This window comes from Pelobates fuscus, chromosome 8, assembly GCF_036172605.1.
Source record: "Pelobates fuscus isolate aPelFus1 chromosome 8, aPelFus1.pri, whole genome shotgun sequence".
Lineage (NCBI taxonomy): Eukaryota > Metazoa > Chordata > Amphibia > Anura > Pelobatidae > Pelobates > Pelobates fuscus.
Window position 1 is genome coordinate 62,186,595 of NC_086324.1, and position 121,896 is coordinate 62,308,490.

The window sequence follows — 121,896 nt, forward strand, 5'->3', positions numbered from 1 at the left end:
TTGAAACTCGTAGCAGTATATGTGTATATTACAGGCATTATAGTGTATGGAGTCCCTTAGGGCCATCCTAAACTGGGTTTTAACAGTTTAGTGTTAAATGAGAGTCTGAAGAACTCTCAATTAATAAACATTAGCCTGAGCAGCAATGGGCAGCAGTGATTGGCTAAGAGTATCAGCTAACTGCTTTCAGTTTATCAAAGCCACCATTACTGGAGTTAATTGGTAAGACTAGAAGAAAGTGTGTAATATTTGCTTTAGCCACACCTCCATTGGGGAATGGGCTGTGGGTGGCCAGGAATCCACATTAAAGGCTAAACTGCTTGAAACTGGTTGAACACTGAATGGAGTGACAGTGTTCCAATTTAAAGAGATGAAATGGTTATAGTGCCTACACAGGGCCGGCGCCACCTGTAAGGCGACCTAGGCAGCCGCCTAGGGCGCAACTTACCAGGGGGCGCCGGATCCCTGTCCCCGCTGCGCCTCCTCATGCTGCGCCACCAGAGCGCTTTAACAAGCCCCAGGCGGCGCAGCACTGCTGCACGGAGGGCGGCCGGGTTTGAGTGACCGGCAGGAGGGAAGCGCAGAGCGCTCCCTCCTGCCGGTCTCTCCATGTAGTGTGGCCGGGCGGCGCGGAACGCGGGACAGGAACCTTTGTTTCCTGTACCCGGCCGCCGGCGGAATGACAGGAAGTGCTCACTGAGTGAGCATTTCCGGTCATTCCGCCGGCGGCCGGGTACAGGAAACAGAGGTTCCTGTCCCGTGTTCCGCGCCGCCCGGCCACGCTACATGGGCAGGAGGGGAGGGTAAGGACCACTGGGGGGGGGAGGGGAGGGGGGGGTTGTAAGGACCACTAAGAAGGGGGGGAGGTATAAGGACCACTAAGAAGGGGGGGGGTTGTAAGGACCACTAAGAAGGGGGGGGGTTGTAAGGACCACTAAGAAGGGGGGGGTTGTAAGGACCACTAAGGGGGGGGTATAAGGACCACTAAGGGGGGGTATAAGGACCACTAAGGGGGGGGTATAAGGACCACTAAGGGGGGGGTATAAGGACCACTAAGGGGGAGGGGGTATAAGGACCACTAAGGGGGGGTATAAGGACCACTAAGGGGGGGTATAAGGACCACTAAGGGAGGGGGGTATAAGGACCACTAGGGGAGGGATGGGGGGGATAAGGACCACTATGGGAGGGAGGGGGGATAAGGACCACTATGGGAGGGAGGGGGGGGGATAAGGACCACTATGGGAGGGAGGGGGGGATAAGGACCACTATGGGAGGGAGTGGGGGGGATAAGGACCACTATGGGAGGGAGGGGGGATAAGGACCACTAGGGGAGGGAGGGGGGATAAGGACCACTATGGGAGGGAGGGGGGATAAGGACCACTATGGGAGGGAGTGGGGGGGATAAGGACCACTATGGGAGGGAGGGGGGATAAGGACCACTAGGGGAGGGGGGATAAGGACCACTAGGGGAGAGAGGGGGGATAAGGACCACCAAAGGGGGGGGTAAGGAGGGAGGACTACTAAGGAGAGGGGAGGAGGGTGATTACCACTAAGGGGGTGGGGGGAGTAGGGGAAGGTCTACTAAGGGGTTTGGGAGAGGGAGGACCACTAAGGGGTTTGGGAGAGGGAGGACCACTAAGGGGGGGAGAGGGGAGTGAGAAGACCACCAAGGGGGGACTGCAGAGGGACAGGGGGCCAAGGGAGAGCACTAAGTGACAGAAGGGGAGAACACGGAGGGACAGAAGGGAAGGGGAAATCAATAATTGAGGGGAGAGCACTATGAATTTTTTTAAAAAAAAGAAAGAGCTGTTCCCCTCCCAGTCTCTATCCTACCCCACAAACCCTCTCTTTTACACTACACACATACACAATGCACCCCCCCACACACACAGAAACATACAATGCATTCCTACTCACACACAGACACACCCAAAACACACAATGCATCCCTTACGTTCTCTTACATAATTAATGCACCCCTTACAGACACACACTGCATTCAATTACATACACAGAAACAAACCTTGCACCCCTTACACACACACACACACACACACACACACACACAGAAACATACAATGCATTCCTTACACGCAAACACACACTACATCCCCAATAAACACACTACATCCCTTACACAAATTGCACACATAAAACATCCCCAACTCATGGATGGGCCATGTAGGTGGATTTATGGGTGGGCATTGTAGGCGTATGCCCCCTGGGGGCCCAGACATTGAGCTGTGTAAGGGGCCCTAAAAAATTGAGCTGCTTCCTGTTCGTTAATTGTTGTGAGCACTGTTAAAAACAGTCTCCAGAGAGCCTCTTCTACACCAGACCTGTGGAGCCAGACTGAGCCCAACATCAGCCTCTTGTCCTCATCTGGTGGTAAGTAGGCAATCCAATATATTATTAGTGGCACTAATCTCTAATTTACCTCACATTAAATGGATACTATAGTCACCAGAAGCACTACAGCATAATGTAGTGGTTCTGGTGTCTATAGCCTGTGCCTGTAGGCTTTTTAATGTAAACACACTGTCTTTTCAGATAAGACACTTTGTGAAGACTGGCGTTGGCCCATATGGCAGAGCATATGGGCGGGGCATTGTGATGTCACATGGTGGGCTGGACATATGGTGGGCGGCAAATTTTTTTTTGCCTAGGGCGGCAAAAATCCTTGCACCGGCCCTGTGCCTACAGTGTCCCTTTAATATACCTATGTAAATTGTTCCTACAACTGCACAATGTAAGTGCCTCGCTGGTGTTTTTTCCTTTATTCATTTAATTAAGGTGCATTTTTATATTATTATTGCATGTTGCAATGTGTGCCTATCACGTAATAAGTGTACAAGACACATTGAAATTGGACTATGAGTTAGGAAATGCTAAATATCCAATAGGGTTAGGGCAAATCAGCATCCTAAATGCATCATGGTCTGATAAATGTTGGGTGGATTCCTCAAATAATGAATAACCAATCACACACATGTCTATGCGCTAACGTCAGCCAAGTGTGGAGTTGGATCAAAATGAGATGACTCATCCATTTTGAATTTGACCGATGACCTAACAGAGAAAACTGCAAAAATCTGTCAGCACCAAGGTAGCCTTGGGAAAGTTTAATTTTGATTGACTTAAGGTAAAAATGCAGCATTTTATGCTAATATACATATATATTTTTTAAATATTTCTAATAAATACTTTTTATTTTAACCACTGTCACCATTCAGCTGCAATTTCCACAAATGCACTTTTTAATTTAGGAAAAAAAAAATTACAGCCAAAAAATAAATAAATCATCACATTTTACTGTACGTACATGCGTTTTGATTCTCTCGTAAACTACAGTTGATGGGTATAAAAGTTTTTTTCCAAGATTATTCAGATGGAAAGTTAATAGGATTTTATCATATGTAAATGTAGGAGGATAGTTTGTCAGTTACCTAGTCAACATTTAATGACTGATATACTCAGACTAATGTTAGGAAACATTGTAGAATAAAGGGTCTACAGGTTCCTTGACGCTCTGTATTGTTCTCGCTAGGCCAATCTCTACCCCATCTTCTATGAAAACTGATGTAACCAATCTTATTTTATGATTAGTCATGCTTTATCATACCTACCCAGGGCCAGATTAAGAGCCCAGTGGGCCTGGTGCTGACAATTATGATGGCCTTTTTACAGAATCTTATTGACCAAAAACACTAAAACAATCATACCTCCCAAGTATCATGTATCTGATGGAGATGGTGTTGGAGGGAAACTCAAAGGATGCAGCTATACGAAAACACATACTCTATGCTAATCTCTCTCTAATTCATGCTTTCATCTTTCAAGTAAATCCATGCCCCCTAACAGCAGTGTCCAGTGAAGCAGGAAGTCAATGTGCAGGGCAAAAGAGTGTGCCACTGGCACAAGTCACGTGACCAGACCTGCCAAAAGGGGTGAACATGCCCAAAAAGGGGGCATGTTTGTCCAAAGAATTGGAAGGCCAGCCTGGCATGAATACATGTCAGGCTGCCTGCCAATAATGCAGGCTTTCCAACTAAGAGCATACTATGCAGGCAGCACCCTGAGCTTGACATAAATGCGTCTAATTATGCGCTCACTCCACGCTTTCTAGGGACTGTCCCCTAGCACTCACATGTCCACTTGTCTCCTTACCTTCTTACTAGCAGGCAGAAGTTCCTGGTATATAGTCTGGGACAGAGAAAAAGGTGTATGTAGTGAATGTAGAAGAAAGGGGACATGCCATATTGTTAAAGAGACCAAAGTCTGCATTATCTAAACTAATTTTATTGTCAGCCAGTCCACACAAGTTTTGTTCCCATGCATTTGTCTTAAGCTTCCAAACTTAAAGGGACACTATAGTCACCAGAACAACTACAGCTTACTGTATTTGTTCTGGTAAGTAGTATCATTACCTCCAGGCTTTTTGCAGTAAACACTGTCTTTTCAGAGAAAATAACTCTGATGGCCACTCCTTAGATGCCTGCTAGAGGTGCTTTCTGGGGCAGTACTGCCTAGTGTGCAGCACAGCCATTCAGTGTATCCACCCTCTGCATGCAGACTCTGAACTTTCCTCATAGAGATGCATTGAATCAATGTATCTTCATGAGGAGATGCTGATTGGCTAGGGCTATGTTTGACTTGTGCTGGCTCTGCCCCTGATCTGCCTAGTTGACCATCTCAGCCAATCCTATGGGGAAGCATTGTAATTTGCTCAGACTTCCACTTCTGATGATGTCAGCAGACAGAGTCAGTTCAGAGGCAGACAGGGACAGAGCCAGCAGCTGCAGACTGTAAGATTTTACTATATGTAGGGAGGCAAGAGGGGGTCAGGGGGGCTAAATGGTGGTTTTTAACATAATAAAGTCAGAAATACATGATTGTGTTCCTGACCCTATAGTGTTCCTTTAAGCAAGAGTATGTGAAGAGTAGTTAGGGTTGCCACCTTTCTTGGAAAAAAATACTTGCCTTATTCATTTATATAATTAATTAGTTATTATTTATTTATTTATAAAATATTTTACCAGGAAAGATACATTGAGATTTCTCTCGTTTTCAAGTATGTCTTGGGTCCACAAATCATTGCATTGTTACAATTAGGGTACAATAAAATACAAAAACAATATTAATACACAATAAATACAAAATTTAACATAGAACAGGTAGGAAATATATAATCAACCATGACAGGTGCATTCTGTTTTGAGGTATGTAGAGAGGGATCTCTTAAAGGACTTTAGGCTTAGGAAAGATTTTAAATTGTGCGGGAGGTTGTTCCACAATTGCGGTGCTCTGTAGGATAAGGAGGATCGGGCCGCTTTCTTTTTGAATTGAGGTAGACTAAGTAAAGTGTTGGTACTGGATCGGAGGTTATAGGAAGTGGGAACAGCCGAGGAAAGCATTGTGTTCAGGTAGGGTGGGAGTTTCCCAGAAAAGCTCTTAAACACAAGGCTGGAAAGATGAAGGGTGCGTCTGGATTCCAGCGACAGCCAGTTTAGTTCTTTTAGCATGTCACAATGGTGGGTCCTGTAATTACATTGTAGCACAAATCGGCAGAACGAGTTATACAATGTGTTGAGCTTATTACTATGGGATTGCGATCCCCAAAATCAATGATTGGCATCAGCATTTGCTGTACAATCTTTTCCTTTATTGTAGGGCTTAGTAGGCATGTGCATGGGAAAAAAATTTCGTTCGGCATTCCGAAAGTCGGGATTTTCGCAATTCGGGACTTCGGCAATTCGGCACTTCAAGACTTCGGAACTTCCGCACTTCGGCACTTCGGAATTCGGCAACTTCAGCACTTCAGCACTTCGGAACTTCGGCACTTCGACACTTCGGAAATTCTGCAACTTTGGCACTTTGACACTTTGGAACTTCAGCATTTCGGAATTTCGGGACTTTGGCACCTCGGGACTTCTCTTGCAGCCGCTTGGTAGATAACTCCCTAATTCCAACGGTATCAGGGAGTTATCTACCAAAAGGTTGAAAGACCTAAATTGTTCGTTCAGCCAAATTTACTAATACTAAGTAAAAATTACTTAGTATTAGTAAATTTTGCCCCTACTCGCTATACCGTGAGTGGGGGCATGTCTAGTAAACAGTGAGCAGCCTGTGACTGCTCACTGTTTAAAAATAAAAATAAAACATTGTGCCCTAAATACTAATAAGGGGGGGGGGCCCCCGAGCGATGGGTGGGGGCCCTAAACTAGAATAAGGGGGGGACCTTATGTCCTCCCCCCTGGCCCCCAACCCTAAGCGGTGGGTGGGGGCCCTAAACAAGAATAAGGGGTGGGGGCCCTAAATACTAATAAGGGGGACCTAATGTCCTCCCCCCTAGCCCCCACCCCTGAGCAGCTGGTGGGGGCTCTAAATTGTAATGAGGGGGGGACCTAGTGTCCTCCCCCCTGGCCCCCACCCTTGAGCGGTGGGTGGGGGCCCTAAACTAGAATAAGGGGGGGACCTTTTGTCCTCCCCCTGGCCCCCACCCCTGAGCGGTGGGTGGGGGCCCTAAACAAGAATAAGGGGAGGGTCCTAGTAACCTCCCCCTGGCCCCCACCCCTCAGCGGTGGGTGGGGGCCCTAAATTGCAATAATGGGGGTGGACCTAGTGTCCTCCCCCCTGGCCCCCACCCCTCAGCAGCGGGTGGGGGCCCTAAATACTAAAAAGGGGGGGAACCTAAGGTCCTCCCCCTGGCCCCCACCCCTGAGCGGCGGGTGGGGTCCCTAAAAAAAACTGTCGTCCCCCCAGGTGACAGGGGGTCCCCAAACCCCTAGTCACCCCCTCCCCCCAATAAAACTTATCCCCCTACCTACCCCCCTTACCCTAAAAACTAATGAGGGGGGGACCTTTAACTAAGTACCTGTAAAAAAAAACCAAAACTTACCATTCGATGTTTCCTTTCTTCTAAAATCTTCTTTTTCAGCCCCAAAAAAGGCCAAATAAAAAACCATAATAACCGACGCAATTAAAAAATAATCCATCTCCACCCATGGAGGGCTCCGCGCAGACTGAGCTCTGCAGGGCGGGGGAAGGCTTATAAAGCCTTGCCCCGCCCTGCAATTAGGCTCAGAGCACTCTGATTGGTGGGTTTAAGCCATCCAATCAGAGTGCTCTGACAGGTAAATAAAGAGACTGACAGGTTTACCTGTCACAGCACTCTGATTGGTTGGTTTGAAATCCACCAATCAGAGTGCTCTGTGTCATTTTACACAGCGTGGGAAAGTTATTTGGAATTTTCCCACGCTGTGTAATTTGACTCATAACTCTCTGATTGGTTACTTAATCCACCAATCAGAGAGTTATGAGTCAAATTACACATCGTGGGAAAATTCCAAATAACTTTTTTTTTTGTTACAATGAGCAGCCTAATACTTAGCATTAGTAAATTTGGCTGAAAGGCAAATCTAGGTCTTTCAGCCTTTTAGTAGATAGCTCCCTAATACCGTGGGAATTAGGGAGTTATCTACTTATTCATTCCTGTCATTACATGACTGGCTAAGTAACTTACATTTTATATGAATGTATGTTACTTGATTGTTGTAAGTGTTGCAAATGCTTACAGGTGAATCCTGGCTATGTTTGTATACTTTTTATTTAAAATTGTATACAATGTAACATTCTTTTTCTTTCACTGGGTAAGTATATTAGTACTTAGGCAATACTGTGCTTTGGAACTTCGGCACTTCGGAACTTTGACACTTCGGAACTTCAGCAACTTCGGAACTTCGGAACTTCGGCACTTCGGAAATTCGGTAATTTCGGAACTTTGGCACTTCGGAAATTCGGTAATTTCGGAACTTTGGCACTTCGGCACTTCGACACTTCGGAAATTCAGTAATTTCGGAACTTCGGGACATCGACAATTCGGCACTTCGGCTATTCGGGACTTCGGCAATTCGGACAATCGGAAGTATCCGAATGTCCGAATTGTTCGAAACGAATTGCACATGTCTAGGGCTTAGGCAGGATTTGTTTCTGTACAGTGCACCTAGTTTTGGAAAAAGTTTAGATGCAAGCTTTTCTATGTGCATTCCAAAAGATAGATTGGGGTCTAACATCATATCCAAGTATTTGAAAGAGTGGACTGCAGTCAGTGTGCCATTTGAATTTGTTTTGATGGATAGGTGGGAATTGTGTAATTTGTGTAATTTAGGTACTGTTCCAAAGATCATTGTGACAGTTTTGTCAGTGTTCAGGAAGAGTTTTTTTTTGCGATCCACTTTTCTACCTCTGTAAACTAGTCTTGGAGCACAGCCTCAAGCTGCGGTAGATCGGAATTGCTCACATAGATTACCGTGTCATCTGCGTACGTGTACATTTGAGGATTTGCAGACATTAGACACATTATTTATAAATAATGTAAATAGTAGGGGGCCATGAATGGAACCTTGGGGAACACCACACGTGACTGGGAGAGGGAAGGAGTCGCTGTCAGAAATGGACACATATTGCGAGCGATCTGATACATACGATGTAAATCAAAAGGACTGACATAAGAGAAAATTCTGTAAAATCACCAACAAACTATTCACAGTTTCATTCTGCTGTATAGATGGATTGATCCCAGGGTCTCCCAGTGTCTCAGTCTCGCAAGTCACCCAATCTCTCAGTGTCCCAATGTCTCACAGTGTCAGTGTCACCATGTCGCCCAGTCCCCTAGTCTCCCAGTGTCTCAGTGATCCCATTTCTCCCAGTGTCCCAATGTCTGTGTGTCCTCATGTCACTAGGATACTAGGGGACACTGAGAGACCAGGGGACACTGAGACACTGGGAGACATGGAGACACTGAGTCACTAGGGACACTGAGACATGGGGACACAGACACTGGGAGACGAGGGGAAACTAGGAGCCATGGGGACACAGACACTAGGGACACTGAGACATGGGGATACAGACACTGTGAGACTAGGGGACACTGGGAGACATGGGGACACTGTGTCCCTAGTGTCTCCATGTCCCGATGTCTCCCAATGTCCCTATGTCTCACAGTGTCTCCATGTTTCTCAGTGTCCCCATTTCTCCCAGTGTCCCCTAGTGTCTCAGTGTCCCCATGTTTTCCAGTGTATCCAGGTCTCCCAGTATTCCCTATTGTCTGTGTCCCCATGTGTCCCATAGTGTCTTAGTGTCCCTATGTCTCCCTGCTGCCTTTCCCCCCATCCCTCACTTACCTGAGCTGTAGAGCTGCTGTGTAGCTGCTCCCCCAAGGATCAGTGAGTAGTAGAGAGATGCAGGGAGGGATATGCTGTTACTTCCTATCCCTGCCTCTCTCTACACACAGTGACCCCTACTGGCCGGTGCTGGTATTGCACAGTAATCTCCGTTTATACTGAGAAAAATATCTGCATTTGTATTGCCGGTATTACTGCAATACTGGCATGGCCAGACAGCCTCAAATACCAGCTGTGCCAGTAAAATACCAGGCAGATGGTAAACCTAAACCATCAGCCCCTATGTTAATCCGGCCCTGTACCTACCCATGCTATTGTAGCTTATTCAGGATGAATAGTACTAACCTGGAATATCTGTTACTGAAGCCATAGATGTGGGAATCTTTAGCATGGAATCTCTACAGGTAGTCGAGGGGACAGGGGGATATTAGTGTTTTTTATTTTTAAATTTACGTCAGGCAGCTGCTTCTCAGTGCAGTTGCCCGATATAAAAAAAGCTCACTAGTATAGACTACTAAATGAGTAGTGTCCCTCCAGCTAACTGTTGAAACAATGTGCATAGAAACCAGAACTTTGCTGCACATCACTCAATTAGCTATGTATCGTGACCGAATTACACTGAATACCTGGCCTTGCAGTAGGTTCATTGATATCTTGGAGAGCATAGCTAGTACACAGTTTGTGGGTAGAGAGGAGGGGACTTAATATAGAGAGGCAGAGATATGTCATGATATATCCCCACATCTCTGTAAGGTAGAGGTTGAGCCCCAGGTATTTCTGGAATCTAGAAACACCCCTGACTATAAGGCATAATAATAAATCAAGCATCCCAAGATTGTTGGATTGTCAGAGGGAGGGCCAGTGGCGCACTAAGTTGGGGACAGGGGGCAGTCTGCCCCAGGTGCCAATCATCAGTGGGGAATCCGGAGTGCTTGATATCTTGTTCACCAGCAGGAGTGGAGCGCACTGCACAGCACTCCCTTCTTGTGGTCACTGCATGTAGCGTGGGAGAGGAGTCTCTGTTCCCCACCCAGCCCAACAGTAAGTGCTCACTGAGAGCAATGAACTGTTTTTTTCTGTCAGACCAGGTACAGGAATCAGTGACCCACACCGCCCACCTCAGGTGAGGCTTAGCAGGTACACGAGGGAAGCGGGGGACAAAGAAGGGCACAGGAAGGAAGGGGGCCTAAGTGGGCACAGGAGGGCAACAAAGAAGGGCACAGGAAGGAAGGGGGCTAAAGAGGGCACAGAAGGACAACAAAGAAGGGCACAGGAGGGGAGGGAGGACAAAGAATTACACAGAAGGGGAGGGAGGACAATGAAGGGCACAGGCGGGGGGACTAAGGAAGGCACATGAGGGGAAGAGGGTTAAAGTGGGCACAGGAGGAGGGACAAAGGTGTCCACAGGAGGAGGGACAAAGAAGGGCACAAGAGGGGAGGGGGCTGAAGGAAATACAGGATCCACTATGGGGGTCCAAATGCTCTAGGTATGCCCTGGGGATGGCTAATGCAAAAGATCCTCAAGGCATGCACATTTTCTTGCAGAGTTCGGCACTAACATAGCAAACAAAAAAATAAAAAATCAAGCAAGTGTTTGGGTGTTTCCCTAGTATGCAACATAGAAACCAAAGAATATATGTATACCCCTAGCACAAATTTAATGCACACGTATATAGTATTACACTTAGTATATTCTGTGCAGATGTTGATTTCTCTCAATTAGCCAGTGGTCATAAAATATAAATATGATTCTAGATCTTTAGAAAAATATCTTAATAGTCATTGTCTGTGCACAATAACTGTGCACTGTGGATAAATTCTAATATGAAAGGTATTAAAAAAACAAAAACCATCACATTGTTATTTCATAATACAAGACTAGATAAAGGTTAAATATGGTTAAACCCATTATCAAAAGCACTTTGACCACTATCAGTTAAAAAATCCATGGCAGGCATTTTACTACCTATTAGATCTTATGCCAGGATCCATCATGTGACAGAAAGGTCATGGTTTATCATTGCCTTGAATTTCAAGCTGGTTTCATTTACACTTTTTTTAATCATTTCACTTAAAAGATCGTCAGACAATTGTGTCTTGTTATGGTTGGTAAAACTATTTGGAAGGAGAAGCATTGAGAGTTTACTGGACATTTTCTTTTCAAATGTTAGAAGCTATGGTTTGTAACATTAAAGGTCTGTGTAGATAAGGAAAGGAGTAGGGTAGGGTACATACAGGGACAATATAGTCACCAGAATAACTACAGCTTAATTAAGTTGTTCTGGTGAGTATAGTAACCCTGCAGGCTTTTTACTGTAAACACTGTTTGTTTCAGAGAAAAGTCAGTGTTTACATTACAGCCTAGGAACACCACTCCTCAGATGGCCACTAGAGGTGCCTCCTGTGTCAGTGCTGCACAATACTGGGGATACTCGAAAAATGAAAATATCCAGCCTTTCTGAACTTGAAATGTGGAATTTGGTTTTCTAGTAGCTACTTGAATAAATACCATACCATATTCTTTTGCTAAACTGGGGATATTTTAGCAGGGATCCCTATCACCGAAGGCCCTGTAAATCTGTAATACTTCTCTGTACAACGGTCAACAAGGGGTGTAGCTGAACTCAAAATGGGGTTTTTTCCTACATTAACAAACACCCTGTATGCACAATTGAGATATGTTTGTAGGAAAGAACCAAAAAACACAGAAGACATTGGTGGTAAAACAACAAGTTGCAAATTGTTCAAGTGCTAAATGTGAAAAACCCTGTAGTTTCTATATTTAATACATTTTCCTTGGACGATCTCACATCCAAATGTGCTGCTAATCTACACCAGATGAGATCTGAACTCAGTGTATTAAAAAAAAATAAAAAAACCTCTTGAAGGCATGTTACAAATTGTTGTCCCATAACTTCTAGATTCAAGGCACTGTAGTACTCAGAGGATGTAGCAGATTTTTTTTCTTACACACGCACATACTTTGAAAACCAATACAATAAACCCACAGGAATTTGTAGGTTAGTGGCTGTGCAGGGCCGGGGCAAGGATTTCTGCCGCCCTAGGCAAAGATCCATTTTGCCACCCCCTCATGTCACTCACTCACTAACAGACACACACGCTGATAGACATTCACTCACCCACTGACATAAACACACACACATACATATACTCACACAGACACTCGCTGACAGACATACACACATTTACTGACAGACATACACTCACAATACACACTCACTGACAGACATACACTCACTTAATGACAGACACACACACACTCACTGACAGACATGCACTCACTCACTGATAACACACACACACAGACACTTACTGACAGACAGACACTGACAGACACACACACACAGGCAGACACTTACTCACTGACAGTCAAACACTCACTGACACGCAGACTCACACAATTTTATTTTTTTAGGCAAATTCAGCCTCCCTACCTCCCTGGGGTCCAGTGTGGGGGGCAGCTCCTTTCTCCTCCCGCCACTGTTTAGTATGCTGGGTCCGGAATGACGTCATATTCTGGCTCCCGGCATCACAGAGGGCGCGTGAGGGAGGATTAAGAGGCTGCAAGAACAGCCTCCCTTGCCGCCTGCCTTCTCCTGGCTCATCCTGTCACCGGCATTTGATGGCAGAGCAGGCACCTGTCATGAAGGTAAGAAGGTGCCTGCTTTTCCATACTGAAGGACAACTTAGGGAAATATCCCGGTGGACGCCCCCAGCAGGCCGGAGCCTTAGGCGAATGCCTAGCTCGCCCAACCGTGGCGCCGGCCCTGTGGCTGTGTGAAGTGTGTGATAATGCCCCATGTCTACCTTTGAATTGTTGCACTGATTAATAGTGCAAGATTGATATGCGAAGCAATATTCCAGGTGGAAAACTAAAAATGGGCATGTTCCTAATTTGACCCTGCAACTGAACAAATACTTGGAAAATCAGTACATGGGGGCATTGCTGTAGTCATGCGGGTGTAGCAGTAGCCACTGTGTTTTTTTTCCTGCAATAACTTCTAGTCTTTAGAGTGGTGTAGTTGTTAAAGATTTCTCCTCTAAAGGGTTACTCCAACTAAAAACCAGAGTCCAACTCTGAGGTGAAGTTCTCCCTGCAGCCTGATCCTCATCCTCTGACGTCTTTCTGTATCACCAGTGGTGGAAGAAAGTTAGGAATGGTGGGCTGAAGGGAGGACATGGGAGCATGTACAAGGAAGGGGATTGATAATAGCCAGTGCAACAATCTTGTACCTTGCTGGCTAATGATGCCCAATGACGCTGCCGGAGGTGGGGGCTACAATTGTAACCAAAATTATACATCCCCCATTAAAAATCAGGTTTATTGTAAAAATTTACAGACTTTCAGCTGTTTGTAATAAACAAATAAAACAAAAGCAATTGAAATAGCTCAACACAACAAATGCTTCAAGTGGTTTTCTGAAATTCAACTGAAAAGAATATCTCACAACAGCACAAATATGCAAAAATTATTTGCATCAGGTGTGCTTCGAGCACACCTGATGCAAATAATCACGATATTCTTTAGTTGCACCAGGTGTGCTTGATCTGGAATACTTGAAATATCAAACTAGCTATGGGTTTGTTAAATGTCACATTTGATTATATGTTAGAAATATGGCTAAATCAAAAGAATGGTCCACAAAGTTAAGAGAATATATCATCGCCCTTCAGTGAAGGCACTGAATGATTCTAGGGACACCATTGGAAGCATAGTTCACAAGTTCAAAGTTGAAGGAACAGTGATTACACTACCTGGACAAGACAGAAAAATTTGCTATCAATTGCTGCAACCAGATTTCTGAGAAGGCAGGTATTAAAAAACCCTAGAGTGACTGCAACAGACCTGCACTACTGACCCTTAATAGGGAACACATGGAGTGGACGGCAGAATTGTAACATTGTTAGTGTAGGACCCACCTAAGAGGTTTGCCTTGCCACGGCCATTGGAGTGATACTAAAAACCTCCAGTTATTTAAATGTGCATAGGGATTCGGTATAGTTCACAAGTGACTATTTTCTTTTGTTTTTAATGACCCCAGGCATATCTCAAATTCCACCAAGGCTTGGTTGCAGAAGAAATCCTGGGAAATTCTACAGTGGCTATCACAGTTACCTGCCTGGAACCCCATAGAAAATCTCTGGTGGGATTTGAAGAAGGTGGTTGCAGTATGCAAACCCAAGAATATTACTGAACTGGAGGCTATTGCTCATGAGCAATAGGCTAAGATTGCTCAGGAACGCAGCCAGAAACTGATGTCTGGCAGGTCATAACAGCAAAAGTGTGTTCTAGTAAATACTAAAGATGCTTGCCATGAAGGGGTTGGATAATTTTGAGACTGGAGAAGTCACTTTATGTTTCATTATTAGTTGAATTTTGGAAAACCACTTGAACCATTCGTTGTGTTGAGCTATTTCAATTGCTTTTGTTTGATTTATTCATTGCAACCAGCTGGAGGTATGTACATTTTTGCAATAAACCTGATTTTCAATTTGGGTTAAATAATTTTGATTACAGCTGTACATCTCCAGCAGCAGAAGGGTTTAATATTCGTATGTGCAGTATTTCATAGTGAAATGTTGCACATACAGATGCCAGGCACTATGAAAACTTCAAATCACTGAAATTATTATTTAGCTTGGAATAATCCTTTCAAATCTTTTGTATGTAGACAAAAATAGTAATAAATATAGCCTTTTAGTGGTTATTTTTGAATAAAGAATTTTCTACTGATATGCATCCTAGAATATGCTACAACTCTTCTAATTTCTCAATAGAACACATAAGATATAGAAAAGATTCCATGCTGGCTTGAGATGGAAAATGATAGGATGTCACCAATTTCTATTAAAGAAGTACTCTGGCTTCCGATGTCTGGGTGACCCAGGATAGCTGAGATGTTTAACACTACTAAGATTACCATCAAAGCTTGGGATACTGTGTTTAAGCTAGTCGACCCTTCCTATGGGTGGTCGTGAGTAATGCAGCTGTCTATATTAAAACTAGATGTTCCTGATTTAAATTTGGGTAATTGGCTCACTAAATCAATTAAAAATGTAAATTACTTTTTGTTAGATAATTCTTTAATGAGAGAAATCTCAATGTATCTTTCCTGGTAAAATATTTTATAAATAAATAAATGTCTTTTATGAAACTTCAAGATTTTGACAAATGCTCCTTCCCACGTACGTTTGCCACGGACTCCTGGAGGAGTGTAGAAGCTGGCCTCCTGCCCACCGACTATGGTCCAAGTCTGAGACACCGTTTGGGAGTTACTCATGCCAGCCACCATTAGTAGCTTTCCCTGGGTGCCTGAGACTGAGGGGAACATACACTACCTAAGAGCCAGGCGGAACACCCCGTATTGCGGCCGCAGTAGCTCCCGAAAGTTGACCGGCAAAAGGAACTATTTTGGGCATAGGACCACGTGTGCGGCCGGTCAGAACTGTAACACGGTGGCATTTCCCCTACACTGCATGTATCTGAGCGCTATTTGGAGAATGTGGGCACTCAGATCAGGGCTATTTATCAATGTATTGTTTGTGGGGTCCTCTTCGTTAGCAGAAGATTATGCTTGTCCTATTCTAAATATGATAGGAATGAGGGTTGATTATTAAGCCCCGATCTGAGTGCACAACATATCTAATAAGCGCTCAGATTGGGGCTATTTGGGAATCTAATTTTTGTTGGGTTCCGATGCTGTTGTCATGTTTTTTTGTGATATTTTATGTAAGTTTTCCTATTTGAGAGATAATTGGATTAGCTTAATTGTAGCTCAATTATCTCTCATACACAATGGCTTGTGGGAAGGAAACCCCTGTGATTTTGTATTAGAAACTCCATGCTGGGGCGTGGCCTGACAGCGGAGCAAGCTGGACGTGTTTCAGTAAATCGCTGCACCGACCACCAAGCTGACAGCCAACAAAAGCATATTTTTTCCTGAAAAACTACACCCAGAAAACAGCGTAGACCATACTGCAGCAGAAACAGCACAGGCACTCTCTAAATTAGCTGAGGTATGCGCTTACCTAGCCCACAAGATCACTAGATAAACGAAAGAGCTAAAGATAGAGCTTAATTTCTTGGGCACGTGGACGGTGGCTCTGGATCAGAGAATGGAGACTACCACAGTGGCTCACAACAAGGCAATTACCTCACTGCTCGGGTTCGGGCAGCAGAACTACACATTGTAGACATGGCAAATCATTCCAGATCCAACAACATCCGCCTGCGGGGCCTAAAGGAAAAGGCGGGAGAGGGCCCCTTGACGGGCTTGGTGCTGGAAATATTGCGGCCTAAACTGCCAGAGATACCGAGCGACATGTGGCATGTGAAGAGAGCCAATAGAACCGTACGCAACAGATTGCTAGACCCCCAACTCACCGAGAGACATCATAATCAAATCCCTTAATTTCCAAATGAAGGAAGCTGTTATGAAGAAACGTAGATAAGATCCTTACAGCTACAAAGGAACCGACCTCGCCCTGTTCCAGGACCTGGTGCCATCTACCTTCCAGAGAAGAAGGGAATGAAGGCCCTACACTGTACTGAGGGCAGTCAACTTAAACTACTCATGGGGTTACCCCTTCTAGCTACTTACCTTTAAAGATGGAAGATCACATGTGCTCCTACCAGGAGGTGACCCTGCTATATTCTTTAGGGGCCTATGGATCCAGGCGCTGAACCTGCAAGCAATATTTACCACCACCGAGCTGCAGCAATTACCGAGAGAGTGGATGTCGGTAGAAGAGGGAAGTGATCAGACCAGCTGGCCTAGTACCCACCTGAACACCACGAGGACAGCGCTGTTCCAGGCAAGGAAATGCCCGCTAGAGACTCAGACACTAAAAATACTGTTTTTTCTAACCCTCAGGATTTTAAATTTTTACCAAATTTTTGTGCTTCCCTCTTTTGTACGAAGGGACATCTGCACCTGTTTAAAGCAGCAACCGTTTTTATTTTTTTTTTTATATACTATACCACCATTTTTGTAACTGTAAATAGTTCTGTACACACACTGATATCAACAGGAAGGGGAGAGACCGTGGGGGTGAGATTTGTGTAGTGTAACGGCTTACCTTGGTGGGAGTCTGTAGCACAGATAAGTATGCTCACCCTTGCAGATAGACACAGTCCAAGGTGACCAGGTAAGAAGGGGGACACCTGGAGGACAAGGACGCCATAATAAACGGCATCTACCACCACAAGGTAAAGCTTTGTAAAAGGATACATGGAAGTAACACAGGCATGACTAATAACGCTAGATCATGGCTTTGAACTTTGCTTCCCTAAACGTCAAAAGCCTAAACGTGCCTAAGAAACGCCGTCTGAGGTTCAGGGAACTGAAGTGGTTGGGCCCTGATATAGCATTTCTGCAGGAGACACACCTACCACTACACACCCAGACACCCCTAAGCGACCACAACTATCGAAAGACCTATGAAGCAACTGTCCACCACAAGCATAACGGAGTAGCCATCTTTATACACAGCCGCTGTGCAATGCTAGTAACGGGGACAGACTTTGACCTGGAGGGATGGTAGATAATTCTGACAGGGACGATACACTTGCATGTGATACATTTGATAAATGTCTATGCCCCAAATGACCCCACTGCAGGATTTTGGGACGGGTTAGCGAATAAGATAAAGGCACTAACCCATGGAATGTTGATAATGAGAGAAGATTTCAACAGCGTCTCTTACCCAGCAGTGGACAGAAGTTCTCGGAGAGGACAAGTACACTCACATGGAAAGGGCAGACAAGATAAATTAATACAGAACTTCCTAAACAACACAGGACTAATAGACATATGGAGAGCACACCATCCAGGAGAAGGAGACTATACCTTCTACTCTAGCATAGACTATTTCATAGTTAATAACACAGGATTAGCAAGGGACCAAAAATCAATAGGATCTATTACATGGTAGGACCACGCTGACCTATCCCTATCCTTAGGGAACCTCTGCACGGCCGCACCGTGGACATGGAATCTTAATGCAGCCCTATTACGAGACCCCCAGATAATAGACGAGGTGCACAAAGACATAAAAGATTATTTCTGCCTGAATGAACAGGAAGACTTAACCGGTGCATAAAGCAGTAATCAGGGGAACACTAATCCGCCTAGCGATGGCAAAAAAAACCCAAAAGACACATAAACTCACAGCGTTTTTAACCACCCTCAGGAAAAAAGAGCAGCAACATAAGTCAAATCCCGTTGAAACAAACAGTACACAACTGAGGGCAATAAGAGAGTCCATTCAAGAGCTGTAGATAGAGGACACAGCCAGGGACATCATATGGTCCAGGAGATCTTATTATGAAAAAGCGAATAAAATGGACACATTACTGGCCTGATCACTAGACAGAGACACCCACCCATTACAGCACTTAACTCACTAAAAACAAACCTTAAGGACATAGCAGAGGTGTTTTGAGTCCCTATAAAACCACTCCCCACAAGAACCAGACACCAAGCGAGCAGAAGCCCAGGACATACAGGAATTTCTAAATAAACTTAAATTCCCGAGACTCAGTACAAAAGCAATAGAGAGCCTACAAACCAAGATAACGATAGTGGAGATAGATGAGGCCATTTCAGCACTAAAAGGGAACAAAGCTCCGGGCCCGGATGGCTATGATGGTAGCTACTATAAAACCTTTAAAGAACTAACCCCAAAACTAGAACAATTGTTTAACAATCTACGGGAGGGTGGGGAGCCGTGGGTAAACAATGACCCAGGGGCATACCTAGAGCATTTGGCACCCGGAGCAAGCCCTATTTTTGGCACCCACCCAACTTTAAATGGGAAAAACAACCCACATTTTTGTAAATGTATTTAGCATTGAGCAGTGTGTTTGAAAATAAGCATATTTTTGTATGGAGTATGTGTGAGTGAATGTAGGGGTGTGTTTGGATGTAGTATTGGCATTTGAATGCAAGTATGCATTTGTGTGTTGTGTGGTATTTGAATGCAGTGGTATGGTTATAAATAATGGTGGGGTTTGTATGTAGTGTTGACATTGAAATGCATGAGTGTATTTGTATGTAGTGTTGGCGAGATTTTGAGGTGTATTCACATATACACATACAAACACATACACACACACACTGGCACACATGCAGATACATATACACACATGCAGATACAAAGACACACATTCACACACAGATAACATTGACACACATGCAGACATAGTGGCGACTCTAGGAACAATATATAGGGGGGGCCACATAAGATACCACAGTCAAAATGGGGGAGAAGGGGGAGGGGATGGGAGGTGAGCACTAAAACATTTCACTAGGCAATGGGGTAATCTGCTGCTATTGGCTGTCTCATGCCAGCGTGCTGTGCTCTGCATGCTGGCATCTGACAACACATTTGCATAGAATTCACATTAGCCACCCAGATTTCTTTTTGTGGGCTGGTTGACACCTCTTAACTTCGATCTTTGTTTAGCAGATAACTCCCCTATTTGCTATCCTTATGTGGGATTGCCATATTTAAGAACACCAAATAAGGGAGCTATCTGCTAAACAGAACCCTCATTTGGTATCTTTAAATATGGAAACCTTACATAAGGGCACTAATTTAGGGAATGATCTACTAAACAGCTAAAAGATCGAAATGAAAAAAGCCCTTTTTCTTAATTTCAATTGTTTAGTAGATAAATCCCTTATTTGTTATCCTTATGTGGGATTGCAATTTTTAAGGACACTAAATATGGGAGCTATCTACTAAACACACACATTTATATACACACAATAACACAATAGATGTATGTCTGTGTGTGTATATCTGTGGTTGTGTGTGTGTGTGTTCATACACACACAAACATTACATACATACACACATTTAATAAGTAAGAGGTCCACCCAGTCCCCTTACCTTGCTCTAGAAGGGCTGGAGTGGATCCTCAGTCCCTGGTGGTCAGTGGTTGCTGCTGGGATCTCTGTACTCTTACTGCACAGGTCCCTCGTGCACCCTGTAATGACGCAGAGGCCGCTGCTGGCTCACTGCAGGGCGAAGACCACCAGACACAGTCAGATGCATACAGTCCCACACACACAGTCCCAAAGTTACAGGCAGACAGTCACACACAAAGTCACAAGCAGACAGTCACACAGGCAGTCACAAGTAGACAGTCACACAGGCAGACAGTCACACACACACACACACACACACTCACAGGCACTCACACACACATACACACACACACACACACACAATCACAGACAGTCACACAGACAGACACAATTATCACAGTTATACACAGCACACACTCTCTCTCACTTACAGTCAGCTTGGGCTGGAGGAGGAGTGGATTCAGTGAGTCCCTGGTGTGTTGGAGTTGGAGAAGCAGGGACTTCTTCCTGCTTGCCCTCTGTGTGCAGCAGTAAGAGGCCTACTTTAGCTTCGCCCCCACATCTGACTTTGCTCCGCCCCTATGGCCAATCTGGCTCCACCCCCAACTCTCCCAGCCCCTGCATGTGTGAGCTGGGTCAGCTGCCCGGCGCCCCTACTGCTATGGAGCCCTATGCAGCCACACAGCTCACAAACCCCAAGCCTGGCAAGCCCTGGTGGCACCCGCTACCTGGAATAACTTCCTGTTTGTTCTATCTGGAATTTCCCTTTACTGCTCTTAAAAATACACAAAACAGTTGGCGACAATATCGCTGTAAGTACACTAACACATGTCAAAGCAGCATGATGTATGCAGACACAAAATACTTCAAAGTGTTTACCAACTCGCATAATGTAACGTTTACATGTATCGTTGTCAACTACAAATAAATAATTAAAAACAAAAAAAGAAACCCCATGCTAGGGGCACTGCATAAAAAGCCGAGTGTGGGCTGATAACGATCAGATTGTTGCTTTTACTCAATACGACTGGTCTTGTCCACTATATATTTTACAAAAGTTCCAGAGGGCTAGAATCACTGTATGCTGTAGATGAATCCAGGAACAGTGGAGGATCAGAGAAGCGGCGACCAAGTTGTTATTGTAAAAATATCTCTTTAATAAAATATATACTTACCTGAACCACTCTCTTCTCAATATCCTCTTCTTGGTTCTCAGCTCTTGTTGGCTTCAAATTATCAGTAGAATAGTCACTATTGTATTTCCATGCATGACCAAGAGTATAAAACAGGGATCAATGGGAGTGCCGCGAGGTGGTAGGATCTTCTATAAAATATATTGGAGTTTGGCAGTAAGATGCCATAGATCCAATGCCCGATCAACTGTGGGCTGAAGTGAATGGCTAGATGTAGCTGTGGACCCTTTACCCATTGCCACAGTTTCCCAATATTCTTCTTGTCAATAACATAAAGTAATTTCTACTCTGATTTATATTTTTATTGTGTTAGATTTTCAATAAAATTCAAATACAGTCTCTGCAAATGTTTCATAAAATGGGTCTATTTTCTTATTCAGCAGTGGAACATTTAAAACAAATAGGTCAATATGTAGTTATTAAGTATTAAATTATGGGTGGGGGGAATCATGTTTTAGAGTCAAAATACTAAAATTAAGTGAATTATAAAAAATGTCACTATCAGAAAAGCGAGGATCACCCGAGAAGCACATGGAATAGTGATGTCCCAAACGGTTCGCTGGCGAATAGTTCCTGGCGAACATAGCTTGTTCGCCACGGACGGCGAACATATGTGATGTTCGGTCCGCCCCCTATTCGTCATCATTGAGTAAACTTTGACCCTGTACCTCACAGTCAGCAGACACATTCCAGCCAATCAGCAGCAGACCCTCCCTCCCAGACCCTCCCACCTCCTAGACAGCATACAATTTAGATTAATTCTGAAGCTGCATTCTTTTTTTTTTCTTGTGTTTATTATACATTATCCTCCATAGCCAGTAACCTGTGTTTATTATACATTATCCCCCATAGTCATTTATCGTTGGACCTAGGCAGCATGATGTCTTAGGCCGGCCCAGAGAGTGAGTGAGTGAGTGAATAATATAATATATATGTTCAGAAACATATTAGTAATATATCTAAATCGGGTTCATGCAAAGAGGGTGAAAAGGTATTAAAGAAAAACACACTTATTGCATCAAATTTACAAAGCTTTTAAAAGCTTTTAAAAGCTTTCCTCATTTCTTTCTCGGGATGAGGAATATATCGGTTGTAGACTGAGGATTTCCATCTGCCCAATCTTTTAATAATATGCACTGGAGTGTCAGTGTTGAAGGAGACCGAAGCTGCCCCTATTCTAAATGAAAGACCCGAGACATGGATACAACCCAATCTTAGGAGTAGTGTTCTGATGTAGAAGATGAATTTAGCCGTAGTCAGAGGGATTCAGTGAGAGTAGTGGTGAAATGTGTGTGGCATCAGGGCCGGCGCGTCCATAAGGCGGCACAGGCGGCCGCCTTAGGGCGCACGGGCTCTGGGGGCGCAATATTTCAGTGGCCGGCAGGAGGGAAGCTCTCCCCCCTGCCGGCCACCATCTCGACCCCCGGCGCGGCTGTGCTGTGATGAGATCTGGGGCAGCGAGGGAGCTCTAACCTCTCTGCTCTGCTCCCTCGCGCGCTGCCTGTCTGCTGATACCGCGGGAGCCGGAATATGACGTCATATTCCGGCTCCCGCGGTCAGGGCTGCCATCAGGGGATGACAACCATAACGGTTGTCACGGGCCCGGCGGCCCTGGGGGGCCCGGCCGCCCAGGCCCCACGTGTAGCGCATGCTGATGGGGCCCATCGGGTGGCCCACTCACTTAGGGCCACCCCATGGGCCCTGTATCTTCAGGGGCCCGGTCAGCGCTGCGGCCGTGCAATAGCGCGACCAGGCCCCTTTAAAAAAAATCCCAACCGCAAAGTACTGCTGGGAGGAAGTGGCCGTCACTTCCTCCCAGCTCCCTCCCCTCCCCTCAGCACAGCGCGAGAGGCAAGAAAGACAGGCCGCAGCCCGCAGGAGCCACGCCGACTCCCATCAGCCACAGCCTTCCACCTGCAAAAAAAGGTAAGAAAAATTAGCTGTATTTGTGTATGTATGTCTGTGTGTATGTCAGAATGTCTGTGTGTATGTTAGAATGTCTGTGTGTATGTTAGAATGTCTGTATGTATGTTAGAATGTCTGTGTGTATGTTAGAATGTCTGTGTGTATGTTAGAATGTCTGTATGTATGTTAGAATGTCTGTGTGTATGTTAGAATGTCTGTATGTATGTTAGAATGTCTGTGTGTATGTTAGAATGTCTGTGTGTATGTTAGAATGTCTGTATGTATGTTAGAATGTCTGTGTGTATGTTAGAATGTCTGTGTGTATGTTAGAATGTCTGTGTGTATGTTAGAATGTCTGTATGTATGTTCGAATGTCTGTGTGTATGTTAGAATGTCTGTGTGTATGTTAGAATGTCTGTATGTATGTTAGAATGTCTGTGTGTATGTTAGAATGTCTGTGTGTATGTGTAATGGTCACTTATTGACAATATGGATCACAACTGTAGATAACTGAAATTGTTTATTAAATTGTTATAATTGAAATAAAGTAAAATTCAAGTTGAGCTGTCTCTTTAAGTCCTTGACAGAAAATTAAGCAGCAGCAGCAATTGCAGAGAAGATTAGGTTGAGGCAATTAGTAGTCTGAACAGAGAGGAGATTCCAATGTAGAATTGTTAAATGGCAGCAGAACAATTAGTAAGGTTGAAGCAAAAGGAGGTAAGCAGAGATGCAGGATAACAAAACTCCTGTTTAGGTAGATGAGTTCTACTTAGCTTTGTAGGGGTGGTAATCCGGTTTGATGAGAGAAGTTTCTCAGAGAGGATTAAGGTTGCTGCAGACAAAAGAGTATCCAAAGGCAAGTCCGTGGTCGAGGAGAGGAGAAGGCAGGTAAACGATAAACAGTCCGGGTCCGATACACAGTAGAGGTAAACACAGATACACTTAGCTTGAAGTTTTCGCAGGAGGCTTTCAAATTGATCAAGCACTGAGGTGTTGCCGCGGTCTCCCTTTGTATCCTGGGAGTGACCGCGTCAGAGGAGGGGGAGTGGCCGCGCTCCGTCTACCCGGAAGTCCCCGGAGTACGGATGCCGGAAGGTCTGACAGTATGTTAGAATGTCTGTATGTATGTTAGAATGTCTGTATGTATGTTAGAATGTCTGTGTGTATGTTAGAATGCCTGTATGTATGTTAGAATGTCTGTATGTATGTTAGAATGTCTGTGTGTATTTTAGAATGTCTGTACGTATGTCAGTATGTCTGTGTGTATGTTAGAATGTCTGTATGTATGTTAGAAAGTCTGTGTGTATGTTAGGATGTTTGTATGTATGTTAGAATGTCTGTGTGTATGTTAGAATGTCTGTATGTATGTTAGAATGTCTGTATGTATGTTAGAATGTCTGTGTGTATGTTAGAATGTCTGTACGTATGTCAGTATGTCTGTGTGTATGTTAGTATGTCTGTGTGTATGTTAGTATGTCTGTGTGTATGTCAGAATGTCTGTATGTATGTTAGAATGTCTGTGTGTATGTTAGAATGTCTGTATGTATGTTAGAATGTCTGTGTGTATGTTAGAATGTCTGTATGTATGTTAGAATGTCTGTGTGTATGTTAGAATGTCTGTATGTATGTTAGAATGTCTGTATGTATGTTAGAATGTCTGTGTGTATGTTAGAATGTCTGTATGTATGTTAGAATGTCTGTACGTATGTCAGAATGTCTGTGTGTATGCCAGAATGTCTGTATGTATGTCAGTAAGTCTGTGTGTATGTCAGAATGTCTGTGACTGTCTGTGTGTGTATGTCAGTATGTCAGTATGTCTATATGTATGTATGCCAGTATGAATTAATGTATGTCTGTGTGTATGTATGTGATGTCGGTGTATGTGTGTGTAAGTCCTCATGCATGTGTGTCTGTATGTATGTATGTTAGTATGTGTCTATCTGTCACTATGTATGCCTGTGTGTCTGTATATGTGTGTATGTCTCAGTATGTGTGTGTCAGTACATATGCCTATATGCGTGTATTTCTCTTTCAGTATGTGTGTCTGTTAGTATGTATTTGTGTGTGTGTGTGTGTGTCTGTGTCCTTTTGTATCAGTGTGTGTTTTTGTGTCTGTGTGTATTCCTGTGGGCGGGATTTGGAGGCGGACCCTGTGGGCGGGATTGGAGGCGGGCCCCAGGGGGCCCAGACCCTGAGCTGAGTTAGGGGCCCCAAAATTTCTGGTGGCGGCCCTGCCCGCGGTATCAGCTGACAGGCAGCGCGCGAGGGAGCAGAGCAGAGAGGTTAGAGCTCCCTCGCCGCGCCTGATCTCAGCACAGCACAGCCGCGCCACCCAGCAGCCCCACTAGACCCCAGGGAATGATTATGGAGCTGACCCAGAGACACAAGACCAGCAAGAGAGAAGACCTCTACACCATGCTCGTCGAGGGGCTGAGCTCCAGCTGGTAGATCTGCTTCTTGCCACTAATGTCGATGTTAATGCAGCAGACTATAATGGTATCCTACCCATGAGCTTATCATCCACAGCAGCTCTCCAGGTAGGGAGGCTGGGTGGAAAATATTTATTTATTTAAATAATTAGTGAGTGTATGTGATGTGTCTGTGTGTGAGTGACAGAGTGTGTGTGTCTGTGAGTGACAGCGTGTGTGTCTGTGAGTGACAGCGTGTGTGTCTGTGAGTGACAGCGTGTGTGTCTGAGTGACAGCGTGTGTGTCTGTGAGTGACAGCGTGTGTGTCTGAGTGACAGCGTGTGTGTCTGTGAGTGACAGCGTGTGTTTCTGTGAGTGGCAGCATGTGTGTCTGTGAGTGACAGAGTGTGTGTCTATGAGTGACAGAGTGTGTGTCTGTGAGTGACAGCGTGTGTCTGTGAGTGACAGCGTGTGTCTGTGAGTGACAGCGTGTGTCTGTGAGTGATTGTATGAGTGTGTGTGCATGTGAGTGTATGAGTGTGTCTGTCAGTGTATGATGAGTGTGTGTCTGTCAAATCAGTGAGAGTATGTTTGTAATTGAGTCTGTGTGTGACTATCAGTGTGTCTGTCAATGAGTGTCAATCAGTGTGGGTCTGTCAGTGTCAATGAATGAGTGTGTGTCAGATCAATGAGTCTGTGTCTGTCAGTGACGTCTGTGTGTTTGTCATTGTGTGTGACTGTCAGTGTGTACAGAGTGTAGCGGAGCGCGGTACAGGAGCTTCTGTTTCCTGTACCTGGCCAGACTGACAGGAGGTGCTCACAGAGAGAGCACTCTCTGTCAGTCCGGCCGGGTACAGAAAACTGAAGCTCCTTTAGGGGATCTGCTCCGCTCGGCAATGCAACAATAGAGGTAGGAGGCACACCAGGAAGAGGAGTGTAACCACTAACGGGGTGTGGGGTGCACCAAGGGACAGGGAGGGAATGGGAGATACAGAGAAAAGAGGGGGGAGGGGAGAAGAACACTAAGGGAAGGGACAACTAATGGTCGGGTCGGGGAGAGGGGCTGGTTAAGAGGCACATAGGTGAAGATGTTTTTTTGGGGGGGGGGGGGGGGGGCGGAAAAATGCATCTTTGCCTATGTACCTAAAAATCCAAGCACCGGCCCTGTGTGGCATGACTGAGTGTGGGTAAGTAAGAGTCAAGTATTTTAACTGGGCACTAGTTCTAGGTGGGAGAAAGTGGTATAGCGGATGGATGAGTAGTTTGGTTTGTTTTAGAGGTTTGTAGAGAAAGTATATAGTGATCATGATTTTTAGCGATATCCAATATTTTTAAGGTGGTCTCAAACAAACATAAAATGCTATATAAAATTTGTGGGAATATCGAATAGTCATGTACAGTAAATCAGAGAGGGCTCAGAATATCGAACCATCGATCGGTAACCTGGATGAAGTAGGGGGTCTATCTGTTTTATTAAATACGCAGTAATATGATTTTAATGGGATAGGACGTAAGGAAAGGTGTGTGATTGGGATAAGTGGTTGTGGCTGTATTTACCTTATCCTGGGACCGACCTGGCTCCTAAGCTTCAGCCGCGCGTGGCTGGATCACTCCTGCCTCCACACGAGCCACATGCGGCTTGATCTCCTCTTCTGACTTAGCTGCGTGCACTGACCGCAGTGATTGGTCACGTGGCCCGCCTGGCACTAGGAGCACGGCTCGAGTCACGAGCTCGCTCTTAAAGGGGCAGTGGGAGCCAAAAGTGGATTCAGGCTCCCATTGGCCCACGTCATTCCAGCACCCCCACACACGAACGTTTGGGGGCGTAGGCATGACGTGGGCCAATCACTGGTGTAACAGTAGTGTACATTAAAAAAAAAAAACTAGAAATTTGACTGTGAAATAATAGCAGTCAGTTTCCTTCACACGTGTGCGTTTCAGGGCCTGCCAGGGCACAGTGTCACACCAGTGCAACTCATATCTGGTGTAACAGTAGTGTACATTTTAAAAAAAAATGGGGGGCTTGTTGTCACCTTTCGGGGACCCTTGGTGTTGTACGTGGCTGGGTGGAGGAAGAGACCTTCAATGACATCAGTGAGGACAAGGCTAGCTTGGTATCCAACCTTGTGCAAATGGGGAGTTTGCGTTTGTGCAAATGGACTGTTTGCGGTTGTTTGCGGTGCATTAAACGGGGAGTTTGGTCTGTCACTGTGAAGCGGGCGTAACCCTTACACTACCTGATCGATACAACATCATACCTGATGTTTTAAAGCACGTTATTCCAAACAATTTAGGAATCTTAGGTGATTTATGCCCTTTATGGATTAAAACCACACTCTGCATCAACTATGTAATTGTCCATGGGAGTTTTGCCATGGATCCCCCTCCGGCATGCCACAGTCCAGGTGTTAGTCCCCTTGAAACAACTTTTCCATCACTATTGTGGCCAGAAAGAGTCCCTGTGGGTTTTAAAATTCGCCTGCCTATTGAAGTCTATGGCGGTTCGCCCGTTCGCGAACATTTGTGGAAGTTCGCCATTCGCGAACGGAAAATTTTATGTTCGCAACATCCCTAACATGGAAACAACATAAACATTCTAACTGTCACCCTATTAGTAACATATTTGTACATCAGCTCTATAATGTCTTGAAAGGAACATTTGTATCAGTAAAAAACTATCTGCTATAACATTGTTTTGCAGATTTAAATTTTTCCATTACAGTGTAATGTGAGGTGATAAGCCACACGATCAACAACCCTAAACTAGATTTCACAATGTTCTTATTTCCAAACTGCGGATTAAAGTTTCTTTTATCCCTTTTTAAACAGATTTTTTATGGACAGTTTCCAAATCCACGGACAGCTCCCTCGATATACACACACCCTCTATCTCTACCAGTAGTCTTAGAGCATCATTTAGAAATGTTACAAAACTCCAGTAAAACAAGGGATTTTGTGATAACAACTGTCTGCTGATGTTTCTTTTCTCCACTTTATCGATGGGTTATACATGTTGTGCCGCATGCAGAGCACTAAATACACATTATATATATATGTTTAACCCAAGTTCACCCTAATATTTAGGAGATGTTTGTCGAAAGTAGATTTTGATCAAACTGTATATAGTTGATCTTCTCAAATTATAACCAAGACCAAGAGTTTACACTATTATACAGTGTATACACTTATGTTAATTGGGTTAGATTAATTATACCTATGTTAGATGCCTTATTATATTAATCCCATTTATCATAGATGTTTGATATTCAACATGTCTCCTGGCTTGGAAGTTCAAGTCATTTATGAGTATCAGTCTGTCTGCCCATCTGCCCATCTTATACTTTGTGCTGTTTTGATCCATGCAGCTATATCTGTTTGTTGTCTCCATATTGCTAAAAAGGCTGACATCTCTATAGCTTGGTTTACATCACAAGGAGAGAGGGTAATGCACACACATTTCCAGAAAGGTAATACTCCCACCAGGGTGCTCCAAACATGAACAGGGAGGGCCGGGTTCCCCCAGCAATGCTGGTAGTAGGTATAAATATCTGGACACTCTGATGGTTTCTTTCAAAAGGCAAATGGAATACAGAAGTGGAGACAATGTTTTGTCTCCTACATGAATAAAATCGGTGACTTTAGGTAGCTTTGTAAAATCTAAAACATTCCCCCCCCGCCTCCCCTCCAGCCAATCTGTATTTTGTTTGTATACTAGTCTTTCCTACTACTTAGAAATGCATGTCCTGGGTGTGCCCCTGATTCACCTTTTTTCCATGGGGAGGGGGTATGCCATGCACATATTTAGGATAAATTGTAGATTATGCTAGCTTTAGTGTACCTATAATCTTAATTTTATTAATGACAGGAGGCGAGTATTTGCTTAAGTCTCTCTTTACTAGAACTCCACAGCAGCACAGAAAAAACAACCAATCAGAAAAAAGTTAGGTACTATAAAACTCCCCTCCCCATGCATCATTTCCTCTTTCAAGCTGCGACAAAACAGAATAAAAGGCAGAAAACATAATGGGGAAGAAACGAAGTCCTAGATACGATGAATTTAACGATGTCCACCACCCGAGAAGAACTGCCAAACCAGATAGTGTTGATGGACTGTAAACTGAAACGAGAGAAAAACAGAATCGACAGGTTGATTATCCAATGAAAGGTACTCTGAATAAACATGTAGGCACCCAATGTAGCAACCAAAATTTCCTAAAATGAAGATATCCCAACCCTACTTATGAAAGAAAAGACATAAGAGCATGCAACAGGTAGCAGAGACAACAAGCAGAGTTGCATACGTACCTGATCAAACCAAACTATAAACATAGAACAAGGGAGGGATAAAAATGGGTGGGAAATACTCGCCTCCTGTCATTAATAAAATTAAGATTATAGGTACACTAAAGCTAGCATAATCTACAATTTTATAACATGACAGGAGGCTTCGTATTTGCTGTTTCAACGCTCAGATCACCAATCCAACGCTGGTTGTGTCGCTGGTACCTATTCCAGGAGATAGCAAAGTAATCCAAATTGTACTTACCAACTGCGAAAAAACGACAGTAGACGAATCAATGAAGATGTCAGCCGATGAAGGCATGGCGAAACAGAGAAAAAAAACCCCCAAGACTCCCCTAAAACTACCCCCTGAAAGGGAAAGAATCCCTAAGAAGACAGGGGAAGTAAATGCAAGATAAAGGTACAAATAACAAATAAGAAAATATACTGAGATATCAAAATAAATCCCAATAAGTCATAAAACAACCCAAAACCACCCACTATAAGCAGGAGGCAGTGGTACTCTGACCTGTACTGGTGCGGAGCAGCAAAGAAAGAGGAAATGATGCATGGGGAGGGGAGTTTTATAGTACCTAACTTTTTTCTGATTGGTTGTTTTTTCTGTGCTGCTGTGGAGTTCTAGTAAAGAGAGACTTAAGCAAATACGAAGCCTCCTGTCATGTTATAAAATTAGATAATGTAGATTTGATTGATCTTTGTTTGGGGGAAAGGGATTTTGTCAGTCCCTCCTGGATTATTAGGGAATACTGATTGTATCTGCTAATTTTTCTTTTTTTGTTCAAATTTTGGCAGTAAAAGAGACATTCCAGGCACTACAAGACCGCCCCCCTGGTCATCCTAGGCTATATATTGAGCTTTTTTCTTCCTGGCTACCTGTTCGTACTCCCACCTCTGATGCTTGTATCCAAGACATCTCTAGGGCTGCACCGTTCCTGTGGAACTCCCTTACCTTTTCCATTAGACGCACACCCAAAAAATAATTAAAAACTCACTTTTTCACAAAAGCATATAAATGAAACTGTTAATGGCTAAAAAAAAAAATCCCACACTAAGTCTTTATTGAATACTATTCTACCAATCTACTTCCCTAATACTTCCCTTCCCTTTTATGTCACTTTACCCCACGCCCTCTAGCATGTTAGCTCATTGAGCAGGGCCCTCAACCCCTCTGTTTCTGTTTGTGTTAAACTTGTCTGGTTACAGTTACATGTTTGTTAGTCCACCTATTGTAAAGCGCTATGGAATTTGTTAGCGCTATATAAATATAATAATAATAATAATAATCTAAATTCAGTGGCACCCCTATCTGGTGTCATTCTGCGCTTCCTGAGTCTGAAAGTTCAGAAGCAGGTTGCAACCTGGAAGGGGAGTGGATATCGCTACTAGAGGCAACTAAGGGGTTAACCTCCTGGCACCATAACTTCATTTAGATTAAGTTGTTTTGGTGCCTGGAGTGTCCCTTCAAGTCAACCAAACAAAATAATTGAAATGATTAAATGCTTAAATAATTGGAAATTTCAGTGCTCCACAAGTCCCCTAATATAATCCCCAATCCACAAAAGCTGTTTGTACAGACTTCAAGCACCATAACCACTCCATCATCAAAATGGTAATTGTGTTTGAAGTAACTTCTTGAATCGGTTATACACTTCCTCACCCCTCCTAATGCCAGCTCTATTTGACTTTGCTATTCTGTTTCCTTCCAATAGTGATGTCCCGAACGGTTCGCAGGCGAATAGTTCCTGGCGAACATAGCGATGTTCGGTCCGCCCCTATTTATTTTTTTTAGTTTGTGGCCAAATTAGTAAATTAGTAAATTGTGCCCCTACTCGCAATACCGCGAGTAGGGGCATGTCTATTAAACAGTAAGCAGCCTGTGGCTGCTCACTGTTAAAAAAAAAAGAAAAAAAAAGGGTCCCCCCTCCCTGAGCGGGTGGGGGCCCTAAACTAAAAAAAAGGGGGAGGACCTATTGTCCGCCCCCCCGGGCCCCCACCCCTGAGCGGTGGGTGGGGGCCCTAAATACCAATAGGGGGGACCTATTGTCCTCCCCCCCGGCCCCCACCCCTGAGCGTCGGGTGGGGGCCATAAATACCAATAGGGGGGGGACCTATTGTCCTCCCCCCCGGCCCCCACCCCTGAGCGGCGCGTGGGGGCCCTAAAAAAAACAATAAGGGGGGACCTACTGTCCCCCCCCGGCCCCCACCCCTGAGCGGTGGGTGGGGGCCCTAAAATTAACAATAAGGGGGGACCTACTGTCCCCACCCCAACCACTATTGTGGCCAGAAAGAGTACCTGTGGGTTTTAAAATTGCCTGCCTATTGAAGTCTATGGCGGTTCGCCTTGTTCGCGAACATTTGCGGAAGTTCGCGTTCGCGGTTCGCGAACCGAAAATTTTATGTTCGCGACATCACAACCTTCCAATCAGTGGCAGAACCAATGCAGAGAGGTCCATGGTCCAAGAAAGTATTTTGAGCCATCCTCTAGCGCAAGGGTGGCCAAAATGTAAATCCTCATCTATCGTAAAACTACAACAATGCTGTGTCGGCTCAGGATCTACCATTTGCCCATTCTTGCAGGGTTGTACTTGTGAGCAGTGAGCAGTGTTTGTGTGTTTGAATGTAAGCATGTTTTGTATAGTGCATATGTGTGCATGTAGAGGTTTATGCACTATTGCCATAGGAATGCAGTGTTGTATTTGTGTGTAGTGTTTGTGTTTGAATGCAGGCAGGGCCAGTGCAAGGAATTTTGCAACCCTAGGCAAAAGAAAAATTTGCGCCTCCCCCTCCATGTGACATCACAATGCCCCACCCATATGATCTGCCATATGAACTAACGCCAGTGCTGCACACAGTGTGTGTTTACATTAACAAGCCTGCAGGGACAGGCTATAGACACCAGAACCACTTCATTAAGCTGCAGTGGTTCTGGGGACTTTAGTGTCCCTTTAATGTGAGGTAAATTTGAGATTGGTGTCTCTAATAATATACTAGATTGCCTTCTTACAACCAGATGAGGATGGTGATTGTCTCTGGCTGCAGTTTGGCTCCACTGGTCTGGTGTAGAACAGGATCTCTGGCGGCTGTTTGTAACTGTGTTCACAAAATTCAATGTTCTGGGAGAACGGGAAGCAGCTCAATTTTTTTGGGCCCCTTACACAGCTCAAGGTCTGGGTCCCCAGGGCCTGATGGCGAGTATGCACATAAGGCCCACCCATAAGTCCACCTATATGTTCCACTCATGAGTTCGCTCACAGGGAGTGGAGTGTGTAGGGGATGTGTTACGGTAGAGAATCTAATGTGTGTGCTTTTGGAATGTAGTGTATAGTGATACCAGTTTGTGTAGGTGATGCAGTGTGTTTGTGTGTAGTGGAAAGCAGTGTGTTTTTGTGTAAGGGATAGAAAGCAGTGTGTGTTTGTGTATAAGGGATGCATTGTGTGTTTCTGGTTGTGTGTAAGGGATGCATTGTGTGTTTCTGTGTATGTGTGCAAAGGATGCATTGTCTTTATGTGTAAGGGTTGCATTGTGTGTGTGTGTGTGTGTGTGTAATGGATGCATTGTGTGTTTCTCTGTGTGTAAGGGAAGAATGCTGTGTTTCTGTGTGTGTAGGGATGCATTGTGTGTTTCTGTGTATGTATAGGGATGCATTGTGTGTGTGTGTGCGTAGTGTGAAAGAGCTCCCTGCCCTGCCCCCTGTCCTATAGAGCTCTCCCTTCCATCCCTTAGAGCTCTCCTCTGCCCCTTAGTGGTCTCTACTCTCCTCCCCTCCCTTAGTGGTCTCTCCTTTTCTCCCCGACTTTCCATTAGTGGTCTCTCGTCTCTCCCTTAGTGGTCTCTGCTCTCCTCTGATTCCCTTTCCGTTAGTGGTTTCTCCTCCCCCCCACCCTCCCCTAGTGGTCTCTTCTCACCCCCCTTAGTGGTTCTCTCCCCCACCCTCCCTCCATCCCTTAGTGGTATCTGCTCTCCCCCCACCCTCCTTTAGTGGTCTCTCCTCACCCACCCTCCCCTAGTGGTCTCTCCTCACCCACCCTCCCTCCCTTACTGGTCTCTGCTCTCCCCCTATCCTCACTTAATGGTCTCTCCTCACCCTCCCTCCCATAGTGGTCTCTCCTCACCCATTTACCCTAGTGGTCTCTCCACCACCCTCTCCCTCCCTTAGTGGTCTCTCACCCCCCCACCCCCCCACACATTCTCCTCACCCCCCATTATCCTCACCCCTCCCCTCACTCAGTGGAATCTTCCCCCCTCCCTGTATTCTCCTCACCCCCGTGTTCTCCTCACCTCCCCCTCCCTGTGTTCTCTTCCCCCTCCCCCCATGTGTTCTCCTCCCCCTCCCCCTCCCTGCTCTCCTCACCCCCTGTGTGTTCTTCTCATCCCCTCGTGGGTTCTCCTCACCCCCCTTATGTGTTCTTCTCACCCCCTGTGTGTTCTCCTCACTCCCCCCTTGTGTGTTCTCCTCACTCCGCCCCCCTTGTGTGTTCTCCTCACTCCCCCCCTTGTGTGTTCTCCTCACTCCCCCCCTTCTGTGTTCTCCTCGCCTCCCCACCCCCCTCGTGTGTTCTCCTCACCTTCCCTTCCCTGTGTAGCGTGGCCGAGCTCCTCTCCGGTATAGGATTTTCTGTTTCCTGTACCTGGTCGGACTGACAGGAAGTGTCATATTCATATCCCCCCTGACATATACAGACCCAGATGCACACTCATACACAGATGCACACACTGACACACAGTTACACACTCACAAATACACATTAACATACATATTCTAAGTATTCTTTTAACATACCTTTAGTGCTCCAGACCCCACACTCCCATCAACTCCAGCCAGCAGTAGGCCCCAAGAAAGCCACGCTCCTGTTTACATACCTTCAGTGTTCAAGAGGGTGACTTGCTTGGGGCTTGCTGCTGGCTAGGGTTGATGGGAGTGTGGGTTCTGAAGCAGCTCTCTGGTTTCTCCTCTCCCCATGCTGACTGTGGTGCCAACACATCCTCCCTCTCTCTCCCCCACGCGGTGTCTCAGTAAGAAGCTGGGAGATAGTGACAGGCTGTTACATCCTCTCAGCCGGCCGATAGCACAGTCTGGCTCTTAAAAGTCCACGGCACCTGACCATGCCCCTGTTTATCAATAAAGAAATAATACCCATCAGGTTGGCCTAAGTGCTCGGGTCACCTTAAGGGCCCCCAGTGCAGCTGCAACGGCTTTACCAGCCGTAGTTCTGCCAGTGCTTCCAATATCTTTACATCTACGTCACAGCCTATTTCTGAAGTATTTTTTCGTGGAACAAATGTATCTAGTTTAGTTCATTTTGCAACATTCTCCCAGGAAGATGGTCTAAGTATTCTACATGTTTAGCAGCACGTTGCAATTTCCAGATTGGTATCCGTTTTCTTGATCTTTAGATGCAGTGTGGTTATAGTGCCAAAACTGCTCTGGCTCTCGTCCCCACAGTCAGTATTTAAACCATTTTAGAACGGTTTGATTTCTTACCTGCGTTCCTGCTGGGTGTGGCTTCTTACATCCACTATGACCAACAAGGCAGGACTTAGGTAATTGGCTTAGAGCAATCAGCCCTCAGTCAATGCAGTGTTAGGAGCTTTTTAAGACTCCTGGAGTTTACAGATAGGCGGGGTGTAGTGCTCATGGAGTCTTAATAAAAACATTTGACTGCTTATAATGAGGATGTGCCAAGTCACTTCTGGCACCATGTCCATTACAGCATGCTGTAAAGGGACATTCCACGGCCCTAATTAAAAAAAAAAAAAAACTAATCTGTTTAGTAGATATGCCCCTAATGGAAACATTCGTTCCATTGGTGGTATATCTAAAATCAACTTGCAAATGCTGCAGATCTTTTGTCTGCAGCCCTGTCAAACCCTCCCCTTCTAACCCCGCTCAGACTTTCAGTGGCTGTCCGATCACAGACTTCCCAATGCAGCTTGATGAGAAGTCTTTGCAAGGCAGGTGCTCGGGGTAATTACTGACTTATGAGTTTAGCTCCACTGAGCTAAACTACCAGTGAGTAACTGGTCAGGTTGTCTCATTGACAGCCAGTGGGCTGTAATATGGTAAAGGAACACTATAGTGTTAGAAATACAGATGTGCTATCCTAATGCTCTAGTGTCCTAATCAACATTTAGGGGACTGTGCCCTTGCTCAAGGTTTAAAAAAGTGATGATTTCAGCTGCAGGGTTAAACGGTGGGGGCATGGCATCTAGACCACTTCATTGCCTATAGTGTTCCTTTCATTTATAAAAGTGTTAATTTCTATTGAAATCGGCACATTTTGTAAAATGAAAAAAAGAGGGCACACTCTTCACACGTAAAAAAATACAATTAAAATAAAAACCAAGGCTGTCCTTGGCACATAAAATCTAGCCTCTCTGTAGTCGCTTGGATAATTAACTGTTAAAAGATGCCTAACCTTGGCAATGAGAGGCTTTAATCACCTAAAGCACTTTAGCTTAATGACATTTTGTCAAATGTTTGGTTCATACCCATAGACCCATAGCACTGTAACCACTAAAGTGAGCTGCAGGTATGTTGCTTAGAGTGCCCTTTTTTTGTAGATAAATGATAGAGAGATCTCTCTCGCAATGTGTGTTTAAACATCTTTCAAAGAGACTGATGTTTGATCTGTGTTGCAACTAAGTCACATAGCAAAGTCAAAATCATACCCTAGCTTCAGCAGAACTAGGAGGGGCTAGAACAAAGGTGGAGTTGAACCTCAATGTATTAAATGCCCCCATATGAGCATATATGAGGAAAGGTGTACAGGTTGTGAGTCCCTTTCTAACCTGACTGCCTGAGGAACAACACACACCTTCCTTCAGTGCATTGGAGCAAGGCAATAGCCCTACAAGGCCCTAAAGATGACCAGGATTTTGTCTGTTTTTAAGGCTGTCAGATCCTTGAAACAAGGGACTGGGGTTGCCAGTGCAGCAGCTCATTCACAATGGGGTTTTTCCAAAGCTGGACTTCGGTTCATGAGTGTAAAGGTACAGGGGCATTACTTTATTTTTATATCATCCTTATTTTCTGTTTATTTTTTTTTTTAGTATATTCAGTTTATAATTTAAGAATAATTAAGATCAATTTGAGATACGTGCATTTGTACATATTTATATAATTGAGTTAATAATAAATAATGCTACAATAAAACCTTGTAACAAATCTTGAATGAATAATTGGTGTATACATGGATCCTAGCTCCCATTTATTTCAATTAGCTTGAACCTCTATATCTGCGATATTTTTCGCCAGAGAGACTGAGTACTGATATCTGGGATGCCTATAAGGCTCCAAACATCATTCTCTATGCAATGCTCTTGATTACACTACCCCTGCTTGCAACCTCCCTTTACATTTGATAAAGTCTAGCTAGGGAATTAAGAATCACTTAAAATGGGCCTATCACTCACAAAAAGTGTGAATGGACAAAGTCAATTTCATTTAACATTTAAGATTTTACTTATTCACTGACAGTCATTTGTTGCTTAAATAAACAATGCTGATAGCATATGAACATATAAGAAACAGACATTTTGACTATAGATTACTGCTCACGTTTTTAGAACTGTAGTGAAGGTAGTTAGTTAGTACGTGATGAAACGAGAATAATAACAGTGATCACTTTAAGGGTGCTTGATGACATTTTTGGGAATATGACCTTCTTAAAAATGGCAACAGCTGTATATGCACTCATACCCCTTACTCAATTCTTCTGTAGTGTATGGAAGGAAAGTCCATTTACTGTGCCTCTACAAAGATTATGTATCAAAAGATTGGAGTCTTGAAAAATATAACGGATGCCTACTGTCTATATGTAAAATTGCCATAGCCACCATTTTCCCTAGACACACATAATATCACCATGTTGATTTGCTGCACATAAAAATACTGCCCTGTAGTATTTAGAATTCAAATGCTGCACTTTTCCAGACCGATTTACCACCTGATTTACAACCTGTACTACATACTACAGGGTATCACTTTCTAGATGTTACCTTCTGGTTTGTGTAAGAGATATGTGCCATAGAAAATATGGTGCAAGCCATTGTGGGATTTTTGCTTACCACCAGAGTACATTGGGTAAAGCTGCACTCTAGATTGCGGCACCATGAAGATGCCACCGCCATATTTTTAGATATCGTATTCATTTATTTATTTGTGAATCATGTTTTATTAAAAAAAAATTTTTTTAGACAATAAACAAATCATACCGCCATAAAGCAATACTAACACATGAAATTTTTTAAAAGACAAAGACATTTCTTCTGTAGATATGAGACAAGCACAGAGCCAGATGATCCTTGGTTTGCTTCTTACTACTTAAAAATGCTTTGACAAAGAACCAGGTTATGGCACCAAAGGTTTCCAGCACCATACCCACTCCTGTAGACTGTAGGGATTATGGTAGCTAGACTGTCCCTTTAACTAGTAAATATTTAGTTATATCCACCACTATATCTGGCGAGTAAAAAATCGTTTTCAAATCTTTTCTAATCTAATTAAATTAAAGTCTTGTGAACATTTCTTACCTTGAACTAGCAGTAAGAATGACATTATCCATAGATTTCTGGTGTTTGGTAGCACAGTTCACATGTCCTGCACACTTACATTACTCAGCAATTTAAAAACGAGCCGGAGAAAATAAAGTCCACGTGGCAACTCAGCACATTCATGCTATGAGCAAATATATAGATGAACCAAAGGTGCTACTGTATCAAAGTGTACCTATATATAGGCTACATTTTGCAATCTTGTTTTTGAGTCACCATATTTGCTGTGTATTAAATAACCCCTATTGTGACATATTGGTCAATTTGTATACCTGACAAGTTTCTTGGAGGGGCAGTCTTTATTTTGGGCCATAATCCCTCTATCCCTCTTTTCTAGGAGCTCCAAATTGTTGGAGTGTATAACAGAGCTTCACAGCAATAATACTCACAGTAATGTGCCTTTAAAGTGCATTAAATGTGCGTAGAAATTAGCCTGCATAAATAAGATACTTTGTTCTTGTTATAATTACATTTTCGTTCCATAAATACATTTCTCAGAATAGCCCTGGGCACACAGTCCACTCACACCCCTAAACCTAAGTGTCCTCTTGGTCCATTTGAAGTGTTGGGAGGTATGTATTTGAACAAACTATTGCTCACTAGGATGACTATTCCAATTTACTTTACATAGTTCCATAGTTACATAGGCTGAAAAGAGACATGAGTCTATCAAGTTCAGTCTTTCTCACATCTGTTTTTGCTGTTCATCCAACAGAAGGCAAAAAAAACCCTGTTTGAAGTGCTTTCCAATTTTGCAAAAAATTTGAAAAAAAAAGTATTTCTTGACCCCAGAAGGGCAGTCAGATATCTCCTTGGATCAAAAAGCAATTGCCTCACAAATTAAACATTGTATCCCTGAATATTATGTTTTTGCAAGTATTTATCCAGTTGCTGTTTAAACATCTTTACAGCCTCTGATAAAATCACGTCTTCAGGCATTGAATTCCACATCCTTAATGTTCTTACTGCAAAAAAATATTTCCTTTGCCTTAGACTAAATCTTATCTTCCAGTCTAAATACGTGACCTTGTGCCCTATAGTCCGGTTTATGAATAGATTTCCAGACAATGGTTCATATTGGCCCCAAATATATGTGCATAATGTTATCATATCCCCATAAGGTGCAGTTTTTCAAAACTAAACAGATTTACATTTGTTAACCTTTCTTCATAGCTAAAATGTTCCATTACTTTTATTAATTAAATTAATTAAATTAATAAGGACTATACCTTACTGGCCTTAGCAACTGCCGATTGACATTGCACATTGTTACCTAATTTGTTGTCTATAACAATTCCCAAATCCTTCTTGTGTGTTGCTATGCCTAATGCACTACCATTTAAGGTGTAACTTGCTTGTGCATCCTTACCCCGTCGTGCATAACTTTGCATTCATCTACAATAAATGTAATCTGCTATTTGAGTGCCTAGTCCCACAATCTATCTAAATCCCTCTGTAGCAAAGCAATATCCTGCTCACATTATATTACTTTACAGAGTTTTGTGTCATCTACAAACACTGAAACATGACTTTCAATGCCTTTTTCAAGATCATTTATAAATATGTTAAATAGAAGCGGTCTACAACTTACCACTTTTGTCCAGCTTGAAAATGTACCATTAATGACAACTCTGTGTACTTTGTCTTTAACCCCTTAAGGACCAAACGTCTGGAATAAAAGGGAATCATGACATATCACACATGTCATGTGTCCTTAAGGGGTTAAGCCAATGTTCTACCCCAAAAACACAATTTTTAAATCTACATCAATTTCCTTTAGTTTGACCATTAACTTATTCTGTGGAACCATATTGAACACCTTGGCAAAATCCAAGCAGATCACATCCACTGCAAAACACTGATCTATACTTCTTCTTACTTCTTGGTAGAATGAAATTAAGGTAGTTCGACATGACTAATGTTTCATAAAACCATGCTGATTTTTTGCTAATAACAATGTTCATCCCAATGAATACCTGAATATCATTCCTTACTAATCCTTCAAATACTTTCCCAGCCACAGAAGTTAAGCTCACAGGTCTTTAATTTCCAGGCAAAGATTGTAAACCCTTTTTGAATATAGGAACCCCATCTGTCAACCTTCAATCCTTTAGTATAATTCCTGAAAGAAAAACATCCTGAAAGATTAAAACCAGAGGTTCACTTATTTCCACACTTAGCTCCTTAAGTATCTGCGGGTGAATACCATACACCAGAGATTTGTTTAGCTTACATTTCTCTAGTTGCTGCAGCACCTTATCTTAAGTCATTCAATGACACATTTTTTGCATGTTTTTTACTGCAATCATTTGCATATCTCTTGCCATTGAAAATTTCTTAATATATACTGAGGTAAAACAGTTATTTAAAATGTCTGCCTTTTCCTGGTCTTCATTAACTTAAACACCCATCTCTGTTTTAATTGTGCCTACACTTTATTTTTTTTAATTATTATTATTATTATTATTTTGGCAAGTGCTTCTCCACTTAAATGATTGTCAATTGATCAGCATTGTTTGTTGAAACCAAATCCAGACAAACATGCTTCCTACGTGAAAAGTGTACAGAAGGATCAGCGCTTAAAAACTTAAATAAAGGCAGCACACCTAAAAGGATAGGGCTCCCTCACAGGCCCTATAGGTATATAGGTATAAGGAAGGAAAGAAAGGTGGGACCATAGAGATAATATATAAAATGAAATATTAGCAAGCAGTAATATAGAAATAAACAATTACATATAATACAGAGATAGAAAAATAAAAATAATAATAGCTATGTGTAAAGAACAGTCCAAAAAGAGTCCAGTAAAACCTTTGGATGAGAGAACAATCACAGTTCTATTTGAGGTAGAGACGTTTATGGAGTAGTGGGATCGAGTGCTTCGTGGGATCCGAATGAAAGAGAAAAGAAACAAAAGTGCAATAAAACCCAAATAGGTAGCAGCCGAGAAAAGAGGTTTATATGGTCCTACTCACATTTTTGAGAGCTAAAAACTAGCTCTAGTCTAAACAGTGTACAGTGATATAATCCCTGTTTATGGGATACGTGAGGGAGTGCTGTAAGTAGATATGTCGTCAGATGGGGACCATATGTAATATAAAAAACTACAATTGTGCTCACTGTGATAAAACTGTGATAGTGTATAAAAATACCAAGACTCTGCTATTTAGGGCTAGCTCATTGGCATTGTTCTGCACTGCTTCTGACTCAAGCAAATGCATATTAAAAAATAAGGTAATTTTAATAGCGTTCTAAAATCCACAAAACAATACAGCACACTCGCACCCCATTCTTCAATAATTGCGTCTCTCACTCAAAACACCAGGAGAGTATATACAAATACCAAATGGTTGCTCACATTTAATTGGGCAGATGCACTGCTCAATGACAGGAAGTAGGTGGTATAATCTTTGGAATAGTATCTCTCCGGAACAAGTAAAACTCAGATGCCACGTAGTAAAAGAATGAAAATGGTAAAAAATATAAAATGGCTAACTCCCAACAAAGAAACTGGCCAAATTACCTTTATTAAAATCCCCCTTGGTGGGGATTATACCACTTACATCCTCTCATTGAGCAGTGCGTCTGCCCAATAAAATGTGAGTAACCATTTGGTATTTTTATACACTCTCCTGGTGTTTTGAGTAATATACGCAATTATTGAAGAATGGGGTGCGAGTGTGCTGTATTGCTTTGTGGATTTTAGAACGTAATTAAAATTACCTTATTTTTTAATATGCATTTGCTTGAGCCAAAAGTGCAGAATAATGCCAATGAGCTAGCCCTAAATAGCAGAGTCTAGGTCAGGAGAGCTAACAGAAGTTTCTAGCAGGATATTCCATCTCTCCATGGAGTCTGAGAATGGCACCTGGCAAACCCAAAGTAAGAAGTCAAACCTTTAGTGAATTGTTTGACAACTAACATTGTGGAAGGTGCCAGTGCACTTATGGCACCATAACCACTAAATGACACTGTAGTGGTTATGGTGCAATGAGTGTTCCTTGTTTGTATGAATTTAATTTATGGTTTATTTGTTGCAAGCCTGTATTAAACTTTATTTAGAGTGACACAGACTTGCCCACTGTGTGGTTTATGTAATGCATCGGACACTCAGAAGGTTAAAGTGACCATAACACATTAAAATGACTTTTCCTGATCCATTAGATATTGTAATTTATTTCACAACTATTTTTTGCAAGAGTGAAATCTTATTCAGTAACTCATCCAAGATAAAAGTCAAATGTAATGAGTAGTGAATGTAGTAAAAATCTGTACAATTTATAGGGATAGTAAAGTAAATGTCAAAAATATACATTGTTACTCTGATGTATACTGCATGACCAAGCAGAGATAATTATCACTTTTTGCAGCACGGGACAGAGATGACCATAGATTAGGAGAAAAGAAAAAAATGACAATTCATTTGTAAATCTGCAACATTTCCCTGTTTAAACTCCTCTGACAAATTTTTACCTTTATTTAAGGTTATTTAGTTCAATTGGATGGACTTTGCGTTCTTTAATATTTACACATTGAGGTGAGGTGAATGTCCGATGGGATTTTATCTTTTTGGAAATTCACAGAAATGCCATATCTTTAACCCCTTAAGGACACATGACATGTGTGACGTGTCATGATTCCCTTTTATTCCAGAAGTTTGGTCCTTAAGGGGTTAAACCAAAATTCAGAGAATAAAAGATAAACCTGCTCTTTACTTCATATTTAAAATTTATAAAAAAAAAAAAAAAAAATCAGGAGCTTATTCAATAAAACTGATCCGGAGAGAAATGCAAAGGAAATTAAAAAGGTCTGGTCAAAGTGATCATCACTTATATTTCCAAATCCACAATTATAACCTAACATTTTCCGTTCTATAGTCAGTTCTCCATAACTCCTGTTTAGTGAATATCCCAATCAGTTTATACTTCTTTCATCAACACCTGTGGTATAGTGTCCTAGTTATATACAGTGATGTATAGAAGTAACTACAGGATCAGTTATGTGGGATCTATCTGCTAATGAATCTTCCTCAAATCATGAATATAAGAACAAAAGGTAGAATGTAGAAAGCCAATGTATCATGGCACCTTCATTCCGTAGAAGAGAGGAGAGAACACATGTGAGTTGGAGAGAGAGATATGTTCTACGTGGGGCACAGATCGTCTGCACCTCATGTTATATCACCAGGTTTGGCCCTGTATCTCCAAGTTTCTTTATCCCTAACTTCCCATTAAAACCTGAGAAAAAAGTTTAAAAAGTGTGATGGGAGGAGATGGGGAGAGACTGTGGGTGGAAGTTTTATAAGAGTGGAAATCAGAGCAAAAATATGTAGACATAGAGTCTCCCTCCATGCTCATATATCTCTGTCCTGATAGTGAAAGTGATGTCTTGCTTCAACCACAGGTGACGAAGCATGGCTGACACACTGAAAAATAAAATACACAATAGTATTTTATTGACCACACTAGAGACAGCATATTCTTCAGGACAGCCTCTGGGAGTTTAACAGGGGACACAACATATAGATTGCCTGTATGCTTTTGGCAGAAGATCAGAGAAGCTGCTTGGTCACTGCAGTGTTACAGGTTCATAGTACAATTAATGTTGCTGGATTACTTCATTCATGAACACAGACACACACGGTTTTACGAATACTGAATAGTTACTCAGCATAATGTATGCATTCCTGAGAGCACATTGTTTAAAGATGCACCGTGCAAATTCTACTGATCAACTTAAGTCAAGCTTCCCCAAACTCCGGCCCTCCAGATGTTGCTGAACTACAACTCTCATGATTCTGTGAATGAAATAGATAGGCTGAGAATCATGGGAGTTGTAGTTCAGCAACATCTGGAGGGCCGGAGTTTGGGAAAGCTTGACTTAAACCCTGTAATGGTTCTCTGATATCTGTTGAGTCAGACCATGGCAGAGCTTTTCCAATGGTTCTTGCTGCGATAAGTGATTAGACATACTTTACTATAATCCTTTGCATGGGGCATGGTTGTACTCTTAGAGGCTCAGAGTAAACTAGGGATGATCTTACCTTAGTCTTCAGCAGGCCTGCACAACCTGCAGCCCCCCAGATGTTTTTAAAGTACAACACCCATGATTCTTTGAATAAAACAGATAGCCAACGTCCATGATTCATTTAATGAAACAGATAGCCAATGTCCATGTTTTTATTTTATTTTATTGAAACAGATAGCCAGGAGATCATGGGAGTTGTAATCCAAAACATCTGGGGGGCCACAAGTAGCGCAGGCCAGGTATACAGCTTCCATGTATCCATCCAAAGTACTCACTTCTTGTACAACAAGGGGTTTCGTTATTACCCTGTCTGCATTAAATGCTTATCATGACATTTCTGATTTGAACCGTGTCTCTCGAGTTTTCATATATAGCAGCCTCAAGTGCTCAATAAATAAACCACGCTGGCTGTCATTGGACTGTCATCACGAAACAATTCATCAATCTAGGGACATTTAAGATCCGACATCCAACAAAGTCATATACTATTATACCAGAACCAACCAATACAACGGCATGGCTGTCCAAATTTAACCGGGTTATTCATTAATGGGAGAATTGTTGGCAATTCAAAATTAGTTTAAACTGAATTTTAAAATGAAAGTCTAAATAACTGAACTGTAAAAATCTGAATAAAGATTTCTGATATGTAAAAAATGTATCATCGCTTCATGTATTCTAGCTCTTTGCAACAATTCTAAAACAAGTTAGTTTGCTTTAATACAAAAAAGGTTAGTCGTCAATGTCAAAATATACAACAAAAAAAGAAACTAAATAATGGGTTCAGTGACAATATAGTCATGTCTCCTATTTGAATTATACTTCCTTATGTTTTTTAGGCACACACTGCAAATTTAGTGCTTGAGGATGGAACAAAAATCAAAGGATATTCTTTTGGACACCCATCTTCTGCAGCCGGAGAAGTCATTTTTAATACTGGCTTGTCAGGGTAGGTGAAAAAATGATATAAGCTATCCCTTGTAAAAAAAAAACAAACTAATTATGTTATGGTTTTCTTAATATGGAATACATGATGTGTACCTGAAAATGGATCATTTGTGTACAGGTATGTGGAAGCAATTACAGACCCAAGCTACCATGGCCAAATTCTCACCCTCACCAACCCGATCATCGGCAATGGAGGTGCACCGGACACCAAGGCAGTGGACTCCTATGGCCTCATGAAATTCATTGAGTCGGAGAGAATTCAGGTAACTCAAACGCTAACATTCCACTGACTCTGCATTCTATTTCCAGAATAAGTATGGACATTTTCTGTAGATACCACTTGCATGTCAGTATAAAAAAACTAATTTGTCATAACAATAGCAGAATTTGTCATTGTGTACCTTCCTGTCTTTCTAGACTTCTGGCTTGTTGGTTCTTGATTACAGCAATGAGTATAGTCACTGGAGAGCTGTCAAATCTCTATCACAGTGGTTACAGGAGGAAAAGGTTAGTAGCTAGCTTTCTTTAATATGGCTTTGAAAGTCTAAGCAGGCAATTGTTCCATGTACTGCAATACATAGCTTAATTTACATGCAATGTTACCATATACAAAACACAACCACAATTGCCTTTTACTTATATGTTACTCAAAACACCATAAACACATCTGCTTTTAGAAGTGGTCATAGTGATGGTTGGAATCATCTGTAGATGCAGCAATTCTCATTGAAGCTGTGGAGTCATCACAGCAATGGGATTTTGGCCCATAGATCATCTCGAGAATGGGTGGAACAAGCTCTTGGAGTATGCAAGGTTTCATTTACCCTTTGTAGGGTGGAAATTACAGTAAAGTCAAGCACTATCTCTGAATACTCTATTATCCAGCTGGTAGTAGTTCAGTATTACCTTAGTACCAACCTTCTCTGCACTAAGGACACACCATCTATACAATACACACGTGTTAAAACACTTGTCAGCTTTCCCAGTGCCAGAAGAGGAGTCAAGTCAAGACCCGCACATGCCCTGTATGTATCTGAAAACCCTTAGGACATACCTGGGTCTCTGAAATATTGAAACACGTGTCCTACGGTGAATGGAAGGGGGGTATTTAACCTTAAAACTCTGCTATAGTAGCAATAAATGACACACAGTTCATAGGACTTCTTATCACTAAAAACAATGAAAGTGTCAGCCAGGCACAGATTGACCTTGAAAAGTAGGCCATGCACTTTGGTTTAGGAACATTTAATACTACAGAGAATTCTCTGCCATACGCTTCTGCTGTAGTGAATCAAACTCCACAATAAGGCTGATAATGAAGTGTAATACATATCAGATCATAAACATGCCACAAATCAATTTCCACTTAAAGCACAATGCTGTCCATTTATTAAATAAGAACAGTTAGTCACATGACCCATTCTTTACTGTTACGTCATACGAACTTTGTCCTCAGTCATTTTGAATACAATGATTATAGTCCGAAACCCAATACCAGAACACTGCAGATATTTTTATATTTATATATTTTCACTTTTCTTAAAAACAACAGACATCATTGTGCAGTGTGTACTGTACTGCCATCTAGTGGCTCATCTTAAATAGTACAGCATGATTTGTAATTTCATGCCAACATTCCCTACTTAAAGGATTATAATTGCTACAATGAAATGTTACCCTATTTCATATAAAGACCAAAAAACACAAGACTTATATCAATATATATCGCAAACATACAAGTTCTTGATTTACATTTTCAATCAACTTGCATATAATTAATTATCTTTTCAACTGTGTTAAGGACACCTATTAAAACCATGTCTTAAAACTTTTTAAAGAAGACAGGTATTATTATTACCTGGAATATATAAAAACAATTGTTGCAATAATTTCTTCTATATTAATACATTTACATTTGAGTTCATTCCTAGTACCAACGTTAGCCGAAGAGCTCGTAGTTAGTTTGGCATCATTAAAATATTTACCACTGTAATATCTTATAATGTTTCTTTAATATATCTTCCACAGGTTCCTGCATTATATGGAATTGACACCAGAATGCTCGCCAAAAAGATTCGGGACAAGGTATGGTTTTATACCATTTTGATGACTTTACAGCATTATATATTTTTCCAGAAGTTTTTTTCCAACGCTACAAGACTCATATACTACCTTAAATGCAATGTTAGCACCATTGTGTGCTCTCACTCACAGTTTTGAAAAAAATAATCTTATCAAAGTCAGCTATTTTATTGTTCTTTAAATGGTTATTCTAAGCACCTAACCAACATTACCATAGTGGAGTTATTTTGGTGTATAGATCATGGCCCTGTAGTCTCACTGCTCAATTTTCTGCCATTTGAAGTTAAATCACTTTTGTTTCTGTTCATGAAGCCCTAAACATATCTTCCCTGGCTGTGACTGACACAGCCTCCATGAATTTTTTTTTAATTTTTATTCAGATTTCACAGCACAGTGTCTTTATTTAAGAAGCTCATTTTCTGTTAATTGCATTATCTTTAATCACACACATTAAACTCCTACATGCTCTAGCATGCTATTGACAGAGCAGGAGATATTTTTCTTTTGTTACTACTACTTACAGGAAATGTAAAGTTATGCCAAACACTACTATGGTGAACTGCATAGAACAGTTTCCAAGCTTATGTAGAGTCTTTTGCAGGATTTCAACAAATTAAAAAAAATACAATTATAAATCCACTCGCTTAAGGGAAATTGAATGTTAACGTCCAATATCAATATTTTTGTTTCACAAACACCTCTCTCATTCAAAGCTCCTGGGGGGTAGACCACGATTGATCATAAAGATCACCGCTCTGAGATTTGCTGCTAAATTGGGGCATTCAAAACTGTGTAGTTTGTTAATGCATTATCTCTTTAATGCATTTAATTATGTGGCACCCCTTTATTCTTCCTAAAACATTTATATATTGCATTTACTATTATAAAAGAGTATTTTCTAATCGAATATCTAATTTAGCGAAAGATTATCACAAATAATCATTGGCTTAGCAAGCCATATAGGTGATGGAAGCGCACTCATCCCTTCGTCCTGGAATTTTGGGTGCTATGCTGGACAAGTCCCAGTACCAAAGAGGACCAAATATAGAATTTGAATATAGGAAATAACCCAGGCTCTCTAACAAATTCCAAGCAAGGCAGTTTGATTGGAACCACAGAACAGAAAGCAACGTTTCGCCCCCTTAGGGCCTTTGTCAAGCAGAAAGCAACGTTTCGACCCCTTAGGGCTTGACAAAGGCCCTAAGGGGTCGAAACGTTGCTTTCTGATCTGTGGTTCCAATAAAACTGCCTTGTTTGGAATTCGTTGGAGTGCCTGGGTTATTTCCTATATTCAAATAATCATTTGCTTTGATATGTTTTTTTTCATCACAGAACAGGGGGAATTGGAAATATTCAAGGTTATTGGCAATGGCCTAATTTGTAACACCTCTAGTTTCATCTGTATCAAAATCATGTTTTTGTGAAATTGTATAGAGACACTTTCATTAAAATGCACACTACAATTTATCAAGGTTGAAATATTCAGCTTCAGGACCTGTATTCGGCAGCTTGCTAGGGACTGATTTATTCTTCCCTAAAATGAACTAGCAGTCAGATTGAGTTCACTCAACAATTAGAGCAAACAGTTACATATAATTTCATTTCTAATTTCCGAGCTCAGTAGATGCATCAGATTGTTAATTTGACAGAATGTTGTGTACAATTGGTCCAAATATGCAACATTCTTCACACAATTTGCCAATTTAATTATGGAAAAAAAAAACACAAAACTCAGCAAAACTTTGTCAGAAGAATTACTATTTAATCTTTAATGAATCTACACTGCCTTGTTTTCCATTTGTCTTGAGAGCTAGAGAAACAGCATAATGCATAATTATTACATGGTACAGTTACCGCGTAATGTTTTGTGATATTTTGTAACATTCCAGACAAATCTTTCTACTTGTTGCTCATCCTGTAATACAGCATTTCTAAGTTCCCTAATTACTTTATATTTTCCACCCATCCAGGGGACCGTGCTGGGCAAAATTGAATTTGAAGGGCAGCCCGTGGAGTTTGTAGATCCCAACAAGAGGAATTTGATTGCTGAAGTATCAACACAGGTTAATAAGAGCAGTGCTACTTCCTGTATATCTTGTCTAGAAACAGTCAGGAGGAATTTGCATAATTAAATAAGAAGATTTGCAGCACGTCTTAATTATCACACGGGTTAACCTCGTATTGTAATTTGCCTTTCTGAACTTTTATCGATTTGATGCTGACAATATCTGTCAAGAGACCAATTATTAACCCATTAACTGAAAAAAAAGATTATTACTAGACTTGTGCATTGTGTTTCAAAAAAAAAAAAATTTTTCCAAATTTTGGCTGATTGACGGTTCATCCAAATTCCCGAATTCTGAAAAGCTGCATGGACGAATCACAGCACAAATGAAATGGACAATGAATGAAAACCATTTTGTTTGTTTGTGTCTCAGAGTTCCGCTGTGGTGCCCCAAAAAAGCTGATTGATGGAAAATACGATGACTGATTTTTGCAGTGGACAGCCACTATCTGTTGATTTTCTTCACAGGTCAAGTGAGAAGTGATCAATAAAAGAAAAAAAATGGAGGAACAGTAAAATAAAACTATCTTTGAAACATATATATGTAAATATAGTTTTTTTTCTTTACTTTTCCTCCTCTTTTCCCCTTGACTGCCGACTACTTCTTAATTGATCTGTGAACCAATTGGCAAGAAAATGCTCCTATCATTACTGCTAAATATATGTACTTACATTTTGCAGTATATTGATCAGACAATTTCGTGTCCTTTTGGTTTGTCCAATTGTTTTTCCCAAAAGGCTGCTGTTCGTGCATTGCCTTGTCGTGTGTTTTCCTGCAACTTCGTATAAATGTGTCTGCTCCCCATTCAGGAGGTTTTCCACAAAGGGAATCCATTCACCTCCCGAACGTGGACCACCCTGATACCTCATTTAGAATGTTGGTTTAGAATGTTCGCACCTCGTAACAAGGTGTCAAAACCACAAATCGCAAGGGACGTGCCTCTCCTGGGTGGCAGCCATTTAGTATAGGCAAACGCCATCCAGGGGGAGCATTCGTGGATTGCTTCCCACCTCGTTCGGTTCCCGAATGAGGACCTTCGCAACTCACAGCATAAGTGTAAAACTGCAAAGGAAGTAATTAATAAATGCTTCCCTGGGTGGCCACTGTTTGTATAGATGAGCACCAACCAGGGGGAACATTTAGACGCCGAAAGGAGACACTTTCCTTGCCTGGTTTCACACCCCGCGAACGGAGGCTGTTTGAGGCAGGTACCATTACGGGGGACTCTGGGGATTGGTGTGGACATCCTTTGGGGACAATGGCGGGTTTGGCGGGCTATCTGTACCTGGGAAACGAAGAGGCAGGAGTTTCCTGCGTGGTGCTTTCCAGGTACAGAGGCTCATGGGAGGAAGACACTGAGTAGTGGACTTTCCATGCCTGGGAGACAAAGGGACAACGACCTCCCATTCTCCCGCGCTGTAGCTCCCAGGCATGAAGAATCCTAGGAAGAAGACCCCCTGTTCCCAGAAGTGGGAAATCATGTGTTTGGGTGGCGGGAACAAGGGAAAAAGGGACCAGAGTTCTGGGACCCCTAGGAGGGGGAGGATCCTGGGAGGGGACAATGTCCTTGTGTGGTGTCTACCCTTGCATGAGGAAAAGTATAAAGCCGAGTGTGACCAATAAAGTTGTTGTTGTACCTCCTGGAACTGTGTGTCATCCAGTTACTGGTGGAGGAATGGGTCTCCACGTATGTTAACCGGTGCCATTCCAGGTAAACACCGTATATTTGCTTAAGTAACCGAACAAACTACCCCTGGCTCTCTACAGGGATATAGGGCACCCAATATTAAAAAAAAACTGCAAAGCTTTGCGCTCTTTAGATTGGGAGGCCTCCATCCAGTCCTGATGGGTTTATCTAGTAAAACCCTTTAAATGTAACACTGGAGTGTTTAAAAGTCTATTCTATTTAGATTGTTGGGGCTCCACATTGTATTTAATTTAGGCTTGACGTGCCTCAGATCCAGTGGTGCTAGGGGGCCTTGCTACAGCTCTGCTCCTGGGAAATCTGGTGCTTCTCATACAGACGCACTGAGGCCCAGGGCGCATGCACAGCAATAAAAGTGAGAAGCATTGCTTTAGACTTTAAGGGACAGTTATCCACTAACTAGTAATTTAAAGGTTTACTTCAATCACCATGACCACTTAACTTTCTTTATTAAAGCCTGGCTGTCGTGATTATGATACTTAAATTGACCCATTAAAGGAGCTGTGGTTTTGCAACCGAGAAGGGCACCCTCCCTGCTCTTCAAATCAGTCACCTTATAAAAGTGCTGATTTCGCTTGAAATTAAAGCACCATAACAACTTAACTTTCACCATGAAACTTGGGCTGCAGTGGTTATCATGCTTGGAATAACCCTCTAAGGAGCCATGGTTTTGGTCTGCTGAGAGACCCCCAAGCCCAGTTCTAATTTATACTGCTCAAAATCCATATTTTCGTATCCAATTTTCTGAAAAAGTTATAGTTTCTTTATTGATACATGTATTCTGCTTGAAGTAGCTCTTTAAATTACTGACACTTTAGTTGATAGCAGTCTGTGAATAAACTTTGTTGCAAATCCATAAACCTCATATTAAAACCGACATCGAACTTGTAATCCATGCAAACAGTTTGAAAGACATCTGTCTATGTATATACAGTACGTTACAGGGACAGAAGTGACTTAACCTGGATTCCAGTAAGTTATATCATATCACAGTATTCAAGCCGTTTTACATATTTACATACACAATGTTCTTAAGACACAGCAGTTGCTTCTGATCCTTTTTGTTGTATGTTTATCTTATCAAAAATGCCATTAGAATGAATTACGTTTAATAATTCAAAATAATCCTTTATGAAAAGTTATTCAGATTCCACAATCATCACAATAATATCAGGTCATTGGAGTGCTTGTTAATAAGGATGACTTTTGGAAGGTATTACGCTGACATGGCTTCGACAGATCTCGGAGACAAAAGACAGAATATTTTATAACTGCGCCTTGAAGGCTTAAAAAGCCATCTACTAAAATAAAGTTGACAATAATGAAATTTACCAATGGCAGTAATTAGTGAACACTGTAATCTGTCTGCTTCAGTGACAAACAGCCACTTAATATAAACCAGCATGAGATACGTTCGTTTTCAGCAAGAGCCAAAAATTGATTTCTTAACATCTGCTTCTGCCTCTTTCATTAAGAAGCTGTTCACACCAATAAAATCCTTGGAAAATATTGTAGCGGTTGAGGTTCGGAGAAAGATTGTATTAGTTGCATCCAGTTTGTTTCACATGTGCCAATGATGATCAAAGATGTCTCCTGCAGTGATTAGCTTCACACAAATACATCTGTATCTTCAAAGATTGAAGCAGTCTTAAAAACAGAAGCACTTCTCATTTGCGAACAGATCATTTGCATCTTAAGGAACTTTTATATCAGCTATAGAGAACAAAAATGTAAACTGCGTGAGCCTTTTAAGTCCCTAATGTGCAACAAAGACCTGCTTGGCATGGATGCTGTTATAAAGTAACATTTCTTTAACATGTTAATAATTAGTCAATTTCTGTAAATGCTTAGAGTTCTACAGCTGGGATAGTCTACAGAAATCAATCATTGACTTCCTGTGGTCTAATAACATAGTACAATCACTATAAATCTCAACCCGAATGTCAGACATTACATACAGTGGAACTTCAGAACTCGAACTTAATTCGTTCCCGAAGGCTGTTTGAGTTCCGATGTGTTTGAAAACCGAATCAACATTTCCCATAAAAACTAATATAAAATTGATTAATCTGTTCAACACCTCCCAAATTACAGCATTTTATATCTATATGTATGCATTAAAAATAATTCTCAAATGACCATACCGCCAGTGTATTAATTACTCTGGCGGTATGGTAAAAGTAATGTTTAATATTTTTTATATTCCAAAATTAAGATTCCTGACATCATTTATTAACGGATGGATATTTTGTGCATGATTCTCTTTCAGAATTGCACCATAGTACACTTTTGTGGGTGGACTGTAGTCTAACATGTTTGCACCCCATACATAACAGTTACCATGTACTTACAAATTTTACCAATACTTTTTCCACCCAAAAGCAGGCAGGTGTTTACTAGAATCTTAATGTAAGTCCATAAACATTGCCTTAAATACTTCAAAACTGAAATATAAATAGTAGTAGGATAACCTTTCTTCAATTTAGTTGGATGTTTTTAACTCCCTACTGTACTCCAGACCCGTGACACTAGAGATGGGACTTGCAAATGCACTTTTTTCTGACTTGAAAATGAGACATGGCTCTTTGTTGTATGTTCGGGTACCGAAGATCATTCGCGCACCGAGACATTTTTTACTCAAAATTTTCGTTCGAGTTCCGAATTGTTCCTTGACCTTTCGAGTTACCACTGTATATCTATATGTAATTATTAAATGTCCCAAAATCTATCACTAGTCTATGATTAGGGATAAGGGTGGTTGCTGCAGTCTTGCACCAGAGTGTTGCAGCTTTTCAGGTGTCGAAGTCTTGCAATGGAAGCTATGAAAAAAAGTAGTCGTCCATGCACTCAAGGTGATAGCCAAAAAAAACAGTTTTATTGGAGCAAACAAAAAGCAATGTTTCATCCCTGACTGGATCTTTGTCGAGCTTTGTCGAGCTTGACAAAGACCTGGTCAGGGTTGACACGTTGCTGTTTGTTGGCAATAAAACTGCCTTTTTGGCTATCACTGTGAGTGCCTGAACCACTACTTTTTTCGGACTTGCCATGGTGTTTGGCCTTCCCCAGATCTGGTGCACCTTGGCAGCTTGGTGAGTTTGGTTTCCCATATTCCACTACTATTGCAATGGAAGCTGTCTTGACCCATTAAGTTTGATAGTCCACATTATGGAAATAATTCAAATGTGGTAAAGATCAGCACATTGTCTTTATGTTGTTACCTCTGCTCTGGCTTGAACCAATCATTGCATTGTTTATTAAGTCTGAGATGGCCTATATACTTACATATGCTGATACAGAAAGTAAAACTGCTTCTTTCTTCCTCATTTGTAATTGCAGGAGATCAAAGTGTATGGCAAAGGCAATCCTGTGAAAATTGTAGCTGTGGATTGCGGTGTGAAACATAACATAATTCGCCAGCTGGTAAAGGTGAGATATGTTCATGTCATGTTGGTACAATATGGTCGACTCTGGCAGCAAAACGTCCCATCAGAGGGTTTCAAGCTCAATGTAATTTAGCCTCCTGTACCCCAGTTGGGTACCTCCGCCGACGGATGCTCCTAGTGCTTACCGAGGTCTCTGAGCACTTCTCCAGACACCATAAATACTGCAGTCCCCACAACCGACCTACGACAATGTTCCAGGTTGCCTTTATTCATGCGAACAAGATGGCCGCCACCTTGTGGTTGTTCGTAGGAATTGCGGCCACCCAAACGAACAATTAGAACACTGTGGTGAAAAACTTTCCAAGTTATTAAAAGGTGTTAACAAGCTCCAGTGTGGTCTCTGTTCATGCGGTTGTTCGGTAAACAAACCATATAGTCCTAATTGCACGAACAGAGACTGTTTGAAGTATATTAGCCAGTTTTATTGCAGGGGCCATAGTCACAGGGTAGGAGGCTGGCAAACAGGCCCCTCCAAACACCAGTGTCGAGCTCACTTTCACCACACTCAACATAGAATTCAGGGATATGAATTAGACACATAGAAAAGGTAGGTTGTGGCCAACATGATAAAACAAATCATGCAAAGTGTGTATTACAATAGAGGAGCCGAATGTAGTTGGAACATGATGTTAGCATGAGACTTTTAATCATGAGCCCAAGCCATGAATGACAAAATGATAGGTACAGTTTAAATATCACGGTATCCCAGAAATAGACAATAATATTGCCCTTGTTAGCTTTACTATGCAGCTGATTTCACCCAATCGGAGCTTCAAGGTTTGGAGAACTAGTTACAAGTCCTGAGACAGATTGTTATCGCACTCATCTTCCCTTGCCATTAAATGGTTCATGTACAAAGAAACTCAAGGCTTTGAGAAATAAATGAAAGCAAGGTAATATCCGGGGCATCTTGAACCCAGTCACCCCAAAAAATAGTAGACTAGATATACATTTATAAGACATAGAGTACCACAGTGCTGTTTGCATTCAATGAAAATAGGTCAATAGCATTACTAAATATGTTTCCATAGAAGAAACACAGAAAGAGTATAGTAATATAGTTTAGTGTCATGAAACCTACAATATTCCCTTAAACTCCAGTGTCAGCCTAAAATTCTTGAGTACTCTGATGCTAATGTCATGTTATCTGCTCATCATTTATTACTAAACATTATTCTGGTTCTTATTGCAGCGAGGGGCCGAGGTAAATCTTGTTCCCTGGAATCATGACTTTTCAAAAATGGAGTATGATGGACTTTTTATCACGAGTGGACCTGGAAACCCAGAACTGGCACAGCCACTTATACAAAACCTCAGGAAGGTAAGAGTGGTCATGGTCTTTAGTCTTGTGAATTATAAAAGCTCATGACACAGATTGAATTGACTGGCCAAGTAGAAGTCAGGAACCTAAACCGATAACGGATGATGAGTACTGAGCTGTCTTTCTAATCATCAGGTCTTCAAGAGTGATCGCCCTGAGCCAGTATTTGGCGTTTGCATGGGGAATGAAATTGCCGCTCTTGCAGCTGGTGCCAAAACTTACAGGCTTCCCATGGCTAACAGGTATTGTAGGGCATATGCCAACTCACAGTACATGTAGTGAAACATACATCTTAATCTTATTAGACAATATCGGAATGTAACAACATTTGAGGCAGTGAGTAAAAATCATATACACATTGTAGTGATACTACTCTGATTTTATAGTTTAGATTAGATACTCTGTGTCTCCATGGTATAGGCTAGATAGTATAAAGTTTAATTTCAATAAAGTTTCCTTAGGTCATAACAGTCTAATGAAAAGTTAACCACCTGTGTGCCGGAGGAATTGAATATTGCAAGAGATAATAAAACATAAAAAAATATAATATTCTTGTATAACATAACCTTTAATATAAATAATTTCATTTTTTTCAATGGGTTTTCCATTAAATTTATTAAATGATTTTAGAGTGCAGTGAGTTCCAGCAAGTAACAGTAAGTTTCAAATTAAGTTACAAAATTTAGGTCGATATCTATTTTTCGATGTGGATAATCTGGCTCTAATTTTCCCTTTCTCCATAACTCATTATACATATATAGAAAAGTAGTGCCGTTTAGGAGCTCTAGAGACATAATTTTAAACCATGAGATTGAAGGTCAAGTGATTTATAGATGTGTCCAGAGTTTTACACACGTATAATGAGATAAAGATAGATCTTTCCATCCCTTTTTTGGCTGGTGTATTGGGTTTAGAGTTTATTTATGCCTGTGTGATATACGTTGTGGTGTTTATACAGATTATCATACGTGTTCATGGGTGGTTTGTAAACCTCTTGTTACAGAGGACAGAATCAGCCTGTTATGAACACAATGAACGGGCAGGCCTTCATCACTGCACAGAACCATGCCTATGGTGTAGACAGCAACTCTCTGCCTGCAGGTTGGAAACCACTGTTTGTGAACATCAATGATCAGAGCAATGAGGTAGGTATCTTAGGCTTTCTACAAGCGGTGCTGTACTGGCTGTTAGTTACATTTCTCATGATGTCTCCAGAGTGACATTTGAATGGAGAACATGCTAGTTTGTTGATCGTATACACCCTTTAAAAAGAAACATATCATGACATAAAATAAAAAATAAAAAATGGCACGGTAGAACTAGCCAATAGAAATGTATTTAAGGGTTAATAGGGCACTACAGGATTGAAGTCATTCAATGAAATATATATAGACATACATATACATTATATCATCAGCTGGACCAATCAGGAGCATCTCATTCTGGTCTATGGATGATGAGCCAACACGCAGGTGTAACTCGGCAGCATTTAAAGTGCCGAATCAACAATAGCTATTTAATTCTGTTTGCAGAGATTAGAACAATTATGGTTGTAAGCCTACACAATTGTGTACATCTGTATTTAAATTTATACTTACCCGAATTTCCGAACCGCACCAATTTGTTTGCCCATGCACATCCCTAATGTGTAGAGTATGATTTTCCAAAGCAGGACCATATCATCTTTTTTTTTTTGCGTTGAGAATATTATTATATATGAAATAAATAAGTTTAGAATATAATTTATAGTGGATATCAGCAGGCCACATGCATATGTGGTTATTTTTCACCTACATTTACTGATTTATTGAGGTATTTATATACCTAGTACCTTTCTGGAATAGGTGTTCACTAGATAATTTATGTATTGGCACCCTCCATGCATTTCAGATCTAAATAGATTAAATCATTCCTGCCCAGATCTGATCAAAACCCAGCCAAATCACTGATTGCCACCCACTTGACCAGGGCTAGGCAGCCTTTGACACTCCAGATGTTGTGGACTACATCTCTCATAATGCTCTTACAGCCATAATGCTGGCAAAGCATCAGGGGAGACGTAGTCCAAAACATATGGCATGCCAAGGGTTGCCAGCTAGACAATATGCCACTCACCCTCCATGATTATTTAATAATCAATGGGAAGAAGAGTCTTGATTCCCAAGATATGGGCATGACAGTACTGCATATTTAAATGTATACAACACAAAATAGGGTATTTATGTTGGATTAGCATTAAGATTGATGATCTCGATATGTCTTTCTTCCAACAGGGAATAATGCATGAGACCAAACCCATCTTTACAGCACAATTTCACCCAGAAGCCAGCCCTGGACCTACTGACACAGAGGTACAATTATAGCTATATCGTGAAAATGTGGCAAATTCTTGTAGTATTGTGGCAGTTACCATAGCAAAAAACCATAAAGTCCCTTTTTCTATCCTAATTGTAGTTTTTGTAATGTATCTTTAAACTACAATAAATGTGTTTAGAAAAGTCTGTGTGAATAAGATATATTGTTCCTATTACATTTTAGTTGCCTAAATTTTATTAGTAAGTCACTTAATATTTCTCAGAACAGTACCCCTCACAATCCTAAAATTAAAGTGTCCCTCTTTGTCCTTCAAAATGTTGCGATATCTGCAAATATAGAAGTCAACTAATGTGTTAAATATAGATCTCTCAAACTTCCTGTTTGTCTACATCTGGGAATTGAATAAATATACTTATTGGCTACACAATTCCTGTATTTGAAATTACAATAACAATTTTTACATTTTTTTTTTATTTCAGTTCCTTTTTGATGTTTTCATTTCAATGATAAAGAAGGGCAAAGGCACCTCCCTTGCTTCAGTAATGCCAAAACCAGCCCTAGAGTCCAAAAGGATTGAAGTAAGTAGAACATTCTAAGCTGAAGAAATGAGAATAACCCAAACATTTGTCTCCACGATTTTTCGGCAATCACCAAATCTATTTCCTTTTTTATTTATTAATTCTTACCTGATCCAAACAAACCAGTGAATAAAACGCAGAGTAAATAATTCACACATTTAGTTATTAAAACTGTGAATTATATTTGATTTTAGCATATGTTTTTGTAATATATAACACATTTTACATTCTAGTAAATTACATTTTCTTGACTCCAATGTCTAGGACAAGCCTTTATGCGCTCTTGTTCATGTTTTTTTTTATATCGTTAATCTTTAAAGGTATCCAAGGTTCTCATTTTGGGCTCTGGAGGTCTTTCCATTGGACAGGCAGGAGAATTTGACTATTCTGGATCCCAAGCTGTGAAGGCTATGAAGGTCAGTCAAGAGATTTAGGATATTATTTTGTGTGTGGGAAAGAAATATTTTACATTGAAAAATCTTGAAGAAAAATGGAAAAAAATATTTAAAAAATTGGTCTACCAAAAATGAAGGAGACCTAAACAATCATGAAAAAGGAATCCCTAACAAAGGGCCTTACCCAAATAGTAATAACAGAAAACATCATAGAGAAAAGTCCTCCACAATAGGAGTACCAGACAGGAATCACTAACATTAAAATTTCTAAAAGCACCAATCCATTATCTAATTTATCGTATATTATCATGTGTATATGTGAAACTTCACAATTGCTAATAGGTAGAAAAAGACAAGATAGAAATTGAACATACCCAAATATCCCAGTAAATAATAGATGTCGATTCTTTATTACATTACTTGTATGGTGAAACAAATATCACGTTCACATATTACTTGGTGAACCACCATAAAAAAAATTAAAATAAAAACAATTATGTTATAAGTAAGCACAAAAATAAGATTTGTTTTAATCTTAATTGAAACATAAGGGAGACTATGATTATCTGGACTGGAGATGCCCCTGGGAAATAGGAGAAAAGGTTGATACTATGTGTATAAAATAAAACACTGTATCAGTAAAACTCCTTTTAAGATAAGACACAGAATAATAAAAAGATCCCTACACAGATAGAAAGGACAGGGTCTGTGTTACTGCCAGCTAGATAGAAAATAAATGGTGGTAGAATCTGTGCAGTCTCAAAAGTTGATATACTGCTAGCACTGCAGATATTTAATCAGTTACTACACACCCAAGACACCTCCGAGCCCAGGTGACGTTTAACCAGGGCTGCTACACGACGCTAAATCAGTTGTCACCCAAAACCAAATGAAAACACCCATCAATCAGTGCCCATTAAAAAAAACAAAAAAGAGAGAGAAAGCCAAGGCACGATGTGCATTTCGGCGCTCAACATGGACTTTCGTATGGGGCTAAAACAATCTTGTCACCTGAAAATATCTCTGTAGACATCAGATTAAAATTATATTCTCACTGAATTATTATTTTTATCCATCTATCTAAAGAACGTTCAAATGACACCACTATTGCAGTCAATGGCAGTTCATCAGTGCAAGTGAACATTTTGAATTGTTTTGTAATATTCAAACTCTCTTTAATCCGTGTTCAGCTGCTCTGAGACTGTTCAAGTTTGAAGAATACAAGCACAGCTGGACAATCTAATACTTTATCAACATTAAATATAAGTTGGATTTAAAGTGCTATATGAAAACATGTCACATATAGCTTATACTATATATTTACATTTTCTATTTCCACTTTCTGTATCCGCCATGGATGATAGGATGGCCATGTATGGTGTAGATTTAATAATATATGTATATTACATTTTTCCACATCTTTTTGCCACTACTTAGGAAGAAAATGTAAAGACAGTTCTCATGAACCCAAACATTGCTTCAGTCCAGACTAACGAGGTTGGCATTAAGCAGGCAGATACAGTGTACTTTCTGCCCATCACACCGCAGTTTGTCACTGAGGTCATCAAGACAGAACGACCAGATGGAATCATCCTGGGTATGGGCGGTCAGACTGCCCTGAACTGCGGTAAGTACACCTGCATTTATCTGAGAATTAACACCAGAAAAATACACTATATAGTGTAATAACTGCCATACGATAAAGCAGAAATATAAACATGTAGATTTTCTACTTTGGCTGAACTGCCAATCCATTGATAGATCTAACATAAATGCTTTACAAGTGCTGCTGTTTTCTATCAAGAGAATCCATATCACATCGAGACCCTAATAGATCAGTCAGTCGGTCTATTTATCCCTTACTTCAAATAATGCATTTTTTAATCTTATAAAAATTGTATATGTATTATAACATTTTCTGTAGAACCTGTAAGAACTTGATTTCAATGTATTTCCTTTCATTTTCTAGCAATATGAATAATTGTCTTTTCTATCAAGTCAATACATAATAGATCATTAAGACCCTAATGGGTCTGTTGTTTGTCTATCTATCTATCTATCTATCTATCTATCTGTCTATCTATCTTGTTTATCTATCTATCTATCTATCTATTTTACAATAATGCATGTTATAATCACATGAAATGTTAAATGTATTATATTTTCTGTAGAATCTGTAAGAATTCTATTTCAATGTATTTCCTTTTCCTATCTAGTGATATGAATAATAATTATAATTATTATGTACCTATTGTCTTATTATTTTGCATATTGAATAGGTGTGGAGCTGTTCAAACGGGGGGTGCTGAAAGAATATGGAGTGCGAGTTCTTGGGACCTCTGTTGAATCCATCATGTTCACTGAAGACCGGCAGCTTTTCTCTGACAAACTAATGGAGATTAATGAACCTATCGCTCCTAGCTTTGCCGTGGAAACGGTAACCTTGTTTCTTAGGGGTTCTTGAAAGGGCAGCAATTACAGTTATTATTATAACGATGATGATTATATGTACAGAGATATGGATTCAATTGCTTCCCAGTATAACTGTAAAAAATCATGTTTATAATACTGATCAGCATGCAGGGCACTTTCTTAAATGTTTATTAATTGTATACTTGGTGTACAAACAGCTTTTCATTACACACAAATTGACTGCAAATAATAATTACTAAGCAAGATCGTTTGCCATTTTCATTAGTCATTTTGATATTATGAACAACCTGAGTCTATACCATGAATTAAACACAGCTCCGAGAAACCTCCAGATTTCTCTAGAGAGCCTGCCTACCTATCTCTTTCAGCTTTCGTGATTTATAATTTCAATAAACGAATAACACAAAATATTTAATTATGATTACATTTCAGCAAAGTGTTGAATGGCCAGAGTCTGCCATTGATTTGAAGGATTAGTATATATGTAACCAGGGGACGATCTGACTGTACATTTAAAAAATAACAGCTCATTTTCTACTTGTAGGTAAAAGATGCTTTGGAGTCGGCTGATAAAATTGGCTACCCTGTCATGATTCGATCTGCCTATGCCCTGGGTGGCTTGGGGTCAGGGCTGTGTCCAGATAAGGAGACTCTCACTGATTTGGCAACAAAGGTAAAAAGACTGAGCCTTTCAAGGCAGGAAGAATTAACTGACAAGTGTTCCATTCAGAACAACTTATGCAGTCCTACTGACTTCAGATGTTGAAACAGAAAATAGAATGGATGGTAATTGAAAACTAAAATATGATTAAGTGTAGCAGATTAAATAACATAAAAAAAATCAGTACAATAGTGTTTCAGTTTTAGAAATGATAACAATTTAAAGAAGATTTGTCAATTTTGGGGGTCTCCGCTTTACTTTGCAAAGGCTCCCAAGGCGGACAGATCTGGTATGAGTCTGATGGCCGTGGCGGGAAAGGGACATGAGTTTTACTTGCCTCAGGCTGTTCCTCACAGCCGCCACCATCTTTAGCTCCTCTTTGGCTCCTGGCATTTTAATTGCCAGGATCGATGTCAGTGCTTTACTGTACATGAAACACTCATGTGCAAGACAACACTGAGATCAATGGAGGATCCCAAGAGACCCCCCAGAGACTAAATCCCACAGCTGTCATTTGTGGAGGCTGCTAGGATGTAACAAAATTTGATGGCGGAGCTCCATCTTTGTCATTTTTGGTGAGCCTCTGGCTTTACCAGAAGACAAAATAATCTTTGTCTTATAGTATATTGGGATTGTGTCATAATTTCAGTGAATTTCCAGTGCAGTCTTAATCAGCATTTTCTCAAGATTTTACCTTTATGAAATACTGAAAAGTTCTGTTCTGCTTTAAAAATATAAAATTTTAATGATTACGTATTTGCTGTTGAAAAACAGGACTAATCTTGAACTGATCATTGCAAAGTTTCTGAAGCTTCACAGAATTCAAGTATAGCAGGCTATATACATAAAGACCAAAGTGCTAAGCATAGAGTCAGACTATTATAAACCACAATAAATGTGCACTTTATTGTGCTATGTGTATAGGAACACTGTTATGGGTTGTTGCTAAATTCATCTTTGTAAGAACTCATGCCGGGATCATTCCATATTACAGGAACAGCAATGTACCTTTAGGGCAAGGAAACATACAGCATCTCATGTTAACCTTTATTCACCAAGAATTCTAGCATCTGTATAGCAATACCAAACTTATCCTCAAACACTTTCATATGTGTCTTCTCAAGGCTCTAGCAATGACCAACCAGATTCTGGTGGAACGTTCAGTTGTGGGTTGGAAGGAGATTGAGTATGAAGTAGTAAGAGACGCAGCTGATAACTGTGTCACTGTCTGCAACATGGAGAATGTGGACGCCATGGGTGTACACACAGGTATGTGGGGCATCAAAATGTAAATTCAAAGATTTGTATGTCTTTGTCAAGGATAAGCAATCTAATTACTTTATGCTTCAGGTTGTCTGTAGCTGCATGAGGAAAACATGATAATGGAGATCAAATTAATAGTCAATTAACACACATAGCATAATTATCACACACGTGTTTTTGTCTATCATTTGTGTCTTTTCTCCTTAGACAAAGTGACACTCTAAGTGCCAAAATAACTTTAACTTAATAAAGGATTGTTTTGGTGTATACATCATGTCCCGGCAGACTTATTGTTTGATTCTCTGCTATTTATGAGTTCAAGGATCCCTCCACAGCCCAAATACAGACATAAATAAACAAATAAATTATTAATCACTGTTTAGTAGGTATACCCCCAAAAAACAGGCATACATTTAATTATGCATTTTTTTCATTGGGTTTATATCTAAAAGCAGCTTGCAAAAGATGCAGATCCCCTTCTAAAACTGCCCAGACTTTCTGTGACTGTCCAATCATAGATTTTCCAATGCTGTTCAATAAGAAGTCTTTGCAAGGCAGTTGCTATGGGCAATTACTGCCTCCTGAATTTAGTTCCAGGAGGTAAAAAGACCTGTTGTCTGATTGACAGCCAGGGTAGGTGTAACAAGGTTAATTTATAAAAGTGTCAATTTCAAAATCTACACTTAAAAAAAATAATATATATATATATTTTTGTTGTGCATCGGTTTACAAGCAGAGCCACGACAGCTATAGCAAGCATGGCATTATACATAGTAATACAATTGCATGGCATACTGTTTAGGCTCCACATTTATATTTTAGTGTTGTAAGGTTAAAGTCCGAGGGGTTAGAGTAGGAGACCTACACCGGAATACAATTATGAATGGAACCCCCTGGGAGCTAGAGTGTCGATTGCGTAATAAAATTTAAAAAATACTTTGAAATACAAGTAAAAACAGACTAATATAGGGTAGATTAAATGTTCCAGCTCAGAGAGACATAAGTGGGCCATTGCATGTCATTTGTAATAAGCTGGGTAGCTGAGATATCTATGGGAAGGAAATTCACCCTAGAGACCCCTGTATTTAATCATGGGTATAATCAGTTGGGTTGGCTCATCACGGAAACATAGATCAATGTTAGGCAATGCACATAACGAGTACAAGTGAAGCATGTAGACATTTATGCAGAGTGTTCTCATGGATCTCAGCTTAGCGAATATCCTCTTTGGGCTTAGGGGGTCTCGCTGCAAGCTGGCTGTCCGTGTGCATTGTGGTTCCATCACGGCTATCCAGGAGGTAGTGTAGGTTAAGCCAGGGAGAGGAAGCGATGTCTTGTGTTGGAAACTAGCTCCCCAGACCGACTTAAGGGTAGGTTTTCACAGGTAAATTTCTGATGGCAGCTTCTGTGCTGCGTACACTGGCCTGCTGTGCCTCCATCTCTTCTGCCTGATTCGGGCCTGCCCCTGTACCAGAGCCAAGGCCCTGCGTTGAATCACCTTAGGTAAGTGTCGGACTGGGACTCTATATTTTGTGCGCATAGCAGGCTGTTGCAGGTATCGGGCCAGCTTGTGCCAGAGATCCTCAATGAGTGCATTGAGTGAGGGGGGTACGTTGGCAGTCCCTTTGGCATTCGCAATTGGGCACATGACCAATTTTAGTTAAAGATCCTAATCTGCAGATAGGTATGGCATTATCATGGGGTCTTGGATGCGCATTAGTGATTGGTGCCACAATCTACAATTTTTGTAAGTTAAGAAACACACACACTTTCACTTCACACACAGAGCACTTCAGTAAGCTTTAAGAGTCTGGAGCGTCCCTTTAAATCACATTGTTTATTCAGCCCTAGCTACACATCCACTGCCTCCCTACACACTTTCTCCCATTTGGAGCAATATTGTATCTAGGGATAGTGCAGCCCTCTCATCCAACAACACAGCAAATATCACTGTTGATGTAAATCATGCCATCATATTGTATCTCTTGATTCACAGGGGACTCTATTGTGGTGGCTCCCTGTCAGACACTGTCCAACGAGGAAGCTCAGATGTTGAGGGCCTGTTCCATCAAGGTTGTTAGACACTTGGGAATTGTTGGAGAATGCAATATACAGTTTGCCCTGCATCCGACATCGCTGGAGTATGTCATCATTGAAGTTAATGCCAGACTCTCTCGCAGCTCTGCTTTGGCCTCCAAGGCCACTGGGTAAGATTACAATTAAGATGGAGCTACTTTTATTCAATATTTTGCCCCCTATTAACTGAAAATAATGAGAATGCGGTATAAATGCTACACTTGCGCACAGTGGAGAATTTTGTGTCGGCCAAATCGATTCATCTAAAAAAATTTGGGTTGACCGAAATTTCAACATGTGGAGTTTTGGTGCAGACAAATTTCATCCATGCAATCTTTTTGGGAACAACAATTTAGATCAGGGCTGCCCAACAGGGAGATTCTCAGATGTTGCGGAACTACAACTCCCATGATGCTCTGCATGCCTTTAGAATGCATTTAGAATGACAAAGCATCATGGGAGTTGTAGTTCTACAACATCTGGGGATCTACCTTTTGGGCAGTCCTGATTTAGGTGGATTTGTGTCAAACAGTGCACTGCAATATATTTGAATAATATAAATATAAGGTTAATTTATTCGGCACTAGGTTCATAGATCACGCGAGAAGAAGTAACACATAAAATGGAAAAAAGGAGGAGCAATAAAAACCCAACTATATTGATATATTATATATTCGTTCAGTATATAATATATAAATATAGATTTTTTTACTCCTGCTTTTTTTCTCCTCTGTTGGTTACTTCTCACATAAATAAAATATATAAAAACATTTGGTGACTGTCCTGTAACCATCAATAATAATTTTTTCCCATCAATCATATCTTTGTTTGGTGTCAATTGTGAAATGCCGAATCACAAATCAAATTAAACTGCTCGTCCATTGGCCTTATTTTTTTAATTTTTTTTGTGATATATCCAAATGGAGTTTCAGAATTGCAGGATTTGGATGACATTTCCAAAATGTGGACACATTGTAATTCCCTTTAAACTGCAAAGATCTAGTAAATGTGCACGTAGAACTGTGGTAACATCTTTCCTATTTATAGGTATCCACTGGCTTTCATTGCTGCCAAAATTGCACTGGGTATCCCACTGCCTGAAATTAAGAATGTTGTATCGGGGAAGACCACGGCCTGTTTTGAGCCTAGTTTGGATTACATGGTGACCAAGATACCTCGATGGGATCTTGACCGTTTCCATGGAGCCTCGGGATTGATTGGCAGCTCTATGAAGAGTGTTGGAGAGGTATGAAGAGCTATATTATTGGTCTCATCACAGTAATGCTGACATTATGCAAAGAAAAATAAATCGAGGATATATAACAATGAACCGTGTATAACGGATGGCTATCAAGGGGTTGTGAAGACCGTAATATCTGTTACTCATTTTAAGCTGCATATGATGCAGGTATTTTTAAGATCAATGTCTGATCATCTGTTCTATGATAACAAAAAAACGTACTTGTCGTGTTGCTCCTGTGCAGGTTATGGCCATTGGTCGTACATTCGAGGAGAGTTTCCAGAAAGCTTTAAGGATGTGTCACCCCTCCGTGGATGGCTTCACCTCAAACCTTCCAATGAACAAGGCATGGGCAGCTGATGTGAACCTAAGGAAAGAAATGGCGGAGCCCACTAGCACCCGAGTCTACAGCATGGCCAAGGTAACATCTGAGAGGTCAATCACGGGACATCGCAAAATAATTAAAAAATAAAAATACCGGATTTATAAAACCAAGTGAATATTTACTAAGACGCAGTTAGTTATTTTAAGTGATTTATTTATGTTATATGCTGTTACGAAAGAATTGTTATAGAATTGAAAAACTGATTGCTTTTGCTGGACAATATGTATCAGTTTTTTATTTATAAAGGAATATTATAGGTAAATGTGTATATTACCATAGCAGTACCTCTCTGCACGTTCCAGGAGGAGGAACCATCCAGTGATTGGAGGTACACACTGTGTCAACAAGTTGAGGTTTTGGTGTATATGTGATCCTAGTGTTGAAAGGAGTCTTTAAATTGTGAAAATAAATGCTCTTTAAAAATATATATAACAATATTTCTATTGAAAAGTGTATGTGAAGCATGACCTGGGATTTACATGCTATATTATAATTAAAAGATACATTAGACAATCAGAGGACCATAAATACCATAATTCATCAAATATAAATAAATGCTTTTACAATGCATGCAGAAACATACCTTTTCCAATACAGTTCAGTAAATAGGGAGTTACTGATTGACTGAGAGCTTGAGGTGACCGCTCTCAGCCAATCAGTAGCAATCCTGCCAGGTGGCACTTCACCCTTTCTGTAAGTGAAAATTCAAAAGCCGAATGCTACCTGAGGAAGGGGACATGGAGGCAATTGTGGTGTTAAACGCCGCTGGAGGCAATTGTGGTGTTAAAGAGTTCAAGAACGGTTTAACAACTTGAGGTAAAAGTGTCTCCAGGTGCCTCCTGGCACCATAACAACTTCATGTAGATGAAGTTGTGTTGGTGCCTAGAGTGTCCCTTTAAGGATGTTCAGCACTCAGGTGGTAGACTAATTATAAAATAACTTAGCATACATTGTATTATCCTATAAAGTGACCTTCAGTGTGACTGTGTTACCAAATTTAATTTATTCCAACTAATAATCAAACATTCTGCTTGATGTCAGGGCCTTGAGACTGGAATCCCTATTGATGAGATCTACAACCTCACAGCCATTGATAAGTGGTTTCTGTACAAGATGCAAGGAATTCTGAACATGGAGCAGACCCTCAGATCGAGCAAGAGGTAAGAACCATTGACCAACGTTGTTGGAGGAATTTATAATGTGCTCATTGGAGATATTAAAGCTCTAAAACATTCTACTGTTTCCAGCCTTACAGGTGATTTTTAAAAAAAATTGCTCAAGGGTTATAAGTTTAGAGAGACACACCAAGCACCATAATCAGTACAGTTCATTGCAGAGCTTATGGCACAAGGACTTTATAGATGGAGTTCTGCTCTTGTCTTAGAATGTCTGCATAAATTCTCCTCAGCTAAATGGAATTTCAATATGCCTGTATCCAGCATACAAATGCAGATATTTTTGATTAATATTAAGGAAGGTCACAATTCTTTATATAACATTCCAAGCTTGGTGAGTGGCCCCAGGAATACTCAATTGTATGTCAAACTGCCAAAAAACGACAAGACTCCAATGATGGTGTTCTTGAAGCTAATACAATTCATTGTGCTTGGTGCTTCCCATAAATACCATATTCTCCTGGTGGAAATAAAACAATTGAAAATGATCAATTTGTCAAGGAAAGATGAAGGAAAGTATGCAGGAACTCAGATAAGACATGTGCACTCATTGAAGCAATGTGCCACATACTGCAACTTCTTCTGCTCTCTACACCCAGCTTAGACACTATATTCCCACTGTGCTACTTTATGTAACTGAGCAGAATTCTTTATGAGTTCTACAATATGGAGAATGTATCTCATTTGGGAATATAATAATAATAATTTGATGAGAAAGAGCAATAGAGGCAGAATTAAGAATTTGGGGAGTGACTCACACAACCTCCCTGAAAAAAGTTTCATTTTAATATCAGATCTTACAGTACAGTGTGTTTACTTTAGACCTTCTTATCCAAGTTATTTGAACTTTAATCGTAGACATGAGGCTGCTTTAGGCTCTAGCATGCAAGTAACAGATTGGAAGATAAGCAATTCCAAATTAAACACACTATGGAATAGGGGAAGCTAAAAAATCTAGGGTTCTTTTTCAGATAATGTGTAGGGAGGCTGTATGAGTCACAGCCTGGGGAGCTCCTATATAGTACTAAATTGAGAAGTGAGACTGTAGACAATCTATACACCAAAACAATTTTATTAAGCTGAAGTTGTTTTGGTTCTTAACGTGTCCCTTTAACATATGTATTTTAAGAAAATAATGTACAACAAGTTTATATATATTGCCTGCAATATTTTATATTCAGTAAAATAATGCAAAAATTATAGTTTCCTTTAAAATGTGGATAAATAAATTAATTGAAAGAAGGTAGACAGGTGTGAATGCCCATACTGTTGTATTAGTTGGCACTCAGTGAATCTGAGCTTCCAAAGACCGGCCAATAAACAAAGTGGGATGACTAAGAAAATATTATGCTTTTGTTTGTAGACCTGCCGAGAAAAGGCTATTGCAACCCTAAATATTGACTTAATTGAGTTTTTATTCATCCCTCTGCCAATGCAATTCCAAGAGCTTCTGACAGAGTGCTGTAGCATTGCACAGAAATCTGGGCTTAAGAATATTAAAAAGAGGCAGGCCTCCAAGAACGTAATGCTCTTAAAATAAGCTGGTTTTATATTTGTTAGTGTGTGAGATTCTGAATAAGCAGATGTATGGACAGGTGGCTGAGATTCTAAAATGTGGATGGCCAACAAATTCTCTTGCACTGATTTACTGCAAGAGTGCAAATAATTCACTTAACCTCATCAGCATTTGGCAGAGAGTAAGATTAATATTGGCCAGAAAGTTAAAGAATTTAAATAAACAGACAACGCAGAAATCTAGCCATTTAAATTAGTAATTGTGGTTAGCGTGTTATAATAACTTATTACGTCGGAATTTTAGGTGTCATAGTGCAAACAAATATTTTCTTGCTGAACAATGTGTTAAATAGCTCTTTCATTAACTAATGAGTCTTGTATTTGATATTTTAAATACTTAAAGGGACACTATAGTCAGGGCAGGCTAAAGACATTGTGCTGCCTGGATCCAAAGATGAAATGCTGCCCTCTCCGCCCCCTCCCTCCGCACCAAAAGCACGCCAACATCCATTATGTTACGCAGTGTGTGTAGTGAACGCAATGTCTGTTTGTGTAGTGGACGCAGTGTGTGTATAATGTATGCAGTCTGTTTAGTGAATGCATTATGTATGTGTGTATGTGTGTGTGTGTCTGTGTGTAGTGGATGCAGTGCAAGTGTGTCATGGATGCTTTATGGTTTTGTGCTGTGGATGTAGTGTGTATTGTATGCAGTGTGTGTGTGTGTTGAGTACATTGTCTGTGTGGGTGGAAGTGGAGGCAGTGTCTGTATTTGTGTAGTGTATGCAGTATTTGTGTGGTGGATGCAGTGTGTCTAGTGGATGTAGTGTCTGTGTAGTGGATGTAGTGTGTGTGTAGCAGATGTAGTGCCTGTATGTGGATGTAGTGCCTGTATGTGGTTGTAATGTCTGTGTAGTGGATGTAGTGGCTGCATAATGGATGTAGTGTCTGCATAATGGTGTCTGTGTAGTGCATGTAGTGTTGGATAAGTGCTGTGGGGTGAGCAGCTTAAGTTAAATCGGGCTTATCCCTCTCCTCCTTGCCTCTTACCTGTGGGCTGGAACGCGGGTACAGTGTGTGGGAAGGTGACAGTATAGGGGGACAGTGTGAAGGAAGGTGACAGTATAGAGTGACAGTATAGGGGGCAGTGTGTAGGAAAGTGACAGTATGGGGTGCAGTGTGTAGGACGACAGTGTGGGGCAGGCTGTGTGGGTGACAGTGTGAGGGCAGACTGTGGGGAAGCAGGGTGTGGGGTAGCAGGGTGTGGTGGTGTAAGCTGTGGATGATAGGGTGTGGGGGGGCAGGCTGTGAGGGACAAGGCATGAAGGTGCATGCTGGGGGCATGGTGTGTAGGAGAAGGCTGCGGGGGACAAGGTGTGGAGGAGCAGGGTGTGGAGGGGGCAGGGTGTTGGGGACAGGGTGTAGGGTTGCATGCTGGGGCCAAGGGGTGTGGGAGAAGGCTGTGGGGTAGCAGGGTATGGGGGGGGCAGGCTGTGGAGGACAGGGTGTGGGGTAGCAGGGTGTTAGGGGGCAGGCTGTGGAGGGGCAAGGTGTGGAGGACCGGGTGTAGGGGGGCAGGCTGGGGGCAAGGGGTGTGGGAGAAGGCTGTGGGGTAGCAGGGTGTGGGGACAGAGTGTGGGGGTGTATGCTTGTAGCAGGGTGTATGGGAAAAGGTTGTGGGGTGTGGAGGTTGTGGGGAGGCTGTGACAGCCCTCCCCACTTTGACATACCTTTTCCCTGGTGGTCCAGTGGGGTCACTCTCCAGTTTGCAGCTCCGCCGGTTATGAGCTGCAGACCACGTGTTTTGGAGGTCTCGCTAGCTCCGGTCAAAGCCCTGCCGTGGTATCCCGCGCAATGCTCTGGGAGTTCGTGAGACCTCCATCACATAGTTTGCAGATCACACTTGGCGGAGCTGCAGACTGGAGGCTCTCCCCGGCAGACTGAGCAGAGGGGCCCCCTCCTGGTGTTGGGTCGAGGACCGGACAGGTCAGTCTGCCCTGATGATTAGAGGGCCACCTTTGCTGCATATATATATGAAGCAGAGGTGGCCTGGCCCCTAACGGCCGGTGTGGCAAAATGCCGCCCCTGTTAAAGTGCCACCTGGAGCCATGGCTCCAGTCCATCCTATGGACGGGCCAGCCCTGACTATAGTCACCAAAACTACTTTAGCTTAATGAAGCAGTTTTGTTTATAGTTCATGCTTCTGACATTTCACTGCTCAATTCACTGCCATTTAAGAGTTTAATCACTTTTTTTTTTCTGTTTATGCAGTCCTAGCCACAAATCTTCTGGCTGTGACTGACACAGTCTGCAGGAAGAAAACTGGTTTCACTTTCAATCATATGTTACTTACTTTAAAAGTTTTTTATCTCCTGCTCTGTAAATTGAACTTTTATGATATACAAGAGGCTCATGCAGAGTCTAGCAAGCTATTAGCAGAGCATGAGATAAGACATTTCAAATTAAACAGAATGTGCAATATATGAAGTGTAAACATTAGATGACTCTGTACAGGAAATGTTTAGCGATGCTATGTAAGTCACATGCAGGGAGGGGTGACTAAAGTGAACAAAGTGATTTAACTCCTAAATGGCAGAAAATTGAGCAGTGGCATGATATGTACACCAAAACTGCTTTGTTAAGCTAAAGTTGTTTAGTGTCCCTTAAAATGTATAATTAGGGGAGTAAATCTGCAAGTTTTTTTCCAAATGCAAATTTTGTTTGGTTAAGGTAGTGATCCATTAATGTGAACAAATAACTTATGATATATACACATTATTAACCATTTATAAGCCACAACATAACTTACAGTTATTAATTATAAGGTGTGCGAGCTAACAAACTATAAATATGATCGATACAAGCAGTGTCAAAAGTATGCCCTCAATCTGTTCAACCACAACTCTAGAGATAATTCTCTTCCTGACTATGATAATCACAGTGTTATGGGAGTCATAGTCCTACAACATCAGAGTATTGTGTTATCACCACCCACAAGATACAGAGTAAAAACAGAGTACAACGCTGTAACTTTGATCTACGGCGTCACCAGCACTGGATTCTTATAAGAATTTGATAACAGAACTCTATTAAAATCCATCGTGTCACCCAATCTCAGGGGAGTGTCTTGGTCTGTAATCACCACCCACTAGTGGGTAATGGTTGTCTCTTAAAATCTCCTTGTACCATTTGGCTTAAGTAAAAGAAGGATGTTCTGTACTTTTATCACGATATTTTAGGTTGAGTTCAGATCCATTTTTATGAAAATACAATGGCATAGTTAAATAGTTGATGGAACAATTGAATAATAAGAATTATAATAATAATTGATATTAGTTTAAGATTTATATTAATTAATAATTGATATAAAGAATAGATTTTTATTATATATGCTAACCTCCCTACACTTTGGAAGGTATGTGGTCAGAAGTTGAGAGGTACGTGATCGGGATAGGGGTAGATGTCCAGAATAGGACGGTTGAAATGCCTATACGTGCAAATTCAGGCCCAGATGGATCAATAAATAGTGCAGGCCCCTCATTAGCTCAATGCAGGCCCCTCATTAGCTCCAGGTTTGTGTTAGATATATAAAATAATGTTATGTACAAACAAATGTTCAGACAGACATATCTGCCCTACTCCATAAATTTTCAATCCAACTCTAATACATCCCGGACCTTCGACTACCCAGAAATTAAGAAATATATATCGTACTATGTTTAGTTGTTAAAAATCACCACTTAATTAAAGCTGTGATTTTGTGAAGCAGCCTAGCCTGTACTGAGAGGTCAGGCACAGTTGTAGGTTCAGTAGAACAGACTTAGGGAATCCAATGCCTAGTGGTCCCTGAGATGTGAATGTGCAAATATTAGAAATCTGACAGTGACAGCGCGTACAATACTCGTTCTCTCCATCCTCTCATCACTTTATTTTTTTTCTCCTCTCTCCATTTAGGATGATGATAATTTGTTCATAAATCTGTGGGTGTCTTTTAGTGTCTGTATAAAAAGCAGAGGGATAGATAACAGTAAATTTGTGTGACTGGCTGTATTTTATCTGCAGCGGCTTGCTGACTCCCGGTGCCCTTTCATACTTTATGAGGTTTTCTGATCCTCCCTTGTTAAGTTATTGGCTGTTTCTCTTGCTGTGATGAATCCCGGCTTGATGGGATTTTTTTCTTTATTTTTCTTTCATTTCCTTTGTTTTATATGGCCACTAGAGGGCACTCTAGACTCAAGGAACATTATACCAATTCAAATAGTTATCGTATTCGTGGAAGAACTGTGATTTCTATTCTCTATTTCACCCTAATCAATTGTCAATAAAAGTCAGATGAAAGATAAATAGTGTATATACATATATACACATATTATTTATTCATTGTGTACTTACTATGTGACTGATCATTCTAAAACCATGGCTGGCAATGAATTATAGACTTGTCATCCAACAACAACAACTGAGGGTGAATAACACATATTAAAACCTGCTCTACGTTATCCACAGATCAGTTTAGGCAAATTCTGAAATTTACAGAAACTAGAACGTTTAAAATGTTAACATGCCATATGACTTATGGCACTATGAAACTTAGTTTTCTCTATCAATGCCCGTTATAAATACCAAATAAACTAGAAAGTAAATACTAAATAACAAAAACTCTCCTATAGTTTATTGTTTTTAGTGTTCATTATCACAACATAACAAATTGAAATGATAATTAATTGACACATTTTACAATTTGTTTATACAAAAACGTTTCCTTTCCCCCTTTCATTTCCTTTCTTTTTTCCCTTCATTTTTTTAATTTCCTTCCTTATCATTCCTTCCCTCCCCACTCCCCCTCAACAAATTTACATGACAACTGACACATGTTTTACAATTTGTTTTTGGAAAGATGCTTCCTTTCCTCCTTTCCTTTCCTTTTTTCACTTTCTTTCATTTCCTCCATTTCCTTGTTCCGTTCTTTTCCTTTTTTCTTTCTTTCCATCCTTCCTTCCTTCCTATCCATCATTTCTTCCTATCCATCCTTCTTTGCTTTTCATCCTTCCTTCATATCCATCCTTCCTTCCTATCCATCCTTCCTTCCTATCCATCTTTCCTTCCTAGCCATCCTTCCTTCCTATCCATACTTCCTTCATATCCATCCTTCCTTCCTATCCTTACTTCCTTCCTATCCATCCATCATATCCATCCTTCCTTCCTATCCATCCTTCCTTCCTATCCATACTACATATCCATCCATCCTATCCATCCTTCCTATCCATCCTTCCTTCCTATCCTTCCTTCCTATCCATCCTTCCTTCGTATCCATCATTCCTTCCTATCCATACTTCCTTCATATCCATCCATCCTATCCTTCCTTCCTATCCATACTTCCTTCCTATCCTATCCTTCCTTCCTATCCATACTTCCTTCCTATCCATCCTTCCTTCCTATCCATACTTCCTTCATATCCACCCATCCTTCCTATCCTTCCTTCCTATCCATTCTTCCTATCCATCCTTCCTTCCTATCCATCCTTCATATCCATCCTTCCTTCCTAACCATCCATCATTCCTTCCTTCCTTCCTTTCTTTCTGTCTTTCTGTCTTTCAAATCAAGCAGGAATAGTTTCCCTTAAAAATTATGCCTTTGGATATAGTCTGCTTTCTATATGAACCAAACATGGATTGAAAAAAGAGGTTGAAGATGATGAATGTGTTGCATTTTTTCAGCACAATTAACTATATAAGAGAATTTTCAGCAAATGACTCATTAAATGATCACTAAACGGTCAGGAACACAAACATGTATTCCTGACTCTATAGTTTTAACACCACCATCTAGCCCACCTGGGCCCCTCATGCCTCCATAAATTGTGGGGATATTTATGGGATAATAATGTAAACAGATGAGAATTGCCCACGATTTTCAATTCTCAGATCCTTAATCATTGCCGTGTTAAATGAAATGTATAACCATATACCGGTAATTAAAAATCACAAATTGTTATAAAAATAGATATTTATTTCTTAACAATTTAAATAATAATGATGAGTAACATGCATGATAATAATCAATGGAATTCTAGTATAACATAAATATGTAATACAATATGGTAATTTAAAACAACATTTCCTAATGACTAAGACGTAGTTTAAGTCTAAAGCATTAGTTGTCAAGATTGATTTACGATGGGCTTCACAGAGACAAAGAATGTGAAGTTTCAGTGTGCAGAGATCGTAAAGAAACTTTCAGTGTAGGGCAATAGAACTTAGCTAGCAGTTAGAAATAACCCTTTCAATGCTGGCTAGACCTCTTCTAGGGATTTAAGATCTACTCCTATGTAATATTAATAAATAACATTTAACCAGTCATCAACCTTTAAACATTTCCTTGCATCCAATGAGAAAATCTACTATGTTCTATAAGCTGATATTTTAATTAATTTGTCTAAACAGATATTTTATCTTATTTTAGAGCCAATCAATACAGCTGGATAAATGGTCATGATATGCTAACGTGATATTAATCACACAAATACATTAATGGCTATATTAATCCCAGCTGCAGATAGGATGCTATAACCATATATATATTCTTTAATAATTACGATTTCTAAATATGAAATCAAACATGATTTATCCAGTCATATATCATGCTATTAATTTTAATTAATTTTAATTAATTAATTAAATGTCTGTATATTTACCAGTTAAGTAGATATTTTCTCATCAGATATCCTCAGGTAGCTAAATGTCATAGATCTCTTTCTCTCCATGGAGTGTGAGAGTTTCTTGGTTACTCTGGTCGCCCGATTCTGCCTGGATCTCTCTGAATCCCCAGAGTGTCGTAATGTCTCTCTCTTCAATCTTTGAATCTCTCTCCCTTCCCTTGTCTTAACTTTTTAAAGGGGAAATTCCTCTAAGTGATAGCCAATCACAAATGTGGGGTGTGGTTGCCTTCTAGGTAATCATTTTAATATTCGAACTCAAGAGGGCAGCCTTGTTCCACTAGACATACCTATCCAGGAAAGAGTTAACTTTTCCTGGTGGCTATTTTTGACGTCATTTACGTTATCTTTATGATGGCTATTACTTATTTTATCTGTCAGATCAAAAGAATTTCTTCAGACTATGCGTCTGCAAATTCTGCTATAATTCCTAAAATTGATAGTTTGTGAACTAAGTTTCACCTTAAACTATAATGGGACGTTGTACAATATCGAAAGTAAAATTTAATTGTTTAATCTCCTCTGTCACCTAAGTCTGGGAATAGAATTTATTATATTCCATTAGTAATTAGACAGTCTGTCTACCCCCATTCTCAATGTCTTATCTATTTGGTTTGGTTATATACACATTCCATTCAGCTTGGGCAAAGCAGTCAGTCAAAGAGAAAGGATAGAATTTTGTGTCTCTTTGTTAACTTGAAGATACAAAATGGAGTCTGGTCTGTTTAGCAATGACTTCAGAACATACACTTTGTATTTCTATCATAGCACAAAATGTCTGCCGATATAAATACCCTGACAAAATATAGTAAAAAAAGAAGCTGTAAATCTGCATGCTGTTAGACTCAGAAAAACAAGCAGTCTGCTGACATCATCAGATGTGGTAGCCTGATCCAATCACAGTGCTTCCCCATAGGATTGGCTGAGACTGACAAAAAGGCAGATCAGGGGCAGAGCCAGCATGATTCAAACACAGCCCTGGCCAATCAGCATCTCCTCATAGAGATGAATTGAATCAATGAATCTCTATGAGGAAAGTTCAGTCTGCATGCAGTGGGAGGAGATACTGAATCACAGGATGCTGTGCACAGTGCTGCCCTGTGCTCTGCTGACAGCAGATCTGAGTGGTTGGAGGCATATTATGCCTCCATCAACTCTGAAGTCCCTCTGGTTCACTCTGAGTAAACTGCAACTGCAGGTGTTCCTAGCTTTCAATTTAAACACTGTATTTTCTCAGAAAATACAGTGTTTACATGAGAAAGGCTGCAAGGAGCTATAGTTCTCACCTGAACAAGCTCATTAAGCTGGTCAGATGACTATAGTGTCCCTTTACGATAATTAGTAAGAAAACTAATATGGCTGCCAGTTGTAACCTTATTGTTGTAATCTTCTTTTTTTTTTTTTGCGTTAATCATGTAATCAAGTGTGTATCTGTTTATTACTTTTATGCACATGAAAAATCTTGCTAGTGAAATATATTTTATAAAATATATTGGAGTTTATTCATTAAGCAATAAATTGTGGCAAACTGAAAACTTAGTTTACAAAATGTCCGCCAACATGGCCGAGTTCGGAATGTTACAGAGTAGCAGAATCTGACTAACTGTATATTGGCTTAATTTTTTTTTTTAACGGTTTTCAATTATCCACAAACATTTTCTACTGGTGAACCGGTAGTGTTTTTTTTTTTTTTACTGTTTTAATATACTAACAGGAAGAAAAAATTATATTTTGGTTTTGTTTTTGTTGTTTTTCAACTTAAATCTTTATTTGGTTTTAGCAGAGTACAATAGAAAACATTGCACAGAAATTCTTACATCGTCACAGTAACCATGTTACAGTTTCCAGACATATTCCAGTAACTTGTACAACCAGGAATCGTAGCATGTCAGCAAACTCTCATGGTTACATATGTGATCGGTGTGTAACACAAAGGAAACCGTAATTACATAAGCAACAAATCTTTAGTAATGGGTGATTCAAATAAATGACAAAGAAATAATAAAAAAAAGAAACAATATCATGGGCGTATGATTAATGAAAAAGTCACCTCCCAAATGAAACGGTGTGGCCAGGGGCGTAACTAGGAATCACAATGCTGAGAAAAAATGGAGAGACTATTAGTATTATTAATAATATTTAAAAAGCACTAACAAATTCAACAGTACTTAAAGGACCACTCTAGGCACCCAGACGACTTCAGCTTAATGAAGTGGTCTGGGTGCCAGGTACCTCTAGGATTAACCCATTTTTTTATAAACATAGCAGTTTCAGAGAAACTGCTATGTTTATAATGAGGGTTAATCCAGGGTTAATCCAGCCTCCAAATCCTCTAGTGGCTGTTTCATTGACAGCCGCTAGAGGCGCTTGCGTGCTTCTCACTGTGAAAATCACAGTGAGAGCACGCAAGCGTCCATAGGAAAGCATTGTAAATGCTTTCCTATGCGACCGGCTGAATGCGAGCGCATGCGCATTCAGCCGATGACGTCGCGATCAAGATGGAGAGGAGGAGGAAAGCTCCCCGCCCGGCGCTGGAAAAAGAGGTAAGTTTTCCTCTCTCCAGAGCCCGGCGGGAGGGGGTCCCTGAGGGTGGGGGCACCCTCAGGGTACTCTAGTGCCAGGAAAACGAGTATGTTTTCCTGGCACTAGAGTGGTCCTTTAATGTATGCATGTGACCACAAAGCACACAAATTGAGTGAAACTATTATTTTACTTAAACATTTTCATTCTTTTAAGCAACGCACACTCTCATATGCACTCATTGGCACACATACTGTTTAACCAACACACACTTTCACTGACATAAACACACATTCTCACTGACAGACACAAACTGACTTACATTTACTAACAGACAGACACACACACATTACTGACCCACACTGACAGACACACACACTGTCAGACATACACACTAATAGAAATTAAACACATACAAATATAACATCATTTGACAAATATAATTAAACAGATCCTACTCTACGTTTTTCAGAGCAGGATAAGCTAGGCCAATACTATTTATTTAGCCCTCTGAATGTCATAATAAGGAATATCAAATAAAATGACATAATCACAATTACAAAACCCCCAGTATGCTATTTAAATGTGATACATTATTTATTTATTTTTTTTTTTTTTATTTTTTTATTTTTTTTTTATTTTTTTTTTTTTTTTTTTTTTTTAATTCTTTATTTTTGTTGTGCATAGTTTAAACATGTGGGTTTGCACTGCCACAACAGCCGGTGCAACCAAGTTTGTATTCACATTTAATCACATGGCATTATAGAAAAACATTGCACTATTTTTTTTTTAAACAGGAAAATGAACAGGATTATATCTTAAGTTTCATAGAAAGCAAAGAGAAACAATAGCTTGGCTCGCAGATGGGCTCCACCTAGTAGTCACATTGATAGGAACTGTCAGGCTAGGACTATACATTACAGAGTTGGGCTAATCATACCTATCCCAGAGTCTGACTACACAAGGTTATGTCATGAGCATAGTTGTGAATGTGCTACGGTGGGTGTAAGCAAGAGAACAGAAAATTAATATAACAGGCTAGGGCATTGTACAGTCACGCAGTTATAGCTTAATCGCCTTAGGTTACATGCTCCTCCAGAAACTAGCGTAATGCAGGTTACAGATGTCAAGTTTAGCGCAGGCTGAGTTATCATATCAAATGCAATGGGTCACGATGAGGTCTACTAGCTTACGGCATAAAATATATATTTTTAACTTAAGTAAATGTGGGCTTTCAAGAGTACTACACAGTTGAACTTCGATATTACCGCTGCTAGTCGTAGGTAGTCGGGCGGCCACCGGGGCTGAGTGCATTCCTGTATTATTAGGTATTAACAGTAGACATAATAATGTAATAGTATGGCTACGGTGGATGTTAGGCGCTGTTTAGGTGGCAAGAGGTAAATAGGTAGCTGCTCTTAGGTAGCTGATGTAAACCTACAGCTCCTCTTGTTTAGTCAGTGTCCTGTGGTGTTGTGAGAGTCTCTATGCTGGCATGTATAACTTCCTCCACTCGGGTACTGATCCATCACCATGGCAGTTCAGCTTTGCAGGTGCTCATATGTGTGTGGTAAGTCACCCCATGTCAGGCTTTGAGGTCCAGGGGGTGCAGCGCTGGAAGTCGTGTAGGTCTGCTTGGCTGTTACACGCTGCAGCACACTTTCATTCCGCGCCTTCTGCACTCGGCCCCACCAAGGAACAACCAGTGCGGGTCGGGGGTCTCTCACTCTCCCAGACCGCGGTGAGTATTTCCACGGTTTTCTTGTGCTTGAAGCTCTCCGGCAGGGCAGATGCTGTGCCCGCGGTTCAAGGGGGCTCCATGGTGCAGGAGCAGATAATGATGAGCTGTCTGCCGTCGCCATTTTGTGGGGCCGGTCGATGGTCCCGTGCGCCTCAGCCCCCACCCGTCTCAGGCTCCCCTCAGCGGGGACCGGGATGACCCCCCCGGTCCAAAGGGGGGGAAAGCAGGGCCGGCAAGCAAATCTGACAGTCTGTGGCAGCCGGGGAGGAAGACGCAGCAGCGGCCGTCCACCGCGCTCCCATTCCGGGTAGGCCGCAGCCCTCGAAGCTCCGCGCCCCCTTCAGAGGACCAGAACTCCCGATCTCGGGGTCTGCCACCGCTCCCACATATATGGGGTGTCGTGTAGGCCCGTTTTGTGTGCAAAATCCCGCTGTAGGTAGCTTAAAGGGCCCGGTTTCTCCGGAGCCTCTCCTCCATGCGACCGGTTAGCATGGCGGTCCGGCCCCGCCCCCCATTATTTATGTTTTCATTTTATTATTTAACTATTCTTCAACAAGTGTCCATCCCCATGTGTTCGCCATTGTTTTCTTTCTTTGGGTCTATATTTTTGACTGAGATTTCTAAGAATTATGATGTTTTTAAAAGGTCCTCACGGTTGTCATGGATACCATTCTGTATAACTAGATTAATTCTTACCATGGTCAGATTTCAAGATTTACTTCCTTGGAAGTAAAATACTAATTTCAAAGGGAAAAACCTTCCAGATGGGTTATAGTTAATGCACAGTCAAAAAGCGTAATTCACTGGCAATATATAAGCCTTTATTGGTAAAATATTATTTAATATAAAGAAGGCAGGCTTAGAGGTTAGGCTAGCAATACTTAGCATTATTTTCCAACAGGCACACTAAATAAAATATCAATGAGCATATTGTAAATCTGCTTCCCTCGAGAGGTTTTATGATCTGGAGCGAGACCAAGGACACAGCAACACCATGGGCTGCTATTTTTTAAGACTCAGCTGCATTTATTGCAAATAGACATAGGCAATCTGTTGCACTTTGGGTTCTGGTTGGCTGAAGGTAGTGAGATTTTAATCTTGCTGTGCATTTTTTTTAATAATAATTACAAATACGTATGTTAATCTTCTTAGTGTATCTCCTGACTTACCGTTGTGTTGAAGGGTGGCTATCTTTTGCCCTGTTTGGTCAGGAGCACCGTTTATCTGCTATGATCGTGAACAATCTGAAGGTCTGATATTGTTTCAATATCTATTTTTGAGATGTCCTGCAATTGCATATGATGTCAAATTCATGACTGCACAATAACTTTTAACCCCTTAAGGACACATGACATGTGTGACATGTCATGATTCCCTTTTATTCCAGAAGTTTGGTCCTTAAGGGGTTAAAGGAACACTTTGGCATTAGGAATCGAAACCTGTTTTCCTAATACCATAGTTTTCTCCTCTGCCTTTAGTTTAAGATCACCCCCTCTTATAGCAATAAAAAAAAAAAACAGCAAAAAGAGTTTCACTCACCTTTTTTCCAGCGTCAAGATCTAAACCCTGCTGCTGAGTTTGAGTTGGTTGTCACAATCTGAGTGCCCTTAGAGGCTGTAAGGAACACAGCCACTACAGGCTTATTTAACCCTGCAAAGAAAGCATTGCTATTTCTACTACCAGTAATGCTTTACATTGTAGGGTTAAAAATAAAGTACCTCTGCATCTAGACCCCTTCATTGAGACTGTAGTGATCCTTTAGTACCCAGCACAGTTTTTGGACAGATAAGGTGCTTCAGGTCAAAGATGACTTCCCCAAAGGTTAAATTAGGAGATGCATGGGAAAGGGAACGTATTTAAACATATGTACTACAAAAGAATACATATAGAGGCTCTACTACAAAAAAATCTTCCATTTGAATTAAAAATATATATTACCGTTTTCCGTTAAGTTATACTTGCCCTGTGCAAAAACCTTTACATTTCTTATGAGCTCTGTTTAATAGTAGATGCTGTGGGATATATATCTCCCATCATGCCATGTCCAGCTACATTTAGAACTTTAAAAGGTGATGAATAGCAGAAGCTGCTCTTAATTTGAAATAATCCACCTTTTATTTATTTATTTTTATTTTTTTATATGTGAACTCTCTTGCTCTTAGATGGGGTTCAAACGAGTCCCACGAATTATGGTAATGCTTTAATTTGGACCCATGGAATAATCATTTATAGCCTTAAATTAATCAATCCTAGCGAAAAGCCATCAGTGTTCTGAAATCCTCTTATCTTAATTCCATACTGAAAAATAGAAGATGCTGCAGGGCGAATGTTTCTTTATAGATGTATAATTTATAAGTAAGAGATTCTAAGCATTTAAGTCCGGACACAAATCTGTCATGAGTGGTATGTTTGTTTAAAGTGTATTCTCCATTGGCTTTTGCCAATCACACTTTGTGCTATGGGCAATATACTTCCTTCCTGATGCTTAACCCTTTAGTGGAGGACTAAAAATATAAAGGGCAAGATGGCATAAAGACCTTTAGTTTGGAGCCAAGGTGTTTGCAATGCGTAAAGTGTACCTTCAGTGTCTCTCTTGCTTCCCACAGAAAGCCATCTGACAGGTGAAAACGCAGTCATTAAGATGAATTTTATTCATCCTTTTTTTTTATCATGTATTATTGAATACGGCATGTAAGGAGTGCAGGAATTTTCAAAGAGAGGTAGGGTGATACTAAGCAAACATCAAGGAGTCATGAAATAAATGGTGCTTGGCTAAGAAGCTGCCGTTATTAACACACGAATCAAGTGTATCGTTAATATTTAGTTTCTATGCACTTGGTATGCAATACATGGCCACAGTCGGTCGTTTTCTTTCCAAGTATGCTACAAAGTTTTCAAAGTCATTCAAGTCACCAGTGATCAATTATGACCAAAAAGTTGTTTTTTTTTGTGAACTGTGTCTAAGTCTCCGGTTATGTATTCTGCTATAGCGAATCTGTTCCAGAAGAGACGTTGAGGAGGGCCAAACAAATTGGTTTCTCTGACCGCTACATTGGCAAGTGCCTTGGGCTGAATGAAACTCAAACCAGAGAGCTGAGACTCAACAAGAATGTCAAACCTTGGGTGAAACAGGTGAGAATGCTTGGTTACCATATGGACAGGTACAACAGGCTGTACATCTAAAGCTCCGTTGGATTGGCTGTGATATTCGTGTACAGAATCCTAGGCATTTTTTCAAAATACTTTGAATAGGTGTTTTTTTAAGTGCGCCTTTAATTTCATTGAGTTCTGTGATTTTATTTGTTTTTGGAACCTGAGTGAGTCCGAATAATCAAAATGGACTACTATAGCCAATATTTTATATGTTAATGATTTCTTTTTTAATCTATCATATAACAAGAACTATTCTGTAGGTTTTTGTTCATTCTCTATATATAGTTTTGTTTTTTAATATAGTTATATAGCTTAATGTAACATCACTCTTGCATCGCAACTGCCTTAAAAAAAAAACCAATCAGTGCATTTAAAATGCATATTCATATACATTTCCTAAGATTTCTATCTCGTCTTTCTGGAAAAAAAACAGCAAATCTACTAGATGAGTCCCTAATGATTTTAAAATGATCCATCTTAAAAGCTTAAAGTGAGTTCTCGCTAAAGCGGTTGTAGCTCCCTATAAGTAGGAAGAATGATAGATATGTAGTGGCAGAGGACCTTACTGAGCAAAATTAACATTAGTAGTCATATTAAATACTTTTTCCTATCGTAAAACACTCTGTATCAATACCAGTGGAGTGAATACACAGAAACATCAAAAATAGAAACACGACAGTTTTTTAAAGGAGCACTCTTGGTACTATAACCACTACTCTGACGTATATGGGCGCTGTCCAGCAGTTTTGTCAAAATGTTTAGCAGTGGTTTGACAAAACCTGGGGCTGTTCCCTTCACTCGTAGTTGCTCTCTTTTCAGCTGTATTGAGAACGCGAAAACTGCACTAGCAAAGTATCAGCCTGAACTGCAGTGATAGGCCGCGGGTCCTGGATCCTTATTATTGATCAGTGCAGCTGAAGAAGGGGTGACCTATGTGTACCAAGGAGACCCCCAGTTTTAATAAAACCCTTATAAAACTGCTTGATAAAAAACAAGGAACAGCATCATAGACTTATGCACTACTGCAACAAGCTTTAGTGGTAAGAATAATTAGACTGCCCCTTTTACATCTCGAGTATTATTAGTAGATTTACAATCCCCAAATTGCAGTTATAAATATAATAATAACAATCAATGCTTTAAATACTATTAAGCTTGAAATAATGCATGATCAATTATTCATACACAACAGAATAGAGAAAATTTAATATACAGTATTTCTGCTTTGATGTCTTACATTAAAGTGGTTTGCGGTTAGAGAGAATTGTGTGGTTCGTGGGGATTTATGTTAAACTAAATTGATCATTTGAGGTTGTTGACTGCCAGATTTACAAATACAATAATTCAACAGATTTATCACAAAACTGTAAACGTTGTTGATCAAGTGAAATAATAGAGTTACTTTTTTTTCTTCACAATTAAATTTTTGTAAAAATTTTTTTAGCAACATTTGTTTAATCAGGACGTAAGGTTATAAAAGTTGAAATTTATACTCTGTAGTTCCTTTTGGTTAGCGTCCTTGCATTTTGAAAGGTTTCAAATTTAATTAACAGTTAAACCGGGAGTTTCTAAAAGTAAGATTAAAATGAACCTCTGATATATAAAACTGAGTCTATTTGATAAGACATGTCTGTGAATACCTTTAGTGATATCTGTTCCTTGACATGAAATGCAGAGAACAGACAATTGTGACATTCTAGATCTCTCTTAATGAAGCAACAGTTATCTCGACCAACGCTAGGACCGATCAAGAGCATAAACAGACCACCCTGATTGGTTAAGAAGATAATAATATTGCAATCTTGATTTTCAACAGTCGTCCGACAGCTTAACCTGCTCTTTATCAGAAAATTTCATTTTTCAAATCCACCGTTCCTTATTTCACCCACAAAGCAATTTCTTTGTCGCTCTTCAAGAGCTCCCATTGAAACTCTGGCATTCCGCTGAAGTGGCAATTAAACAGTATATAAAAAACGGTAATCATGAAACATCAGGACCTGACCTGGTTTAAACGTGCAGCATCTGGCACTAAAAAACTAGCCTAGCAGCCATCTCCCGAGGTGCTAACATTGTTTTATGGGCTAATACTTTATTTTAAGTGCCCCATCATTACCAAAGTAATTCTGCATTCATGGTAAGTGTCTCCGTTTTAATGAAGTACTTGGTATGCGCATCTAAAACGCACATACATTTGTAAGCTTGATACTGTCATTTGCTATGAGGTAATAGACTACCTCTTAGATCTAATTAATGAAATAACCCTCAATAACCAGAGAGACATGTTGTCAAAGAAGTCCTCTCCATTCCTTTACCATTCCACCCTCTAGTATTCAAATAGATTGTAAGCTTAGCGGGAGCAGAATAAGAAACGTATCTGCAGTTTTTGTAAGGATTTTTTTTTTTGCCTTAGAATAATTCTTCGGTGTAGACCACCTTGGTTTGACATTGATAATAATAATGCCAGGTTCATTTTATATCTCATGTGTCTATGACTATCACATCACTGAGCAGAGGCAGAGACAAAGAGATCTGGATTGCATTTAAACTTCTGTAATTAAAAGATATAATTCAACCAGGAGCAATCTTTGTGATGAAATTCAGCAGAATCATGTCTATCTAACCACATTTTCTCAATTCTTTCAATCACAACGTATAACGAACAGGGTTATACAAGAGCCCACACTGAGATTATAGTATTGCATTGGACGTTATTCTTTTCCTGTTTGCTTGCACTGTGAATTTGTTGTTGTGTTGTGACCCAAACTTACTTGTGGCTTTATTGTTCTGTTGTCTCTGCAGATTGATACATTGGCTGCTGAGTACCCAGCGATAACAAACTATCTCTACCTCACCTACAATGGACAGGTACTAGATGTCTACTAACTGGCGATGTCTTGACATATTAATATTAATACTGTTGGAAGTCCCACCATATTTAGTAGATAAATTAAAAGCTGATTTAGAATAGTGGGGAGATTTAGAGTATGTTGAAAACAATATGCGTTTGTTTTTTTATATTTTTTTCTAGACTGTCTTTTAAATTATTTGTGTCTTTATTGTAATTTTTTTTTTGCATTCATTTTTTTGTAGGACATTTTGTTTATTAAACTTTATTTTACTCCAATTATTTCCTGATGTTTTCTTACCTCACTTTAATTTTGACATTGAAAACAAGGCAAAATACATTAGCAGCATAGCCTTTTTAGCAAACAATATGGCATAACATTTTTTTGTGAATGCAACAGAGGCACAAAACAAATTTGGAATGTACAAAGAAGAAAAATAAAAAATTTTACATTCATTTTAAAATGCTTACATGAACTGAAGCAACTATTTGAATCTCCAAAAAAGACAATCTTGAAAGCACTTTGATAAACCACCACTAGTATTCGTTGTGGGGACTTGTTATAAGGACCTACAGATATTTAAATATAATTTTAAATTCAGTTACTAATAGCATTTGAAAGACATTTTAACTCTTGATATATTTAGCTAGATTGTTTATTTTTTTTGTATCATTAATAACATTTACATTAGCAGAGTTTTTTTTAATAAATTGTCTGCTTCTAGTTTCGGTTGCTAATATATTTTCCATCTGTCTCACTGTACGTCTGTCTATCTTTTAGGAACATGATATAACATTTGATGACCATGGGATGATGGTTTTGGGCTGCGGGCCTTATCATATAGGTATGTGATGATCTTCTTTCTTCACTCTCTTAAAGTCTCTCGTTCTCATAAAGTTGCATTAAAAATTTTTTTTTTTACAGTATAGTTTAGGTTTCCGGCCCCTCGCTCCTTAGTTTAACCCCTTAGGGACCAAACTTCTGGAATAAAAGGGAATCATGACATGTCACACATGTCATGTGTCCTTAAGGGGTTAAAAAGGTATGAAATGTACGTTTTTTCTAGTGCTGCCCCGGATCGTCATAACATGCCCTGCCCCTGTTCCGTCTCCTTGGCTGACATCATTAAATTTGACAATCTTAGTCAAACCAATGCTTTGCCACTGTCACTGCCAGTAGATGTGTTCCTAGACAGTAATGTACACACGGCCTGTTCTCTGAAAAGTCAGCATTTAAATTAAAAAGCCTGCAGGGTCAGCCTATAGACATCAGAACAACTACATCAAGCTATAATGGTTTTGGTGACTATAGTGTGCCTTTAAGAAATGCGGTATGTGTCCTCTTTTTTTCATTTTACAAAACGTAAATCATAATAATAATTTTAATAGAAATGTTGTAATTTTAATAGAGTTTTATAAATGAACTATGTTACACCCCTCCCTGTCCCAACTTTCAAGCAGACAACTGGCCCTGTTACTTCCTGGCTTGTTTAGTTCAGTAGAGCTAAATGTAAGAGGCAAAAAATGCCCTAGAACACATGCCTTGCAAAGACTTCCCATTGAGCTGAATTGGAAAGTCTGTGATAGGACAGCCACAGAAGGTCTGGGCGTGGTTAGAAGGGGAGGAGTTGCAAAAGAACAGCAGGTTTTACAAGCCGTTTTTAGATAAACCCACAATGAAAAAAGCCTCATAATTAAATGCATGCATGTTTTCATTTGGGTATATCTACTAAATAGTGATTTTAAAAAATTGGGCAGTGAAGTGTCTCTTTAATGTCCCTGCGTCAGTCTATTTTCATCTCACCTTTTGGTTTAGTATGAGAGCGTTAACAAGCATTTTCAAAAACATAGCACAGAATTACAGTTTGACAACCAAAGGCCTAAATGCTGGAATTACATGTTCTATAACTATCTGCTACAGGCAGCAGCGTGGAATTTGATTGGTGCGCAGTCTCCAGCATTCGTACATTGCGCCAACTTGGCAAAAAGACTGTGGTGGTGAACTGTAACCCAGAGACTGTCAGCACAGATTTCGATGAGTGCGACAAACTTTATTTTGAGGAGTTGTCCCAAGAAAGAATCCTAGATGTCTTCCAACTAGAGGTGAGTGGCCAAAGTTATGAACTATTGAAGTTTGGTTTGGTTAGCATTGTTCTGTTTTGACCCTGCTTGAGATTATCCTGAATACTACCACTTACTGTACTACCAATTGCTTTACCCTTTGAATACAAATCTATGCTCAACAGGTTAAAGACAAAGAACACATTTTTTTTACATTGTTGCAAATGTAACGTGAAAATACTATGTCCTCTAATACTTTGTTATTGATATCCAATCTTTAGCAACGGTATTGGTTATGCAATCCCCTGCTTCCCTTTTCTTCTTCTTCTTCTTATTATTATTATTATTGCCATTTATATAGCGCCAACAGATTCCGTAGCGCTTTACAATATTTTGAGAGGGGGGGGATGTAACAATAAATAAGACAATTACAAGAAAACTGACAGGAATAATAGGTTGAAGAGGACCCTGCTCAAATGAGCTTACAGTCTATAGGAGGTGGGGTATTAGAAACATTAGGATTATCTCATACTGTATGTCTTAGAGCGCTGTGTAGTAAATTCTTCCAAACGTTCCCTTGATATAAAAATGCATCAAAGATCAATCTATTTCTGGAGCTTACTATGTGTTAATAATTGATACATTATTTACAACAGAGAAAGGTTATTTTAATAGGAGTCTTTCTTATATGAAAGCCACATGAGTTTTTTTTATAAAATTGTTATACACAACCAAGGATTAGAGACTGTATATGATGCAGGATGTGATTACCTCCATTATCAGGTGTAATCAAACCGTCCTAATCAGTAGCTCACAAGCAAAGTGAGAAAACCAGAAGAGTAGACAGTCGGGGGTCAGTGCCAGGGCGAATGGAGAACCAAGTCGTGAACATGCCAAAGTGTTTTACAGAATTGCAAAGCTGTGAAAATCAATATATCTGGAAATCCTGGAAGCTTATACAACGTTCTAGCATAGTGCATCCCCAGTTTTGAACCTTCATTTTTTAAATTATTATTTAATATTAATTTTACCATTGATACACAATAACCAAGATTTCATGCTATCATGGCTTGAAAGTGGACACTTACTGTTATGTTTCCCCTGGATACAATACCATTTTATGTATACACGTGCTTGCTAATTGTCATGAATGAAGCAACCTGAGTGCGGTTAGGAGCCTTGGATGCAGAGAAAGCCTAACTGGGATTTAGTCCTGGGTAACCTTCCTAGCTATAAACGACTTCTATTCTGAAGATGGGATAGATGCCACGGAGCCCAAAACATGTAAATTAGTCCATAGAGCAAGGACACTATTTGGATGACCTAGTAACTACTTCAAAGAACTGTATAAACACCATAACTACTACATCATGCTATTGTGTCTATGATGCCAGAAGTGCTTTGGTGCCTTTCCATTGTAAGTAGTCACACTGGCTTACAACTCTCAGCACCCACTACAACTTTCAGAGACCGGTAGTACAGGAGCTTCTGGCTCTCCTGTAGAAGTAGTGGAGGCAGGGAGCGGCATCCGGTGAATCCCAAGTGAGAAGTCATATTGTTCTAAAACAGTTTGGATACTTACAATGGGCACTCTTTACACCATAACCACTACAGCACGCTGTATGAGTATTGTGCTGGGGGTGTTCCTGTAATAGTGAGTAAATGACACATTTCTGCTCTTTTAGGTGCTTTCGGCCAAATTCTAATTTTTTACTGTGCAACTGAAACGATTCACTACTTGGGCACTTATCACTAGTCTTATTACTGATTGCTTTTTTTTGTAAGGCATAGTACCCTACAACACATTTACAATCTGTAAATATATCCAGGATTCTTTGTTGTTTAGTAAAATGCTTCCATACAGATGGATATAGCAATCTGATTAGACTTCAATATTCCCATGAAACCACCTTTAACCCCATCAGCCTCTAAACTACTTTCAATTACTTCCTCCCTTGGACTATTGCAGTGGGCTAATTCTCCCACTCATGTAGCTGGCAATACCCTTGACCTTATTTTATATTATTCATGTACATTATCTAATATCTGCAACACCCCATTTTCTCTCTCTGATCACCACCTCTAATCATTTGCTCTCAATTACCCCCTCACTCAACAACCTCAGCCTAACCGCCCTCAGCTCAGGAGGAACCTTAACTCTATTGACCTCCAGCAGCTGTCAGCTGACATTGATTCACATCTGCTATCCGTCCCTTCACACTCCTGTCCCTCACTGGCCATCTCCACATACAACACTACCCTCACATCTGCCTTGAACGCTGCAGCCCCGCTCCAAACATGCACCTCGAGGAGGACACGACCCCAACCTTGGCATAATAAATCAACACGCTATCTGCAGAGTTGCTCCTGTTGTGCTGAACGCTCCTGGAGGAAATCCCGCACCCACACAGACTTTCTCCATTATAGATTCATGTTGCTTTCATTCAGCACAGCCCTTGCCCTCGCCAAACAGTCCTACTTTTCCTCTCTTATTAGTTCATGCTCCCGCAATCCCAGACGTCTCTTTGACACCTTTAATTCCCTTCTCCGCCCTGCTGTGGCCACCCCCCAAACTAACCTTACAGCTGATAGCTGTGTATGCTACTTTATCGACAATATTGAACAGCTAAGGAAACAATTCTCCCCTCCAGACTTTCTCCCCGGCTACTAGACAAGAGGTGGCTGCGCTTCTCCATTCCTCTCGCCCCATCACTTGCCCGCTAAATCCTGTCCCATCTCACCTCATCAGATCTCTCTACTCTTGTCTTGTGCCTACCCTAACACACATATTTAACTGCTCTCTCTCTACTGGCACTGTTCCTGCTGACCTTAAACATGCCACTGTAGTACCTATCCTGAAAAAAACATATCTTGACCCGTCCTCCCCCTCTAACTATCGTCCCTTATCCCTGATCCCTGCTCCCTTTCTTATCAAAGCTTTTGGAAAGACTTGTCTTTAACCGTGTGTCTCGCTACCTTAATTCCAACTCTCTCCTTGACCCTCTTCAGTCATGCTTCTGCCCTCTCCATTCTACTGAGACTGCTCTTATCAAAGGGACTAATGACCTAATCTCCGCTAAATCCAAAGGTCACTACTCCATATTAATTCTCCTTGACCTCTCTGCTGCCTTTGACACCGTTGATCATGCTCTCCTCGTTCAAACTCTTCAATCACTCGGTCTCTGTGACTCTCTCCTCTCTTGGTTTTCCTCCTATCTCTCCCAACGCTCATTCAGTGCCTCCTTTTCCAAGGATACCTCCTCCCCTCGTCCTGTCTCGGTTGGAGTTCCCCAAGGCTCTGTCCTTTGTCCACTTCTATTTTCTCTTTATACTGCCTGTCTTGGTAAACTTATTGCCTCTTTTGGATTCCACTACCACCTGCACGCTGATGACACTCAGATATACCTCTCCTCCCCGAACCTCTTCCCTGCCGTCCTGCAATGTGTCACTGCTTGTCTTTCTTCCATCTCTGACTGGATGTCCTCACGCTTTCTGAAACTTAACCTCTCTAAAACTGAACTCCTTGTCTTTCCTCCTCCTAATACTGATCCTCCTCTCTCACTCTCCCTTCAAGTCAGTGATATCCACATAAGTCCATCCCTGCAAGCGCGCTGTCTTGGCGTCATACTTGACTCTGGTCTCAACTTTGAGTTTCACATCCAGTTTGTTGCCAAGTCCTGTAGGTTCCAACTCAAAAACATAGCCTGCATCCGTCCCTTTCTACTGCCATCAGACTCTCCCCTAGTCTTCAATCATTTAAGAAGGGCCTTAAAACCCATTTCTTCAGGACAGCTTATGGCCTCCCAGAGTAATCTCTACCTTACATACCTTTCTCTTGCTCTCTCCTATGGGACAGTGCTTTGCTCTCTCCTCCAGCTTTGCTTCACTCCCACCCTTTCCTAATGTTTTTAATACCCCACCTATAGTCTGTAAGCTCGTTTGAGCAGGGTCCTCTTCAACCTATTGTTCCTGTAAGTTTTCTTGTAATTGTCCTATTTAGAGTTACATCCCCCCTCTCAAAATATTTTAAAGCGCTACGGAATCTGTTGGCGCTATATAAATGGCAATAATAAAAATAATAAGCCGAAAAGCATCACTTGTGCTTTTGTACTGTTTGTCCTCCAAGACATTTCATTGAAGTACCTTACAGTGGAATTGTCATTGTCTGAGATGCTGCAATGTTCATTCTGTCTCTTACTAGCAATGTGATGGCTGCATCATCTCTGTGGGAGGACAAATCCCCAATAACATGGCTGTGCCGCTTCACAAGAATGGTGTAAAGATCATGGGAACCAGCCCATTGCAGATCGATAGGGCTGAGGACCGTTCTATATTCTCTGCTGTTCTGGACGAGCTTAAGATTCCCCAAGCACCATGGAAAGCTGTTAATTCCCTGGTGAGTCAGATAGATCGATTTCATTTGCAGCTCACAAACATATCTGTACATCCAGATAACTATGACATATCCAAAAATATTAATGATGTTTTTTCATATATATTTTCAATAGGATGATGCTTTGCAGTTTACAAAGACTGTGGGCTACCCATGTTTGCTTCGTCCTTCCTACGTACTTAGGTAATATATAGTATTAGTGGTAAAGTCCCGTTAAGGTTAACCAGCCTGTGAACCACCATGTGATATTGTGGGATTTATACACATAAGTGGGAACTGGGGACAACTGACAAAACTGTACATTTAAGCCCAAAGTTTTGAATTGGAAAACTAGCTGATTTGGTGAATTTGTACAATTGAGATATGTTGGCCAAAAACTTGTATTTCCCTTCTCAGTTCTTCGCAATTTACTGAATAAACACCTGAATAATGCTTAATTAGAGTGTCTATAATTCATATGTGAGGATAGTGGAATTGCATCAATAGTCTACCTAGACAGTATACTAGCATGGATTGCCCTGCATAGTATGTGGCTCTGCACAGCCTTCTGTAGTTAAACAAGGACATATTAAGGTTAAGAAATAAGAATCCCACCATATTCTCTTCTAGTGGCTCTGCAATGAATGTGGTGTATGGAGAAGAAGAGCTGAAGACCTTCCTTGCTGAAGCCACCCGTGTCTCACAGGTAGGCAGTTTTCTAAACTCTCTTTAACCCAATGAAGGTAAGTAGTGTCAACAAAGCACGTTGATCTTGAGATCATGACACACGTTAAGTCAAGTTTTAGGTTGATAAGGTAAATATGATAAATTCTAATGTTTGATGCATATTCATTTTATCCCCCAAAAATGCAGACAATTATTAAAATACATTTTTGGATTGGGATTGTGTTGAAAACAAATACACAATACTGGTTGAACATCAAACTATGGTTGCGAGTTAAGATCTCAGCTATAAGCCATCCTTGGATGCACATCTCTTTGAGAAGACCACCTGTAAGCCCAAACAGTGTTGTGACAAAACACTTTTTAGAGTAGTGCTACAGTCTTGGTAGTGATGTCTATAGAATAAAATTTCTTTTCACCTCTGCCAAGGTAACACAGGTCTGACATTGTTAACCTTGCAGTGGATACCACAGTACCTGCAAGAGACACTCTAGGGCATCCAATTTAGTTTTACTGTCTAGACTGACACATATATTATGATGTTCAGAAAGGTTCATATGTTGAGCTTCCTGACAGCATTCAAAATTATGTGCAGTATAATGAGTCTCTAAAATTCTTTGACAGGGCAATGTAACATAGTAAATTATCCTATAGCAAATCATTCTTTTAGAAACATCCAGACAACTTGGCTCTTGACAGATGGCACTGATTTCAAGTGGCACTAAACATTTGCTTGAAAATTTGTTTCTTTAATGGAAACATAGGTATCACCGTGTCATATCTGGAAAGTGTAAAGTGGCAAGTATCGACATAAAGTTTTACACTACAAGTCATTGCACAGCTAATCATCGGTGGTGGAGTGATAGGGACTTTCTCTTGCTTCTACCACAATGTAACATACACATATTAGTTAGAAGTGGTACTTGGGAACTGGTTTAGGTGGCATGTATTGATCTTGTATAAAAACAGGTTATTTACTAAACAGGATGTCATATTCTGAAACAATGAGTAACTGTTGAGAACTGGAGAAATATGCATGCTTAATACTAAAGCATGAAGTCACATTTTCAGGGGATAAAATGGAATATGTATTTTAAAAAAAAAAACCACATGCCTGTCTATCTTCTTCTGAGTGATTGTATATAACATTGTCTTCTGCAAAATGATCCAAGGTTAAAAACAAAAGTTAGTCTTATAAGATCCTGGGCATCTGAAAGGAGGTTATCTGCAGTCTGTTACCAAATGCATCTTCAGTTCATAATAATGCCCGTTTCTTTATTTTAATATTTGTAGATAAAAATGTTATCATACATTATACACAATGAATTGGCAGACTAGCAAAGATCGTTAATACGTGTGCCAACTTTTAGGCAGTTCTTCCTTGTTTTCCAATCACTCACTTTTTTGGCATAAGCAGGGGTTTTAAGTCATTTACAGTGTATCCAGTGGGGTATTGATTCATAGAAGATGAAAGCTTTTGGCTTAGTCTTTTAAATGCTCTCTAGGTGGTAAGTAGGAAAGATGGGTATTTACATAGCTAAGTGATTGATCTTCGGGAAAAAAAAAACGATACTGTTAAAAGCTGACAACTCCACGAGTCTGGCAGAGCGAGCTATGTCTGTAAGGACTTAAGATGTAAATAGGCAGCTTTCTCACATGGGACATTCTATCTCTTATTTCAACAGCATCTAAAATCAGAAGTTCTATGTTTAGAGCAAAAACAGCATAATTTGTGCTTTTTACATTTTTTTTTTTTTTTTTACAAGAGACATGTTTGATTTTTCTTTGTCAGGAACACCCAGTTGTCATCACCAAGTTCATAGAAGGAGCTCGGGAGGTCGAGATGGATGCTGTCGCAAAGCAAGGAAGAGTACGTTTTTAGTTTATATAGTCCACTTAGGACCTGCGGCTATTCAAGACCTGCACTAAGATGCTCTAAATAGTCCTTTTCAACCATTGGATCTTTATTATCACTTCTCATCCTTCACATTTTTTATAGTGTACTTTTAGACTATTATTATCGTGAAATTGTGTTCAGATACCGTATTCTAGGATGCAAGATTCGCATATTTTGCCATACTCGCATAAGGCTCAGCATATTTTCACGCTAGAAGATACTTGAGGTTCTACCTTTTGGCCTCCCTTGGTTTAGTTGTCTATAAAAAAATTGTGAATGCAGGAAAATGTAATTTAAAGGGACACTCCAGGCACCCAGACCACTTCTGCCCATTGGAGTGGTCTGGGTGCCAACTCCCACCATTTTTTTTATAAACTGCAATAATTACCTTGCAGGGTTAACTCCACCTCTAGTGGCTGTCTACTAGAAAGCCACTAGAGGTCACTTCCTGCTCTATCGCACAGGAAACCTGTGCTAGAGCGTCGCTGGACGTCCTCACGCTGTGTGAGGACCTCCAGCGTCACTCAAATTCCCATAGGAAAGCATTGAAATTAGTTTTCAATGCTTTCCTATGGGGAGACCTAATGCGCATGTGCGGCATTGCCGCGCATGCGCATTAGGTCTCCTCGGCCGGTGGGCGGGATCAGTCTCGCCCACCGGCCGACGCAATGGAGAGGAGGAGCGTCGCGGAGGAGGAGACAGCGGCGAGGGACATCACCGCTGCCTCAGGTAAGTGACTGAAGGGGTTTTCACCCCTTCAGTACCTGGGGATTGGTGGGTGGGAGGGAGAGGGACCCTCCAGTGCCAGGAAAACTGATCGTTTTCCTGGTACTGGAGATTCCCTTTAAACATATTTTATTTCTAATAGTTGTGTGCATATTGTACAAAAATGCACACTCTATTTCAAAGTATACAGAAAATGCATGTTACTTCTGTAATAGTAGTCTTGTTGGCTATTTATTTTTAGAAACAATTTCATTATGTGTGAAGGACAGAATTAAAATTCTGTCCATGTTATCACCAACTTTAAAAGACACAAGGAGGAGGATTACTGATTAATAAAGTGATACTACGTTCTAGAGCACGGGTCCGTCCTCAATCTCCGACCCCACAGATATTGCTTAAGCTCAACTACCATGATTCTCTGGCTATCTATGTAATTCAAAAAATCATGGGAGTTGTAGTTCAGCAACATCTGGGGGGCTGGAGTTTGAGGACCCCTGTTCTAGAGTTAGTAAGGTTCTGAATGTCCTATATAACCTGCCGTGTCCTGAATGTTTCAGATGTACAGACTGTCCCTGACACTGACAACAATATTTTTATTGTGTGTAGTGACATGATGGTGGGCATCTGTCAGTGGCTAAATTACTATGAACAGTGCTACCCAACTAGAGGGCCAATGACCAGATAGCCAGAAAACCCAGTGTCATCTCTCTTTGTGTTGTACACAAATGCCTTTAGAATAAGGAACCCTTATAGTCAATAAATACTGTCTGAAGAGTTCTCCTGATTTTGTAGTCATATATAGACTTTGAGTCAACAACAATAACCATGGCCAACCTCAGTTGCAGTTCACCATATAGTGCAGTGGTTCATCAAGGGAAATTCTGAGCATTGCAATATAACCACTAAAGTTCTCTAACCCACATCCGCGTTGGACAAAACTGACACGGAGTAAGTGGAAATGTTAATTCCATATCATTAATGCAGCCAAGATGGGGCAGTCCTTGATTGCCAGTAATAGCCCTGGTTTATATCAAATGGTTTGATATTAAACCGAGAAGCTGGACCTGATAGTGGGTACTCTAGGTAGCATAACCACTATAGCTAACTTGTTATCTGGTTATATTGTGCACATTTTACTTTTTTGTCAGTGACCCAAAATAACATTAGCTAGGCCACTCATTCTTCAGTTATATTAGCTCAGTGATTAATTCTTCAAGTTTTATAGGTAACATGAAATTACATTTAGCCAAACACATTAATTATACTCTTGCCAGGACCAGAGGGGTCTTTTTTTTACTGCTCCGGGGAAAGTAATGTGGCTAAAGTGAACAATTTATTGTGTGCAGTTGCCTGAAGCTTGTTCATACAAGTTGGAACCCAATGAAATGACATGAAGATCCATTTTTCGTCCCAACCAAGGGAATAAAAACATTTATATCGCTTGTAGTTTTGGCATCCAGCAACAACCAATGCACATTACCACTTTATCACTGGAAGCTGATATATATCTTTGATATAAAATTGTCACCTTCTCCCTTGTACAGGTGATCTCTCATGCTATTTCGGAACATGTGGAAGATGCAGGAGTTCACTCTGGTGATGCCACCCTCATGATCCCCACACAGACTATTAGCCAAGGGGCACTGGAAAAGGTGAATATGTGTGTTACAATGTACCATTTAATATTCTAAGAAAGTATCTTGCAAGAGCTTTAGATCATTGCTTTAAACTTATAGTTGCAAAAGAGGTTAGAAGCATATGATAAATATCAATATTGTAGCCCCCTAGAGCAGCAAATTATATTACAGTAGTGCTGCTATCCATTTACTTTAATGATGTTTATTAAATCATTTGTTTATTAGATCCCTTTTTTTCTTGTGGGCAAGTGATATTTTATGTCCCACGCAAAAGAACAGAACTGCAACATTGGGCTTTTTTCTTATTGTTTCTTGCTCATGTGATTTTTTCATGCTGTTGTGCTTAACATTAAAAGAATTGTGAAGGGGAGTAAGTTATGCCTGAAATCTTATTGTAACAAATCAATTCAAAATATAAATGAAAAAAGTGCCAAACAAATTAAATTTGTTAAATTGTCACATTTCGTTTGGCAATTTTTTCATTTGTTCGTTTGTTTTATCCTGAGACGGTTACACATTGAAAAGATGATAAGAAGTATTCACAAGCGTATCCCAGATAATTTTCATACAGGTTTTTAATTATACAGTTTTACTTACTATAGTTGGAGAAAATTTAAAGTGAATTCCCAATTTAAGGCCAGAGTAGCCAATCTGAAAGCATAGTTTACTTATCTTGGTTATTTTTACCTTAAATTTTAAATCACTTTGAATTCTCACTTTAGTGAACAACCCTGATAAATATTTCTCCTGTGCTTCTTTGGCGATCTACAGAACGATGTCAGATGTATAACAGACATTTAATAGGACTCTTTCAAGCAAACCATCTTTTGGATTTAACTGTTTACTTTGGCTCTACATTGTGCTATTACGGCTGCTGCCCCCATAAATAGAACGCATGCAACTCACGATCACACATTTTCTAGCCTGCTCCCTACCACAATGTGTAGATAAAAATATTTAGATTGAACAGCTGGGCTCAGCATTTGCTTGATATAGTCCCTTAAGTATTTACTCTGGCAAAAGATAAGCGAGTGCTAGCCCAAGACCCCTGACAATCTGTGATATATTGGTACAAGGGTAAGTAGAATTCATATATCTCCACTGCACAACCTGGTTATTAAGTGACGCCGTGATGACGCAGTACATTGATGTTCCTTTGCAAGTTACACGGTTTGCACTAATATTTTTTGAATGCTGAATTAACAATGATTTATGAACGTGAGTTCATGAATGATTTATGAGGAAAAAGGCTTGTCTGTCCTCTCTGAACGTTACTATAGAAATGGGTCTAGACATTTATTATGTGATCCATATTGTTCGGTGCATGCATCATAGCCATCTGACAATCCACATTTTTCTACTGGACCTGTGATTCTGGGATAGGGTGTAAGAGTAGCAAAAAGCCTATTGTTCCATAAAAGGGGTGTCTAGTTACTAAAAACCACAAATATGATGAGATTTATCAAGGTGGAACAGGTGCTGTTCCAGGTGCAAAGTGCTAAATGTTGAGATACATTCCATCGGTTTCCATGGTAATTGCTCCTTACTTAGAGCTTTGCCCCTAAATAGCACCTTTTCATACCTTAATAAACTCTCCTATTCTAATGGAAAACAATATATATATTCATATTTAATATTGTGTTATGTTTGTATATAGGGTGTTAAAAGAAAGCCCTATTACTTATTTCACCATTAAAAAAATATATATAATATTTATGGTTGATTAAACAGAAAGGGTGAAATTGTAGTAGATTGAACGCATAGTAAAAGTGCCAAATCGACCTTGTACACAAAGATGTTGCATATCAAAAGCCTTGGTCCTTAGCAGATTAATTTTTGCAACTTATTTCTCAACATCTCAATGTTTAGTGAATAGGCCCATGCTGTCACCCAGCAAACAGAATCAAATGACAATGCAATGTTCTAATCCAGTATAGATTTCCTGCACCCTTACAATGTAATGTAAATCCAACCACAACTGAGGATTTGTTAGTGATTTATACATTTAATTGAATTTACTAATCTTTCTGAAGTTTTACTTTTAAAGTATATATTTGGAATGCTTTCAGGATACAATAGAAACGTAACAAAATTCTCAGGTCTTCAATTGCTCCAGCTGTGTAGACATTGGCGCATTATTTAATCAATGAAGTAAAAAGGTTTTGATCAGTATCTAAAGACAGGAGCATGAATTATGGATTCCGAGGGATTTGCAGATGTGCTTTGTAAGGCGAAGAGGATGCTTCTCAATCAGCAAAGTCATTAAAAGACTTAATGTGAAAGACAAAAGAAGGTTTTAAATGGAGTTGAGCGCCCAGGGGAGATCACTGATCTGCTTCTTTAAAAAAAAAATAAAAAAAAATTGAAAAGTGGTACTGCAACATTATTGTTCTCTTCTGTAATTTGCAGGTGAAAATTGCTACCAAGAAAATTGCAAATGCTTTTGCCATCTCTGGACCCTTCAATGTACAGTTCCTTGTCAGAGGAAATGATGTTCTGGTAAGAAAATGGCTTCACAATAACTGATAGCATTCTAGTAATCTGCCTCTTTCATGTGATCAGCCACTATCGAGCTACAGCAGATAAACTCAGCCGTGCTTCTTAGTACTGATTGCACATGTACAGTAGAGAGAAATACACATTTGTTCCATTGGCTTGCATGCAACCTGATACATGTTAAGCACCTTGATTTCTACAGGTTATACATCTAGCTGAACTTACGGGTACTTTAAAGAGGCGTAGATTTGGATAACTGCAGCTTTTTATTTTAGGTAGAACTTCTAAAATGGTAACATAGATTGAGATTAAAAGCAGTATGCAAAGCAGTGGGGACACTGGCTTTGCAATCTCCCACGTAGATACCATGTTCACCATCTAGTTTATATGATTAAAGGAGCACTATAGGGTCAGGAACACAAACATGTATTCCTGGCATTATAGTGTTAAACCCACCATTTAGGTGGCTTGCCACCCCTTAGCCCCCTTATAAGGAATTAAAACTCACCTTATTTCCAGCGCAGCGCGGGTCCTCCGGTGCTGGCCCTGCCCCCTTGGCGACATCATCAGAATTCCCGATTTTTAGTCAATCCAATGCTTTCCCATGGGGAAAGCATTGGATTGGTAAGAATCAGCAAGGGGGCGTGGCCAAATACAGTTTTGGTCAATTAGCCCCTCCTCATAGAGATGCATTGAATCAATGCATCTCTATAAGGATAATTCAGTGTTTCCATGCAGAGTGTGGAGACGCTGAATGGCAGAGCTGCCTACTGTGCAGCACTGAGCCAGGAAGCACCTCCAGTGGCCATCTAAGGAGTGGCCACTTGGAGGTGTCCCTAGGGGCAATGTAAACACTGCCCTTTCTCTGAAAAGGCAGTGTTTGCATGAAAATGCCTGCAGGGAATGATTATACTCAACAGAATAACTACATTAAGCTGTAGTTGTTCTGGTGACTTTACTGTCCCTTTAACTATTTTACAGTGTTATTCAGTAAATTGAGAATTGTCAGCAACTTAAAGTGTGTTCCAAACTTTACACCAAACTAGCTAAAATGGAAGCACAGTTGATTTGGAGAATTTTCCAACTCATCTAATTTCTCCTTAAATTTAAAATTTACTTTGAATTCCTGACAATTCCCACGTTGGTAAATAACCCTGTAATGTCTTCTTCTCAATCATGGTGAGTTTACAACCACCACAATGCACTCCCTTAATGAACTCCCCTGCGATTTTGAATTATATGTATGACCGATGCTTATTGTTGTGTCATCGAAATGCAGAAGAGTGTGATCATGCGTTCATTTTGTTTGTTCTGCTTATAAAACTTTGACTTTGGTTCATGTGAATATTTTGAGAAAATTGGATTTCTAATTAACAGGGTTTCTGTTACAAACTGAAATCTGAATGGCAAAACATAGGCCTAAGTTGCTGATTTGGGGAAAAAAAAAAACTTCATCACACTTATAGACACAGCTTGGATTTTTCTGCCTGAATTTTGAAATTTGGATTTTAAATAAATAAACGTTTAAGAATACTTGTTCTTACCAGTTTCTTAAAGCAGCCTAAATTACATACAAAGCCCTAGCATGGCAATATTATCTCAATGACCCATCCTCAATGTTTATAGGCGTTGCTGTTACAGCAATCGATTTTTTGTTCTGGGTGTCTGTGGTTTGTCAAATGTGCCTTTTCAACCTTTGGGGACCCAGTAAAAAAATGAGGACCCAGTTTTTTAGGTCCTGACCCAGAGGTTAAAAAGCAATGAATTAAGAATACTCTCCAAAGTGTGTATCTAGGCCAGGGATAGACAACCTTTGGCTCTCCAGATGTTGTGGACTACATCCCCCATAATGCTCTTACACACATAATGCTGGCAAAGCATCATGGGAGGTGTAGTCCAAAACATCTGCAGAGCCGAAGGTTGCCTATCCCTGATCTAGGCCTACAATTGCACCAGATTCACAGTGATTCATTGTTTAGTGAATACACCCCTTGATTTCCTTAAAACGGACACAAATATAGGGTCAACAGGTAATGTATAGCACCATAAAGCACCATAAAGCCCACTGAAACTTCTTGCTGTGGTCTATGTTTTCTCTCAGGGCTATCTACTAAAGTGATAGCTGCCGGTATTTTAAAGTGAATTTCAAATTTCGATTTGCTACAATTCAGAGTTTAGTGAATACTTTCCACATACCCCAATTTTGCTTACATACCTTGTTTGTATTGTAGTCACCTATAGTTACATAACGGACTGTGGAATACTGTGAACCTCGGCTAAGGAGGTCTAACCATTCACTGCGGGGAAACGGCAGCCTTATGGGACAATTTCCATTTACAAAGCAATCTAATTTCTTGTAGGAGCCTGTCCAAGTTTCTTCCTCCTCCTCCTGTGCTTGATGCAACACACAGACAGCTGTGTGTATGTGGGCTGCCTGCATAATACCTTTTCCGAGTGCCGTCACTACACTATTGATATGTCAATCACTATTCTGTGAGCAACTTGACAAAGCATTGATAAGAAAAGAGCCCCTATCAGACTGTATAATACAGTAATACCAGGGTGCTGTCACAAAGAGAACGTGTCACCTGTCAGGATGTGCGTTGGTGTTAGACACGGATCAAAGTCCTATGGGTGCTTGTTTGTTGTAGCACATGAAATATTTAAAGGTCTAGCGTTAATATAAATATTAATGGAAATGATACAAAAAAAATTTATTCCGTGCATTTTTTAAATGTGTTGTGCACACACTAGTAATCAAAGGGTTACATTTAGATACTATTATAGTTATATGCAAAATTTTGTGCTAAAATACCTGGTAAACAGACTTGAAGGTCTTTATTCGTTAAATATTGAATTGTAGGAAAATGAAAATTAAACTGCAAAATTTAGACAACAATAGCCAAGCTGCAACTAAAATAGAGTGGACATTTTTCTTTAATTTCTACGTCTCTATATCTTTTACATCTTTCTCTCAAGTGTCCCTTAACTTTATAGCTCTAGCTCAGGCCTGCACAACCTGTGGCCCCCCAGGTGTTTTGAACTACAATTCCCATGTCGCCTGGTTACCAGCCATGATTCCCTGGCTATCTGTTTCATTCAAACAAACATGGGCGTTGGCTATCTGTTTCATTAAATGAATCATGGGCCTTGGCTATCTGTTTTATTCAAAGAATCATGGTCGTTGTAATTCAAAAACATCTGGGGGGCCGCAGGTTGTGCAGGCCTGCTCTATATCTACATGCAACTAACAAGACGTCCCTCAAAAATCTCTGCTTCAAAAATGATTAAAGGAACACTATGGCATTAGGAATACAATGTCACTGTTTAGGTGACAAAGCCGCCGCTAAAGAGGTGAACTTACCTTTTCTCCCTCACAATGCAAGTCTCCAGTCTTCCCTCTCTTTTGCTGAGATCATCGATGAAATAGTCGAGTAACTGTCAGAGATGGGTTAACCCTGCAATAAAAATATTGCCGTTCCTGTAGAACAGCAATGTTTTCAGTTGCAGGGTTAAAACCCAGATTTATAGACATTAAATGATCTAGGTGCTTCAATAGTCCATGTAGTATCTATCTAGAATACACTCAGAACCTCAACTAACCATTTTTCTAATAAACACGAATCATCACCTATGGCACTGTCTTCCTACTCTTCTCAATAAATCATGTTTCTCCTGTCTCCCAAATTTTTCAGAATGTAGACCTGCATGTCTGTCAAATAAAGAACTTTCAAATAAAGCATCTAAAATTAGAACTAGCATGAAAACAATACCTTCGATATTTTGTAGAATATATAAATATATTCTACTTGCTACTTTGCAAAAGCGATAATCAAGATAATATCTTAGTTTATAATATATCACTTGAGTTTCTATTCCCTGTTTCAGTCTCTCTTGATGGCATAATTGAAATAAATGTATTAAGTTTTCTGTGCTGGTGTATAATATCGACTTCATGACATGTGCCTCTACTTCTTGTCTTGCATGCCTAACCTCACTAGAGCACGGCATCTGATGAGGAACTATTGTGATCTAGTGTGATGAAGCTCATATCTTCACTTTCTTTGCTCTTTTATGACGCTCCAGTGAATACATTTGACAGATATGTCACCTATTATATATTCAGCAATGCAACACAACAAAGGTTCTGGAGAGAGAATTCTATGTTATTTCTCACACACTGTCAATGTTGAAATGGGTCACTGGTGGTACACATATTACGTCACCACTGCTCTATGACTATTTCGGCCCACAGACTACTCATCGAACTTCATTCTTCGGGACCAATATGGCACTATGGATCCGTAGATATAAATAATCATAAGATCTAAAAATAGCAGTGTTGGTTTCTACATGAGACTAACTACATAAATGTTGCTTTTTCCACAACAAACTAAAGTAACATTATTAATATTTGTTCTTATGAGCACATTATTCCTATCCTTTATCTGTGTTTGTATCATTTGTTATTCCTATGGTAATAGGGGAATCCAGAACTGAAATATCTAAATTGTTTTCTATTTTAAGAAATACAGATATTAGATTAGGTTTTTTTTCATGAATGCTCTAAAAAAATACTTGACAAGCCACCACTGAATACTGTAATTGGGCTTCGATTTGCTGAAGTAACTTCTATAAAAAACATGTCATTTTGTGTAAAATTGGTTTGGATATTGCAGTTGATTGTCACATTACATCTCTATCTAAGGTTCATGAGTATTGCTAAAATGATTTCAGCATAAGTAAGATGCAGTTGTATTAGAATGTCCTGATTCATGTTGATAAAGTAGCAAGCTGTTCATTACAGATCGAGTTGCATGAATCTCTCTGAATACAAAATTACTTCATAGTTACATAGTTACATAGCTGAAAAGAGACTTGTGTCCATCAAGTTCAGCCTTCCTCATATATGTTTTTTGCTGTTGATCCAAAAGAAGGCAAAAAAACCCAGTTTGAAGCACTTCCAATTTTGCAACAAGCTAGGAAAAAAATTCCTTCTTGACCCCACAATGGCAGTCAGATTTATCCTTGGATCAAGCAGTTATTACCCTACATTGAAAGATTACATTGAAATATTCTGTTTTTGCAAGTATGCATCTAGTAGCTGTTTGAACATCTGTATGGACTCTGATAAAACCACTTCTTCAGGCAGAGAATTCCACATCCTGATTGTTCTTACAGTAAAAAAACCTTTAATTTGCCTTAGACGAAATCTTCTTTCTTCTAGTCTAAACGCATGACCTCGTGTCCTATGTAAAGTCCGGTTTGTGAATAGATTTCCACACAATGGTTCATGTATTTGACTTTCTTCAAATTTCTATAATTTGGACATTTTTACATTTAACATTAGGTGATCGAATGCAATCTGAGAGCTTCCCGATCTTTCCCCTTCGTGTCCAAGACCTTGGGAGTTGACTTCATTGATGTGGCCACAAAGGTCATGATTGGAGAAGAACTGGACGAATCCTCTCTTCCGACCTTAGAGAGTCCCATCATCCCAGCAGATTACGTTGGAATCAAGGTGAGCTTTCTGGGTAGATTGCTGTTATTGTTAACCGCACTATCTGACAATAACATATACATTGGTAGTACACAGATCTTTAAAGACTAGACATGAAAAGACTAACTACAACCTTCACTATATTAATGTTAAAGATAAATACTGTCAATATCATAACCTATGCTCAATTTAACCTATTCAGTTTTTTTTTCTATTAAGAATCATGGGCTAGAGTACAGATGATCTAGTATCACGACCTGCACCTTAAAAACAAGATTAACAAGAAAACTAGAAGAACAACATATTAAAAAGAAACAAATAACTGCCTTCTGCGATTCTTTATTAACAACATATATAAGTACCTATATTACATACATTATAATTGAAAATGTAGATCAAGGTGCATTGGTGGTAGGCTTTGATTTTTAGTTGGTATCCCTCTTTTTAACATGAGATTCTTTATTCAACAATGTATGGAATTAGTCTTCAAATGACTGTACAATTGAATACATTGATTATATTCCATCATCCCATAGGCACCCATGTTCTCCTGGCCCCGCCTCCGAGGAGCAGATCCAGTCCTCCGATGTGAGATGGCATCTACAGGCGAGGTAAATGTCCTTCTTAAAACAACATTAAGATCAGGGTTATGTCTACTTTCTGCCAGCACTAGGGAAGGGTTGGCTTTCTTCTCATTTTACTTTAAAGTAGTGGGTACATAACTAAAGCTACTGCACATAATATCTGTGTTTTAAAGAAACATTTAGAACTTCATTACTGTTTAGTAAATTATTAGTTATAGCTGTGAGTGCCTTAAGTTAACTGACCATGATAAAGACATAAAAGTGCCACAAAGGCACTTTTTATCACTTGTGGTGGCAATGTCACAAAATAATAATATTTTTTCAAACATGACAATTTATGGACTTGAAGATTTTGAATGAAGCAATTCCTTGGAATTCCTACCTATGAAACTCATGACAAAAGGGAAAATAAACTCTGGTCCAAAATGTCCTCTGCCACTTAATAATTGGTAGCAACATAGTGGCTCATTGACTCCCTACCATGCATTTTTCTATTTACCGTAAATAAAAAAAACAAAGTCATTATGGCCTATAGATAAATTCTCAGAACATGCCCAGCTTTTGTAAAACTATGGGACCCATAGTTTCAATACAGCTGTAGCTAGCAATTCTGCACACCACACAGGAGCGACTCGGGTTTTTGAGCTCTAATTTTTACTACTGTTTCTTTTTTTTTAATTTGTGGTTTACATTCTTTCTGACTGTTTATTCCATGGCAATTCCACCATTGAAGTCCATTATTCAGTAAGGAGGGCAAACCTTTACTCTGCTAAGAGAATTCAGCCATACACTGGTAAAATGTAGACTGCTGATTGTGGACTTTTTACGCACTATAAATAATGAACTATAAAAAGAAAAGTGTAAAAACTTTAGCAACAACCCGGATTAGGAAACAAAATATATAACAGGTAATATTGCTTGAATTCAGGACAATGATTTGTATATGATATACTGATCCCAGTCTCATACTCTCCATGTAGGTGGCCTGTTTTGGAGAAAACATCTACTCTGCATTCCTGAAGGCCATGATCTCTACTGGCTTCAAATTACCCCAAAAGGGAATTCTCATTGGAATCCAGGTTAGAAATTGAAATTCCAGCTACAACGTTTTTTTCCAACTAAAAGCTAACAGAGCAAGCTCTAACATAATTCTAGCTGAGCTAGTAATAGTTATTTCATAACAATTCTAGCAACTGTTAGAAGGTGGCCATCAGTGGTCTATGGATCAAGTACTAATTTAAATTCTTGGCCACCTCTGCATTGTTCCTGTCTGTTTCAGACCTCTCCTTTAGGAATTTCTTGCCATACTATTTCTTTCTGTGTACCTCCATATTTAATATAACAATCTCAATCCTATTAAAGCCCTACCTCTCCCATTATTTCTGTATCACTGCCTACTTACCTTCCATGTCCTTATCAGAAACTACCTGTTGAGTTGTTGTTCTATTTGTTTTAAAAACAAACTCTGTAACTCGTGTCTAGCATGTCATTCTTGTGGTTTTCACCTTGTTCAATTCACTCTCCCTGTCTTGATATCACCTAAAAATATAGATAAATGTCTATAACACCTTACACTTCACACTCTGCTTTTTAGTGGTGAATTGTATCCATCCAACATACAAAAAGTGGACTTTATGAAGCTTAACAAAGGAACTTGCAGTGCTGAAACATTGCTGGGTTCACGTGTTGTGGCTTGGATGAATACATTTTACCATTGAGAAACTGTGTGCACTTTGTATTTATTTCTATTACATTTGATAGGACTCAAGGGTTGAAACTGTAAGTCCAGTACTGCAAAATAAAGTTAGTGCCCTACCATGAATTGAATTTGTACCAGCTTACAGGCACCTCTGGTATTAGTCCACCTACTCGTGAAAGTCTTTAATTTTATCTAAACTCTGTCTCTCCGAGATAAAAAAAAACTATGGATCCTACATTCAGAAATGTGTTATCTGTTCTCAGAGATCGTGTAAATGGATGTTGCTATTACCGTCACCTGCAGCGATGAATTATTGTCACTGATTATGTTTTTGTAAGGTTCTCACAATGTATTCACAAGGTATTTATTGACTATCTTTTGCAGCATTCATTCCGCCCCCATTTCCTTGGCACAGCTCAGCAACTCAAAGAAGAAGGATTCAAGGTACACAATAGTTTTCTTTATGTATTTCTTGTGTGTGACTGATTAACATATTCAGTATCTTTCATACTGATTTGGACTATTTGTGTCATTTCATATCCCAAATGAAAATCTTCAATTTTCTCATTATCGTCAATGTTACAGCTATATGCTACAGAGGCCACGGCAACTTGGCTCAATGCAAATGATGTTCCTGCCACACCTGTCGCATGGCCATCTCAGGAAAATCAGAGCAACAGTGGTCCCTCAATTTACAAGTAAGCTAAAACAGATATTAATGTGCCCCTATCAACTGCGTAGAAGGAACAGAGATACTCCAGAAAATTATGTTTGTTTCCTGTAACTGCATTGGTTTCTATACATACATTTAAATTGAATGCAATGAAAAGATATAAGCAGTTGGAAACTAATTTTCCTATGGTCAAGTCCAGCCGTCAAAACTTGAAAAAGTTTAAGTTTTGCCAAAAGACATTGTCTCACAAACTGCCAGATGGTGGTGTCGCAGGATCCTCCATAGACCTCTGTATGACAATCTTGCGCACACCTAAGAGCAAGAGAATACAATACAATACAGAATTGATGCGGGTGTCTGGCAGTGCCAGGAGCTAAAGAAGTGAGTGTGGATTGATCTAACATTAAGCATTTTACAGGCAGTTAGGAAATGACTGACTCTGACTACATCTCTTGGTGCTTTCACTAGTTCAAATTATAGATGAGGTCCAGTGGAAGCTGGCTCTATCATGTATTAGGGATAGCAAAGTCCCTTTAATTTAAAAGAACCAATTTATGAGTAAGTTACTGCAATAAATATGTACAGGCTTGAACATTCCTATTTTATATTAAAATGTCTATAACAAAGTTATTGTAGAAACAAGAGGACTCCCTCCACAAACAAGGTGCTTAGCTGGACCTAAGGCTGGCTAGACCTCAGTCAATAGTAGAAAGAACAGGATGGTCCAGGCACTCCAGGTGTCTAAATAAGGCAGATTAATTGGAGAACACAGCAATGTTTCGACCTCTACTGTGGTATTTATCAAGTCTTATTTACACACATAGAGTGCCTGGACCATCCTGTCCTTTCTACTATACCCAAGGTATGACCATGCTGAATGAACGCAAGGCTGTAGAATGTAAAAAACAAAGAGTATGTGATTCTCATCTTCCTTAACATTGTCACCAAATATGTGAGAAAACAGAAAAAGTTAAGGTTTTTGGTTTCAAGTACGTTTAGCCACCATGCCGTTTCACCAAAAGCAAACCTAATTATGGTTTTATATGTTTTTATAATCAGTACTTCTAATTCTGATTACATTTAAAATTAAACTTAAACCAACTAGACTTTGGATATAACATAATGTCACTTCAGATATGTAATTCTGCATCAATGTTCCAATGGATATAAATAACCTAATGCTTTGAGTTTCTGTACTGTTTTTCAATCAAATCCAGTAAATCATTGATTATCTTGGGACCTGGTGTGGGTTTTTCTTGATCAAGTGACAGTCAACAGTCTCACACTAATGTATAATCCACCTATTTGGCACATAATCAATTCCAACATGCAAGTCATCTGTAAGATTCATTGTTCACCGAAATTGGGGCAATTAGTTCCCTCATCAAAGGCTGGAGCATTGATTGCCTTCATTACTATGAATGATAGATATTTTTGTGTAAACAAAATATAAACATTCATTCAATAAAAAATAATTGATATCAACTATTTTCTACTAAAGTATTCGTTTTGCCAAACCAAAAACAAGCATTTTATTTATATTCCTAATAACCTTGTTCAAAATATCTTGCGGCAGTACAGATTTATAGGAACACTCCAGGCACCATAACAACTTCATCTCAATTAAATTGCATGAGAAAGGTACATCCCTTTCTCACGCAACTGATACTCTAAACCTATCACTGGCACTCTGTCTAAAGATTCCGTATTGAAGCCCGGGTCATGACCAGAAGAAAAAGAGCATTGTGGATCTTCACAACTTTAGGATTAAACATTTTTATTTAGGTCAGACAACATTGAGATTAAGTTGTTATGGTGCCAGGAGTGTGCCTTTACAAAAATCAACTTTTACAGAGTTAAAGGAGGTAGATGGTTGTGTGCTGCATATTACTGTAGCACTATTACTTTAAATTGGACATGTCACTAATTTTACTCTGACAACTTTTATTTTTTACTCAGGTTAATTAAGGAAGGTAACATTGACATGGTTATTAACCTTCCTAATAACAACACCAAATACATTCGTGATAACTTTTTGATCAGGAGAACTGCAGTGGATTGTGGTATCGCTTTGCTCACCAACTTCCAGGTAAGATGTTCTTACAGAGATTTCTTACTTCCCTGGTCATGTGCATCTTGTATAAATCTTAAATCAGTCCTATTAAATAGACATAGGTCCATAATTCACACACCCCAGCCAACGCACATATACCATCATGCCCATCTGGCAATTATGTGAATTTAGAAGCTAAGCTAAAAGGAACTGCTACAGGACATGACTAGCATGTTCTGCCTTATTTGATTTGATTCACTTTTAAAATGTTGACTTTTACGTACACTGATACTGTGTGCTACACATATGCATTAGTTGCATTCGTCTTTAAACCAATCGATTCCGTAAAAACTACAGTTGGCCAGCGGGCAAGTACGTGATCATTCTAACTCCAAATTACGAAACAAACAAAACAGTTTCACCCTTTAAAAACGAATTGAAAGATTTTTGCTTTTGGACGAATCAATTAGTTGTCAAACAAATCGATATCTTTAAAGTCAAATTAAACTAATGCACATCTGTTGTGGATTAGGATTGTTGCCTTCTGGGGCCCATTGTTGTACCTAGCGGCATCATTTGGAATTTTTCTTTTTTGTTGTGGTTTATATTGGTATTAAAACCAGTTCAGGAGGGGGCGTGGCCTGACCGGGCATGGAGTAGGACGCAGCTAACCGCAGCTCCGCGGCCCCAGCTCACTACAGCACCGATCCACAAGCCAGAATTGACCCAGAATGGGCAAAACTAGAAGGCTACACACCCCGGGCCCCTCGCAATCAGGTTCGCCGAGCCGAACCGCAGGACCCATGGACGGGTACCTCGGAACTCCGAGGGACTCGCGGGCGCACCAGGCCGCGACCAAAATGGCGCCGGCCTCACCAGAAAGGCGCAACACTGACAGCCCCACAATCAGCCCGGCCAGAGAGGAATCCCTCACTAAAATTGCAGCAGACTTAGCTACTATATCTGCAAACATGATGTCCAGGACGGACAAGACGGAATTACTGGCCGAAATACGGACGGCGATCAGAGAAGAGATCATGGAGGTTAGAAGAGACCTGACAGCCCTAGAACGCAGGGTGGAAGAGCTAGAGGCGGACAGAGCCCAAAATTTACAGCACCATCAAGCCACTGAAACAGCCACTACCAGACAGGGCAATGTCTTGCTGGAACTAAGGAGGAACTTGGAGGACCTGGATAACCGCGGACGCAGAAACAACATCCGCATACGTGGGCTCCCTGAGTCCTCCGGGGAGGCACTGCCGGAGGTCCTACAAGGCCTGTTCACCTTGATACTGGGTGATAGGGCCCCGGCGGACTTTGGCATAGAGCGCGCTCACAGAGCTCTACGCCCTGCGTCCACAGAAGGCCCGCCAAGGGATGTCATCTGCTACATGCTCTCCTACTCATTGAAGGACGAAATCATGAGAGAGGCAAGGAGTCGGCAAAACCTCACCTACATGGAGGCCCAAATCTCCCTGTATCAGGATCTTTCAGTGCTCACGCTGGAAGCGAGGAGGGCGCTGCGCCCGCTAACCACCATGCTCAGGGACAGGCGGATACAATACAAATGGGGATTCCCCTTCAGTTTACAGGCCAAGGTGGGCAACACGTGGCATATCGTACGCTGGCCGGCGGACGTCCCGCGCTTCTTACGGGCCGCAGGCCTCCCAGCAGTGACAGTGTCGAACTGGATCCTCGAGAGACAACCACCACGCCCGAACACACCGAGAGAAAGACCAGGTACCGGCCTCACAGGTGCTGGATTTCGCCGAGGCGGACCGGACAGCCATGAGGAATGACAGGCCTTGGGGCCCCGGACTCGGCAGTATGGGGCGCCTGCTAACGGTCCGACTTCCCGGCTCTACACCCAAGTCTTGGCCTAGAAACACCAACGCACCGAGAATGACAGCCTTGCCCCCCCCTAGGGACTACCTCGAGTGACAGCCTACCTATGCAGCGAATCGCAGACTGACCCGAAGCAGCTACTACTCCACTGGGTATGTACTTGTTCCCTTACCTTGGGCCCCTAATGTTTTGGAGCTAACCAGAATTGCAGGACACTGAGACAGTGGGGAGTCACGCAATTGGGGCGGGGGGCTTTGGTGGGAACATGGGTCTCCTGGGGATGCTTAGGGGAAGTAATCCCCTGTGTCTTACGTGACTCAAACCCAATAACAGCTCGAACCCCCCCTTGAGTGGCGGAGATGAGAGATTGGCCCCAGTGGACAGCAAGGGCCAGTAGCTCGGGACGATCCCCATGCCAACTCCCAGTTAATCCCTTCCACTTCTGGAGGGCCCTTGCTCCGCACCTTGCCTAATCCCATGAGGGCCGGCGTGCCCGCAGGCAACATAACCCAGCTCATAGCCTGTTGAAAGTCGGGGAAGTGGGAGGGATGTGACCCTTGGGGTGGGGGGAGAAGGGAAAGTTGCATGTTATGGACTTTCATGTACTGCTTTACTGTTAATACTGTTTATGATGTTTATAAGTTCCACGCCACATTTGTCCGCACACACACCTCCACGAATGGGCGAATCGCGCATCGACACTCACTGGTTAGGGGAGGGTGGGCTGGAGCGGGAGCCCGGGGTGATATTTGGTCCTTGTGGGGGCCACAGAGCCTGAATGCTAACTGGCTGCACGCTAAAAGGTACCCGGGGTCTGGAGGGGCACCTGGACGGAGTGCGGGTCACACCCCCACGCACGACCTCCGAACTGATAGGGACAATTCCTAATAACCTCGACTAGTGGGCTGGGAGCCAAGTGAGCAGGGTGACATACACCACGGTTGACCCCTGAACGGACGATTCACGTACCCCCAGTGACTGACTCGCACTGTGTAAATACTCGGAAGCTACTCTGGTGACACACCCCGAGGGGACTAGACACCGGGGGGCGACGGACTCCGAGGCGAGTACTTGTTACCTACCACACAGACTGACACCCCCCCCCTTGACACCGAACCGACCACACTCCCCTTCCCCCCCCCATATCCTACCCCCCTGACGTACCCAACCCCTCACGCAGACAGTGATGGGTTCCAACTACGAACCGGCGCCACTCAATATATGGTCAAACAACGTTAGAGGCTTGAACGTGCCCGAGAAACGATCCCAAATACTCCGAACCCTATGGGCGGAGCGTGTCTCGGTCGCGTTTCTGCAGGAAACGCATCTTAGGGGAGCGGAGGCTCCCACCCTAAAGAACGGGAGGTACCCCACGGGATACTATGCAAACCACCCAGACGACAAAAAAGCAGGTGTGGCGATCCTATTCGCACATACTGTCCCTTTCATATGCACTGAGCAGCGCCCCGACCCGGGGGGTAGATACCTGTTCCTCAAAGGGACAATAGCGCAACACCCTTACACATTCGCATGCCTGTATACCCCTAACCGCAACCAACACGTCTTTCTGACTAAAACGCTAGCAAAGCTAGATAAGTTTAGGGAGGGACTTTTAATTCTGGCAGGGGATCTCAACACTCCGCTAGACACTAGACTAGACACCTCTAGAGGGGAAAGCTCGATACCAGGTCATTGCATACGCGCCGCAGGGAAAGCTCTGACAAGGAGTGGGCTAGTGGACTGCTGGAGGGCGGCAAACCCAGATGGTAGGGACTATTCTTACTACTCGGCGGTGCACCGGCGATATAGCCGGATCGACTATATCTTTATGGCACAGGAAGCCCTGCCACTGCTACGCAAGGCAAGCATAGGCCTGATAGCAGGGTCGGATCACGCCCCGATCACGGTTCAGATCCAATCCCCATTATACAAACCAGCAGAGAGGCAATGGAAGCTAAACGAGAACATGCTCCTACACCTGGGGGACACAGACCCGGTCAGACAAACACTGACACAATATTTCGATACCAACACGACCCCTGACGTACAACCGCTGACAGTATGGGAAGCACACAAATGTGTCGTACGGGGACATTACATTAAGGTCTGCACACAGCGGAAAAAAGACAACGCACGACAACTTACCACGCTGAACGGACAAATTGCTAACCTGGAGCAAACACACAAGCAGGATCAGGACGAGGACACGTTCCTCCGACTGACTGCACTCCGAAGACAGAGAAGGGACATACTAGCCCAGGGACTCCTGCGCACAATTAGAAAATCGGCCCGGTTCTTTTTTGAACACTCTAATAAGAACGGGAGGCTACTGGCTCGACAGCTTCGAGACCGGAGGATGGCGAGCCACATTCATAAAATTAAACCCAGGAACGGGGCTGAAGCCCGTCTGCCTGACGGGATTCAGCGAGCATTCGTAGACTACTATACGGAATTGTACAATATCCCCCAAACCACCTCAGACGCGGCACGAGCGCGGCGCTCCCGGCAGATCACTGAGTTCTTAGAACGGAACATAGATAAAAAGCTAACCGCTGACATGCGAGATGATCTGGAACGACCCCTCACAACGGAGGAGCTGGCAGCGGCCTTAAAACTCTCCAAAGCCCATAAAGCCCCAGGCCCAGATGGCCTACCTCTGCTGTACCTACGTACATTCAGGGAAATCTTGCTTCCACATCTTCTACGTGGCCTCAACTCCATATTGGAGGGGGGCCGTTTCCCCACTGACACTTTAGCGGCCATAGTAACCGTGATACCTAAAGAGGGAAAGGACCCGGCGAATTGCGCGAGCTATCGCCCCATATCGCTCCTGAACGCAGACTTGAAGTTGTTTGCAAAAGCCATAGCTCTGAGAATTGCAAGACACCTCCCCTACCTCATACACTCAGACCAGGTTGGGTTCATTCCGGGCAGGGAAGGGAGGGACAACACGATTAAGGCACTGAACATTCTACACTTAGCTCGGACACACCGCAGGGAACTCCTACTACTATCGACAGACGCTGAAAAGGCCTTTGACCGAGTGGACTGGTCGTACCTGGGGAGCACCCTCACACATATGGGGTTTGGCCCCAACATGCTGTCCTGGATGCTCTCCCTGTACACTAGTCCCACGGCGAGGATCCGCATTAACGGGGCTCTGTCCGCCCCTTTCCAAATCAGAAATGGCACCCGACAGGGATGCCCGCTATCCCCCCTCCTGTTTGCCCTCTCCCTGGAACCATTCCTGGGGGCGGTCAGACGGAACGGGGGAATCTCCGGCTTTCTCCACGGTCACCATGAATACAGAGTAGCGGCATATGCAGATGATATGCTGTTTTTTCTCACTCAACCACTGGTCTCACTACCAAATCTTCTCACAGCGTTTCAGGAGTTCGGAGCGCTTTCAAACCTTAAGCTCAATACGGACAAATCAGAGGCCCTCCACCTCCCCCCCCCAACCGGCCCCCCACCCCATCTATACTCCCAATATCGATTCAAATGGTGCGACACCAAACTGAAATACTTGGGAATCTGGCTGCCCAAAGACCCATCCCAACTATACCTTCATAACTACCACCCACTACTACACTCACTGTTAGCAGACTTAAAGAAATGGTCCCCGTACTATATATCCTGGTTTGGGCGAATCAATGCGATCAAAATGAACGTGTTGCCCAGGCTACTTTACCTATTCCAAACAGTACCGATCACCGTACCCAGGGCCTTTATTAGCTCCGTATCGACCGCTATACGCCAATTCGTTTGGAAATCCCGCCAAACCCGGACAAAAAAATCCACCCTGGAACTGCCAAAGCGGATGGGAGGCACAGGTTTGCCCTCCATAGAGACATACTACCGCGCCTCACATCTACACAGACTGACGGACTGGCACGTACAACACCCCTCAAAGCAATGGGTGGTGCTAGAGCTGGGACAAACGGACAGGAGAATTCCCTCCAGGCTATGGTTGCACACCTCCACATATTCAGACCTACACACCAACAACCCTCTAATCGACGCTTCGATCAGAGTGTGGACAGCGGTGCGATACAAACTTAGGCTCACCACCTCCCCTAGCCCTTTAATCCCCATCACTCACAACCCAGACCTGGCGGGCGCCTTATCCCAACGGGACATGGCTGGTCTCCGACAGGCAGACTGGATGTACCTACATCAATGGATCGGCACGAGAGGACTTAAACCACTCGCTGAGATATGCCCCGATAGACCACCAACGATACTCGAACGATTCAGATATCACCAAATAAAGTCATACTTTCTTTCTTTGCCGGGCCGAGGGCATCTACTCAGACCCCTAACCAGCTTTGAACACCTATGCGCACACAGAATACAGGTACACAGGGGTATCTCTAACATATACACCATACTCATGGCCCAGACCAGTGGAGACGTAGCGCTCAAATTTAAGGAACGCTGGGAGACAGATACGGGGGAAGCTCTCTCCCCACAGGACTGGGACAAAATCTACACCCTCACTCATAAATGCTCCATCAGCTCAAAGTACCAAGAGCTAAACTACAAAATTTTAACCCGCTGGTATAGAACCCCGGACATATTACATCGCATGAACGACAACACCCCGGACACCTGTTGGAGATGCGGCACACATAGAGGCACCTTCATTCACATATGGTGGACATGTCCAAAGATAGCCACATATTGGGAGAGAGTCAAGGTAGAAATAAACAGAATCACAGGGGCAGGGATTCTCCTAGACCCCCTAACGATGCTGTTACACCACACTCCCACACCCATTAAGGTTTATAAGAAATCCTTAACGTTGCCACTACTTAACGCAGCTAAGGCCCTTATCCCAGCAATGTGGAAACAGAGGGGGGCGCCTACTCTCCAGCAGTGGGTGACAAAGGTAGAAGAAATCCACTCAATGGAATCTCTAACGGCGGACCTCTATGGTAGACAAGAGCAGTGTGCACTGACCTGGTATCCATGGGTGGCATATCTAACTAACGGGACCACCAATCCCCAAGGGACTCCTCAGAGGGCCATAGCGAGCCACCACGTACAAAGCTAAACTAGCTGGATACCCCCCACCCCAACACCTCCCACCCCACCCCCCCCCCCAAGACTGGACGACGGACGATACCCCCCCAATGACTGACTCGGACAGACCCGTAAAAGGGACATATTGACCTGTACACATTTAAGACGTAAAAGACCAGATAGGGCAATGAGATCAGAAGACATCAGGACACCTGTATAGCACAGCACCACCTGACTACCTGGACCGGTAACCAACGGGTACACACCTCAGTCTGACAGAATGATACGACAGGCAAACAGATCCCCAGTTATATGCTCACCCACAGTACTTATTGACAGTGCAGGCATTAGCACACCGGGCTCTTACCTGCGTAAACAGGCGGCCTGCCTAAAAAAGAACTATGGACCAACATTAACCCTACTTACCCGAGAAGTGTTCCCAGCAATGGCTGCTAAGATAAGTGCTCGATAATATTCAGGTTGAGGGTTACACGGATGATAAGGAAAATCCAGCAATCATCTAGGGTAAACAGGGAGCCAATACATGACAAAATAAGACTACACGCAGAAGTGTATACACACACATATGGGACACTAAGCTGCCTGAAAACCGTTAGATATCCCCGATTGGGACCCGGCAGGTTCATGCAGGTGAAGAGACACATTCATGCACTACCTATCACAGCAATACATACTGTTTTACCTCCAAGAACCGTTGACCCTGTTTGAATCCACATGTCTATTATTGCTAACCAAAATGACAAGCAGCCTGTTTATAACCAATTGTTTATTGACAACTGAGTTCTACATTTGTAAGCATGCTTACCGACTTTACTGTTCTGTACACAACTATTGTTCACATGTATTAACATGAAAAAAAATAAAAAAAATAAAGATTGTCTAAAAAAAAAAAAAAAAAAAAAATAAAACCAGTTCAGGTAAAACAAATTAATTTAACTTCTAAAATGTTTTTTTCTTTTAGGTGGTCAAATTATTTGCTGAAGCAATAAAATACTCTGGAGATCTGGACGTCAAGAGCCTTTTCCATTACAGACAGTTTGGTGCTGCCAAATCTAAGTAGACAGCCTCAGCTATCAAAGAGCAGCTTTCCTTTAGGATGAGAAAAAGTGACAATACCAGCCACAAGCTCATCTTCTGTTTACTTTCATTTACATTTCTTATGAGAATTCATTTGTTTTGTTTGACAATTTCGGTGCAGTTATAAACTATAAAGTCAATCTACTCTATTTCTTACTAGGAGATATGATAAAGTAAATACACAGGGACGACTGCACATCATTGAACACACTTTTAAAGTAATATAAACTTTCTTTGTTTTAAAAAAAATTGTGAAAATCCCTCAGGAAGAAAAATTAGAATAAACTAATTAGGAAAATAGGCATTTAGCTTTGTATAAGCCAAGTAAAGAACAAACTTATATCATCGTAGAGCATTCACATTTCAAACGAAAAAAAAAATCCATTTATTTTTTATTGCGGACTTATCCTTGTACTTTGACAAATGTATTGATACTATTGGCAAAAGGAAACATTTCGAGTAAATTGCACTGGAACAAAGGATGTTTTAGTCAAACAACCATGAAAACCCCAGAAGCTACACTGTTTCAACGTCAAAGGGCAGAAAGTTCTAAACACAAGAGAAACAAAATGGCCGTCAAGAATAGTGAGCAATTCATAATGCATGTGAATGCATAAAACGTATACCTTGTAACCATTAATAAGGTGAACATGCCATAAGAGGCGATTCAAAAGTATGAGCCACAGAGGAAACATTTTGTTTATATAGAAATTCATGTATATACACAACAGGATTATTAAGCAACAAACCATGTTTTAGCTTTATGACACATAAAGGATAATTTGCCAAAGTGTAAATTGTTTTGAATTTAATGTGTATTTGAAATTTTATGCCAAATTACCAAAATGAAGACGTAGCTGAGTTGGAATTTGTACAATTTGGCTATTTTGGCATAAATGTTGAAAGTTATTTAACTTTGAATTGTCACAAATTAACACTTTAGTTAATAATCCTATCAGGCTTGTATTACACCCCTTGTTTAATCATTGTTTTCTGTTCTTTGCCATAAATAAATTGAAACATTACTCCATATCTTTGTTAAAACATTTTTTTTTCTTCTTGACAAACATTTTTAAAGATGCAACTACTACATGACATCACACAATGGTCACAGTACGGACATTAGATTTCACTGCTTTATGAGTTTCACAAGATCATTGTGATTAGAAGAAGAAGAAAAAAAAACCAGATCAATAAAACCACAGGGACTTTTTCAAATGACGCGTCAGATATAATTTATTTCTCAGCATCTTTATAATTGACCTATACGAAAAGATGCAAATCCTAGTAATATATGGGTGATCGGACTAATTTGGGGATATCCTTAGCACTATGTTTTTTGAAAATCGCTATTTATCAAAGACATTGTTTAAATTAATTGCTCTTCTTCAATGTGCAACACATTTACAGATACACAATGCAATTTAGACCTATCAAAACAGCTATAAAATAGCTTAACTATAAGAAAAAAAAAGAAGGAAGAGAAACTGAGATTGACTAAAGGAAAAAAACAAGCCAAATCCCTATATTGAAAGCCATAAAGGGACCCCTGAAGCATCAAAACAACTCTAGCTTAATGAAGTGATGTTGGTGTATAGATCATGGCCCAGCTCTCCCACTGCTCAATTCTTTGCATTTTGGAATAAAATAACATTGTTTAGGTAGCCCTAGCCACACCTTCCCTGGCTGTGACTCACATAGCATTCCAACACACATGCTGAAAAAGAATTTGTATTTTTGTTAGCTTCTCTTGATGCACATTGTGTTTAATTTGGAATTCCTTACCACCTGCTCTGTTAATTGTCTGCTAGAGCCTACAGGAGCCTCATGTATGTGATTAAAGTTCAATTAACAGATACGGAACTTCTATAACTTCTAAAATAAACACATTGAGGTGTAAGAACCATTTGAAAATTAAACAATTTTGTTCATGCAGGTTGTGTGAGTCACAGCCAGAGGAGGTGTGGCTAGGGCTGCATAAACAAACAAAAGTGATTTAACTCCTAAATGGAGTATTGAAAAGTGAGGCTACAGGACCATGGTCTGTACACTCAAACTGCCTTATTAAGGTAAAGTTGTGTTGGTACATAAAGTATCCCTTTATTGCTCTTTATATACAAAACACTGTGCCATGGTTGACTTTCCTAAGTAAATCTCTGTATAATTAAAGAATTAGTAAATAAATGCAATGTTTCTAATGCACCAGACATTATACACCAAAGAAAAAAAACAAACAACACAAAATAACACAACACAACACATACATGAAATTAATTAGATTTCTTCAGAAACACTTATGTTCTGGGGTGAAAAAGTTACAGGGGCCAATGTATAGTTCCATTTTTCAAAATAAAATATGTACAAAAAACAGCCACTCGACATGCGCAGTTAAAAGAGGCAGATAACAAAAAATGCTTTGCACATAAAATATGTAGCTTACCTAACCAGTAAGGTTACATGGATGCTATACAAATTAGTGTCAAACAGCGGTACTGCTGTGAGCAGAA

The 121,896-nt window shown here is 40.8% G+C and overlaps 1 protein-coding gene across 1 annotated transcript; it reads left to right on the forward strand.

The window, feature by feature from the left end:
• The first annotated feature begins 36,640 nt into the window (after nt 1-36,640).
• On the forward strand, nt 36,641-120,419 carry CPS1 (carbamoyl-phosphate synthase 1). Its single transcript, XM_063429954.1, has 38 exons — nt 36,641-36,876; nt 45,306-45,415; nt 45,533-45,677; nt 45,832-45,921; nt 47,443-47,499; nt 49,467-49,559; nt 54,604-54,693; nt 55,903-56,031; nt 56,167-56,273; nt 57,035-57,176; nt 58,305-58,382; nt 58,827-58,925; nt 59,246-59,341; nt 60,758-60,947; nt 61,600-61,757; nt 62,298-62,426; nt 63,539-63,683; nt 65,674-65,884; nt 66,801-66,999; nt 67,238-67,414; nt 68,420-68,538; nt 84,032-84,173; nt 86,994-87,059; nt 87,821-87,884; nt 88,961-89,142; nt 93,302-93,496; nt 93,609-93,676; nt 94,103-94,178; nt 95,949-96,026; nt 98,324-98,431; nt 100,826-100,915; nt 106,263-106,433; nt 106,949-107,023; nt 107,977-108,075; nt 109,080-109,139; nt 109,281-109,393; nt 111,328-111,457; nt 119,274-120,419. Exons 1-38 carry the CDS (start codon nt 36,751-36,753, stop codon nt 119,370-119,372), a joined length of 4,506 nt encoding a protein of 1,501 aa, XP_063286024.1. The 5' UTR covers nt 36,641-36,750; the 3' UTR covers nt 119,373-120,419.
• Nucleotides 120,420-121,896: the final 1,477 nt, after the last annotated feature.

Excerpts from the sequence above, each read along its gene's own strand:
- CPS1 (XM_063429954.1), top strand. The coding sequence starts at position 36,751 with ATGACCAGGATTTTGTCTGTTTTTAAGGCTGTCAGATCCTTGAAACAA. Across the intron at positions 62,427-63,538 it reads TCACTGATTTGGCAACAAAG|GCTCTAGCAATGACCAACCA; the intron begins GTAAAAAGACTG and ends TGTCTTCTCAAG. Across the intron at positions 89,143-93,301 it reads TAGATGTCTTCCAACTAGAG|CAATGTGATGGCTGCATCAT; the intron begins GTGAGTGGCCAA and ends GTCTCTTACTAG.